At 41.7% G+C, this 125,100-nt stretch overlaps 1 protein-coding gene and 2 long non-coding RNA genes across 3 annotated transcripts; all 3 read left to right on the forward strand.

Moving 5' to 3' along the window:
- The first annotated feature begins 30,454 nt into the window (after positions 1–30,454).
- On the forward strand, positions 30,455–36,109 carry LOC131403914 (uncharacterized). The gene is made up of 5 exons (XR_009219639.1): positions 30,455–30,508; positions 31,064–31,274; positions 32,466–32,605; positions 33,871–33,974; positions 36,030–36,109. It is a non-coding gene; the product is annotated as an uncharacterized LOC131403914 (long non-coding RNA).
- Positions 36,110–36,870: 761 nt separating this feature from the next.
- LOC131403902 (uncharacterized) lies at positions 36,871–41,257 on the forward strand. Its single transcript, XR_009219632.1, has 4 exons — positions 36,871–37,066; positions 39,549–39,584; positions 39,955–40,175; positions 41,102–41,257. It is a non-coding gene; the product is annotated as an uncharacterized LOC131403902 (long non-coding RNA).
- Positions 41,258–53,649: 12,392 nt separating this feature from the next.
- On the forward strand, positions 53,650–121,448 carry LOC131403897 (centrosomal protein kizuna-like). The gene is given in 10 exon segments (XM_058538128.1): positions 53,650–54,247; positions 54,692–55,007; positions 85,599–85,712; positions 93,415–93,530; positions 93,533–93,561; positions 102,139–102,195; positions 102,822–102,987; positions 104,109–104,174; positions 118,811–118,915; positions 121,326–121,448. Coding segments are annotated over 10 exon segments (1,659 nt in total). The 3' UTR covers positions 121,418–121,448.
- The last annotated feature ends 3,652 nt before the right edge of the window (positions 121,449–125,100 follow it).

Consider the following 125,100-nt stretch of genomic DNA (forward strand, 5'->3'; position numbering starts at 1 on the left):
GTGAACAGACACTGCTCAGAGCTCATGCCGAGAACCCACTGATGACCTGGAGCTAGAGGCTTAGCACCCGGCATTTTGAACATCATGCCCTGGAAACACCCTGTAAGACAAGAGCCATTGTCTTGAATTCCTTGGTACTTCTTCCTCCTCCTTTCTGAAGGCTGCAAGTGTCACCCAGGGAGGCCTTTTCAGTTCAGCCAGAAGCAGAGTAGAAATCCTGGTTCCCACAGCCCAGGTCCTTCCTTTCAGGGCACTCCCATCCAGGAAAGAAAGAATTCACACATCGGTGTAGACACACAAACACACACACTCATATTCCACCCAAATCCCAAGGTGCATGAACCAACAACAGATTAAAAGTGACTTCAGAAACAGATCAACCAATTGCAAAAGAAGAGTTTCATTAAGATCCTGACTCAAATAAAATGTAAAACCAGGAAATAACCTTGACAAAACTGGGAGACTTGGGATACTGACTAGATAGTTGATTATCCGAATGACATTTTTATTTTTGTGTGTGATAATGTTATTTTGTTTGTGTTCCAAAATTCCCTCATCTGTACCAGAAACGGAAATATTTACAGCTGAAATGATGCGCTCTCAGCCATCTCAGCTGGTTAATTCTTGGGGTCTTGGTGTGAGGATAAACAAAGCCAGATGGTATACGAGTTGACAATCTTTGAAGCAAGTAACAGAGTCACAGAGATTGATTTTTCTCTACTCTGAGATTTAGAGATTTTTGAAAACCTTCAGAACACAGTTTTGATAAAAATAGTACACTTGCTGTTCACATTACAATGTTACAAATTAAAACCTCACAAATATAAAGGAATGCTTCTCCTTCCTGACCTAAGGAAGCTCTCTCTCAGTCTGGCTTCTGTGAATGACCTGATGATGCCACCAATTATTCACTTATCACATGTTTGTGGAGTAATTCCTTTGTGCTCTGTGCTGTGTGCAAGGCGAACCCATTTCCACGACTCTGGATCTAGTGTGGGAAGGAAGGCAAGGAGCCTGCTGCAAGCTTCTCTACGGGGAAAATAATGCCCCCAGGGGGTATGCTCATTCTGGAGATTCCAAAATCAAAGCTACACAAGTTTGCCAGGTAACAGATAAGAGATACTTAATACATGATATAGAAATCACCTATGTCTGAATTACCATGTGACAGTGAAGAGAAAGATTGATGCATTTTATGTTATAATTAGATGCAAATTCATAGTGATGGCCCCTGGCCGAGTGGTTAGTTTGGCATGTTCTGCTTTGGTGGCCCAGGTTCAGTTACCTGGCACGGACCTACAGTACTCATTAGCAGCCATGCCGTGACGGTGACCCACACACAAAGTAGAGGAAGATTGGCAACAGATGTTAGCTCACGGTGAATCTTTCTCAGCAAAAAAACAAAACAAAAAAAAACCAAATTAGATGCAAAATCATAATAAACATTTATGGCATCGGGTTTAATATACATTAAAAGACAAATCTCATTCAAGTAGGTATCATCTCTTCATTGAGTGTCAGTTCTAGAAAAAACAAATCTAAGTTCAAAACACTAATTCCTCAGCTACAATTATGCTATCAATTTTAATATAAAAAGGAGAAAACTCATAGTAAATAAAATTTGAGGTTTAACATGAAACGTCAAGATCACGATGGATGTTACAAAGAGATGCTGTGAGAGTCAAGCCTGTCTCATGGGGAATTTCTCAACGGCACCACTCTCCTTTTCTTCAGCACCGATGTTGCCTTCCTCACTGTGTTTTCAGGATGCCTTTCTTGGCTCCTTGCTCTCTCTGGCTCCCCGGCAATCTCGTCTGTCCTCGAGGCCACAGTCAGTCTCTCCCATGCTTTTCTTCACTTTCTGTGTCTGTCTCCTGATATCTCTAGAAGATGCCCGTTGCCTGCAGAGGGGCTGTGAGTGGCCCAGACCCATTCCTGGACTCATCTCTGCCCAATATGGACAGTGACCCAGGTGGGCTCAGGGCTGGTGTGCAGATCCCTCGGCCCCGGCACGGTCCAGAGATTCACATGGACCAGCCTGTGCGACTGTTTCAAAGGTATTTGCGACTCCAAAGAACTTAAGAGTTCTCCTTCACTGCTGCAGGCCTGGAGTCCCTGCAGTCTACTGTATCCACAGACTTGCTGGGGCTTCTCCAAGGTCTCCTCCCACTGACTGCATCTGACCTCACCGCCAGGATGGAAAGTTAGTCCAGTAACTGGCCTCTGGAATATGCAGCTACTTAGGATTCAGGGTATGTAGAACTTCAGTTTTCTGATTGGGTTTAGTTTCATGGTCTTACTGTTTCCACTATGAAGCCTGGGCATATTTTTTGAGCTTTCAATTTCAGAACAAAATAAAATGTGAAATTTGAACAAAATGGATGATGAAGACTACCATCCACGGAAAACATTCTCAGCTCACGTGGATATTCCACCCTCCTTCTCTCCCTGGACACAAGTGTCTCAAATCGCACTGTGCATCACAATCATTGGAGGGTTTTTAAAACTCAGAGTGCTGGACCTCAACCCAAGTAGGTCTGGGGAAGAAATGGAGAATTTTCATTTCTAAGAGGTGATGTTGATGTTGCTGGTACAGGGACCACACGTGGAGAACAGGCTTCAGTGACACCATCAACTGATGTGAGACAAGGACAGAAGGCTCAAGGTCATTATCCAGTGTCAAATCCAGACCAACTTCCCTCCGCCATCTTGCTTCAGGACGTTCCTCTCCTCCTCTCTCTGTCATGGTCAAATACACACATGCTGGTGCCCCACAGCCCACTGTTATTGGGACACAGAGTTCCAAGGACTCCACAGCTCCTTTACGGCCTCATCTCTAATGAAATTATTCACTATTCCATCCTTAGTCATTCACTTCCACACCCTGATCCTATCTTCACCCAAAATTCTCCTGCTCCCAAATCAGTAACTCAGAAACACCATATTCCCACCACAAATTTCCACATTTCCACTTTTGGCACAAAGAACTCCCCTGTAAGTAACCATTCTTCGAGAAAGTATATTACTCCAGTAAGCAGATCTTCACAACCCTCTTGCTTCTCTTCTCCTACTCCTCTCTATTAATCCTGCATTCCACAGTCCATCATTTCAATCACCCACTGACCATACTCGCAGATTCCTTATTGCCATTATATCTGCCTTGCAAGCCTCCCACTTCAGATGATTTCAAATACCTGCCATGCCATGTTGACACTTGCACTGAAGAGAGAATGCACCAGGAGCCTGTGGATCCCAACAGAGAATCACAGCAACCAATGGACCTATATGCATTTCTCTAATGCTCCCTAACGCTCTGCTCATTTCTTTCCATTTCTTGAGTTCCATAAATCTCTATTCCGACCTCCTCCATTTTTCACAGATAAATTGTTAACCATCAAACAAGAACTATTTGACTCTCTAGTCATCAGATCTACAAATATTCCTCATAAGGAATTGATTTATCACACCTTTTCTGTTGCTATATCCAAAGAAATTTCTTTCTTGCGGAAACCACTCTGATTTTTATCTCATTCTTCAATTTCAATGACATTATGCCCTCCACATTTGTTGCACTTTCCATCACTTCCCTACTGCAATCATCCCTCACATTTCAAATATGCACAAATCTCTACCATCTACAAACCAATCCCTCATCCAGCATTCCTAACAGTCCTCACCCCCCATGCCCCTCCTCTTGTCCTCCTGCCAGGGATCCGCTGTGAAAAGTTCACATATATCCAAATGCCTCTGTTTGCACAGTGCACACTCAAGCCCATCCCCATTCTGTGGATTTTTCTCTCGCTAACCTCACAAGCCATGTCTCTTACCAATCCACTGGGGACTTTTCATGATTTGTCTGACATGCTCTGCAGTAGCATGTGACCTTGTGGACTTCAACGTCATTTTAAAAGCCTATTTGTCCTTGGGATCCACCACCTTACACTGTCCTGCTCTTGCCTGTCTGAACTTCCTGAGCCACTTTCTGGCTTCTCTTTATGACCACCCCACAATGACTGATCCTTCCCGGAAGTCAGCCCTGCTCAGACACCTGTTGCCCATCTGCACCCTCCTGGGGCAACACCATACATTTCCCTTGCTTCAAATACCACTAATGAGCCAAATATGTCCCAAGAATCAGCAGAGACCTAACTCTGACCCCCAGACCCATTTATCTACCTGCACACTCATGGCATCAGTGATGACTCAACTCACAATGACCAGGTCCCAAGTTGAGCAAACCACTTCCCCAAAATAATTTGCTTCTCTCTCAGGGTTCCCAAACTCACTTGTTTGTGCTAATAATGCGTCTAGCCCTGGGTGTCACTCTGGACACCCTGGCACCCCACACTCAGATATCAATAAACCACCCATCCACCCTCCTGAATCTACCTACAGGTTTTCCACTTTTGAATTATTTCTAATCACCTTTCAGATCTCATACAAAATATCATTTCCACACAGTGAACTCTCCTACTCTAGTAAGCCAATTTATAAAACTCCATTTTTCCTCTTTGTTGATTTTTTTTTCTATTTTAGTTATATGTGCATTATTATCTATTTCTTTCAAGATTTAGTTCTTTCTCACTAAACTGGATACTCCATGAAGACAAGACCAATATGGATTTTCCAAATTTTCCCGCAACAGTGTTCACATATGGCTTTGCACACATAAAGGGCTCACATATATTATGTGTACAATATATATTTTATATTTATATACATATAAAATTGAAACATTAAAAATTCACTTCCTGAAATATTTTAAATCCATCCACTTAACTACTCTTATGCAAAGACACCACCTTTAGAGTGGTACACTGCAGTAAATTAGCAAGAATAGTTTAAGATTCCAAATCCTTTCTCCTCGTAATAAAATCATGAGATTCTAGTCACAGTGATCTGTTTAAAATGCAAAAGTGATCAGTTCATCTTAACTTTTAAATCCCCCATTTCTGTCTTCAGCACATATTTCTCCTGTTGTCTTATCATAATTATTAATACTACCCTTTTCATTCCCTGATATGTTTCAGTTTGGAGGGAAAACTATTTGGTCATTCTATTTTTAGAGCACTTACTACATGCAAAGCTCTGGTATAAAACCTGTGATCTACAAAATAACTAAACAGACAGACTGCCCCTGTTTGATTTAGTCTTAGTGGGAGGAAAGAGATAATAAATGGCAAAGGATGTATAACATGCCATGTAGAAATCACTGCTGTGATGAACAATAAGGCAGAGAGTGAAAGTTTGAGCTTGAGCACATTTTCAAATTACTTGTGTTTGTGTGTGTGTGTGTGAGCGCTCATGTGTGTTGCCTGGATGGGAAGAGTTGCTTCCTCCTGCGGGGTTGGAGGAGCCTCCTATGCCTTGGGAAATGTCCTCCATGTGCACTTAATATGCACTTTGTTATCCATGTGTATTAGTCAGGATTCTCTAGAGAAATAGAACCATAGAATATATATAAATATATAGAAGTGGAGATTTATTGTAGTAATTGGCTCACAAGGTTATGGAGTTGAGAAGTCCCACAATCTGCCATCTGCAAGCTGGAGAACAGGAAAAACCAGTGATATAATTCAGTCAAAGTCTGAAGGCCTGACAGCGAAGACCTTTGATGTCCAAGTACAGGAAAAAATGGATATCCCAGGTCAGGAAGAGACAGTGGACTCAGCCTTTCTTTGCTTTTTGTTCTATTGAGCCCTCAACAGATTAGATGATGCCCACCCACACTAGTGAGGGTGGGTTTGTTTATGTAGACCATGGAATCAAATGCTAATCTCTTCCAGAAACATCCTCACAGACACACCCAGAAATAATGTTTCACAGTCCAGCTGGGCACCCCTGCAGCCAGTCAAGCTGACACCTAAAATTAACCATCACATCATGGCTTTATCCAACCAAGACCAACAGAGATATCACAATGTGACCTATGTCATTTCAATTTTCCAGAACACATGTTAAAGAAAGTAAATACAAACAGATGAAACTGGATTTTATAAAATTTTTATTTAACCCAAGAAATCTAAATATTATCATTTCAAAAGGTAGTCCACATCAGTACAAAGAACAAGATACTCAGGTTTTATGCTCCCTCTGTCTTACTGTTGAATTTCAATGAATACTGGCTCCTCATATAACTTAATATGATCCAATTTATAATTTTCTCCTACCTATTTTAGCTTTATTGTATCAAAAGGAAATCATTTTCTCCTTATTGTCAAACTGCTCCGCTATCTCTTTTTTAAAAAATTAAAGCTGTATATTGTGTTTATGTTAGAAATGAAATTAAAAAATTAAGTAATTAAGAAGGATTTGATTCCAGCAAAAGGCTGGTTTATTAAAACAGCAGACTGTTCAAGAGCAAATCTTCCAAGAAAACCACAGGGTCAATGACATTGGAAAATTCAGGGTAGAATTAGAATACACATGGGATGTGATTAAAAGGGGAGTAGTGAGAATGTGGAGAGGAATTGATATCAGAAGTGAAAATACACAAGCATGTTCCAAGTTGATGAAAGACATCAATCTACAGATTCAATTAATTCAACATTCCCTAAGCAGAGTGACTACACAGGAAATATTAATGAACTGAACTATGGTCTAAAAACCAAAGTTAACGTAAAGGATTTTAGGGACTATAGATGCCAAATAAGCAAGAAAAAGGCCAACTGGTGATTTCTAACCATAAATAAAATAAGATAGACATCAACAGAGCAGTATTTTTTAAATGCTAAACGAAATCTCATGTCAAACCAAAATTCTACACCCAGCAGCAACAGTGCCCCAAATAAAGATGTCCTAGAAAAACTTAAAGTGAAACTTTTGATTGTCAGCAGCCTTGAATTAGACAAAATACTGGAGTGAGTTATCACACCCAAAGGAATATAATCTCAGGTAGAAAACCAGGAACGGAGGAAGGACTGAAGAGGAAAGGAAAGGATAATTTATAGATAAATATAAATGAATTTTATTTTGTGAAGTAATTCTAGAAATCTCTCGTGGAGATTAAAATATATGTAGAATAAAATGCATGAGAACAGTAATACAAATGTCAGGAAGGTTAAAAATAGAATTGAAAGTGTTTAAGTTAGTAGCATTTGAGGGAGGTGGTAAAAGTAATTATTCTCATTAGACTGTATTAAGGATTCAGGATTTAGCCATTAGTGCAATTAAACAAAGATTTCTATATGATTTCAACTAATAAGTTTATAGACAAAATAACGGAATAATAAAAGAGTTAAGTCAACATCAGTGAAGTAAAGAGAGTAAAGGAACGTTAATTATTCAGGTCAAAGGGAAGGGAAAGAGTAAGATGGTTGAAATAATTACAAGTTTACTGGTAATTACCTGAGATGTAAATGCACAAAGTACTAATTTATTTTTAATGGCTGTGTGATCTATTCTAGAGACTTATTAATAAATATTTTGGACATTCTTTTATTGATAAATGTTTACACATTCTCTATTTTTTCCTATTAAAACATATGTTGTATGGACATTTTTGTACATATAAACTTTCATTCCTATTTTTACAGAAAATATCAATAGTGGAAGACAAAGGAAATATTAAAATGTTGATAGAAACTGCAAATACCACCTCCCCACACAACTGTATTAAATTTTTTCATCTACCAACAGTATCTGACAGTGTCAATAACCCCACATTTCTCTGTTTATGTATAAAGCTTTAGGAATCGCTCAAATCCCATTGATAAGAGACAGGAAGTCTCCTCTGGATTATCCACTGATTGGATTATCCACTCCCTCCCTCCATAAAAGGGGAATCAGAGGCAGAAGTCACTCATTTTCCAGCAATCCACGGGCTGTCTGCACATCAGGAGTGGGGTCAGCAGGACAACTCTGCAGCCATGGAGGAACCTGCATCGGCCTATTTTCCAAGCCAGCCTGTTCTGGTGAGTGTGGAATCCATACGGACAGCAAGAGTGTCCATTTGTACACTTGGTCCTTCTGTGAAACCTCTTTAAGTGAGCAGGCAGTAGCTGTTAAAACAAGAAGATACCTTATTGAAAGTTGTTTCCCAGGTGTCAATGTTTGTTAAGTAATGTTCAAGGTATTGCACTTATTTGTATAGAGAGCTTTCTTGGGATAATAGGCCAGACCTTTGTTTTGTTTTGTTTTTACCCAACAACATCACTGGGAAGTGGAAGTAGTATTCGGCTCTGCACTGTTTACATTGTTCCCTTCTCTGGAAAAATTTTTACCCACAATGTGATTGGTCTTTTTTAAAAAATATTCAGTTCTGTGCTCAAATATCACCTCATCAGTTAGTCCTTCCCTAAACTCTTCATCATCAATAATTGTAGGTGGGCCGGGCCCGTGGTGTAGGGGTTAAGTTCGAGCACTCTGCTGCTGGTGGTCTGGGTTTGGATCCCGGGCGCGCACCAAGGCCCCACTTGCCAGGCCATGCTGTGGCGGCGTCCCATATAAAGTTGAGGAAGATGGGCACAGATGATGGCACAGGGCTAGTCCTCCTCAGCAAAAAAAAAAAAAAAGAGAGAGAGAGAGAAGGATTGGCATAGATCTTAGCTCAGGGCTGATCTTCCTCACAAAAAAATAAATAAAATAATTGTAGATAATTTCCTTCCCCTTTATCCCTCCTTACCGTTCTTCCTCCATCTCTCCCTGTCTCTCTATCTCTGCGTAGCCCTTCCTGTTTATCACAGGATCTAATTATACCTAACACTGTATTAGACATTCATTAGTCTCTTTATTAACTCATTCCTCTCACCAAGATTAAAATAAACAGAGGCAGTCATGTTTTTAAGTTAAATTCTGGATCATGGGTTTTAGTACATAACTTGGCTTATAATAGGTGCTCTATAAATGGGAGGATCAAATAATTTTTCCTCCAAACTGGGACATGTTGGATAGTGAAAGGGATGGTATTAATAATTATGGCAGGACAATAGGAATGAAGTGAGATTTATGACTTCACTTTTAAAAAGTATCTGAAGACAGAAATGAGTGATTGTAAAGGAAAGGTGTACTGATTAGGTTTACATTTCAAATAGATTATTGTGACTAGAGTTTTATAATGGATTACAGAGAGAAAGGATTTGCAATCGTAGTGATAATTTATTGCAGTATATCACAAAAGAGATTATATGCTTGTATAATTGTAGTTGAGGGAATTTATTTGAAAACTTTAGAAAGTATCTTTTGGAGTTTGAATAATTTCTTTCGATAAATATATTGAGCACCTTTCAAGGGCAAAGCAATGAGTGAATACGGCAGTGTAACACATTACAGTCCACATTAGTCTTCAGTTCATGGAGTATCCAATTTAGTGAGAAAAACACTATGAGAGAAATAGATGATAATACACATACAATTAAAAATTTTAAAAATTAACACAGAGAAAATGTGACATTAATTTTGATGGCTGGATCAGGAAAGGTCACTCTGTGGAAATGTATTTTGTAGGAATCTGAAAGGTGCTCAGGAATTATTCAAAAGCGGAGAATATTTAGCTGGATTTAGGAGGGTGGATGGATGGTTCATTGATGTACGAGTGTTGGGTGGCAGGGTGTCCAGAATGACACTCAGGTGTAGACAGGATATTAACACCAACAAGTGAGATTAGGGGACCCTGAGATATGGGTGATTATTTGGAGAACTGGTTGGATCAACTTGGTACCTGCTCATTGCAAGCTGGTCATCGAGTTATCACTGATGTGGTGAGTGGGCAGATGGGTATTTGGGTCTCAGGGTTCAAGCCAGATCTGTCTGATTCTATGGGCATTTCGAGTTCATTAATGGTATGTGAAGCCAGGGAAATTGATGGGCTGGCCTAGAAGAGGGTGTGGATGTGTAACAAATGTGAGAGCAGGATTGACTTCTAAGAAGCATCAATTGTGTTAAGTCCGATGGTGGAGACCAGATTAACAGGGAGGAGTAGGAGGAGAGAGGAAGAGTCAGGGGAGGAAAAATGGTTATTTACAGTGGATAGAACTATGTGATGGGAATATGGGGTGTGTGAGTTATTTACGTATGTACAGGAGAATATTTGAGTGAAGATGGGACATGGGTGTGCAAGTGAAGTGAGCATGAAATTGTTGAGAGAAACACGATTTCATTAGAGATGAGGAACTAAATTACTATGCTCTGGGCACACAATCATCTAAAAATAGTCCTTTCTGTCCGTGACTCATCAGTTTGGCGTCCCAGAATCTACATCTCAGTGTGTGGTGCCTGTGCCGGCAGCATCAGCATCATGCGGGAACACTTAGAAGTGCAAATTCTTGGCCCTCCGCAGGCCTACTTGGGTTGAGGTCCAGCAATCTGTGTTTTAACAACCCTCCAGATGATTGTGATGCACAGGGCAGTTTGAGAGATATTTCTCCAGGATACAGGAGGGTGGAAGACCCAAATGAGGTGAGAAAATTCATGACTGGCAGTCTGCATCCCACATTTTATTCAAATTTCACATTTCATTTTGTTTTCAAAGGGAAAGCTCAAAAGAAATATGATTCCCCAGACAGCAGAGAAGAAAAGACAGGTTCATTTAGCCAAGACCAAGCGGAGACATCGGGAAAGGTCTGCACTTCCTATAAGACTCACCAGCTGCATTTTCAAGAGGCCAGTTACAAGGATGACTTCCCACCCTGGCAATGAGGTCAGGTACAGTCAACGGGAGCAGACCTTGCAGAAGCCCCAGCAAATCTGTGCATACAGGAGACTGCAGGGACTCCAGGCCTGCAGCAGTGAAGGAGAACTTTTAAGTACTTTTGATATCACAAATACCTTAAATATAATTGCACCAGGTGGTCCAGGTGAATCCCTGGGCTGTGTTGGTGCTGGGTCTCTAGACCCCAGCCTCAAGCCAACGGCCACACAGTCTTCAGACTGGGCAGAGACGATACCAGGAGTGGGTCTCGGTCTCTCCCACCCACTCTACAGACAGCCCGTAACTTATGGAGACATCCGCAGACAGAGTCAGAAAGTGAAAAAAGCAAGGGAGAGACTGGCTGAGGCCCTGAGGGCAGACAGGTTTGCCAGGGAGGCAGAGAGAGCAAGGAGCCAAGAATGATGTTCTGAGACCTGATGGAAAATAGGAGAAGGTCATGTGGAAGAAGCCAAGAAGTGTGGCCCTGGGGAAGTGGTTCCCCATGAACAGCCCCCAGTTTCACTCGCCTCATTTAATGTCAACCCCACTTCTTGCTCTGGACTGTGATGCTTTGTCATTTTATAATTGTACTTCATTAAACTCTTTTGAGAGACATAAATGTGAAGAGTAGACTGTTGTGTGGGTGAGAGATCGTGTTTCATGTGACAGGAAAGAAGATCTTTACTTGTCCTGGTTTACTGCAATTTCTGCTTACCATGATTTTTATTCACTTCTATATTAAAGGTAATTTGGCCTAAGGGATCATTTAGTGTTTTTAGTTATATTTGTTTAGAATACTTGTACTCAGGAAAAGAGGATACCTACTGTAAAGAGCTTATTTTTTAACATTAAATTAATTTGATTCCATAAAAGTCTTACATTACTAAGCTTGATTTTATATCTCATTCTAACATAAGTTCTATCCTTTTATTTCCAAATACTAACTCAAATATAAGACATTTTTATATAATTTAAGTAGTCCTTAGACTACCTGTTACAGCCTTATCTGTTACCTAAAATTACCTCGGTGATTTTTTAAAATAGAGTTCACCTTAGATTCCTAACAAGGACAATGCTGTGTGGGAGCATTCAGCGCTGAGAGAATCTTGGCAGCAGGCTTGCTGCCTTCGCCTTGACACTAGGTCCTGAGTCAACGAAGCTTGTCCATCTGCCCACAGAGTCGGGCACATCGTAATTATTCAACAAATATGTGATGAACAATATTTGGTGGAAAAAAGGGTCAAGTTACAGTAGTCAGATGGTAGGACTCTTACTGGGTCAGGAGGGGAAAGGACTGATGTGGTTTTGGAAGGATCTGGAATTTTCTGGACTTTCTTGAAGACCTTTGATAGAGCAGTCTTAGCAGTCATGGGGAAGGAAGCCTATTTCAGAGGGTCAAAGAGTGACTGAGAAACAGAAGGGCAGAGAGGGAGTGGAGGTGGACAGCTGTGCCTTGTGCCTCCTGACAATGGCCTCTGGATTTAACACAGTGATGTCTCCCTCCCAGAGCCCACAGCTTGGTGTGGGGCTGACTCCTCTCTAGGACTAGGGTGTTCTAATTCCTCAGTGTGAGCTACTCTGCATATTCAAAACCCCCGATGTCCTAGGACAGGGAGTGTCAAATGGCCCTCTCTGACCCTACAGGATCCAGGCACAGGACCCTTTATGGAACAGGAAGAGGATCCGGGTATACACGGGGTTCTTACTTGCCAGACCTGGAGTTATGGGGAGTGGAGCTGAGTGAGGTCACAGCGTAGGAGTCGCTGACAGGGTCTGAGTCCACCTGGGAGGAGAACAGAGTAAGAGTGGGTGAGGGGGATGGTCAGGACAAGACCTGCCCCCTCATTTGTATGCTGCATCTCTGTGCTTGGTCACAATCTACTCCTCAAGTCTCATTAACATGAGCTGATTTCTTCCCTCATTGCATCTTTTCTTCCCTCGTACATCCTGTTAAATTGTTTTAGGTTAACGTCAGTTGGGTTTTTGCTCCAATATCTTTAAATTATTCCTGACGAATTCGTAGATGTAGACCATGATTTCAGTGAGTTACATTGAAAAATGAAGGTGTTCACATGTGATAATTGCAGACCTGAGAAATTTAAATGATGGCATCGGGCGTGGTCCATGATCTTCAGGACAGCCATATGAGCCATGTGACAATCAGAATTTTTAAGACAAGGGACCATTAGGTTTTGATGGTTTGAGTGAGAACAAAGGGGAGCCCTACAATTGCTTCACAGTTTATCAGCAGCAGAGAACCCTCCCTCACCTCTTCCAGCTCCTGGGGGTTCCTGCTTCCCTGTCTGGTGGCAGCAGATCTCCAATCTCTGCCTACGTTTTTCACGTAATCTTCTTCCCTCCATGTCTCTGTGTCCTCTCTTCTTATTATTAAAGACACCAGTCGTTGAATTGAGGGCCCCCCCTAAATCCAGGATGAGTTCATCTGCGGATATTTAATCACATCTGCAAAGACCCTGTTTCCAAATAAGGTCACATTCTAAGGTTCTGGGTGAACTTGAATCTTTGGGAGACGTTATTCAACCGACTACATCACCTACCCTCAAGTTGAGGTTGGGAGCTGGCTCAGGCAGATCTGAACATTAACAATATTAAAGGAGTTGTTTTCACCAACAATATTGGAGTTGTTTTCCTCAAAAGTACTTGATTCAATGTAATAAACTTAAAAATCATAATTATTTGAAATCGTGATGGTGATTCTTAAATCATATGCAAGAGAAAGTTTACAAAATGAAAGAAGAATTTTTGAGAACCAACCACCAAACAAAATAAACAAGATTGAGAAAAAGGACAAAGTGACATATCAAAACATTTCCCTAGTTCCGTTAAGAAAATCAGCAAATTAACGTACTCACAGAACCAGTCTCTCCACTGAAGCAACCATTCAGTTGAACAAAACTTGACAGAATCAAGTGTTTCAGAAATCGGAAATATAATAAAAAACTTACAGCATCCAGAGGAGTGATTAATGAAGGAAAATGGGGCTGAATTTGGGTAAGAAAGCACTGTGGTGTTTTTGGTTAATGCCTACCCGCTGACATTCTCTGGTACCGCGGAGGATGTGAAGATGGGAGCCAGAATCCTTGCACGGCTCCCTCATGCCAGGAGACAAATACTAACCTGCTTCTTCAAATAGGGTGATTCTGTGACTGGGTGGTAGTGATCTGTCTTTTGGGTCCCTGAGGGACCAGCACAGAAGTTGACAGGTATTTCTCCCCCTCAGGGTGGAGGGACTTTCCAAGTGTTGTCATTGTCTGATGAAAGACTTAAAGATCTATGCTACTGGTAGATGCCTGGGCCAATGGCTGGGGGAGGAGACAGACATAAAAATCTGGAAAGGAGGCATCTGAGGAGGAAGTTTTTTGGGGAATGAAAGGTTAGAAGGGCCACTGCATCTACCAGGGAAGCTGGAGTGCAATGTGCACGCCCAGGATTGGATGGGTGCTCAGACAAGACCTGAGAAGACCTGGGGTTGCACCTCTGGCAGATTTGTGGGCTCCATGCAGGTAGGGGGTGAAGTCTAAGGTAGAGCTACAGGGGACCAGCTGCAAACACTGGAGAAATTTTAATTTTTTCTTTTTTTAAAATGTGTTCTTTTGGATACTTGCATTTAAAGACATCTCTGTCAGTTCACTTGCTGATTGTTAAGATAACTGAAAAGAGATTTCAGTGACCACACACATCAAAAAACATAGTCTTTGTAAAAATAGTTTGAAGAGTCACTAAACAAAAGGATGACTGCAGCTCATAAAAAGCCACAACAGCAAAACCTGGAGAGCGAGGAGAATCTGATTCTCACAACAACAACATTGTAATACAGAAAAAGCCCAGTTACCACTACAAAATTACAAATTATATGAAGCTACAGGAAAGTATAGCTGGTTCATATGGAATAGAAGGAAACTGACAGAAGTTTTTCCTGAGGAAGCCCAGGCATCAGACTCATGAGACAAGGACTTTAAAACAACTCTCTTATATATGCTCAAAGGGCTAATGGAAAGTAGGGATAAAGGACCAAGGAAAATAAAGAGAATGATGTCTCAATTCAGACAGAATATCAATAAAGAGATAGAAATAGTAAAAAGAACCAAATAGAAATAATTGAGTATTACCTCTGCACTTCTCCCACCTCCAACCTTAAACAACCACGAATTTACTTGCCTGTATTTGACATTCCATGTAAATCGAATCACATAATAAGTGGTCTTCTTTGACTAGATGCTTTCACTTCGCAGGTCTTCAAGGTGCATCCATGGTCTAGCACGTGTCCTTCATATCTTTATGGCTGAAGAACATACAATGTACAGAAACACGGATCACATTGTGTTTATACATTCATCAGATGATGGATATTTGGGTTGCTCTGGTCCAGCTTTTGCTGGTCCCACTCTCACCTTCAGTGGCCCAACATCAATGTCTCCCATCACCCTTCGTATTCACTGCCATCCAGTCAGCTCAGCTCTGCTTAGGCACCAGGTCTTGTCAATGTAAACACTGGTGGAGCCCATAACAAGGGCCCTAAAAGGCAGAGGTTGGGACAGGTAGTGGCCACCTCGCTGAAGACCGCCAAGTCCAACACATGCTTTTTGGCTGCTGCAACTTTAACATAAATAATTAGAGCGGAAATTCCCCAGGTTGCTGACATAAGTGGTCTCCAGTGGTTCCTCTTAAAAAACTTAAAGTAGGGCCTCCTAGTAGAATTTGTCATCCTTCTTGGTTTCTCAGCCACTGAACCCCTATCCTATGTTTGAGGGCTTCCCTCACTTTATGATCCTGGAGGGAGATAACACCAGCTTCCAGATTTAACAGCAGAAAATGCCAGACACGTCCATTTCCCGCCTCCCCACTGTAGCCAGGGCACAGTTCTGTGGATCAGACGCACCCACGCAGACTCTGACCCAGGAGAGGGACCTACGCTCTGATGACGATGGATTTGGACAGCAGCTAATAGAAGCGGCCTCAGCGGGGCTCCAGCCGGTTCCGTCCTCCCAGAGGCTCCGTGAGCGATCCCTCTAACAATCCTGTTTCACACAATCAAGAGCCCTGAATGAGAGCCTGGCGCTGGTGTTGGAAGTGGGGAGACGGTCAGGAGGGGCCCACAGTTCGCATTCCAGCCTCCGTCTAGGATGGGGGCCTCTTCCCAGACCCCCGGTCAGCCGGCGTGGTCACTGCCCCCCAGCGGCTTCCCCACGGGCTGGGTCCGCGGGCTCAGCGCGGGTCAGAGGCTGCACCCCCGGGGTCAGTCCCCGCGCGGACACCGGCGCCAGACTCCACGCGGCCATCACGTCCGGCGGATGCAGCCGCGGGGACACGCGCGTCCTCGTCGTGGGCGGAGGACACGCCGCTGTCCGGCCAGAGCGCCCCGCGCCGTGGGCAGCGGCGGGGCCGGAGGAGCCGGGAGGAGGGCAGCGGGGACCGCGTCCACGACCCTCCGTGGGGGCGCTCGGGGCGGCTCGTGCGCGTGGAAGGCTCCGGACTTTACATCCAGGTCCCCATGCAGCGCGGTCCCCTTCATCGTCGCCGGCCTCGCCTCCGCTTCCTTCTGAGGCGCCAACCGCCTGTTCTCTCTTCACCGCCCACGACCTGTCAGCCCTTCCCCGCGGCCCCGGGGCTCGGCTCTCTCCGCTGCCTCTCGCCGCTTTTCGGCTGGGCTCGGCTCCTCTAACCAGGCGTCGGGCCCTTCCGCCTGGCCTCCGCTGTGTCTTCACATCTTCGGCTCTTTCCGTTTATCTTCGTCTCTCTCCGCCTGGTTTCGGCTCCCTCCGCCTGTCCCCGCCGCTCCTCGGCTCAGTGGTTCGGGTTCGTCTCTCTCCGTCTGGTTTCGGCTTTCTCCGATTCCACTGCCACAGTTCGGCTCTTTCCGTCTCTCCCCGCCAAGTCCCGGGCTTCGCTGGTTGTTCAAGTTCACCCCCTCTTCACTGTGCTGTCGGAGTGTCACTTTCTCTACATCCTAATAGATCAACATATTAAACAAACAGTAAGTGTTCCTAATCTGATAAATAAAAACAAGAATCTTGGTGTTTTACTTATTTTTCCTTTGGTGGGCGAAGTTGAGAATCATCTCTTATACTGAGAGCATTCTGTATTTTCTGTGAACTGTTCTTCGCCATTTGTCCATTTCTCCAACGGATTCTTGGTCTTTTTTGGTTGGTAGGAGTTCCTTAATGTTAAAAAATTAGCTTTTTGTGATGAGTTGCCAACATCCTCCTCTTTTCCTTTTTTTGTCTTTGCCTCTAGTTGTTGCTGCCATGCAGATTTTTTGAAAGGAAATCAAATGTGTTAATTTCGGTTCTTGTTTTGTTATAGTTTTAAAAGACCATCTCTTCTCTGAGATTATATATAAAATACTTATCCTTTGGTTTTTTATAGGACTTTCACAGCTTTAATCTGTACCTTTAAATCTATGATAATCCCTATTCCACAGAACAACTGGGGGTTCCAACATGATTTTTTTGTTAACAATTCGTTTTTCTTTCCTGCCTTAGCACACCACCTGCACCCACTTTATTAGGAAAAATGTTCAGGCAGGGAGATAATTTGAAAGAGTTTTGCAGTGAACAGTCACGTTATGGACAGAATTCTGTCCCCTCAACTGTCATGTGTTGAAGCCCAAATCCCTAGTACCTCTTATTGTAACTTTATTTGGAGTTTGTGACTTAAAAGAAAGTAACTGAGATAAAATAGGGCCATTAGGGTGGACCCTAATCCAATTTGACCAGTGTCCTTATAAGATGAGATTAGGACACACAGACCAAGAGACGCCAGGGGCACGCATGCACAGAGGGATGACAATGTGAAGAGGCAGCTAGACGATGGTCATCTGGAAGCCAAGGAGAAAGGACTCAGGGGGAACCAATCCTGCAGGCACCTTGATCTTGGACTTCCAGCCTCCAGAATTATGAGAAAGCAAATTTCTGCTGTTTAAGCCACCCTGTCTGTGGTACTTTACTACGGCAGCCCTAATGAAGACAGTCCACCACCTAGATTCCATCAGTTACAATTTACTATGTTTACTTTGCCACCTCCATCCATTTATCACCCAAGAATCCATCTCTGTTTAATGCATTTAGAAGTACGTTGCAAACAACAGTAGACTTCACTCCTAAACTTGTTAGCATACATAGTCATTAAAGTTCAAAATTTGGCTGAGGCTGGAAGATCTTCCCAGGTGGCTCACTGAATGGTGAGCACTTGGTGCTGGCAAGTTGGTTCCTCTCCACGTGGACCTCTCCACAGGGCTACTGGAGCATCCTCATGGCATGGTGGATGGCTTCCCCTAGAGAGGGAGCAATCTAAGAGACCAAGGAGGCAGCTTCAGTGTGGTTTATGATGTAGCCTCAGGTGTCAGACACTGTCATTTCTGCAGCACTGTATTGACCACTTGGGTTCATGACAATTCACAGCTAATCGAATGTAGGAGGGGGCTGCACAGGGCATAAACACAGGTGGAAGATACCATTGGTGGCTATCTTGGCTGCTAGCCTACACACCCCCCTTTCCTCCAGGCCGCCTCTCCTCATAAGCCCAGAATTCCTTTTCTTCTGCTCCTGCTCACCCCTGAGAACCTGGTTTGATTGGAGCTGTTTGGGGCCTCTGGAATTCATGGCTGTGTTTGGGACAACATGGAAGGTCTCATCTTTCCCTTTACTCTTACTCCTCTCCCCTCTCTATCCTTCTCAGCCTCTCCCCCAGCTCCAGCCTTTCTTGGCTCCTAGTGACTCTTTTAGCAGTAGAGGTTATTCTGAAGGTCAGCAGGATGTGCAACAGATAAGAGGGGTTTGGTGGAGCAGGAAATGTTGAGGGGAAGTTTGCGTCCTGGGCTCCTGTCACCTTCTGTAGAAGGGGAGCTTGGGGGTGTTTGATGGCTTGTCAGGACAACTGCTGTGTTCCTTATTCTGAGACTGGGTCCTCAACATTCCCCAGGGCAGGGGATTTTAGGTTGAACGGGGCTCTATCTATCCACTACAGTTGGGGACAGAGACATCTACACAGCAAGAGGAAGCTGACGAGTTGCCAGCTGGGGCTCAGAATGTTCCTTGTGTTTGGGATTAGGGAGGATTCCCCACAGGGGCAGTCGTCTCCTGTTGGGAGGGACTTGAGGGACTTGCATTGTGGTCTCCTCTCATTTGTGTTGAGTACTGCTTGCTGATGCTTCTATAGACTCTTATCTTTTGATAATGGGAAGAGAGGGAGTTTTCTGAGGATCTGTTTGACACTTACACTGGAGAACCTGGCGTGTTGCCTAGTGAGACTCTGGTCATTGCTTTTCTGGGGGGGAGACTGGGTTACTCATTGCTGGGTATACTCATATCTAGTCCAAGTAGTCAAGAGGCGAGCTGGGCTTTGTGTTGGGTGAAAATGGTGTGCTATTGGTTGGGGCTCCTTTCTTCTTGATGTATAGGGGGTTGTAAGTTGGTTTTTGGGGTTTCCAACATCTCTAATCTTGCAGGAATATGGGGGAGCACTTGCTGAAGCTTCCGTCATTTGATGGAGCCCTCATTATTTTGGGGATAACTAGGAGGCATGAGACTGAGTTTCCTGTTGTATCTGGTGCTTGGAGACTGGAGGACCACTGCTTGTACGGGGATCCCACCTTTCAAGTGTTGGGGTGACAGGAAGGGGTCACTTCATGGAGGGCCATTGTCTCTAATTCAGGGAGAGGATTGGGTTAATTGCGTGAGATTCCATGTGTCTTTAGTCAGGGGGCTCTGGAGGGGTCTTTATAGAGCTCCTTTTTTCTAGTGTTGGGGGAGATCGGAAGTCTACTTTCCGGGTCTGCCCTTGTCTGTACTGTTGGCATAGACTGGGTGGGTCACTGGGCTGGGCCTTCCCATTGTCTAGTGTTGAGGAGCAGCTAAGGGTGTTACTTATGGGACTGCTGTCATTTCTAGAATTGGAAGTGACTAGGGGGTGCTTGCTGGAGTCCCATAATTTCTAGTTCTGGGGGAATGGAGGTCTTGATGCTCAGACCCCAGCATTTGTGTTTGTGGATGACAGTTGTTATCTGAGGTCTGGTTGCCTCTAGTTTTGGAAGGAACTGGTGATGTCTCTCTAGGGCTTCTGTCACATCTGCTGTTGGAGGCAGATTGTGAGCACCATTTGCTGGGGCTCCATAATCTCTAGTCTTGCGGGGTGGAGTGAAGATTTTCTTGGAGGTGCTTCCATCATCGCTATTTTTCGGGTATCAGTTCAACATGTTTTTAAAAGCATTATATTTTGAAAATGTTTAAACTTACATAAAAGTTGTAAAAGTATACAGGGTTATTTTATTCAGTCAATATTCATTATATTTACATACATTTTCTTTCCTGCTGATGATCATTCCTAACATTATGTGTCTTTGTGTGGAATTCTTTTCCTTCACCCTGAAAATTCTCTTTATAGAGTTTCTTGAATTTCAGTTCTGCTGCTGTTTAATTGTTCTAGCTTGTTTTTTTAAACCCCATTTGAAAAATATCTTTAATTTGTCTGCATTTTTGAAGAATATTTTTCTTAAGTCAGAGAAATTTAAATTGGCAGCTTTTTCTCCCCTCCCATTCAACCCTTATCTGTCAGATGTCATTCATGTCTTCTGCTTCCAAAGTTTCTTTTGAAAAGTTTCCAGAATTACTATTGCTCTTTTGAAAGAAACGTGTCCTTTTTCTTTGGTTGCTCTAAAGATTTCTAGTTTGTCTTTCATTTTCTACAATTGTCCAGGTTTCTTTCCTTTTATTCATAGTTATTTTGAAGTCCTTGTCTGCTAATTCCGGTATCTGGATTGTCTCTGGGTCTGCTTCTACTGATTTATATATTCATAATTGAGAGCATTTTCCTGCTGCTCTGCATGTCTATTAATCTTTTATTGTGTGCTGGATCTTGTGAACAATACCTCGTAAGGTCTTAATCATGTTGCCTTCCTCTAAAGATTAGGTTTGTAGTACGAATGGATCACCCTGAGCCTCTGAAGGCTAGGTTTTAGACCCTAAAAGGACATATATATTTCAGTTTTACACTGACTCCCAAGATGTAATCCTTACTCTTAATGTGTGGCACTGACTCTCAGGCTGTGACATTTCTAGGGTCATAATTGAAAGCTAGGACTTGTTTTTCTTTTATCAAGGTCGTTCCACTCCAGATGAATCCAAAAGCCAACCTCCCACTCCTGGCATGTGTGATCTCCGAAATTTCTGCACAATATTCAGTTTTCAGTGGCTTTTCTCTTCTAAGTCTCCTAGATTCGTTCCCTGCACGTGCACAAGTTAGGTGTTATTCAAGGACCTGAAGGGGGATTTTTAGTCAGATTTTGGGGGTTTCCTTTTGTGAATCTTTATTTTACACTAGAATATCCTTCAGAGATATTTCATGGTCAGGTTGTATTTCCTCTACCATAGCCCTGGAATCCAGTATTCCTCAAGAGAGCCCTGGTTCCTTCCTTTTTCTTTAGAATAGTATCTTAGTAACCAATTTCTGGGTGGTTGATAGGTATTCTCATTATTACTGGTGTGTCGTTCTTCTAGGCCTTCTGAGCAGTCAGGCCTTGAAAAGATATGAATCTATACTGTCCTCTACATACACACATTAACTATCTATCTCTCTATCTATCTATGTATCTATCTATCTATCTACTATCTATCTATGTATCTATCTATCTATCTACCCATCCATCCGTGAAAAGCATGAATTGATAATGGTAGCTCTTATTCCAATCCAACGCCTCAGTTGGATTGGAATAAGAGCCAGCCTTCTCTCTTTCCCTGTTTATAACATTTTTCTTTGACTGTGATACACTGGCTCTCATCATCTACAATATATTTACTTAGTTGTTCATGTCTAGTGTATGCATAAATTAGTTTCAGAATTGCTAACCGATACCCTTCTGAGAAACATTTTTTATGAACTAGACTACAGGATTTCTGATCAGTTCTTTTGATCCAGGCTTACAGGATCTGGTAAAACATAGGTTTCCAAAATAATTTTGGTTTCCTTTTCATAGCCTTCATTGTGGCTATGTTATTCATTTGCAATACATTTAGATTCATTTGTTATAGCTTGTTTTCCATTTTATGTTCCCTTCACTACCTGGTGGATTAATTTTTTTAACCTACAGTAATATCCACTCTGGGATGTACTGTTCTGTGGGTCTTGGCAAATGCATAGAGTTGTGTATCCATCAACACAGTCATGATCTAACATGATACACACATGAACAGTCTTGATAGGACAATTCCATCACTCCCAAATTCCTTTGTGCTGTCCCTTTGTAGTCATCCCCCTCTCTTACTCTTTGCCCCAGAAACCATTGATTTCTTGTCCTTCCTGACAGTTTTGCTTTTCCCCAAATGGAGTACAATGGAATCTACAATAAATGGCTTTTCATCTCTGGCTTCTTTCACTTAGGAAAATGAATCTGATTTTAATGGAGGCATATGTTACACATAGCACAATGCATAGATCTTAGGTGTAGAACTGAATGCATTTTGACAAATGCATACACCTATGTAACCTATACTCCTTTCAAGATATAGAACGTTCTCCTCATCCCATAAAGTTCCTCCATGTCCCTTCTCAGTCAATCCTTGCTCCTGCCTCACCCCTTCTCCACAATCTGAGGTTAGATGCAACCACTGTTCTGATTATTTTTCCTACCACAGACTATTTTTTGACTGTTCTTGGAATTCATACAAATAGAATCATACAATATTTACTCTTTTTTGTGTGTGGCTCATTTTGCTCAGTATAATCCTGTAATGGATTTTAATTAATTCACAATAAAAGATGAAACATATAATGTTTCCTATATACTGGGAGTCTCATAAATGTTTTACATATATTAGCTGATTGAATCCTTAATACAAGTCTGTGAAGTAGTCAATCTCATTGTTCTCATTATACAGATGAAGAAACTTTGGCATAAAAAGTTTGTTACTTGCTTGAGGTAACCATCTCTAAAGAAGAGAACTGAGATTAGGCAGAAGACATTGAACTGTGATAAGTTAGAAACGGAGACCACAGTTGATCCCAATGGGAGCACTGGAGCTGAGGTGGCCCTTCTGGGGTCTCTCAAATTGAGGCAAAGGAATTGGGCCTTTGTATCCGCCTCCCTCCCCCCATGAACTGGTGATTGGAAGTGGGCCGCTATTGGGAGTGGTCACAATCTTAGGTGTGGCACTTTCCTTTGGCCCAAGGAAATTCCCAGAGAGGTTGGCAGTATGAGCCCTTAGAAGAATTTCTGCAGCTACAAGAGCGAGTGACTTAGTCCTGAAATAAGAACCTAGAAAATATACCACTGTCTCCATTATGGTCCACCACTTATGCCACTCAGATGCACTTGCTTCTTACAGTCAGTGCACTAGGATTCTGGTTGGTCTTCTTGACTGGGGAAACTTAGAACAGGAAGATCAGTGGGACAAATTACAGACAGCTCTTGACTGCACCTTTTATTCATGCTACAATTGATACTTACAATCCCACTTCTCCTACTGTCCCATTTAGATTCCCCTCACCCTTGACAAGCACTTCTGGTGGTCTGGGTGGCTTACCTGGAGAGAGGATCCAGTTCCTCATCCCTGAGTCATCTGAACACCTGATCACCACACCCTTCACAGGATACAGCTGCTACACTTAATTATTGGGGAAAGAATATCAAAAGACAGCCCAATGGATGACTTGAAGGCCAAATGTCTTCTTTGCCCTCACTGTATAACAGAAGCCCCTTGTCCTCTGGATGAGTTACTTGTGCCAGAGGCCATAGTGACTTCTTTCATTCTGTTTGCCTCATAAGCAGTAGTAAAGTTCAATGGGACTCTGACTTTGTCTCCTGGTAGAAGTGTCCACCTCTGGGAACCAGGATCTGTTGGTTAATTATTGTTTGCAATTCTTCCCAAGAACCTCATAACCCATCTTACATGAAGAACACCTGCAATGGCAACTATTTTTGACTACACATGGGAGTATCAATGCTTGGATTGCATCTAGGACAGGACAGTAGCTGATGGGATTCCTGGGCAGGGATATGAACTTTCCACCCAGGTGATTGACAAGAGTACATTCTCAGGCAAAAAAGGGCTGCACAGTTCAGAACATCTTCCATTTGCCCCAGTAGATCCACCTTCTCTATCTTGCTTCACCCAGGAAGATTAGTGAAGATGAACTACGTCAGCGGGCTTTCTTGCCTTATGGCTTTTGGCTGGGTTTGGTCAATGGGGAGCCTAGACATGAAATCAGAAGGATGAAAGAGAGTGACATCTAGTCACTCTGGCAATTTCTAGTCAGTCCTGGCAATTTCTTGCAGGAGAACCTGGGGCTGGATGCTACCCCTGACCTCCTTTCAGCTCCTGGAATGCATTTCCCTCATCTCTTGTTTCTAGAATTCGATAATTTTTCACTATCCTTACTCCTTCAGACTTAGGGATGTTAGTAGAGCCCTGCACTTACCATCTCACTGGGTACCAACCACCTTTTGTGGTGTTCTTACATGCTGTCCACAACTCCGAGAAGCCCCTTTATGAAAACTCTACTTGAATCATCCTAGTCTCAGTGTGTCCTCTGTTTGCTGCTGAGACTCCAACTGATATTGATAGCCAACTCATTGATAGCATAAGGAAAAGACCTAATAGTGAACCATAACACCCAACAACATCAGGACCGACCAAGTCTCTGACCACATCACCTTCTACCACTCCCTCAGTGTCCCCAACTTGATCTACTCCAGTCACACTAGCCTCTGTCTTCCAGACCTTTGCATGAGTATATTGCTTTAGTCACACAAATTCGTATGACTCACTGTCCCAACTTGTTATGCTATCTGTTCAAGTGCTCCTTAACTAAGAGTTTATCCCTTTCTATTCTATGTAAATTAGCAAGATCTCAATCCCTCTCAACTGTCTTAAAATGCTTTCTACATTTTCTACATGACACTTATAATAACATGTTTTCTTGATTTTTCTATAGTCTGTCCTTCCCCTATTAGAACCTAAGTGCTTCAATAGCAAAAGTGGAGTTTCATTCATTGCTACAGACACCAGTGTCTCCAAAAGTGCTTGGCATATAGAATGTACTCAAGGAATATGCTGGTGGTTAAGAGTGTCTACTGTCTGAGCTCAAATTCAGGCTCTACCATTTTCTAGCCAAAGAGCTCAGGCAAGTAACATGCCAGTTTTCTCACATCTGAAGTGGGAATGATACTACTGCACACTTCTTATGTTTATATTTAGTACTCTGTAAGTTAATATTCATAAGGCGTTTAGAAAAGTGCCTGGTCTATCAGAAGAAATGTTTGATCATTTATTAATGTAGTGAAATACTTCGCTATGAAAAAATAAGACCCCTTCATGAAAAGGAACAATTCACAAGAAAAGACCTAATCCTGTATGTACTTATTTACGTTACACCCAAATATATAACGAAAAAATGACAGAATAACAAATAAGAATCTGTTTCTCTATAACCGTAGTAGAAGACTTCAGTACACCTCTATCACAAGATAAGTTCGAGAAAATAATCTGAATGTAATACTATATTCAAAAACAAAATTAGCTTGAGTTCATGAGAAAGTAGTGTCCTAAGGATAGAGCAGTCAGCCGGGTCAAATGATGCTGCGTGCTGAAGTAAAAAAAGAGTAAAGAATGACCACTGGATTGGGCCTCGTAGAAGCTGCCGATGTTCTTGACGAGAACAGATTGAGTGACGTACTTGGACAGACCTGATTGAAGTGGGTTGAAAAGAATGGGAATTGAGGAAGAGGAATATTTGAATACTAACAACCCTTGCAAATGTTTGCCTTGAAGATTAGCAGAGAAATGGCAAAAGAGTTGTTGAGAGAGACTTTGGGTTTAGGAGAGACAGACTTTAAATGGAATGTACTGGAATATGTAGTAACTAAGTGCTGGAGTCCTAGCACAGGACATAGGTCTAAGGAAGAGGTTAGGTGTAAATATATGTGAATTTAGACTTCATTTCATGGGAAACTGATATGAACTGGATAATGGATATCCATTTCCTGAACTGTGCATGAGACCAGTTCTTCAGACATTGGTCAAATAGACCTAAGGGTGAGGTTGGCGATATAGGCTGTAAAGTACCATTGAGGCTTACCCAAGGCATGGTCAATGACCTCATCCTTGGGTATCACAGGAATCATGCTGGGCTGTTTTTGCCGATTGCAATACCAGCCCTTTCTGATGTTGTGTTTTGATGGATGCAACACCACTCAGTCAATTGCAAGAAACAGAATGTTTGCCTAGAAAAGAAAAAATCCAATCTCAGGATGGGGTAGTTCCCAGAGCCTTGCTGACCCCCATCCCTGATGAAATCTCTGGCACCTTCAGTGGAAGATGTTGCCCAAACGTATTTTTCACCTTTGTCTTTACCAGGGCACAGCATGCCCAGGTGCAGAGCCCCAGGGCAGGGAGGACCCCAGAGCTCCTTACTGAGAGCAGTGAGCAGTTAGGCCTGGACTGGGGGAGTGACAGAAAGAGGGTACCGGAAGCAACTCTGAACCACAGTGACATTGAGGGAAAATCTGAGCCAGTATATATTGCTCTTGAAAATGCCCTAGTTCTGATTAATAACAAATCTTCTTTCCATGGTGTTGAATGGCAGAGCACTTTTAGACACGTGTACCATGCACAGGAGTAAAATTTCCCTGCAGAAGGCTACACTGCAGGTCTCTTTCCATCTCTGCTCCCTCAATCACCACTGACTAGAGGCCTTGCCTCAAACTGTTGAGTCAGCTGAGATGTTCTTTCTGCTTCTTCTGCCCCTCCTTGGGAAATTTCCACATTCCATGTGCCTGATGAGTTATTCGAGCGGCTTTGATTACATAAGGCCCAGTGTCTACAAGGAAGGGAACTTAGTGGTCAGTGGGTTTTCCCCCTTCTATACGTTGACCCAGGATTCAGAAATGCAATGGAAATTTCTTTGTGACTTGTCCAAGCAAAGATGTCACATTTTGCGTGTAAGTTCCTGTGTGTGTGTGAATCCCTCTGACAGTTATGAAAGTTGAATATAAAAACTGTGTTGAGATTCTCCCGTAAACTATGAATCATCGGCTCCTTTCTTTTCCTTCAATAATTATTTGTGGCTTCCTTTCTTTTTCCCTTCTGGAATATTTTCCTTCCAAACAGAAGACAGAAATAAGCATCTTTTATTTTCCCCTGCCTTGGAATAATCTCCATTAGTGATTATTTTCTGAAAGCCTAAAGGATGCAAATTGTAGGGAAAAAACACCAAGATCCTACTGCAGTGATCCACAAGCCACCCTGCTCCTGACCCATATTGTGGGAGGGGAGGGAATCTTTGGGCAAACCATACCTTGGCTAGAAGTTAGTACTAAGAGAAAGTCTCATCACAATGTATAGATTATTCAAAAATGAACTACTTATTGAGATGATATTTATTTTTCTTCAAAATGCATTTACTCAGTATCCTTTATGGTCTAAAATAATTTGGTGTATTCTCTGAAAAAGATGTGTTTTTTTTCCAGTTTTATTGAGATATTATTGATGCTCATCACTGTATAAATTTAAGGTGTACTGCATAATGGTTTGACTTATATATTTGGTAAAATGATTACCACAATAAATTTAGTTAGCATCTATCATCTCATATAAATATAATAAAACAGAAAAAGCGAAAAAAGAAAAGAATATTTTTTTCCTCTTGATGAGAACTCAGGATTTAGTATCTTAACATTCATATGTATCATACAGCGGTGTTAACTATAGTCGTGTTGTACATTTGATCCCTAGTACTGGATCAAAGATCAAGTGTTTAACATATATATACATATATATATAAAATGGAATTTTCTAGATCTTTTTATTAATTGCTAGCCTAATGATACTGTGGTCAGAGAATGCATTGTGTATAATTTCAATGTTCAAAGGCTTACTTGATGGCCCAGTGTATGATCAAATGTATGTATATTCTTTGGGGTTCATAATATACCAGCCTTATTTACATTTATATGTAAATATCTGTTAAGCTTAAGTCTTCCATAACTTTGCATATTTTTTTTGTCTTTAATTTGACCATTTCTAAGAGGATATGTTAAATCTCCAAATCTGGTTGTTCATATATGTACTTATGCACATGGGTCTATAAATAATAGCTTTTTTTCAGTTTGGGGGATAGATATAATGACTGTTAGTACTCAATCTTCTCTTCCTTTCACCACATATGGTCACCACATATGTCACATATGACATATGTTCAGCTCCTTTGATATTTCACATGCTTTTTGCTTTGAACTCGGATTTTATCAGATATTAACAAGGATACCCATGCTTTCTTTTGGTTCATATTTAAATGGAATATCATTTCTACCTATTTTAACCTCTTCTGTGTTTTGCTTCAAGTATTGGAAAGCATGTAGTTGGGTCCTGTGGTAGGTGGAACGTGCCCCCAAAGGTGACCAATTCCTAATCCTTCGAATCTGTGAATATGTTACCTCACACAGAAAGGAGACTTTGCAAGTGTGAAGAAGTCAAGGATCTTGAGATGAGGAGATAATCCTGAATTATCTGGATGTGTCCAATATAATCACAAGGGTCCTTACAAGTGAAAGAATAAGTCAAGAGTCAGAGTCAGAGAAGGAGTTATGACAATGGAAACAGAGATTGAAGTGATATGAGGCTGTTACCTAGGAATGTGAGCAGCCTCTAGAAGCTAGAAAATGCAAGGAAATGGACTCTTCTCTAGAGCCTCCAGAAGGAATGCATTCCTGCTGACACCTTTATTTGAGCCAGTGAGACTCATTTTAGATTTCTCTCCTCCCAAAGTATAAGATAATAAATTTTGTGTTATTTTAGGCCTCTAAATCTGTGGTAGTTTCTCAGAGTAGCAATAGGAAATGAATACAAGTCTTATTTGTAATCCAATCTGAGTGTTTCTGTGTGACTCAGAATTACAGCATCCCAACATTTTGGTTTTTAAAGCTGTATTCACCAATGAAAATAATATTTTAATGTTAGAGCACCAAAAGCCTATGTTCTGCTGTGCAATCTTCTGGAATTGCATGTTGTACCTTGTCAATTAAATTGTTTGAAAATTAACATTGGACTGAAGTTAGATGTGTAAGAGAGGAATCAACCCAAAGATAAGCTGTAAAGCTCACTGCTTATGATGGTTTTCTAATCTGTAAAGAAATAGATGAAAAGCTGCAAGTTTACACTGCTCCTCGGACTCTGAATTGTTTTTACTCTTTTAGAAAAACATAGAGTCATAAATTGCTTCTTCCTCTTTATTTTCTCCCTAAGACTATCTCCTTATTTATTATGGTGCAATTTCCCTGCTTCTGGTAGTATGTGTTTCCTAAGTCTGTGAGGCAGGCAGTTTTAGAAAGGTATATTGCAGAAGTTTTGATGATACCATTCTGTCCTCGACTTGCCCTTCCTTCAAGTTTTTCTTATGCACTTCCCTGTCCTACCTAGTTTCTTTAATGGATTATAAACTTTTGCTTCATCTCACTATACCTGCACATGCCCATGAGCAACCTCATGTTGGTGCCACTGTGTGAAATAGTGTTTGACTTGTAAACAAACATGCAAATGGATTCTTTCCCCTTAAGCATCCTTTGTGCCTCTTCTTTCCACTAATTCATTTTAGGATATTGATCTATCTCTTTTGAGTCCAGAGTTGTAGGGCTTGATCTTCCAAGGCTTTGGGAACATCTTGTGCGTGTGCTCCAGATTCCAAAGTCATGAAGAGACAGCCATTGCTCTGGAATGAACAAGTTGCTTAAGTCAAAATGCCACCCTTTACTCTTTTTTTTTCCCACATGAGTTATGCCTGAAGTGCATGACTTGATCTTTATTTTTAATACTATGGCCTTGGTACAGGTTGAACTTCAAAAACTATCGTTATGTCCTGGTCTTTGTTTTTGCCATCGAGGAGATCAACAGGAGCCCCCAGCTGCTCCCCACCCTGTCTCTGGGTTTCCATGTCTACAATTCCTTCCACAGTGATGTCAGCACCTTGGTGAGCACCCTGAGGTGGTTATCGGGATGGGGTCAGATGATCCCTAATTACACCTGCCAGGCACAGAACAAGAATGTGGCTGTCACTGCAGGAACCACACCAGCATTCTCTGCCCATATTGGGACACTGTTGGAGCTCTACAAAATACCACAGGTATGAGCGTGGTGGAGGGATGGATCTGGAGGGACTGAAGTTTTCCTCCTTGGTGGAATTCTGTGGCCACTCATGTGGAAAAGAAGAAAGTGGTTTTGCATGTCTCCCTAATAGGAAAAAACCTACCACAGATAGTTCTTGAAATGGTGGATTCATTATTTTGGTATGTGAATCTGAGAGAGGGATGAAGTAGCCAGAGGCTAGCGTCACTGTCTAAAGCAGACCACAGGAGCTTCTGGAAGAGTGGTTGCCCAAATTCTCTCAAAGGAGTGGAAGCTAGATATTCTGAAATAATCATACCCTAGTTACTTATCAAATAGTTAATAAAATTTTATATGTAAACATGTACTTAAAACCACTTTACACTCTTCAAATGCTTTACAAATAGTCACAAACTTAATCCTAATATAAGACAATGAATAGGTAACGTTATTATAGGACTTTTTAGAGATATAGAAACTAAGATGGATAGAGGTTATTTAACCTTCTCAAGTGCGTTAAGCTAGTCACAGTAGAGTCAGGATTTGAACCCAGGCAGTCTGGCTTCAAAGCCAAGCTTCCCCTCAATCACTTCTACCATCAGATAATATTGCTTCATACTCACAGTGTTAGCACCAAGAATGTAAGTTTAGCTAGCTGATCATATGAATTTTGTTGAAATTCTGTTTATTTTTCTTCCAGAGAACTCAACATGGAACGCTTTTTCTCTTTTGATTCAGACAACCTATGGAGATTTTGATCCTGTACTGAAAGGTAAGGACTAGTTTTCCTCTCTCTATCAGATAGCTCACAAGGACACATCTCTAGTCTTCAGAATGGTCTCATTGTTGACACATTTTGGCTGGACCTAGGTAGGAATCTTAGTATCAGTTGATACAAAAGGTGAGCAATTCCTCTGGGAACTTAGAAGAGAGATGACTAGGAACGGTGCCTGCCTGTGACTAAGATACCTGTGAGCAAGAGGACGTACACTTCAAAAGATTGGACATGCATAGCCAGAAGCACAGACTCATCAGCCAACGTGTTTATCATTTATGGTGACACAAGTAGATTAATAAATGTGAGCATTGCAGGAAACCATTATTTAACCACTCAGAAGGTGTGGATCACTACACCACAGTGGGATGCTTCTTTTATTCCACGTCACCACTTTTTCCATACCTACCATGGGAGTCTTTCCTTTGCACACCAGAACTTTGAGATATCTGGATTTTAAACACTCTCTATGGACAGTTAGCCCCTCTAAATACCAAGAAGACTTTTTCTTTACCAAATGATGGCTTGAACTTTTCAACTGCTCATTTGCAGGAACTGAATGTGGAAATTTTTGGAGTGTCCATTCAATGCCTCCCTGGAGTCTCTGCCAAAGGAAAAATTAGACACGACTATGTCTGGATCCGGCTACTACATCTATGATGCTGTGGATGTGGTGGCCTGAGCCCTCCATGAAATACTTCTTATAAAAGCAGAACAGGGGTCCATAATGGATGCAGGCCAGCTCATGTTTCTCCCTTAGCAGGTAAAATTCTCCCTTAAATAGGATTCTCATTATTGTTGTTTTAGGATCTGAGAGTTATTTTATTTGGGTATCGAATTGTGATTGTCACATTGTCACAGATCAGCAGTGACTTGTGCATAATGAATTACTGTTCTTTCTTACAGGTTGCAAGTAAACCTCTAGTGATTGTAGGGTCTAATTAGCAACAGTGTCAACTCTTTTAACTGGAAATAATTGATTAAAAACTTTCACTGTGAGAGGTAAGTGCTCAAGAGAAAACAATGACAATTCATCCCAGGGAATTAAAAAATTCAGGGATTTCCAAAATCTAGTTCTGGCCCTATCCCTTGATATCTTAAATGCTTCTGGGGAAAGGACAATTTATTTAAACTTCCTGCATTTTTCTAGAAAGGCTACTGATAGCTAAATAAATATTTCCCCATTGAAATTTAAAATGACTTTTGGAAGCAAGGAGTTTGATCCCCTTTTTACAGATCAGAACCCCAATACTATGAAATATATTTTAATTCCCCAAGTCCTTATCAATTCTACTTAGATGAATTTGTACATGAACCTAGACTTTTATAAATCCAAAACCTATGAATAATGTGTCATGAAACTCTTGCTTTCAGGTACGAGGAAGTGAATGTCATGTCAGATCTAAATACACACATTTGTTGTGAATATATATTTGTTTGTGTATATATACAACCATATATATAGTTATGTATTATACAAATATCAGTTGTACATTTATATAGAAATTATATCAATTAATGCGTGAAGATTCTGTACTAGGAGCTTTCATCTCTTCTCTCTCATTTAATAAAATATTTTGTTCAAAGGTAGGAAGAAGCAGGCTGTCTTTCTTTGTCTCTTCTTGAGCTCGAGGAAACTCCCTAGCACCCTTAAAGCAAACCTCCTTGTTCAAGGTACAGCTCAGGTTTAGCCCCACAGCACTCCCTGGACGTGGAATCTTCAGGAATGGTTTAAACATCACCATGTGCTCTCTGAGGGCCGACAAGAATGCCTGCTTCCTTAAGCGTGCAGAATAGTAAACACTCCCCAAATTGAACTTATTCAGAGGATGAATAATATAGAGGGGAAAAAATCTAATTGCTGGGCAACTCAGTATCCCCACCAGTTCGAATCTGGGTTTTCTGCCTTCAATTTCCATGCTCATTTCATTTCCCAATTATGTCTCCCTTTTAGCTCCACCCATTCCTAAGAAACACCCAATTTAAAAAAAGCACTGGAGCTCACGTGTCACTGGATGAGAAAAGAAACTCTGTGTCACAGCATGTAATTCTGAACTATATGATTTTCCTAAAGGTCTTGGACTTCAGGTGAAAGTAAGGGAGTTTGTTCCCCAGGAACCATGTGGTCAAGGTTTCATCATACATGAGGAGCTGATAGACTGGGCCATGGGATTCAAAAAGGTTGCAGACAAGTCGATCTTGGATTAATCATCTACATCACAAGATAGAGAGCATATATGAAAATAATGGTGAAATCATTTAACTCATAACAAAATCCTCATTTGTTGATATAACTTTTCTTACTGTCCAAGAGATATTGAAAGGACACTTGCAATTAAGGAGATATTCCTGAATTTTGAAATGCTTTATGCATTACAGCAGGACAGTGAGGCTACCAATTTAATAGGATGAGCTGATAAAAAATTGATTGAATTCCCATTTAAGCTGAAAAAGTGTCAATCTCATGTGCTTGCAAATTTATTGCTCTGCATGCATTGTGCCCTGAAGATATAACAGATGCTGATGACCTAGACTTTTGATGATTTAAAGATACAATTCAAATTGTCTTTGGCCATATGCTTTTCTTCCAGAAAACAAATTTTATTCTCTTTAACGAGAATCAAAAGAATTGACATTGAGGGTTTTTTTAAATATTTTAATATTTTATTAATTTTCCTTATATTTCCATCTCTTCATCCCAACTTTATACATTCTTGTAGAAAAATTCACCATCAGAAAAAAAGATTCTTTTGGCTCCCCAGGAACTGCATTCTTCCTCTTCTTCAGATTTCCCTTTAGAACTCAGTCTTGTAAGCCATCCCTCAAGATGCTATATTATATCATTCAAGCCTGTCCCTGTGTCTTTGGTGTATAATCTACCTGACATTAAATACATTACTAAATAAATTCAATAATTACAATTTGTACTAATCAAACAATTCTCATATAAATGCATTGTATGAATTAAAATATTATTTTATATTAAGGTAAAATCTGCTTATAGTTCAAAAAAGTAATCCTGGAATACCATATTCAGAGTCACAATTGTTATTGCCAGATGCCCCATTCCATAAAACAAACAAGTGTCCTAGTCATTGAGATGGAAAATTTTTTAAATCAGTACGTATTTTCGTGTTGGGAACTCTTTTCTGCAGATTGACCTTGATTTTATTTTGCTTTCCCTGGGTGCATCAATCATGTCAAATCTTATAGGTGATCTCTAAGATAAGTTTTGAGATAATTTAAACAATATTATCAATTATTCAATATTATTAAATAAAAAAATATTATCCAATTATATAGTATTGTTCAGTATCATCAATAATTCTCTTCTTTCAAACTCCCCACTCTGAGTGTAGGACGTTCTGTCAGCCAGGATTCAGGAACATCCCTCAGGAAGAGAGAGCTACCTGCTGCTTTGTCTGTGTATTGTGCCCCGAGAGAGAAATATGTAATCAGACAGGTATGAACTGACAAAATTACACAATCACTTTCTCTTACCTCTTCTTTGTCTCCAAATAAAATGTAAAGTATCTGAGAGTAACCAATAGCATCACATTTCTTCATTATTTTCTATTATTTCATTCACTCATTCAATACATTCATTTAGGAAATCAATACATTGTTTCCATGTTAGGAGTTAACTTGATCTGGCTTCCTTATACTCACATTGTTAGGTTCTGCTGAAGCAGCTCTTCTCAAGGGAATACAACCCTTAAACCACATGTTGTGTTAGGCAAACACTTAGAGATTCCATAGCACCATATACTCATCTTGATCACAGAATAACACACATGGAATTACAATGGAAGTAAGTGTGGGTGTCTTTAGCACATGCCTCCTATTCATATCTTTACACCCAAGGTGACGAGCACTATGCCTTACACATAGTAGGTGTGCAAAAACCGGAACTAAAGATTCAATAAATGAATGGATATATTATATTATTATTACTCTAGTAGAAGACATAAACAATGAACTGAGCATGCAAACTTGATAAGATAAAGGCCCTGCTTTCCAAGAAATCATAGTGAGGTACATGTGAAAAAAGAATAGCAGGGCAATTTGAAAAGTGCCAAAATAAAGGTAGTTAGAGGTTAGCAGAGTCAACAAGAGTAGATAGTGTTACTTGGATAAATCAGATAATTCTTCATGGAAAGCTTATGTTTGAGTTGAGCTTTTAAAAATATGGGGGGATTTTTCAGTTAAAGATGAAGAGGGCCTCTTGGCAATAGATGTTTGAGCAACAAAAGTTATGTAAGATTAATAAGTTCTGGAGACCTACCATCCAACATGGGCCGATAGTTCACAATACTGTATTGTAGACTTAAAAATTTACTAGGAGGGTAGATTTATGTTAAGTATTCCTACCTCAAAAGAAAAAAAGTATTTTAAAAAAGGAAGTTAAATAAAAAAAATAAAGAGGACAGGAGGAAACATTTGGGGGTGATGAATATGTTAAGGACTTGAGTAGTGATAGTTTCACGGGTGTATATTATCTCCAAACACATTAAGTTGTATACATTAAATATGTACAGCTTTTTGTATGTCAGTCATACCTCAATAAAGTGTTTTTAAAATGTTTTCATGTGGCATATTCAGACATTCAGAATATGACTAATATGACTGGAATGAGATGATAAAAGACTGATCATGGATGATGATGGAATAGGTAAATAATGAAAAAAAATCCTATCATATTTAAAGTACAATATTCCAGTCTTACCAAACAAAACAGCAAACAATTCATATATATTTATTACCAAAGTTATCTCTACATTGCTAAATGTTCTGTCCAGTAAGATAATTCATGAAATAACATATTACAGAAATAATAATGGGCTGGAGGAGAGAGCATGTTTACAAATTATGTTTGTTGGTAGAATGCATCTGGCTATAAATTAAAAAGAAAAAAATCTAAAAGTGTCTTTTAAAAAATATTTATTATATCCCATAAAAAAGACCAGAGTAATTTACTACGATGATTCTTTGCGCCAGAAAAAATAAAAGCACAATTGTTGGCATTATAAAGATGGAGAAGGAAATAGGTTTCATTCCATTTGTTATTTACTTGATGAATGTTGTCATAAATATCACTATTTATAAAAAGGCCAGAGATAGAATGACTCCAGGTTTAGGGAAAGGAATGAAGAAAAGCTATTCAACATCCAGCTACCTGTACAGTCTAGGGGTGCACGGAAAGCATCGCCTCCAGCCCCGCCCCTGGAGCTGATTTCCTCCCACTGTGAAGTCGGCCAGACTTATTCCAGCCCCACCCCCGCCTCTTCCCGCCCCTGGAACTGGTCTCCGCGGACAACCTCCTGGCCTGGTTCCGCCCGCAGCCTGGTCCCGGCTCATTGCCCCGCCCGCACCCTTGTCCCCCCGACCCCCGGGCCTGGTGTCAATCACACCCTTGTCCCCGCCCACAGCCCGCCCCTAGAACTGGTTCGCGCCCCTAGATTTCGTCCCTGTCCCTGGTGCTGACCCAGCCCGCGGCCCAGCTTCGCACTCACTCTAGACACTGGAGACCTCCCCCGAGGCTGGGGTGCGCGGCCCCGCCCCGCCCGCCGCCTCAACCCGGAGCCCCCAAACGTCCGTCCTCCCAGAACGCCCGCCCGAGACCGGAAGCGGAAGCGCGGGCGGCGCCGTGGATGGAGCGGGAGGTCTGCGCGGTGTGTCCAGTCTTCTCGGCGCGGACCGCATTCCCGTGGACCTTCGGCCTCAGGGGCGGAGCTCGGTGAGCAGCGGGCGGTCCCGGCTCCGGTCTTGGTCCAGGGAGGGGCCTGGGCGGCGGGCAGCCCCGTCACGGCCCGGCGTCCCTCCGTCCCCCCGGAGCCCCGGTTCCCCCGGGCTGTTCGTTCAGGGCGCCCGAGGCTGCTGTTCCTCCCGGCTCCGGGCGCCGCCGGCCCCTCCTCAGAGTCCCCGTCACCGTCCTCCGTGTGATTTTGTCCCCAGGGGGCTTATCCGCGTCTGGAGGCCGTGTTTGGGTTGTTACTAATGGGGGCGTTCCTGGCATCTAGAGGGGGAGGCAGGGATGCTGCTCAGCGTCCTCCAGGGCCCAGGACGGCCCGACAGAGAATCATCCGGCCCCAGATGTCAGTGGTGCCGAGGTTGGGAAACCTGCTCCAGGGCCTGAAAATCTCCCGAGCCCTGAATGAAGTGTGGGAATTGTTTACCAGTCAGCAAGCCACTTACAGGGGTCATAAATGACAAGCTTGTTTAAAGGGTCCGGAGTCACCAAAGTGAGTTGAGCGACTCAAGTGCACACAGCACGGAGCTGCTTCTCTCATCTTGGGGAGCAGGTGGCTGGACAGGAATCGGGAAAATCCAGTCTCAGCCAACAGTTACAGTTAAATCAGTAAATACGAAAAAGAAAAGTAAGTGGGGTGGGCTTTCCTTCCATCACCTGTATTACTCCCTGTAAAAGGCCTCAAAAGCAATCTTTGCTTTTTTTTTCCGTTAGAAAAGAAAAGTGTCTGTGGGGCTCAAGTTTGAGTTGGAACCAGGCTCAGGGTCCACCTGTCCTCGCTGATCCGTGGATTTCTGTGTGACCAGGTGAGTACCCTGTGGACCTGGTACCAACAGGTGCCAGCAGCCTCCGCTGTGCAGAAGACCTGCCAGTGGGCTTTCCTGGGCTCAGGTTGTCAGCACAAGGACTCACTGAGAGTGAGGGTATCATGAGAAAAATTATTTATGTTTGATGGATTATATTCAAGGGAAAGATGGTAAGGTGTGTGAGGCTCTGTGTGTAAATAATTCAGAAAATACAGTTATTTGCAAAGAAAAACACATTAAACAAATATATGTAAATAAGTGTAAATATGTGTAACAGTAAAGAAATATAGACTTACCTGCATTCCGAGTTCTCAAAAGTCAGGATTTCATCTATAAATATAAATATATAAATGTTTTACGTGTATATGTAGTATTACAAGACATCTCATTAAATATTAGCAGGGATGCTCAGCAACATTCCTCAGGCCTATTCAATTTGACTTCTAAAGACCTATAAATGCTCCACAAAGATTCAAAATCTTACAGACACCTGGAGAAAAATATGATTTGAACTTCTTTATGTTAGTAACAGAAATGTAAAGTTAAATTGACCAGCAGCCGGATTTATTTTCAGCATATTGTTGTTGTTTATGAGATTTCAAATCATTTGGAGGAATATTAAGCAACACCTTTTAGATAGAAGGGTAGGGCACTAGTCTCCAAAAAGATTGTCCTCTCCACCTCACATTCTAAAGGGAATTAACTTTGCTTCTTGAATCCTTTCTGAAATAACAGTCTGGTGATTCACGTTGAAGACAATCTTGTTAAGTAATTTTATATATAATTGTTGGCCTCTCCTAATTGTGTGTGTATGTCTGTGTGCCTTTTTCATTCTAGCATTCCTGGGACGTTCTTGAGGGAATGTGTGCTTGTCATGCAGTAGATATTCTTTGAGTGCACAATTTATGGTGACCCACCATCCTCATTTATTCAGAACAGAGGGGTTTTCCAGGACACAGGACATTTAGCGTTCAAACCAGGATGGTTCCTCATCTGATGAGCCAGGCCCTGGGCCAGATGCGTGGGGACCTGGAGAACCAAACAGACCTTGTCCCACTTCCATGGGATTTATATTCTGTTAGGGAATTTGGATTTTAGACAGTTAATGATGAGAGTGATGTGGGAGTTTGGCACAAGGGGACTAAACCGGAGGGGGCAGGGAAGCGCTCTTGAGAAGGACTGATATTTAGCTTGAGAGCTGGAGTTGGGACTGGATTTAGGTGGTTGGAGGGTTAGACTGGAGTGAGGGTGTGGGAGTGTGTTCAAGAGAGCGTTTCAGGCAGAGGGACCCGCATGAGGACACACCTGAAGCAGAGAGCCTGGTGTGTCCATGACCTGAAAGAGGGATGGCTGAGCCGAGTCAACACAGGGGGAGGGGTGTGAGCCAGACCAGCGAGGGGAACAGGCTGGACCAGGTCAGGCGTGACTTTGGACTCTGTTCTAAGACCAGTGGGAAGACACTGGAGAGGTGCGAGCAGATGGGTGATGTGATTGGCGTTTGGTCTAAGCACGTGGGTTAAAATGGACTTCATGGTTAAGAATGTAGACTTAAGAGGCAGATAGGAGGTGTTGGGAAGAAGGTTACGAATAAGGTGATTGTTCCCTAGGCCTGGATGATGGCTGTGGAGTAGGAAAGAAGTAGAAAGAGAAGACCTTGGAGTGTAGAACCGCGAGAAGGTAACGGTACTTTCTTGCCTGGATGTGTCAGATGGCACAGGGCACTGACTGTGCTCCTCGCTGCTGTCCGTGCAGACCTGCAGGCGCCCCCTCACCCAGGTCTGTGTGTTCACCCCACTTAGCCACTCACAGGCCTCCCTCCACATCTTAAAGGAAGTCAGGCCTTACTTGTGAGGGGGTTGTCTCAGACGGGAGACACCGAGGAGAGCCCCTCCAGGCATCAGGGCAGCCCCTTCAGCCTCTCCCTCAGCCTCCTCCCCCTCCACTCTCTCGCTTTCCACCCTCAGAAGGACCCCTGCTCAATATTCCACGTCCCCATGTTCTTCCTCCCTCAGGCTTGAGAAGGGTGGGCAGCCAGTGGGGTGGACATCATCTGTACCTTCCACTCTGACCCCCGCACGTCCTTGGCTGGACAGAGAGCAACTCTACTGGGAGCTGAGCCATGAGAGCCAGGGCGTCACCCACCTGGGCTCCTTCACCCTGGATGGGGACAGCCTCTACGTCAGTGTTGAGGGGCTGGGCTACAGCCGTGCTCTCTGTCCCTATCATAGTTCTGTGTTGCCTCCATTGCTCTAAAGTGAGCTGTGATCCATCTCTGTCTCCTTGTGGTCGGGGTGCAGTCTTCTGGGGTGATGACTGGGGCCAGCCACCTTCCATCTCGTTTCATCCCCCCTGAACACCCCTCCCCTCTTCCCCTCTGCTTTCCCCCCTGCTTTCCCCACAAAGCTCCCTACATCCTCCCTCTCCCTTAATCCTTTATGTTCACCCCAACTCTTGCTCAGCTCCTCTCACCTTCTCTCCACAGCTGACACCTATGGAGCTGTGGCCCTGACTACTACCAGTGAGTATTCCTGGCCCTCATCTCCTGGGTTCCATCCCCATTTGGGGTTGGGGAGCAGTGGTTCTCCTGCACCCGCTGTCCTTGGTGAGAGAAGGACCTGGAAGGGCCCTAACTCATCCCTTCTCTCTCTCCCGTGTTCTGGTGGAGAGTTCCAGCCCAGGGTGAGAAAGCCTTAGTGACAGACATATTCTCCACCACATTCTGACCCCATGTGGTTTTCACTTTAATTCTCCTAAAGCCTTGCCCTTGGTCCTCCTTTTCCAGGTGTCCCATCCATCTGTCCAGTGTTCTGCCCGTCCATCTGTCTCTCCTCCGAGTTCAGTCTCTCTTGTTCACCTATCTCACTCTCTTGGGCTCCTCTCATCCACAGGCTTGCTCATCCCTCTACTCACACAGTCACCCCTCCCCTCACTCTCATTTATGCTTCACCTGTGAATGGTGGTCCTGGGAAAGCCACTGCTGGAGCCCGGGTGAGCCTGGGGGCTCCTCCCACTCTGTCCCTCCCTGAGACAGCCCTCGCCACAGCTCCCGAGCCGGCCACCACGTCCCTGCATACTTGATCATCAACTGTGCCACCAGAAGCCACCACAGGTGTCTGGGGGCCCCTTTTCCTTCCCAAGAGAAGCTCTCCGGCCCCACACCTCCACCAGCCAGTTGTGATCCAGGAGCTGGGCAGCCACAGTGTGAGATTCTGGTTTTGAGGAAATGGTGCTGATCACAAAGATTATACCAATGATTCAGTCTGAGGCCAACCCTCAGAGAGCCCCTAGCCTTGTGAAATTAACACACCAATATAACACTGTGTGGGAGGTTTCGGGAAGAGGCACCTGGCATAGTTTGCAGAGGAAGAGCTTGCTAGAGAAAGTTTCACCTGAATAGAGTCTTCAAGAATGAGCAGGAGAGACCCAGGCAGGTAGAGGATGAAGAGTTTTCCTGGCAGAGGGGATTCCGTGAGCAAAGGCTCCAGCCAGAAACAATATGCCATATGGGGAGAATTGAAACGAATTTGGGTTGCGTGAAGCATAAAGTTTAACCCGCAGTACGTGGATAAAATGAGACTGAAAGGTCAGCAGGAGCCAGATTGAGTAGAGCCTTGAGTGCCAGGTCAAGAAGGTTGAACTAAACACTGAAGGCCATAGGGAGCCATGGGTGGTACTAGAGCAGTGGTGGCCCTAGTGAGGTATTCATTTCGGAAAGATTCTTCTAGTGGTCCATGTAGAACATCCTTTAGACAGAGCATCCAGTGAGCCTGCTGGGGTGTTGGTCCGGGTGAAGGAAGTTAAGACCTGAGCTGGGACAGGGATGGAGTGTATGTGAGGACCAGTGTTCAAGGTGAATGGGTGTTACTGGGAGGGAGGAGGAGCTGAGCAGATATGCTGGTTCTGACTTGGGTGACCACACGGGTGGGTGGTGGTGCCCCTGGGAGAGAAGACGACAGATGATAATGAGTGCAGGACTCTGGTCTGGTCTCAGGCCAGCTCTCAGTGATGGCCATCGCTCTCCCTCTCGTCTTGCAGCTTTGGGGCACAACCTGAAGACCCTCACAGTCACCTTCCCCATCTCCACCCTCCAGTATTCATCAGACAGGAGCAATGGCTCAGCCACGTTCAACTCCACTGAGAGGGTCCTGCAGAGCCTGGGGAGACCCTGGTCCCAGCAGCTCCTGTTGGGTTAAATCCCACCCAGCCCCTCCCCCAACCCCTGTCCCTCCTGCTCCTCCTCCTCCTCCTTCCTCCCCAGCTGGATCCTTGTTCAAGGAGAGCAGCCGGGGCCCCTTCTACACGTTTCAGACCGGTCTCCCTCAGGTAAGACCCTCCCCTGAGCATTTGCCCCTAATGACCACTTTTGTGACCACCCCTCTCTCAGTCTCCCCACTGTCCTCCCATTTCCTCCTTCCTGTTCTGGCCCCCACTCCAGAGGTTTCAGGACCTCTCTCTAGATTCCCCACGTACCTCTCTCCCCAGGCCTGAGAAGGATGGGGGAGCCACCTGAGTGGACGCTGTCTGCACCCACCGCCGTGACCCCATGGGCCACCATGCCTCTCTGCTGGGAGCTGACAGTCTCCACGTGTCTGCTCTTCCTCTCGGTGGCTCCAGGCTCTGCACCCTGGAGTTTATGCATGCAGAGAGAACACCAGCTGCATTTCCCCAGCATCAGCTGGAACCTCAGCAACCCGGAGCCCACATCCTCGGAGTACACCGCCCTGCTGAGGGACACCCAGGACCAGGTGGGTTCTCCCCTGTCCCATCTCTCCTTGCCCTGAAGGCACCCTCATTCCTCCGTCTGACTTACATCTGTTACATGGTTGTTTCAGTCCTTCACTTTCCCTGCGTGTCTGGGTTCTCTCAGTTTCCAGAGGTGATGTCCTAGCTGCCTTCCCCATTTCTCACATGGGTAAACTGAAACTCAGAAAAGGGAGTATTGTGCCTAAGGTCACACAATGAGTTAGGGGCAGAGCCAGGATTTGAAGTCAGGTCTCCCTTGCCCCAAGGTCTGTGATCTTTCACCGGCTCCAGTGGCCCCCTGCGTCTCCAGGAGACCTCCATCTCTCCCATTCTCCCTCGCGTTTGTTCTAGGTCACCAAGCTCTACAGAGGCAGCCAGCTGTGAGACATATTCCACTCCTGCCTGGTCACCGACTTGATGTAGGTTGAGGATATTGGAAGCATTGGCTGAGCTGGTGGCTGATGGCTCTGAGCTCCCGTGACACATCCTTGATCTGGAAGTCACTGACATGGTGCCCATTCTCCCCCACATCCCTGTCAGCTAATCCTACCATCTCCTTCCATAGGTTTTCGGGGGTTGAGAAAAGCATTAACATTTGGGGCCACCAACCTCCAGCATCCTCCTCCTCCTCCTCTTTTGGAGACTTTCAACAAATATCATCAGTCTAACTGTGCTCTCCAATAGTGGAGCCACTAACCACATGGGGCAATTTAAATTTTTTATACACCTCTTGGGATACGATTCACATATTGTGTGTGTGTGTGGGGGGGGGCTGTATTTTTTAGGTTTTTCTATATACAATATTTTCACCTCTGCAAAACAAATAGTTTTACCATTTCCCTTCCAATCTGGGTTTCTTTTATTCCTTTTTCTTGCCTAATTGCCCTCATTAGAAACTCTAGTACCTGTGATTAACATATCAGATGAGGGAAGACATCATGGTCTTGTCCCTGGTCTTAGGGGGAAATTTTCAGTCTTTCCGCATTGCATATGGTGTTAGCTGTGGGTTTTTCATTGACGCTATTTATAGGTTGAGAAAGTTTTTTTCTATTCCTAATTTGTTGAGTGTTTTCTTTTTTAGACATGAAGGGTGTTGTATTTTGTGAAATTCTTTTCTATGTATATGGTCGAGATTACGTGGTATTGGCCGTTATTCTATTAATATGGTGTATTACATAATCAAGTTTTCAGATATTAAGCCACCGCTCCAACTAGAGGTGAGAGATTCAGACGTTCTCAAGTCTGTCCTGGGCATGCCACATCCCTGAGCCCTTGTGGCCTTCTAGATGCCCGCAAATACCCTGGAGATTTTCAAAGCCCCCTGTGGACATCTCATTCCCCCAATTTTTCTTCTAAGTTTTTGGCTCACCTCTTGCCTGCCTCTCCTGGTGTCACTCCCTCAGGCAACTACAATAGAAAACAATTAGCCCTGATTGTTTTTAGCAAGTGCCCTGGGGACAGACTTTCCTCCCTGGGCAAGCTCTGAGTCTAGTAACAACAAGCCCTGAACATGGGGCGTTTTCGGGGAGCTGCCAGGCAGGTCAGCTAGTTGCAGTTGGGTGGGGAGAGGTCTTTTCAGAGCTCCACACCCATTATGGCTGCTGTGCTGCGGGTTGTCTCAGCCACCATGGTTCTGAGACTGACGGTTTTCAAAGTTATGGAGGATATTGTGAGAGCAGGATGGGAATAGTGCAAGTTATAGTGCCACGAAGTTTGCTCCCTTTATCAAGATTCCACCATGTGTCTTCACTAAACCCTCCTCAGAGTCTTACAAGCCTTTGATTAATTTCTAGACTTCTGAAAAGTTGATTTCGACCATTTTTACCAGTGTTCTCATTGTTTTTATGCATTTGCAGAAGTCCTTACTCCAAAGTTTCAAAAATGTTCTCCCTGTGGTTATTTATTTATAAATTAATTACTTGAAATGAAATTACATGGGAAATTCAGTTCCTCACTCACACACACTAGCCACATTTTAAGTGCTCAATAACAACATGGGGCTAATAATGAGTGTATTTGGTAGTGCAGGCAAATGTTTACATTATTGCAGAAAGTTCTCTTGAACAGGACCCAGAAGCAGGGAATCTAGATTCAGGGTAGAATTCCAGACACCCTTGTTCATCCCTTGTGTCCTTCCAGGTCTGTCCCCCACAGTAACCACACTGGAGTGGACTCCCTGTGTACCTTGTCGCCTTGGCACAGAGACTGGACAGAGTTGCCATCTATGAGGAATTCCTGCAGCTGAGCCAGAATGGTACCCAGCTGCAGAACTTGACCCTGGACAGGAAGAGTGTCCTTGGGGATGGTAAGGCTCCCTGGTCATTGGGAAAGGAAGTGAGGCCTTTCTGGGGACTCTGGATGCCTGGGGCTGAGAGAGCATTGAACCTTCTCAGGCTGGCAGGAGGTGGCATAGTCCCCCAGTCTTTACCCACCGTTGAGAGAGAGAAAAGGACACCAGTGTAATATAGGAGGCCCTCACTTTCTCCTAGACAGCTCTGTGACCTCATAGTAGTCACCTCCCTTCTCTGGACTTTTGTTTCCTCATCTCTGCACTGAAAACCACTGGGCCAGATGGTCAGTGAGGGCCTCCAGCTGTGTGTGAAACAGACTTACAGGTTTGGGGGTCATGTGGTTACTGATCCACAGGCTATAGTTTGCCAAGTCCCGCTCTAGATGAGCACCAATGTGCTAGAACTTTCTGCAGTGGTGGAATGTTCTATATCTGTGCTGTCCAGTGCATAGCCACATATTGCTGTTGAGTGCTCGAAGGACGGTATTGGGACTGGTCTTTATTGTTACTGAGTTTTAATATTACTGAGGTACCAGAATTTTTATTTTATTTAACTAAAATTAATTTTAATTCAAAAAGAGACTTGTTGCTGCTCCATATCAGACAGCACACCTCTAAGAGGTTGTCTGGCTAGAGGTACAAGAAGGGGGACATGCACCCTCCCCCCAAGCCCACTGGGTGCTGTGTGTCCTACCCTCCTGGAGTTTATGTTGTAGCTGGCAATAACAAGAATAGAGAATTGAAAATTATCAATTAATTGATGTGAAAAAACTCATACTTGCAGGCGGAAATAAGAGAAGTCTTCCCGCAGGATATTACATTGTAGGTTAATCCTAGAAAATGAATATTAAGCAAATAGATAAAGGAGAAGGGGATGAATGTGTTTCTAGGCAGGGAAGAACACTTTTGAGTGGGAATTTACAAATTTAGAGAGATCCCATAGGCTTGCCAACTGTGATGACCCATTCTCCCCCCGGCCATCATAAGAAAGTCCAGCTCAAATTCAATCCTCTGTGCCCAGAGTTATGAATTTGGTTTAATTTACTAAACTTTTGTTCTGTGATAATGGTCTTGGATTTTGTAGGAATGTGTGGTCACGTTTTAGAGATGGAAACTAAAATGGGGTGAAACATGATGATGTCTACTTGACTTTAATATTTCATTGAAAACATGGGATGCATCAAGGTTGGCAAGTGTTAATAATTTATACATTGATAAAATATTGTTTTAATTGGATGGAATATACATGGTTAAATCTAGATGATGAATGTTTATGAGACTGTTCCCTTTATTTTTCTGTGTCTAAAAAGTTCTGTTAAAAAGAGTGAACCACACTCACATGCATTCTCCATTTGATTCACTTCCAGAATATTCTCCCAACAGAGATGACACCTTGACTGAGAAGCCTGGTAAACCTGCAGGAAGCCCCAGCCCACGGTAGGGGGCAAGTATCTTGATGCTGTGCCTCATTGAAGAGAACCATGCGCACAGGGTCTTGGATGATGAGGAAAGTTGGCCAACCCTTGTCAAGGACAGTTGAGGCACAGTGGGGTCAGCAGGAGCCCTGGGGCGATGACAGGAGGTGGCTCACCCCACCATTTGTCTCCCCAGACCTCCCCTTCTGGGCCCTCATCCTCATCTGCCTCCCGGGAATCCTGGTGCTCATCACAGGCCTGATCTGCTGTCTCCTGGTGAGCCATGACGTGCTGCTTGTCTTCTTACTATTGGGTTATAAGAGCTCTTTATATATTATAAATACACGTCCTTTTCTAGGGATATGTTTTGCAGATGTTTTCTCCCAGTCTGTGCGTGGCTCGCCTTCTCCTTCACAACATGAGTCATTGGGGAAATGAAAGTGACAGTCATCATGAGATTCCACCACACTTGAGGATGGCTAAAAGTAAAAAGACTGACTATAGCAAGTGTTGTTGAAGATTTCAAGTCACTGAAACTCTCATCGAGTGCTGGTGAAAAATAGCTTGGATGCGTCTTTAATAATTACATAAGTCTACCCAGCCATTCCTGCCCTAGGAATCTATCCAAGGGAAATAAACCCGTAGGTCTATACACAGACTTGTACACACATGTAGATAACAACCTATTTATAGTATACAAAAACAGAAAACAACCCAAATGTCCATCTACTGGTGAACGGATACACAAAGTGTGGTATTTCCCCACAGTGGAATACTATATAACCATAAAAACGGATGAATTATTATTTTTTTCTTTTTTAATTATTTTATTGAAATTATAAAGGGTTTTAACATTGTGTAATTTCAGGTGTTCATTATTATTTGTGAATTTCTGTATAGACTGCATGGTGCTCACCAACAGTAGTCTAACTTTTATCCATCACCATGCATATGTGCCCCTTTAACTCTTTCACTCAACCCCCAGCCACCATCCCCTCTGGTAACCACTAATCTGTTCTCTTTATCCCTGTGTATGTTTATCTTCTACATATGAGTGAAATAATGCATATTTGTCTTTGTCTGGCTTATTTCATTTAACATCTTACCCTCCATGTCCATCCAGGTTGTTGCAAACAGGACGATCTTGTCTTTTGTTTCTGGCTGAGTTGTATTCCATTGTATATAATACATACCACATCTTCTTTATCCATTCATCTGTAGCAGGGCACTTGGGTTGCTTCCATGTCTTGGCTATTGTGAATAATGCCTCAGTGAACACAGGGGTGCATAAATCTCTTTGAATTGTTGATTTCAATTTCTTTCGGTGAATACCCAGTAGTGGGATAGCTCAAAAGTATGGTATTTCTATTTTTAATTTTTTGAGAAATCTCCATACTGTTTTCCCTGGTGGCTGCACCAGTTTGCATTCCCACCAGCAGTGTGTGAGGGTGCCCTTTTCTCCTTATCCTCTCCAACGTTTGTTATTTTTTGTCTTGGGAATTATAGCCATTCTGATAGGTGTAAGGTGATCTCTCATTATAGTTTTGATTTGAATATCCCTAATAATTAGTGATGTTATACATCTTTTCATGTGTCTGTTGGCCTTCTCTATATCTTCTTTGGAAAAATGTCTGTTCATATCCTCTGCCCATTTTTAGATTGGATTGTCTGTTTGTTTCTTGTTGGGTTGTATGAGTTGTTTATATATTTTGGAAATCAATCCCTTGTCAGATATGTGATTTGCAAATATTTTCTCCCAGTTGGTGGGTTTTCTTTTCATTTTTTTTTTTTGTGAGGAAGATCAGCCCTGTGCTAACATCCGTGCTAATCCTCCTCTTTTTTTTCTGAGGAAGACCGGCTCTGAGCTAACATCTATTGCCAATCCTCCTCCTTTTTTTTTCCCCCAAAGTCCTAGTTGATGGTTGTATGTCATAATTGCAGATCCTTCTAGTTGCTGTATGTGGGACGCAGCCTCAGCATGGCCGGACAAGGGGTGTGTCTGCGCGCGTCCAGGATCCGAACCTGGGCCGCCAGTAGCGGAGCGCACGCAATTAACCACTAAGCCATAGGGCTGGCCCTGTCTTTTCATTTTGTTCATTGTTTCTTTTGCCTTGCAGAAGCCTTTTAGTCTCATGTAGTCCCATTTGTATATTTTTTATTTTCTTTCCCTTGCCTGAGTAGACATGGTATTGGGAAGGGTGCTGCTAAGACCGATGTCAAAGACTGTACTGCGTATATTTTCTTCTAGGAGTTTTATGGTTTCAAGTGTTAGATTCAAGTCTTTTATCCATTTCGAGTTAATTTTTGTGTATGGTGGAAGATAATGATCTACTTTCATTCTTTTGCATGTGGCTGTCCAGTTTTCCCAATAGCATTTATTGAAGAGACTTTCCTTTCTCCATTGTATGATCTTGGCTCCTTTGTCAGAGATTAACTGACCACAGATGTGTGGTTTTCTTTCTGGGCTTTCAGTTCTGTTCCATTGATCTATGAGTCTGCTTTTGTGCCAGTACTATGCCATTTTGATTACTATAGCTATGTAATATATTTTCAAGTTAGGATTGTGATGCCTCCAGCTTTGTTCTTTCTTCTCAGAATTGCTTTGGTTGTTCGAGGTCTTTTGTTATTCCATGTATATTTTAGGATTCTGTGTTCCATTTCTATGAAGAAGGTCATTGAGATTCTGATTGGGATTGCATTGAATCTGTAGATTACTTTAGGTAATATGGACATTTTAACTGTGTTTATTCTTCCAATCCATGTGCATGGAATATCTTCCAATTACTTCAGGTCATCATTGATTTCTTTCAATCATGTCTTATAGTTTTCATTGTATAGGTCTTTAACCTCTTTGGTTAAATTTGGTTAAATTTATCCCTAGACACTTTTTTCTTTTTGTTGCAATTGTAAATGGGATTGTATTCTTGAGTTCTCTATCTGTTAGTTCATTATTAAAGTATAGAATTGCAACTGATTTGGTAAGTTGATTTTGTATGCTGCAACTTTGCTGTAGTTGTTGATTATTTCTAATAGTTTTCTGATGGATTCTTTAGGGTTTTCTGTAATTACAATCATGTCATCTGCAAACAGCAAGAGTTTCATTTCTTCCTTTCCAATTTGGATTCCTTTTATTTCTTTTTCCGGCCTAATTGCTCTGGCCAAAACCTCCAGTACTATGTTGAATGGGAGTGGCGATAATGGGCACCTTTGTCTTCTTCCTGTTCTCAGAGGAATGGCTTTAAGTTTTTCACCATTAAGTATGATGTTGGCTGTGGGTTTGTGATATATGGCCTTTATTGTGTTGAGGTACTTTCCTTCTATACCCATTTTATTGAGAGTTATTATCATAAATGTATGTTGGATCTTGTCAAATCCTTTCTCTGCATCTGTGGAGAGGATCGTGTGACTTTTATTGCTCATTTTGTTAATGTGGTGTATCACATTGATTGATTTGCGGATGTTGAACCATCCCTGCATCCTTGGTATAATTTCCACTTGATCATGGTATATGATCCTTTTAATACATTGCTGTGTTCGATTTGCTGATATTTAGTTGAGTATTTTTGCATCTGTGTTCATCAGTGATATTGGCCTGTAATATTCCTTCTTTGTGCTATCCTTATCTGCTTTTGCTGTCAGGGTGATGTTGGCCTCATAGAATGAATTAGGAAGTGTTCCATCTTCTTCAACTGTTTGGAATAGTTTGAGAAGCATGGGTATTAAATCTTGTTTGAATATTTGGTACAATTCTCCAGAGAAGCCATCTGGTCCTGGACTTTTGTTTTTTGGGAGGTTTTTGATGAGCATTTTGATCTCTTTACTTGTGATTGGTCTGTTCATTTACTCTATTTCTTCTTGATTCAGTTTTGGGAGGTTGTAGGAATCTAAGAATTTATCTATTTCTTTTAGGTTATCCTGTTTGGTGGCATGTAAGTTGTTCAGTGTATTCTCTTACTGTCTTTGGATTTCTGTGGTATCTGTTGTAATTTCTCCTCTTTCATTTCTAATTTTATGTCTTTGAGCCTTTTCTCTTTTTTTCTTCGTGAGTCTGGCTAAGGGTCTGTCAATTTTGTTTCAATCTTCTCAAAGAACCAGCTCTTTGTTTCATTGATCCTTTCTACTGTTTTTTTAGTCTTTATTTCATTTATTTCTGCTCTAATTTTTATTATTTCCCTCATTCTGCTGACTTTGGACTTCATTTGTTCTTCATTTTCTGGTTCTATTAGGTGTAGTTTAAGGTTACTTATTTGGTATTTTTCTTGTTTGTTGAGGTGCGCTTGTATTGCTATGAATTTCCTTCTTAGAACTGCTTTTGCTGCATCCTGTAAGAGTTCTTTTGTTGTCTTTTCATTTTCATTTGTCTTCAGGTATTTTTTGATTTCTCCTTTGATTTGTTCATTGATCCAATGGTTCTTCAGTCACGTGTTCTTTAGTCTCCACATATTTGTGACTTCCCCATCTTTTTTCTTGTAGTTGATTTCTAGTGTCATAGCATTGTGGTCAGAAAAGAGGCTTGATATGATTTCAATCTTAAATTTATTCAGGCTTGCCTTGTTTCACAACATATGGTCTATCTTTGAGAATGTTCCATGTGCACTTAAGAAGAACATGTATTCTGCTGTTTTAGGAGGGTATGCCCTATATATATCAATTAAGTTCATCTGATCATATGTTTCATTTAATTCCACTATTTACTTGTTGCCTTTCTCTGCATGATCTATCCATGGATGTAAGTGGGTTGTTCAGGTCCCCTGTTATTATTGTGTTGCTGTTAATTTCTCCCTTTAGGTCTATTAATAGTTGCTTTATATTCTTTTGTGCTGCTGTGTTAGGTGCATATATCTTTATAAGTGTTATGTCCTCTGGGTGGAAAGTCCCCTTTATCATTATATACTGCCCCTCTTTGTCTCTCATAGTCTTTTTTATCTTGAAGTCTGCTTTGTCTGGTATAAGTATGGCAACACCTAGTTTCTTTTATTTGCCATTTGCCTGGAGTATTGTCTCCCATCCCTTCATTCTGAGCCTGTTTGTTTTTAGAGCTGAGATGTGTTTCCTGGAGGCAGCATATTGTTGGGTCTTGTTTTCTAATCCACCCCAGCACTCTGTGTCTGTTGATTGGAGAATGCAATCAATTTACATTTAGAGTGATTATTGATACATGAGGGCTTAATCCCACCTAATCTATATTTCCATTGTTTCTCTTCCTTTGTGTTTCTGACTACCATTTCATTTTGGGGGTTTTCTGTGGAAGTTTCTCTCTCTTTTTTTTTTTTAATTGATGTTTTAATGGTTTCTAAAATTGTGAAATATTGGGTTGTACATTTTTGTTTGTCGATCACCATATATATGACTCCCTTCACCCCTTGTGCCCACCCCCCACCCCCACTGCCCCTGGTAACCACAGTCCAGTTTTCTCTGTCCATGTGTTGGTTTATATTCCACATATGAGTGAGATCATACAGTGTTTGTCTTTCTCTTTCTGGCTTATTTCACTTAACATATTACGCTCCAGGCCCATCCATGTTGTTGCAAATGGGACGATTTTGTCTTTTTTTATGGCTGAGTAGTATTCCATTGTATATATATACCACATTTTCTTAATCCAATTGTCAGTCGAGGGACACTTAGGTTGCTTCCACTTCTTGGCTATGGTGAATAATGCTGCAATGAACATAGGGGTGCATAAGCCTCTTTGGATTGTTGATTTCAGGTGCGTTGGATAGATTCCCAGTAGTGGGATGGCTGGATCATAGGGCATCTCTATTTTTAATTCTTTGAGGAATCTCCATACCGTTTTCCATAGAGGTTGCACCAATTTGCATTCCCACCAGCTGTGTATGAGGGTTCCTGTTTCTCCACATCCTCTCCAACATTTGTTGTTTTTTGTCTTGGTGATTAGACAGAGTTTTTTGAAATGCCTAAAACCAGTAAGTTTCACAGTCTTTGCCAAGGGGCTTTGAGTGTGTCTTCGGGCACACCTTCAGCCCTCATCCAGGCAGTTTACAATTCCACCTTGACCTTTACTAAGTGCTTGCACAGAGCCTCCGGGCAAGCCTGAGGTGAGAGCTTAGGCCCTTTTCAGGACTTTTCCTGAGCATGCCCAAGGCCTGAGCGTGCAGGTGGCCATCTGGATTTCCAGGAGTGTGTTGGAGCTTTTCAAAGCCCCCTGTGGACATCTTGTTAACCAGCTTTTCCTTTTAAGGTTTTTAGTTAGCCTGTTGTTTGCCCAACTGTTATCTACTGCCCAACTTTTATATACAGCCTTGATGTTAAACAATTGTCTCTGATTTTTTTTTTTTTTTTTTTTTTTTTGTGAGGGAGATCAGCCCTGAGCTAACATCTGATGCCAATCCTCCTCTTTTTTCTGAGGAAGACTGGCGCTGAGCTAACATCCGTGCTCATCTTCCTCCACTTTATATGGGACGCCGCCACAGCATGGCTCGACAAGCAGTGCGTCGGTGCATGCTGGGGATCCGAACCGGCGAACCCCGGGCTGCCGCAGCAGAGTGCGTGCACTTAACTGCCTGCGCCACTGGGCCGGCCCCTGTCTCTGATTATTTTTGACAAATACCCCCAAGGAGAAGGCTTTTTGCACTGTGTGAGCTTCAAGTCAAGTCAAAAAAAGACAGTCTTGTGAGTGTAGCCTTCCAGGAAACCACCAGATAAGTCACGTAATGACAGTTCTCTGAGAATGGGGTGTTGAAGGAATTCCATCTCTTTTCCACTCTTTCCAGTAGCTGTTAGACTGCTGGGTTACAGGCTGTGGATTTTCAAAGTTACCGCAGACCTGAAGAGTGGGAAATGAGAATAGGACAAGATAAAGCACCATAAAGTGTACTGTTCCTACCAAGATTCAGTTGTTTTTCTTGAGTAAATGCTCCCCTGATTGCTGCAAGCCTGTGGTTAATCTCCAGAATTCTAAGTTATTTTCCAGTGTCGAAGATGTTTTCCAGTGTCACTGTTTGTTTTATGAAACATAGAATTTTGAGAGGTTCTTATTCTACCATTTTCTCTGACATCTCTGTTCATTTGTTTTTAACATCAAAGTTGTTTCTTTTATTTTTTGGAATAGAAGAGATGGTATATTTGAAGAGAAGCAACACCTGATTCTGTTTCAGCTGTGTTTATGGCATTTTCTGTCTGAACATTTGGGCCTCAGTTTTTCCATATGCAGAAAAGGGGTGCAAATATGTCTCCCCATCTATTCTGTAGGGCTCTGTGAACTAAATGCTACTGTATATGTGGAGATGCTTTGGTCTCTTTGGAAGAAAAGCACTTAAATTCCTCAAGGCTTCAGGGTTGTTACTTCCAGTTCTGCTTCCCACTGTGCGTCCTTGATCAAGCCACTGAACCAATTGCTTCTGTTTCTTTTTCCACCTCTCCCCTCCCCTCTCTCTTTTCAAGGAAGAGACAATGTTCATTCTCCTGATAGACGTGCCAGTAAATTTAAATTGCTTTAAATGTATTTAAAATTATTTGAAAATGTTCAGGAAAAACTGTTGTTGTTATTTGAGGTTGACTAGAAATTATGGCTGTTTGCACATATGCAGAATATTATAATGCAATCTTGAATGTTATTATTGGAGGGTTTTTTATATTACACATATTACCAGAAATAGAGTTTTGAAACCTCTGGTAGTCCTTTGTATGCATCTCTTTCTCTCCCTCTCCCTTTTTTTTTTTTTCCATCAGGTACCTTCCTAGCTCCATCAAATCTGAGCATCTCTGAGGAAAGTGGCTAGAACTCACAGCTTTTTTTTTTTTGCTTGTGCTAAAATATACATAACATAAAATTTACCATCTTAACCACATTTAAGTGTACAATTCAGTGGCGTTAAGTACATTCACATAGTTGTGCAATGTATGCATTTCTTTTTGAAAAATATAGATTCCATAGTTCCTTGACAATATTTGCTTTGTGAACCAACACTGTTTTTAAAATTAAAGAGTATGGACTATACCAGTTTTTTGCTCATTCATTTTGTAGGAAGCCATGAGTTTTATAAACATGGTAGCTGTTGATTTCAATGGTGATGCTTCCTTTTCCTCATTTCATTTCTGAAAACAACCTAAACAACCTAATTGTTCATACACAATACATTTAACTCACGTCTCTTTTGGTGCTGCAGGTTGCAATGCAGGCAGGGATTAACTTGGGGACAGCTGTGTCAAGAGGATTGTATCAACCAGCAACAATCTTTATGGGCCGCCAAATGTCAGCCATCTCAAGCGCTGGAGATGTTAGTACAGAGCAGAAATCTCCCCAACCCACGAAGAACTTCAGAACAATTCTTGACCCACGTTCACAGCAACAGACAGCCCAGAGCAGTGATGTGACAGACAGCTATGTAGTCTGCACTAATAGTGGCACACAGTGCTTAAATAAGTCTGACAAAATAGATGGAAGGACATCTCTTCAGATTGGTGAGAAAACGCCAGTCACAGCCAGCCCATTGTCTGAGGAGGAACAGACTCATTGCTTGGAGATAGGAAGCAACTCACGTCACGGCAAGAGTAATTTATCTGAAAGCAAAAAGTCTGCTGAACTCCATTCCCTGTTACGGGGAAGATTACGTCCAGGGAGCAGAACCACTGATTTAAAGTGTGACAGTTCCAGCAGATCAGGGGCATCAGAGGGAGAAATACTGACACGGGAACATATTGAAGTCAAGGAAGACAGTGCCAGACTACCAGTCGCTCCGATATCAGTCTCAGAATACTGTGCATCTGAAAGTAAGTGTTCTCAAGAGAAGCATTCTGCTCAGGAAGGTTTCTCAGGTGGGGTGAGAGGCTGAGATTGTTTGCTGATTTTTGTTGGTATTTAGTTTTTCTGGGTGGTAGTGGTCTTATGTAAGAACAAAGTGTACTCTCTAATTTTATCTTTTGTCAAAAAACAAAGTACAGTGGTGACTTTGCCAACAAATTCCATTCTAATGAATTCTTAAATATGTATGTGGAAATATTCTTACAAGCGAATTCTCTGATTTTTAAACTCATTGTTATATTTTTAATATATTTAATAAAATATTTTTAATGAGTTTTTAAATACTGTAATTAATCATGTATTGTTTCTACATGTTTTAACTGATGAATAATCCCATTCCGTGAGGTGGAACGTCTTACCTCGCTTCTCCCTGCACTTAGTGATCAGTAGTCTCTTCATATCCCCTCTTCCAGATCATCCTCCTCACGGGGACCCCGAGGCACAGAAGCCCTTCAGGAAAATGCAGCAACAGCAGGAAGAGGAAAGTCTGAGCAGCAGCAGTGACCTCACAGTTGCCGTAAGTGAAGATGGTCTGATTTTAGAGAGTCCAGAACCACAGCCAGATCCGAGTGACAAGATGGAGGGAGAAGATGGAATAGAGGCCTTAAAATTAATCCACTCTGAGCAAGAAAGAGGTGCCCTATCCACCGAAAAACATAATTGTATTTTGCAAACTCTAAGCTCTCCTGATTCAAAAAAGGAATCCTCCACTAACTCACCAACAAGAGAGTAAGCCATTGAATTTTTTTTTACTATTCTGTTTTTAATTATAGACGTTTTTAGAGATCATTCCACTGGGAATGTATTGTCGAACACTCAGTCATGAATGTATAAGTTCCTTACTCATAAATAATCTCTTAGCAAAGGTCTAATTTGCTTTCTTTTCTTTTTTTATAAAATAGCTTTAAAAGTCTGAATATCATTGAAATCATGGTGATTTGCAGTTTATAATTATATCCAAACAATCCCTGGTTAATTCATAAGTCATTCCCCCCACCCCTACCCTCCAGCCTTTTAAGAAAACAAATCATTTTGAAGTTGTGGTAACACAGAAGGTGACAAACGGTTAAACTTACTAGGAATTCAGCTTTAGAGGCTAGGAACTTTGTATCTAATTAATTTGCTTAATCCTAATATCCCTTGCCATGGTGTCATTTTTGTCATACGATTAAATATGAGTTAATAAGTTCTTCTAAGTGTATATCTAAGCCAGCTTTCCTTTTCTGAATGTAAATATGAGGACACTGGAATCTTTAATGTTAAATAGGAACAACATCAGTGTTATACATTTTGAGCACTTATTATAATATCCAACTCATGAAAGCTCATGTATAATTTTTTATTATTGATTGGAGGTACTAGGTGGAATTGTGTAGAAAACATGGAAACTGTTGAAAACCAATTCTGCAATGAAAAATAACTCTAATAGCATCAAATCTCTTTTAGGAGTGGAAGGAACCTACGTAACAAACTAAGGTAGATCTCACCTTTTAAAAATGAGGAAATCAAGGCTAGGGGCATAGGAATGACACGGAGGCCGTTGGGGCAGACCTTCCATACAGCCTGCCTCCCCAACCCACATGCCACCACTAGAATTTTCTGTTACACTGTGATGCCATCACTCTTTCTTTCCAACAGTCCCAGCAACAGTGAAAAGCCAAGTGGGCATCCTTGTATATGAGGGGATATGTTCTCTTTTAGAGCAGCGTTGCACCTTTAATGTATTGCCTCTTACCATTCATTATCTACTTATGGTGAAAATTTTAATTTATAGTCTGATTGACTTTAAAGTGATGTTCAAGAAATATTTATTAATAGCACATCCAAGTACAAAGTACTTGTACTGTGGATGGAAGAACCAACATGGTTCCTGTCATTGGGAAATTTGATTTATTAGAGTGGCAAGCCAAATGGATTTTTTTGTGTGTGTGTGAGGAAGATCGGCCCTGAGGTAACATCTGCCAATCCTCCTCTTTTTGCTGAGGAAGACTAGCCCTGGGCTAACATCCATGGCCATCTTCCTCCACTTTATATGGGACGCCGCCACAGCATGGCTTGACAAGTGGTGCGTCAGTGCGCGCCCGGGATCCAAACCAGCGAACCCCGGGCCGCCGCAGCGGAGCGCATGCACTTAACCGCTTGTGCCCCCGGGCTGGCCCCCCATTGGATTTTTCTAGTAAGAATACTTCTCTTGTCAAAGAGGTACAGGTATTATATACTACATCATCAGAAACTTTATTACTAGAGATAGAATGTATCTGTTTTGGGTTTCGTATTTGTAGGCTTCTTTTTATAGCAATTCATTGGACAAGTAAGTAGTTTGGTGGATTAACTGGGGGACTAGCGTACTTACCCAGGACTCAGGCTTTTTCTGAGATGAAAAAAGTTGGGTATGTGTATAGAATTAAGAATGTTCTCTCTCTCCTTCTCCTATATGACTGACTTTTTCCTATGATCTTAAAGCCAAGTTCCTCAGAATTTTGGGATATAGTTTTCCAAAATTTGTTAGAAAATATGGGCATTTGGGGAATTTTTGAATAGTTTGTCCTAATGGAATGGTCCCAGGATGAAAGGTCAGTCAGCAATGGTTGTTTTCTGTCTGTTACCAAATTTGAGCCCATTGATTTTTCTGTGGTAAAAGTACTACCCAGGGGCCGGCCCTGTGGCTTAGCGGTTAAGTGCGCGCACTCCGCTGCTGGCGGCCCAGGTTCGGATCCCAGGCGCACACTGACGCACCGCTTCTCGGGCCATGCTGAGGCCGTGTCCCACATACAGCAACTAGAAGGATTTGCATCTATGACATACAGCTATCTACTGGGGCTTTGGGGGAAAAAATAAATAAATAAATAAACAAAACAAAAAAAAAAGTACTACCCAGGAATAGGTTGAAGGTGGTTTAAATGATCCTGGTTAAACTGCTGACATCCTCACCGCTTTTGAGGCGCTGCGTTCTCTTATTTCCTCTTTAGCATGAGCTCTTCTCCTTGCTCTGAGGGTTAATTATTCATCTGAGACTATAGTGTCATATTTACAGAGCTAATACTATGACCTCAAAGGTTCATTATCTCAGTTTACTTTAGGGTCTGTTGGGGGCCTGGAGAAAAGTCACTTGAATGAATTTTAGTTAACAAAGATCGAGAGATGGGACAAAGGAAGACACATAGAAGGATCTGAACAGGAAAGCGGAACCTCTGATTTGATGAGAATGATGATAGATACTATGTTTGAGCACATCTATGTGCCAGCTGAGTTGCTGACCTTGAACATAAAACTTGGTCTTAAGCTTCCTGGCAGTGAAGGGAAAATAGATGTGCAGTATGCAGCGTAGTTTCCATCTGAGGAGAAAAGTGAAATCAAGGGTGACTTTTGGTGGTGTTTTCTCTTGTTTTTTGTTTGTTTTATTTAAAAAAACTTTTTAACAGCTTTATTGAGATATAATTCACGTACCATACAATCCACCCATTTAAAGGGTATAATTCAAGAGTTTTTGGCATATTATATTATTAATATTTAAATGCTGTGTTAAAATGTATATAACATAAAATTTTCCATTTTTAAGTGTACAATTTAGTGACGTTAATTATGTTCATGATATTGTACAACCATCACCACTACCTATTTCCAAAACTTTTTTGTCCCCCTTATATATTTGTCCTTTTGGTCTATTTCAATTCACATAACATTTTCAAGATTCATCCATGTTGTAGCAGGTATCAGAACTTCATTCCTTTTTAGGCTAAATAATATTCCAGTGTATGGATATACCACATTTTGTTTATCCATTCATCTGTTGATGGACATATGGATTGCTTCTCTGTTTAAAAGCCAAGCATCTTTGAGAAGGTTCATGACCCACCCCCATGGATATTTCCAGATAATTGAAGACCAGCTTGTGCTTCCTGCACAGTTCCTTCATTGCAAGCTATAATTCACATTTCTCACAAGGAAGCATATTAGAATGAAGCTGAGTAAAAGCAATGTTGTTAAAAAGGAGGACCTTGAATCTCATTGTTAAAGAGTAGTTTGCTGCAAACATTGGTACAAAGCTTCATGACCTAAAACACCAGACATTTATTATTTTTCAGGTGCCAGGTGGTTGGCCCAGTGTCATTTGGGGCTACAAGAATTATTTGGCCAGGTGTCCCTTATCGTCCAGTAGAGTAGTCCAACCTCAGTCACCTGGTGGTGGTAGCAGGGTTCCCAGCACAGCAAGAGGGCAAGCCCCAGTGCACAAATGCTTTAAAGTGTCTGCTTGTGTCAGGTTTGCTCATGTCCCATTGGCTAAAGAAAGTCACAGGACCCAGCCTAGAGTCAAGAGGTGAAAAAATATAATCCACCTCTTGATGGGATGAGTGGCAAAGTCACATTGCAAATGATTGCACACAGGAATGGGAAGATTACGGTTGCTTTTTGCAATCCACCACAGTACTTGAGGACAAATTCAAATGAAGATAACCTCAGTGTGAGTCAAAAGGGTCAGGAAAGGTTTTATCCCGGGGTGTTGATGCAGCATCTTGAAGGCTGTAAAGGCTTGAATAAGAAGGAGGAGGGAAAGGAGTGAATGAGGTCTGGAGGAAGAGTGCAAGAAGGAATGCAGATACAGAGAACACAAAGGGCGTGGGAGGGCAGAGCAAAGCGTGTGACTAAGGGCTCATTGAGCAGGGCTTGTTGGAGTAAAGGTTTAAAATGTTGCCTGGGTCATGTTTGAGAAAGACCTTGAATATCAGGGTAAAGAATTTAAAGTTCCTTCTCTGTGTTTTCCAGAACTATTGAAGGTTATTTTAAGAGAAGAGTGGTATGGTGAGTAACTTGATTTAGGAGAATTAATCTGACATCATTAGTTTCATCAGGATTAATTGTATACACTGGTGGGCAGAATTCTGAGATGGCCCCTGAGGTTCCTGCCCCCTGATGTACACTCTGTATAATCCCCTCACTTTGCGTGTGGGCAGGACTGTGAGTTTGAAGGATTTCCTTTCTGTGATTAGGCTATGTTACGTGACAGAGGTAAAGAATTTTGCAAACATAATGAAAGTCCCCAAATCAGTTGACTTTGAGGTAATCAAAAAGGAATTGTTCGGGGTGGGCCAGACCTAAACAGATCAACCTTTAAAAGGGACTGGGCACTTACTGAAATCAGATTCAAAGCAGCTGAGATACTCTCCTGTTCACCTGAAGAAGCAAACTTGCCATCTTATGATGAAGGCCACGTGGCAGACGATGGTATGTGCCCTGTGGGAGCTGAGGGCCTCAGTCCTATAGCCACGAGGACCTGAATTCTGCCAACAACCAGTGAACTTGGAAGAGGACCCTGAGCTTTAAATGAGATTGCCTATGAGGAGATGATAAAGATTAAATGAGATCATAAGGGTGAAGCCGTTATCCAATAGGGCTGGTCTCTTAAAAGAAGAGGAAGAGACACCAGAGCTTTCTTTCTCTGCCATGTGAGGACACAGTGAGAGGTGGCCATCTGCAAGTCTCACTAGGAACCAAATCAGCTGACACCTTGATCTTGGACTTCCCTGCCTCTAGAATTGCAAAAAATAAATTTTTGTTGTCTAAATCACCCAATTTGTGATATTTTGTTATGGCAACCTGAGCAGACTAATAAACCTGGCTAGAGGTTTATCCATTTTGTTGGGTTTTTCCCCAAAGAACCAGCTTTTTGTCTTTTGATTTTCTTTATTGTTTGCCTATTTTCAATTTCATTGGTTTCTGCTCTAAATTTTATTACTTCTTTTCTTCTGCTCACTTTGAATTTAATTTGCTCTTCTCTTTTCTAGTTTCCTAAGGTGGGAGCTTTGATTATTGACTTTTAGAGCTTTCTTCTTTTCTAATGTGTGCATTCAGTGCTATAAATTTCCCTGGAAGCACTGCTTTCACTGCATCCCACAAATTTTGATAAGTTGTATTTTCATTTTCGTTCAGTTCAAAATATTTTTAAATTTCTTCTGAGACTTCCTCTTTTACCCATGTGTTTAGGAGTGTGTTGTTTAATCTCCAAATATTTTGAGATTTCCTAGCTATATTTCTGTTATTGATCTCAGTTTAATTCTGTTGTGGTCTGAGAACATACTTTCTATGACTTCTGTTCTTGTAACTTTGTTGAGGTGTGTTTTATGGCCCAGAATGTGGTTTGTCTTAGCAAACGTTCCATGTGACCATGTGTATTTTGCTGTTGTTGGATGAAGTATCTTATAAATGTCGATTAGATCCAATTTAATGGTGCTATTCAGTTTAGCTATATCCTTGCTGCTTTTTACCTGCTGGATATGTTAGTCACCGACAGAGGTGACTAAATATTCAACTATAATAGTGGCTTTATCTATTTCTCCTTGCAGTTCTATCACTTTTTGCCTGTGTATTTCAATGCTCTGTTGTTAGGTGCATACACTTTAAGGATTTTTGTGATATTCCTAGGTGTAGATTTTTTGGGTAATTATCCTACTTGGTGTTCTCTGAGCTTCCTGGATCTGTAGTTTGGTGGTATATGTTGTTAACTTCGGAAAATTCTTAGCCATTATTACTTCAAATATTCCTTCTGCTCCTTTCTCTCTTTCTCCTCCTTCTGGTATTCCCATTACTTGTATGTTACACCCTTTGTAATTATCCTACAATTCTTGGATGTTCTGTCCCATTTTTTTTTCATTCTTCCTTCTCTTCGCATTTCAGTTTGGGAAATTTGTACTGACATATCCTCAAGCTCACTGATTCTTTCCTCAGCTATGTCCAGTCTGTTGGTGAGCCCCTCATAGATGGTCTGTTTTGAGTTTGATGTTTAGTTTTTTGGTTTTGAAATTATGTAGACCATTTAAAATTAATTATTTTTTATAAACCCCTGTATTAAAGAACCAAACTGTTCTCTCTTCTAGTTATAGTACCTTAGTTGAAAATCCCATTTTGTAATTCCATTTTGAGTCAACCAAAGTTTCCTGAATACCTAGTAGGCCCAAAGCTCTGTACTGTGAGGTATGGGGTTGTAGCAATCTGAAATATGGCTGCAAATTCTTCAACACTCCTCTTATTAAAAGATGGGATCTCTCTCCCCTTCCCTTGAATATGGATGGGCTTATGACTGCTTCAACCAAATAGAGCATGGTAGAATTGATCCTCTATGACTTCCAAAGTTGAGTTATAAAAGGCCGTGCAGTTGCCACTCTTTTTGCTGGAACATGTGTTCTTGGAACCCTGAACCACCATGTAAGAAGTCTGACTATTCTGAGACTGCCGTGGTAAAGAAATTATGTGTAGGTGCTCTAGACTGTGGTCCCAGCTGTGCCCATCCTTGCAGCTATCCCCTCCAAAGTACCAGACATGTAGGCGAAGCCTTCTTGGACCCTCTACCAAGTGCATCCACCAGCTGATATCACTGAATAACCTCTCTCAATAATACCTAAAACAGAAGAATCCACTCAGCCAAGCCCTGACTGATTTTCTGATCCACAAAGTCATTAGATAGAATAAAATGGTGGTGTTTTTTTTTTTTATTATTGTTTTTTGTGTGTGTGTGTGTGTGTGTGTAAGGAAGATCAGCCCTGAGCTAACATCCATGCCAATCCTCCTCTTTTTGCTGAGGAAGACTGGCCCTGAGCTAACATGCATGCCCATCTTCCTCTACTTTATATGGGATGCCGCCACAGCATGGCCTGACAAGTGGTGCGTGGTGCCCACCCGGGATCCAAACCCAGGCTGCCAGCAGCGGAGAGCGCACACTTAACCACTACACCACGGGGCCGGCCCCAAAATGGTTGTTGTTTTAAGCTACAAAGCTTTGGGGTAGTTTGTTACGAGTCTATAGATAGCTAGTATAGGACTTTGTTCATTTAACATTAAATATTTACTGAGTGCCTACTCTGTCCCAGGCACTACTCTTGCTCTTATGGTATTTATGATCATGCGTGTGGAGGGGAGGAAGAAAACACAAACCAATAAACAATCTGTGTGAAAATATTATGACAAAGTACGAGCAGGTTAAGTGCATAGAGAATGCATAGATGCAATTTAGTGTAGGATACTCAGGGAAAGTCTCTGTGGTGATTTGACATTTGAGAGGAGATCTAAAGTGAGTGAGAGTAAGCCACATTAAATTGTACCCATGCCTTCTCTGTCTATTTAACCTGCTTTATTCTTTGTTACCTTAATTTTCACCCTGGTATATTTGTTTGTTTATCAATTTATGTTTCATTTCTCTCCTTCAGTGTCTTGGAGATGAGTGGGATATATCTTGAGGACGAGAATACCATGCAGCAGGAACAGCAAGTACACAGGCCCTCTAGTGGCAGCATACGTGGTGTTTCTAGGAACAGCAAAGAAGCCAGTGCAGCTGGACCACAACAGGTGAGTGAGGAAGGTAGGAGATGGAGTGAGAGAAATATCAGTGGGCCACATCACAAAGGGTCTTGTAGGCTGTAGGAAGAACTTTGGATTGTGCTTCAAGGGAGGTGAAGAACCACTCTGGCTGCTTAATGGAAAATGAACTGTAGGGGACAGGGTGGGAGCAAGGAGACCTGTTTAGAGAATATTACAGTAATCTAGGGAGTAGGTGGTGGTGCCTTGGGCCAGGGTGGCAGCAGTGAGAAGTGTCAAATTCTGGATATACATATATTTTTTGTGTTTAAAAAAAAACACAGGGCCGGCCCCGTGGCTTAGCGGTTAAGTGCGCGCGCTCCGCTGCTGGCGGCCCAGGTTCAGATCCCGGGCGCGCACCGACGCACCGCTTCTCCGGCCATGCTGAGGCCGCGTCCCACGTACAGCAACTAGAAGGATGTGCAACTATGACATACAACTATCTACTGGGGCTTAGGGGGGGAAAAATAAATAAATAAAATAAAATAAAATAATACATAACATGAGATCTATCCTCTTAACATTTTTTAAGACTTTATTTTTTGGAACAGTTTTAGGTTCACAATAAAATTAAGAATTAGGTACAGAGATTTCCTATATACCGCCTGCCCCTACACATACATAGCCTCCCCCATCATCAATATCCTACACCAGAGTGGTACATTTGTTACAACTGATGAACCTGCATTGACACATCATAATCACCCAAAGTCCACAATTTATATTACAATTCACCCTTGGTATTGTACATTCTATGAGTTTGAACAATGTATAATGACATGTATCCATCATTATAGTATCATAAAGAGTATTTTCACTGCCCTAAAAATCCTGTGTGCTCTACCTATTCATACCCCCACCCCCACCCCCTGCTAACTACTGATCCTTTTACAGTTTATAGTTTTGGCTTTTCCAGAATGTCATATTCTTGAAATCGTATAGTATGTAGCCTTTTCAGATTGGGTTCTTTCACTTAGTAATATGCCTTTGAGGTTCCTCCATGTCTTTTTGCGGCTTGATAGATCATTTCTTTTTAGTGCTGAATAATATTATGTTGTCTTGATGTACTGCAGTTTATCCATTCACCTACTGGAGGACATCTTTGTGACTTCCACATTGTTGGCAATTATGAATAAAGCTGCTGTAGACATCCATGTGCAGGTTTTTGTGTGGATGTAAGTTTTCAGTTCATTTGGGTAAATACCGAAGAGTGCAATTGCTGGATTGTTTGGTAAGACTATGTTTAGTTTTATAAGAGGCTCCCAAACTGTCTCCCAAAGTGGCTGTACCATTTTGCATTCCCATCAGCAATGAATGAGAGTTCTTGTTTCTATAATCCTTGTTAGCATTTGTTATTGTCAGTTTTTTTGGATTTTAGCCATTCTAATAGGTATGTAATGATATCTTCTTGTTTTAATTTGCTGTTCCCTAATGACATATGATGTTGAGTATCTTTTCATATGCTTATTTACCATCTGTATATCTTCTTTGGTGAGGTGTCTGTTCAGATCTTTTCCCGTTTTTTAATTGGGTTATTCGTTTTCTTATTGTTGAGTTTTAAAGAGCTCTTTGTATATTTTGGATATAAGTCCTTTATCAGATGTGTCTTTTGCAAATATTTTCTCCCAGTCTGTGGCTTGTCTTCTCATTCTCTTGATGTTATCTTTTGCAGAGCATAAGTTTTTTAATTTTAACGAAGTCTAGCTTATTAGTTATTTTGTTCGTGGATCATGTCTTTAGTGTTGTGTCTAAAAAGTCATCACCAGGGCCGGGCCCGTGGCTTAGCGGTTAAGTGCGCGCACTCCGCTACTGGCGGCCCGGGTTCAGATCCCGGGCGTGCACTGACGCACTGCTTCTCTGGCCATGCTGAGGCTGTGTCCCACATACAGCAACTAGAAGGATGTGCAACTATAACATACAACTATCTACTGGGGCTTTGGGGAAAAAAAAAAAAAAAGGAGGAGGATTGGCAATAGACGTTAGCGCAGAGCCGGTCGTCCTCAGCAAAAAGAGGAGGATTAGCGTGGATGTTAGCTCAGGGTTGATCTTCCTCAGAAAAAAATAAAAAATAAATAAACAAATAAAAAGTTATCACCATACCCAAAGTCATCTAGACTTTCTCCTATGTTATCTTCTAGGAGTTTTATGGTTTTATATTTTACATTTAGGTCTGTGATCCATTTTGAGTTAATTTTTGTGAAGGGTATAAGATCTGTGTCTAGATTCATTTTTGTTCATGTGGATATCCCGTTCCAGCACCATTTATTGAAAAGTTAACATTTTTACATGTACAGTACAATATTGTTAACTGTAAGCACACTGTTGTATACCATATCCCTAGAACTTTTTCATCTTGAACGACTGAAACGTCATACTCATTGAACAGTAAATCCTCATTTCCCTCTTCCCCCAGCCCCTGGCAACCGCCATTCTACTTTCTACTTCTATGAATTTGACTACTTCAGATATCTCATATAAGTGGAACCAACCAGTGTTTGTCCTTCTGTGACTGACTTATTTCGTGTAGCATGATGTCCTCAAGGTTCATCCATGTTGTAGCATCTGACAGGATTTCCTTCTTTTTATGGCTAAATAATATTCCATTGCATGTATATACTACATTTTCTTTATCCATTCATCTGTCGATGACATTTAGTTTGTTTCCCCCTCTTGGCTATAATGCTGCAGTGAATAATGCTGCAGTGAACATGGGAGTGCGGCTATGTCTCTGAGATCCTGATTTCAGTTCTTTTGGATAAATACCCAGAGTGAGATTGCTGGATCATATGGTAGTTCTATTTTTAATTTTTTGAGGAACTTCCATGCTGTTTTCCATAGCGGCTGCAACATTTTACACTCCCACTAATAGTGCACAGGGTTCCAGTTTTTCCACATCCTCAACAATACTTGTTCTTTTCTTTTCTTTCCTTTTTTTTTTAATAATGGCCATCCTAACAAGTATGAAGTGATATCTCATTGTGGTTTTGATTTGCATTTCCCCGATGATAAGTAATGTTAAGCATCTTTTCATATACCTGTTGGCCATTTATATATCGTCTTTTGAGAAATATCTATTCAAATCCTTTCTCCATTTTTTAATCAGGTTATTTGGTTTTTTGCAGTTGAGTTGTTAGAGTTCCTTTTGTATTTTGGATGTTAACCTCTTATCAGATATATGGTTTGCAGATATTTTTCCCATTCTGTAGGTTGCCTTTTCACTCTGTTGATTGTTTCCTTTGCTGTGTAGAAATTTTCTAGTTTGATGTAGGCCCACTTATCTATTTTTGCTTTTGTTGCCTGTGCTTTTGATGTCATATTTAAGAAATCATTGCTAAGACCAATGTCAGGCAGCTTTTCCCCTATGTTTTCTTCTAGGAGTTTTACAGTTTCAGGTCTTACGTTTAAGTTGATTTTTAAGTCTATTTTGAGTTGATTTTTGTGTATAGTGTAAGATAAGGGTCCAGTTTTATTCTTTTGCACGTGAATAACAGCACCATTTGTTGAAGAGACTATCTTTTCCCCATTGTGCCTCCTTGATGCCTTTGTCAAAGATCAGTTGACTATATATATGTGGATTTATTTCTGGGTTTCTATTCTGTTCCATTTGTCTGTGTGTCTGTGTTTATGCCAGTACCATACTGTTTTGATTATTGTAGCTTTGTAATATGTTTTGCAATCAGTAGATGTGACTCCTCCAGCTTTGTTCATTTTCTCCATGTTATTTTGGCTATTCAGAGTCCTTTGTGGTTCCATATGAATTTTAGGATTGGTTTTTCTATTTCTGTGAAAAATGCCATTGGGATTTTGATAGGGATTGCATTGAATGTGTAGCTCACTTTGGATAGTGTGAACATTTTAACAATATTAAATCTTCCAATCCATGAATATGAGATATCTTTCCATTTGTCTGTCTCTCCTTTAATTTCTTTCAGCTATGTTTTGTAGTTTTTAATGTACAAGTCTTTTGCCTCCTTGGTTAAATTTATTCCTAAGTATTTTATTCTTTTTGATACTATTGTAAATGGGATTGTTTTCTTTGGATTGTTATATAGAAATGCAACTGATTTTTGTATGTTGATTTTGTATCCTGCAACTTTACTGAATCATCAGAGTATAAATGCACTTTAAAGCCGTGGACCCTGAGAAGAACATTAGGCAATGAGTGTGAATAGGAAAGCAGCCCAAGGCCTGGCTCCATATTCAAGGTCAGGAAAATGAGAAGGAAACAGCAAAGGAGTTTGAGGCGAAGCTGCAGGGAAGAATCAAGAGAACCAAGAAGAAGTTGTGCTGCAGATGCCAAGTGGAGTATTTCAAGTGAGGTTTAGAAGGATTAAATAACCTTAGAGGTGCAGCTAGCGTTCGAACTGACCGCCGGATGCCAGAATTCATGCTCTTAATTTCTGTGCTCTACCATGCAAATCACAATCATAATGGTGATATACCCTTCAATAGCACCCACTCTGTGCCAGGCACTGTTCTGAAGAGCTTTGTTTATAATAATCCATTTATTCCTATCATCATTACCCTTTTACAAAGGAGAAAACTGAGACACAGAGAAGTTATGTTCAAAGTCACAAAGTGGCTCAGTGTACTTTGAGCTCGGCCGTCTGGGTCCAGAGTCTGTATTCTTAACTGATACCCTGGGCTGGTTCCCAGTAACTCTCTACTGCCTAAAAAACTGGAATATCAGAGATAATATTTCATTAGGTTGAATAAGGAAGCTCCAGAAGCAAATGAGATTATTTAATTAGGAAAAGAAAAGAAAACTAAGCGGTGGCAATTTGAGCTTTTGCTCTGTCCGTATTGATTTTTGTGCCTTCCAGCCTCAAATAAGCTGAGGAAGTGCTGTGTGCCCTTCTTCAAGCTGAGCAAAGTACTCGCAGAGTTGCTTTGTTCCTTCCCCCCTGGAGTATGGCTGACAGCAAAACGTAATGCTGCCTTTTACACTAAATAAATGAAAGCCTTGGTTTCTCAGGGTCATAAAAATGTGATCACATGAAGTGAATCTCCTCTAGTGATTTTAATTTAGCCCCTCTTCAAAGTTAAATATGGGAAGGAGGTTCTTGCATCTGAAATTCTTGCATAAAACTGTGTTTCTTGTGGCATTTACCCGCAAGTCACTCTAAGCGGAGCTGGAAGCATGTTTATCGATTCAGTGTTCCTTCAGATGTGATGATGCCTTCAGGTGTCTGCTTCACTTGCTTTTTTTCTTCACCACTGTCTCTTGTTTTTCCTGGACCTGACCTCTGCCCCTCAACAAGTGGCCCCCTGAGCTTTTTCTTGCTGCCCCACAAATGATCGCTTTTGTTCCCAAAGTAAGGTTGTGCATTACACTTTTGAAAAGATAACCTGGTGCCAGCAGGTGGGGCTGTCAGTGTATCCCCTTCCTGTTCTGCCTGGCACTTCATTCCCCAGTCTTGCCTGTGCCTCTCCTGTTAGCTCACCTACTTTGATCTGAAAAATCTAAGACTTTCCTTATCTTTATTTTGGTTTAAATTTTTACAAGTCCAGAACCAGGCTTCCAAGAGGGCAGCAGTCCTCAGACCAGATGGTCAGCGAAGTAGGCATTAACTGTCACTCAGTGTCTGTACGGGAGATGTTAAAAGAAGTCTCCATTGACCGACCTGAACCTGGTTCCCCAGCCTTTCCCACCCTTCTCGCCATAGGCTTCTGGCCTCAGTCAGAAGAGGTGGGTGCCCTAGAGCAAAGGCAGGAGTCGGGGATACCGAGAACACTCGCAGAGGTTAAAACCAGAGGAACTTGTAACATTTCTTGCAAGACAGGTGCACTGATGAAAATTCTCTCAATTTTTGTCTGCTTTTTCCATTTCTTAAATGCTTATACGTATATTGATGTTTTCATTCATCTTGAGTCAATTTTGAAAATGTAGTGTTGGGGGAAGAGGGAGAATCTCCCTCTGCCCTTTCCCTTAAGGTTCTTCTGGCTGGCCAAATAATCAACACGACAGGTTAGCAGGAGAAAATAATACCAAGTTTAATAACACGTATACATGGGAGAAAGCAGGGACACTGCGTTTATCAACACAATAGCAGAAATTCTCGTCTTAAATACCATGTTCAGCCAATGACAAAGGAGGATTTTGGGGGTGGGGGGAGTCAGTTACAGGAGATTACCACTAAAGCACAGTAAACAAGAGTAAGGTTTATTATGCAGCCCCAAGGCCTCACCTTCCACATTGATAAGTCTCTAGAAATGAGCTCATCCCCCCTCTTCCCAATACAGAGAGGGAGATACCTTTACAAATGGAGACTTTCCTTGTAAATGTAAATGATTGTCTGGCAACTCCTCGCAGGGTCATCCAGAGAATGTGGCCAGAGAGACAGAACTTCTGATAAGAGGGGCTTGTTGGTGCCTTTCCTATTGTAACATTTATCCTACATTATCTTTACAGCCATCATGATAGATCTGTTCCAGGAAGGAGTTACTATGTCACATTCTTTAGGCAGTTAGTGGGGGAGGTCAAATGTCCCTAGAGAAAACAGCCAAGGTAAAGAGATAGATTTCAGGGTGGCCAAATCTTGATCTCCCACAGTAGAGTGTACTAGAAAAATTTTCTAGTTTCTTAATACTTTTCTAAGTTTTCAAATTTGTGGGCAGCTTTTATATTTTACAATTTTTTTTCTTTTTTTTTTTCTGAGGAAGATCATCCCTGAGCTAACATCTGTTGCCAGTCTTCCTGTATCTTGGGTGTGGGTCACCACCACAGCATGGCTGCCGACAAGTGGTGTAGGTCCACGCCCGGGAACTGAACCTGGGCCGCCAAAGTAGAGCATGCCAAACTTAACCACTAGGGCACGGGGCTGGACCCTATATTTTAGAATTTTTACCGTGTCAATAATTATGTTTCTTTTTCATTCATAATTTTATGTCTGCCCAACTTTTTTCATCAATCAATCCTGCATGAGATTTGTCTATTTTATTAATTTCTCCAAATAATCAGATTTCATCCCATCTGTTGCTTTTTAAAAATCTCATTTGTTTCTGTTATTACGTTTATTATTCCCTTTTTACTTTGCTTGGTTTTACCATGTGGTTTTTTTCTAACTGAGTTGAATGCCTAATTTTCAATCTTTCCCATTTTAGAACATATACTTTTGAGGCTTTAAATTTCCATGTAAGTACTGCTTGACTTGCACCCCACTGGTTTTGACAAATAATGCTATCACTCCCATTCAGTTTTAAGTATTTTAATTTAATTATCTAAATGTTTATAATTATTATATCTTTTTCTTTGACATAGGTATTATGTAAAATGATTTTTGGTTGTTTCTAAACATATTAGGGGAAAAGAGGATTCTCTTTTCATTATAGATTTCCAATTTTATCACATTGTTGGCAGAGAATGTGTTCTGAACAACATCTGTCCTTTGGTCTTTGTTGATTGGCCATAGTAATGGCCAATTTTTATAAATGCCCATAATGCTTGAAAACATGTATATTCACTCTTCATTGGGTAGGGTTCTGTATGTTTCCATTAGCTCGAGCTTAATAATTACATGATTCTAATCACCTATATATTTACTAATTTTTGTTTCATCTATAAGTTTCTGACCTTTCAAAATCTATTGTTAATTAATATTTTTACTTTCTTTCCAGGCAGTATAAGTACCTTAGAGACTGTATCTCCATTTCTTCCCCATGGGTCTGCTTCTGTTTTCTTTTCTTTCTCTCGCTTTTTAATCGCTCTTGTCTTGTTTTTCTCAAATCTCTGGCAATTTTTGAATGGATATTGTGTAGGAGAATTCTGGGAGTGATTTGAGGACAAGGAAGTTTTCCTCCTCTAAAGAGGATTTGCATTTGCTTCTGGCAGGCACCTGGGGCAGAAGTGATCCTGGGTCCCTTTCATCCAGGTTGAAGAATTGAGACAGTGTGAAGCCAGGCCTTGGTCCCTTTGAGGGCCAGACTCCGTTTCACCGTTATCCACAGGAAGCAGCCCTTTGAAGTTCCAGTTCAAAGTGTGGGTGATTTATTAGGGTTCCCCTTCGTTGGTAGACCTGGACTTCAGTTTTTATTCTCCCACTCTGTGGGATTGCCTGAAGCTCCACTCAGCTTCTCAGACTCTCAGCTGCCTTTTCTGGAATTGGCACATGCCCTTCAAAGAAAAATTGCCCCAGATGTTAGGCTTATCTCTCTGAATTTCCTTTTTTTCTAGGTTTTGATCCTGTAATTCATCACTGCCTTATCTCTCTAAGCTATCAAAGAGATATTTTTTATACTTTTTTTTGTTCTTAGTGCAAGGATTGGCCCGCATTAGCCAGGATGCCTTTACAAGAAGCAGAAGTCCTTGTCATGTGCTCTTTTTAAAATAAATTTTATTATTGAAGTATAGCCTACATACTAGTGAACAAAGCATGAGTGTACTGTTCCATTAATTATCACAGAGTGAACACAGCTGGTAACCCCCACCCAGTCAAGAAATAGTATCAGCACCCTGAAGCCTACCTTGTGTCTCTTCCTCCCTTCTCCCTCATAGTCGCTTCCACTTGGCTGCTGCTTCCTGTCTGAAGGCCGGGGAAACCAGATATCGTTTGGCCACTTTCAGTTTTAGTTATGAAATGCATAGCTTTGACAAAGTCATTTCTAATTTAATTTGTCTTTTACCTTTTAAATCTATTGGTGGAACAGTTTTCTCCCCTTCCATTTCATCTTTCTTTCCTTGTGATGAGCCCTCCCAAGTCTTTTAACAATTTGTCCTTTTAGATTATACACAGTACTTTCTTATTTTATTATGTGTGGTTACTAGAAAGCCTTCCAAACTCATAACCGTCTGCTGACATGGAGAATATGCGATTTCAGAATATTATGTTTTGTACACATTTATGAAAAATTATCCAGAATATGAACCTGTTCCCTTTTATTTCTCCTGTCAGGCTAGCCCTGTCCCTAATTCCCTTTCTTTAACTAGAGATGATCACAAGAAACAAATCAGGAACTTAGTGATTTGTTTGGAATGTTCTCTTTCTCTTTCCCTGCTCTAGACCACAGGAAGACTGGCAGAGCCATGACCTTTTGTGATTATAGTCTTGGATCTCCTTTTGACCAGTATCATCTTTTGACTAATTAAATTTGACTTCAAAGTTCTAGTTTACTATCTTCATCAGATTGATTTTTTCAGCTAAAGCACCTGGTACAGTGGCTGGCACATGTTGGCATTTGATAGTTAATGGTAATCTGATAGTGTGGTTCTGGAAGTCAAGATGCAGGGACATACATGACATATAAAGGGAATGGCCAACCTCTTTTTTTTTTTAAGTCAGAAATGAACTTGGCTTCTGTCTCTCCTACTCTGACTCTTAGCAATTTGATAAATTTAATTTCTAGCATCAATGAATCAGAATCCTGACAAAATGGACAGTTTGTTTTATTTAGCCCTTTTCACTGAGAAGTGTTGGGTATGATGCACCGTAAGTAGAGCTTGTGCTTAGCATCAGTACATGAGGTCACCAGCGAGGCTCCAGAAGTCTGCGAGTTCAACCAGGAAATCATCATCCAATTGGGTGTGATCAGAAGTTTTCCTAAAACCTGAGATACCTTCCAAAAACAAGATAATCAGGGCGGAAAATTGATCATAAAGGAAAATCGTAGACCAGGGAGCTGTAAGAGGCTCTCTGAAGCAAGGATGTGTGAGCAGCTGGAAAAGGGTCAGCCTGCAGCTGGGGAAAGGGAAGGCGAGAGGCAGAATTGAGCAATTATGTACTGGGTAGTACTGTTCTGCGGAGGAGGGTGCTGAGTCCGGGGTGGACAACTTGGGAAATGTCCTCTGGAGTGGGACAGTGGTGTTTTACCACACTTCACTGTGGCCTGACTGAAATCTTTAATCTTTTGTTAGAGTTAGGCTTGAGGTTGTTATATAAACTTGATATGCTAATGTTTATAATAATGGTAATAATTTCGATCATCTTTGAGTGTTTACTGTGTACCCCATGCTGTGCCAGCTGCTTTACATACATTATCTCATCTGCTGCCTCAGCCCTATGCAGTGGAGGTGTCGTTACCTGCGCTTTACTGATAAAGAGACCTGGAATCTTTTCTGGGCCTATGTCTGGTGAGAGGAGTTCTCCTGCACTCAGGAGGGGCAGGTGGGCCAGGCTGGCTTTCCTAGTTTTATGGCTCCAGAGCTCCCTCTTCTGTTGTTCTCCCAGAATGTTTGTATGTGGCCTCTTACTTTCTTAGATCCCTTGGCTCTTTTCCCCTCCTCCACTTGAAATGGGAAGATTCTTCCTCTGCCGTTATTGTCCCAGTTAAGTTCAATTTAGAGTTCACTCCCAGCAGCTTCTCCTCAGTGCAGAGCTCTGCTGAAAGGGCACTTAGACTGGTAAGGTTCTGGAGTGGTAGGGCCCGGATTGCTCCTGCACCTACCGCAGTCCCTCTGTTCTAACCCTTGAAATGGACCTGCAGCCCCCTTCCAGATGGGCTGCCCTTCTCACCTCAGCCTGCCAGTGAGTACCGCTTGACGATGTGGAGGTTCTTGCATTCTCAGGAACGTCATTCATACTTTTGCTGTCCCTCCACTTCCTTCTGTACAATTGCAGATATAATGGGGGTTTAGTTGCTATCAGTAGTTTGTTCCACTCACTCATATTTTGTCACATAATTTTGTCATAGATATTATGCATGAATTTTTGGTTTGCTCTCCTAGTTGTTCTATCTTTTTTTTATATTTATATAAGGGAATTCAGGGAGATTTTTAAAAATAAAGGCTGTGCTGCCACTGTTTTCCTAGAATCCCTCTTATCATTTGATGTTTAAGTGAGTTACAACATTTTTGGGGAGATGTCTCAATGGAGTGTTAAGAGGCCCTATCCCAGCACTCCGGGAGCCAAATAAGAGATGTAGAGGGAGAGGAGGGAGGAGGCGATTGGGGAGAGGGAGAAAGGGAGGGCAGGGGGAAAGAGAGACTAGGGAGGCTGATGAGAGAATATAGCAGGCCTGCATCTCTGCTAGGGAGGGAACCAGCAGCCCAAATTCCACGAGGGCTGCAGAAAAATGAGACCTCTTTCAATACAAATTTGAGATCTAAAAGTAGTTTATTCTGAGTGGAACAAGTTTACCTATGGTTTCAAAAGTTGGAGAGGAGACTCTAGGGGTCAAGTCTTGGTTGTTTAAGATTCAAATAAGGTAGGAGAGACTGGAATATGGCCAGGTTTCCAAGAAAGTGGGGCTAACAGCAAACAAGCCTCAGGGAGAGGCCGTGTGTCAGTGTTGCAGTCAGCAGGCCCAGCTGAGCCTGAATTTAGTCCAGCCCAGGCTCCAGATGTGAGTGTAGAAGCCTCCAGATAATTCCAGTCACCTGTGTTCCACATCACCCCATGATATTCAGACTGAGGTCCCTGACATTGCAGAGCAGAGACAAGCCACCTGCCCTGTGCCCTGTCCAAATTCCTGACCCGCAGAAGCCATGAGCATAACAAAAAGTTGTCGATTGTTGTTTTACACCACTAAATTCAGGTTAGCTATTACAAGCAATAGAAAACCAGAATAGCCATGGTGATTGGTTTGGCTGATGAAAGGAGATTAGCCATTCCAGATTTTAAGAGAGGAATGGCTGGAGCACAGGCCTGAAGACAGACCAGCATGGCCCATGTCTAGGGAACTGTTGGTCACTCCAGCTGAAGGAGTGGCTCATGTGGCAGAGTATAGCGCCACTGCAGGCCAGGGGAACACATTCAGGGGCTACAGGGGTCTTTTTCTTATCCCTCCACACCCAGCACATGAACAGCCCCTCGATCCTGCTTTGTGCTGGCCCAGCCACACCAAGAGCAAAGATTCTGCTGTTACTGGTATTTATAAAAAGGAGACATGGTAGGGGAGCAGAGTGACAGGGGTAGGATCGTCATTTTAAGATACCTCCCTTAAATTCTTTTCAATGAAATGTAAATTTGAATTATGGAAAAGCCATCCATCAGAGTTCTTTTTTCAAACTTGGCTTTCTGGCCTTGTTGAACATTTACCTATTAATTATCTTGATATACCAGGCTACAAATAACGGGAACACTGTCTCGAACTGCTTTAAACAATAAACACATTTTTGTTTATTTCTGGAAGTCCGGGAGTAAAGCAGGCCCTGGGATTGGTTGATACTGCCCTTCACTTTTGTCATCAAAGACCCAGGTCCTTTCCGTTTCCCTGCTCTGTCATCCTCAGTGCTGACCTCATCCTTAGGCCAGGAACAAGATGGTGGCAGCGGTGTTCTTATGGACTGAGTTGTGTCCCTGCAGAATTCATATGTTGAAGCCTGAACCCCCAATGTGATGGTATTTGGAGATGGGCCCTTAGTGGGTAATTAAGGTTAGATGAGGTTATGAGGGTCAGGCCCCCGTGATGGGATTAGTGCCCTTATGAGAAGAGACCTGAGAGAGCTCTCCTCCTCTCTCTGCCCTGTGAGGACACAACAAGAAGGCAGCCGTCTGCAAGCTAGGAAGTGGGCCCTCACCAGGAACCAAGCCAGCCAGCGCCTTGATCTTAGACTTGATCAGTTCCTTATGGCTCATCTTCCCTTTTATTCTCTTAAACTTATATTTCTCACCTTTTGAAGAGCAGTTGTTGAGCTATTGGTGATAGGCTTCTAGAAAAACGAAACTTATTTTAAGGTGGGATTTGATAAGGAACATTTGAGCTTGATAACTGAGTGGGAAAGCTTCCATTTAGTGATGGCTTTTGTGAGGGAATCTGTGCAGATAGGCCAAGCAGATAAGAAAAACTCAAAAAGCAATAAGTGAGACCTTGATATGTTTTCTTGTGCTTTTGTACTGAATCTCACTATTTTGAGTCCCAGTTAGGAGACTTACAGTGTTACTTTAACCTACAAGAGAGATGTGAGGAGCACTTCTGAACACCTTGTGTTTAATGGCCTTCAACTAGTTGTCTAACTTTTTTCTATTTTCCTTTGTCAGTGTAAATTCATTTTAATTTTCTTGTCATTTTTGTGGACTGGAAGTGTGTTTGAATCTGCTGCTTAAAACAATGCTAGATTCGTTTTCTTTAGTGCAGTGATTCTCAGATATATTCCAGTAGAATTCTCCTGCTATTGAGTCAAGTGGTCTTTTCCAATTTTTAGGAAAATAAATCTTTGTAATTTTGAGAACTTCCTCAAAATTATTTTAATAAAACTTTGGTTACCTGCTATAGCTTGCCTACTGGAAGAGAAAATGAATGAGAGTACCAAATGAATAATAATGAAAAATGTGAAATCAGCTGATCCTGTTAGGTTTGATAGATTGGTTTTTCATCATGGGTATTTGTGTTAGTGGTTTGATTTTTATATTGTATACATATATTCATTGTCCGCTAGTAAAAATGTTCCTAATTTGTGTGATGAAATGACGTATATCAGTACTTCATGATATTTTACAGAAAGTTCTAAGAATTCCAGGTGTTCTGCCACCTTAAACATTGAAAAGCACTACTTTCTAGGATAATTGAATCCCTAAAAGAATTTCCAGTGCTGGGTCTGGGATTGATGGTGCTTGCTGATCAGATGTTATATATTACATGGATGTATGCTGGACATGGTTGTTTTGGAGCATTATTACATCTGTAATCATGGGCACAGCTGAAACTGGTTTCTGCTGTTTTGAAAGGTGTACTTACCTGGAATTGGGGATGTGCTTGTCTTACATCCCCTGAACTTCCACACTGACGAGAAGCCTTTTCACCTGGCTCCCAGGGTCTACCCAGGAGGGCATTATTTCCTAGCTTGCATCCCGCCTGCCTTTCCTCCCGGTTAACCCCCTTTATTCATTCATAATGATGGTTTGTTATCATTCACTTTCTTGTTTCTTTTGGCTTCCTTTTAGCAGCTTCTTAGGTGAATGAGCATTTGAATAATAAATTGATTCAGCTTCTTCATTTTAATACAGTATTGGCCCTCTGAAGGAGCCAGCAGAAAACCAGCACAATTTTGTCAGTAATTCTGTCTTTGATTTCTACCATACTCACATAGCAGGAGGCAATCATTAATAGCCAAGTGTTCAGTCTCCTTCCTGCTGGTGCCCTCCCAGGGTGCTGCCACTCCCATCTCATTGTCATCATGGAGGTGGGCCCCGAACACTGAGTCAGAACCCAGGGAGGGACCTGCCCTACAGGTCTGAGCTCTCCCTCAGTGGAGGGTGACTGCCCTAGACCCCATTCCCATTCATCAGAGTTAATTGGCTTCTAAGGAGACTCACTTATCCCAGAGAAGTGACATACTAACTTATTTCAGAGTCTGAACGTTGCCTGAGCCCTCAGTAAGCCCATCCACCATCCCATTATGCCTTCTGATTTGCCTTCTCCCTGGATCCCCTCACGTAGCATAATCTTTGCCAGCCCAGTCTGGTCCTCCTTGTCTCTTCTCTTACAGACGCACGTACACCCGCACCGGCACATACACACATGTGGAGACAGACGGAGAGACGTGTAACAGCAAAAGTCTGGTGTTTTGTTTTATGATCCTCTGTTAGTCCTTAAGCTCCAGCAAAGATGATTCTACCCTGAAAATATCAGATGCCCTTTTACAAAAAGCGCCCTCTAGAGTTTAATTATAGAACCAATTATAATAATGTCTAATAAAAAAATTTATTATGTTCATAGTATTCTTTAAATTTAGTCAAAATACAAGGCCTGATTGTATTACATTTCTGAAAGGTGTCGGGGGAAGAGGAGGAATCTCCCTCTGTCCTTTTCCTTAAGGTTCTTATGGCTGGCCAAATAACAAGACAGGTTAGCAGGAGAAAATAATACCAAGTTTAATAACATGTATACATGGGAGAAAGCAGGGACACTGCGTTTATCAACACAGTAGCAGAGATTCTCGTCTTAAATACCATGTCCAACCAAAGACAAGGAGGATGTTGGGGGCGGGGGTGTTAGTTACAGGAGATTATCACTAAAGCACTGTAAACAAGAGTAAGGCTTATTATGCAGTTTTAAGGCCTCACCTTCTACATTGATAAGTCTCTAGAAATGAGGTCATCCCCTCTCTTCCCAATACAGAGAGGGAGATACCTTTACAAATGGAGACTTCCCTTGTAAATGATTGTCTGGTAACTCCTCGCAGGGCCATCTAGAGCATGTGGCCAGAGAGACAGAGCTTCCGATAAGATGGGTTTGTTGGTGCCTTTTCTATTGTAACCTCTATCCTACATTATCTTTATAGCAGTCATGATAATAACTCCTTCCTGAAACAGATCTTTTGTTTTAAATTCTTTAGGCAGTTTGGGAGGGGAAACTCAAATATTCTTCCTGAGTTCTCTGAGTCCTTATTGTCTTCAGCTCGAAATAATCCGCATACCAGAGTGGTGCTTCCTGGGGTAGCTTGCCCTGAGCACCATCAAAGGCATAAAGTTGTACGATAAGACATTTACCCTCCATGTTCTTTTTTGCAGCAGATATTTAAAGCTAGGTCACTTTAGGTGACTGGCTCCATAAATCCGTTGTGTGCACCTCAGATTGGAGGGTGCAGCCAGCACCCTAATGACAACACCCCACTGGTGACACATCTGTGCTGATTTAAAGGAAATCCAGGGAGCAAGAGTAAATGTTTCCAGTGTTCACCTTCCCAGCAAAGAGGATTTTTATCAACTCAGGTGTTGTTTGGGATCCACAGACCTATCAAAGAGCAAATTAAGAACACATCCATTTCAGGGCCGGCCCCGTGGCTTGGCGGTTAAGTGCTCACACTCCGTTGCTGGTGGCCTGGGTTCGGATCCCGGTTGCGCACCGATGCACCGCTTCTCTGGCCATGCTGAGGCCGTGTCCCACGTACAGCAACTAGAGGGATGTGCATCTATGACATGCAACTATCTACTGGGGCTTTGGGGTAAAAAATAAATAATAAAAAAAAAAAGAACACATCCATTTCATAAAGGAGCCATCCTTTATGCAGCCATCGCTAATGACTCGGCTGCTAAAATCTCATTATGGGTTCAGGCTGGTTATCTCTGTTTAAGGGTAGAGGGAAACACCCTATTATAAATTCTCTCAGGCCTCCCAGCACCTCAGTAAGCAACTTAAAAAAATAAAAAAGGAAAGGTGATATGGGAGAAGGAGTAGTTCTGAAAATTAAAATGGAACAGAATGATGTTTTGAAGCCAAAGAGGGGGAAAAGGCAAGGGTTTTGCTTGTGAGGCCTCTGCTACAATAAAGAGGACCTTAACGCAGACGGACCATACCCTACAAAATGCAGCCCATAATTCAAGCTGTCAGCTTAATCACGCTGTTTCCAGGTATAGAGAAGGAGCCCTTGTTTCCAGGGCTAAACAGAGAGCCTTGTTTGCTGACCCCTAGTCTGCAGCCTGCCGCTGCAGACCGCCCCGCTCTGTTGGCCTTTGTGTTGCTGTCCCCTCCTTCCCTCATTTTTGGCATTGTGTTCCCTTCAAGTGGCCCCCTGGAAGGGACCACCCAGGGGGCTGCACAATGGGGACCAAGGGAGCCACCAAAACATAGGTTTTGTAAGACAGCCCGTTAAAAGAAAAATACTCTTTAACTATGTATGTGTTTGTCTTTTCTACAACTGTTTTGTGTGGCAAACAAAACCCCGTATACAGACTTCACTGTGGCCGCACATACAGCTGTTCCAGCCATCGGGTGTCAGGCTTGAGATAGTTCCTCCCAGTTTATTTTCCCAGGGCACTAATTCTCGATGTGGTTTATATTTACATGTTTGGATTTATGGTCAGGAAACTTGATATCAGAGTAAACAAATTGCACTGGCTTTATGAAACTATTTTATCAATAGTCTTCAGAATTGGTGGCATTGCTCTTGGGTGAAACTTGTCTGTAATGCTACTTAACAAAAGCTAGCAGCCGGAATTCAGTTCTCAATAGCCATTTACACCTCTGTAAAAGGATTAGCTCTCGCCAATTGTTACACTGTTTAAATCTTAATTTGCATCTTTATGGAGGTAGGGCTTCTACAGACCTCTCTGGTTCTCTGTTGTGTTTGTGTACCTGTGGGTGGGAGGTCACTGGAGGTTTTCTCTTATTGGTGAAGGTGCTAAATTGCTTCAGGATGACCAGTAAGCTACACAAATTGAATTAGCATATCAGGGTTTGACTGACAACAGCCCGCTTTGGCTCGTTAGTTATATTTTGTAGCAGTTGTGGTCTTTAAGTGTTGGGTGCATGAATGCATTCTGTTACTTCTGTTTAAACTTAACAATTCTCATGGGTCTTAGGAGGATTTTAAATGTTGTTGATTGTAATCAACAAATTTCCTTGGGAATTAAATGTGAAAAACAGAACCAGAACATGATCAAGTGATGGTTTTATTTATTTATTTTTTTAATAGAGATAAAATATGCAACTAAGACTTTATTTATTTATTTATTTATTTATTGGTGAGGAAGATTGTTCCTGAGCTAACATCTGTGCCAGTCTTCGTCTGTGTTGTATGTGGGATGCCACCACAGCATGGCTTGATGAGCGGTGTGTAGGTCCGTACCCGGGATCAGAACCTGAGAACCCTGGGCTGCCGAAGCAGAGCGCTCCAACTTAACTACTATGCCACTGGGCCAGCCCCAAAGTGATGGTTTTAAAAGTAATCTTTTCTATCCGGGCCATGTGTTCTTAGTTTAAAGATCAAAACCTTCTTATGTTTTGGAAGGAGTGTAGGGTCAAACCCATGAGAAGGAAGAAGTTGAGTGTGCAGGCCAGTGTTCTGCAGGCACTGGAATGGGAAGCAAAGGTCGGTCGTGTTGCCCTTTGCCCACCGTTCTGTATATGGGCTGTTCCTAAACCCCACACTCAGAACTACAGACCACCTCTGCAGATGATGCCTTTTGTCGTTGCTCATTTAGCAATACAATTTCCTTCCCCAAAACGTTGTTCTGGATGTGACCAACTATGGTGCTTTATTATTCTTCAGTCTCATTAAAAATACAGTAAATGTATTTTATAAAACTTTTTAAAAGTAACATTATATTATGTAAATTATGAAGTAAACTCATTACTAGTTATGGGCAGTGATTACCACACCATTTTGAGACTGTTGTTCCCTAGAGAAAATAAAACCTGAAAGTCATGCCTTTAGTGCCGCAACTGAAACATGTCCACTCTGATAGAACACCCACGGGAATGTGTGGAAGTTACCTGGTGGGGTTAAGGAAAAGTTTATTTTCTACAGCCCTCATACAGGGTCATTTTTGCCAAAAAGTAATTCTCAGTTTGCAGTACTGAAAGGAAAAGCATGGCACTTTTTCTCTCTTCCTTGCTTCCAAAAAAAATTGTACCTTCCTTTGAGTGTTCCCATTAGCCTGGAGTGGAGTTGTTTTCTTTTAAATTATCTCTTAAATTCTGTGTGACTGAAAGATGAAAATGAAGCTAGAAAGCAATTACTTTAAATTTGGCCAAAAAAATTTATTTATTATCTGCCTGCACTGTTGGGTAAAATAAAATATACCTCTTTAAAGTGCCTTTTGTGCTTCTAGAGATTACTTGTCATCCATCACGTTTGTCCACTTGCTGGAGGTCACAGAGACAAACTGATGGTAAGGCCCAGTGTGTTAGTGCCAGGCCCGTCTACATATTCCCCAGGAAGGACTGGGCATGGGCTGGTCAGACTGATGCCCCTCCAGCTGGAATTATTTTGATGGGAATGCAAATAGAAGACATGAAAGAAATTGAGGTCTTGAATTCTAGGATAGTGTTTTTTATAACACATAGTCTTTAATCTTTAGCTCCATAGTGTTTGAATTCTTTAATAGAGATTTTTTCAGCAAAGGACTGATGAATATTTTGTAAGCTAAAGTCAGGTATCACGTGGAGAAATAACTAGTAGAAACCCTCAGCACAGACCAACTTGTCTTTTAGCCAGAGAAGGTTCTGAGTTAATCGAGAGTAGACCATAAGCTCTGTGCAGACAGTACTTGTGGCCGTCTTATTGATCGCTCGTTGCCAAGCCATGGACGCCATGGAAGCCCTGGACTGGTCTAACAGCAACCATATAAAAACATACTGTAAAAATAGGTGTCATGGATTTCTCTAATCTAGGTTTAAATCTTGGCCTGTCATTCAACTCATGGTGTTAAGTATGTCTTCAGTATTGTGCTGAGTGCGACATGAAACTTCAAGTAAGATAAAAATTCAGAAGTCCAATTGTTGTTCTCAACAAGCTTTTGGTCTTGTTGAGAAGACTAGACAGACATGACATAACTAGAGAACAGTACAATGTAGGATGTGGTCTGTATTGTGCTAAAGGAATTCAGGGATAAGAAAGATCCCTATGAATGAGGTAGTCAGAGAAGCTCCTAGACAAGTATGAGAAGAGCTAGTCTAAGTAAGCCTGATATTTGGGTTGATCAGATTGGAAAAGAACAAAGGTTATCTGGCATCTGTCCTGACTGGAGAAGCTCCTGGACAAGTATGAGAAGAACTAGTCTAAGTAAGCCTGATATTTGGGTTGATCAGATTGGAAGAGAACAAAGGTTATCTGGCATCTGTCCTGACTGGACAATCAGGTATTATTTAGCACTGGCATACCATGGTGGGGTGGGGGGTGGGCATACAGGCAACAAAGGGTGCATTGTCTGTAGAGCATTTATAAACAGTAATAAAACCACTAAAACTGTTTTCTCTTATCACCATTCCTAAGAATGGTGGAGATAAAATACTCCTCCCTGGAGGGAGGCTGCTCCCACCGGAACACCCTGCCTATACCCCACTGTGGTACCCCAGCATTGGTGAGCGTCTGCTAACTTCCGCCATTGTACCAGCATTTCAGAGGAGGTGCAGAAACATCAAGCCCTGGTCCTTGCTCAGGGTCTACCACCTGGGGCGGGAGGTGAGACTAGAGGCAGTCTAAGCTGGAGACCCCAAGCCTGCAGACCAGCTCTGTTTGTCCAGCATAGTATTTAACCTCCTTTTGAATTAGCTGCCAGATTTTTAAATTTGGGAGATGTCACATAAAAATAAAACTAGCAATTGTGAATTTCCAGCTTCTCTTGAAAACTAGGAAGATCGACGTCACTGAGACACATTCCACTGCGGGAGCTGAGAGTGACTGGCCCTTTGAGTGAGGCACACACCCCAGTTTTTCGAGAGCCCACCCCACCAGCTGTAGGCGCTTGACTTCCCCCCAGCTGAGCCGTGAATGACTGTTCTCCCTCTCTGCCACCCCCACCACTGCTCTCACACTTACACACTCTTCCCCTGCTATCTAGAGCACAAGTTCAGTCTCCTGGCTGTGGTCTGGGTCTCGTGTCTGTCCCCTCACCAACTGCATCTGTGCACGGCTGCCAGGCTAACCCTCTCAAAAACACTGCTTTCAAGAAACCAGCCATAGCTCAGAAATCCGCCAGATTTATTACTATTTTCTCAGCCGAGTTTCATATTGAATTTTATTTCCCATTACTATCTTATCACCACAAACAGCAACCCCCACCTGGCCAGACTTGTGTCCTTGCTGGTCCCGACACCCCTCCTACCATGGCATTTCCTCACACCTTTGCCTGTGCCACCCCTTAGCTTAAAGGGTCATCTCCCCTTCTGTCTAAATCTTGCCCAGCTGAAGTTCCTCCTCCATAGTCAAGCCCTTGTGATGCCAAGGAGCTCTCTGTCTCTCTATTGCCTCACAACTCCTGATTGCCTTCCCAGTGATTATGTGCTCTCCTTTGCTGCTCTGAAATTGGCTTACCTCCGATGGGCCTGTCTTCCTTTTCTTAAGGGCAGGTGTTATTTTGTGAATTGAGTGGTGACGAGATAAAGCCTTCCAGGAAGAATTAGGAACCAGATTTTGCCAAAGGAAAAAGAAGTATTATAGGTACTATAAGTCATATAGGCCAGGAGTCTGGAAGGTTTTTTGTTTGTTTGTTTTTTAATTTATTTTTTAAATTATTTTATTGAGGTCACATTGGCATATAACATTGTATAAATTTCAGGTATACAATATCATATATCAGTTTCTGTATAGATTGCTTTGTGTTCACCACCAATAGTCTAGTTTTTATCTGTGACCATACATATGTGCCCCTTTACTCCTTTCACTCTCCGCCTACTCCCTTCCCCTCTGGTAACCAGTAATCTGTTCTCCGTATCCACGTGTTTATCTTCCACATATGAGTGAAATCATACGGTGTTTATCTTTCTCTGTCTGGCTTATTTTGCCTGGTATAATACCCTCAAGGTCCATCTATTTTGTCACAAATGGCATGATTTTGTCTTTTTTATGGCTGAGTAGTATTCCACTGTATCTATATACTATGTCTTCTTTATCCATTCATCCGTTGATGGGCACTTGGGTTGCTTCCATGTCCTGGCTGTTGTGAATATTGCTGTGATGAACATAGGGATGCATAAATCTCTTTGAATTGTTGCTTTCATGTTTTTGGATGAACACTCAGTAGTGGGATATATGGATCATATGGTATTTCTATTTTTAATTTTATAAGAAATCTCCATACTGTTTTCCATAGTGGCTGCACCAGTTTGCATTTGCACCAGTTATGTATGAGGGTTCCCTTTTCTCCACATCCTCTCCAATATTTGTTATTTCTTGTCTTGTTAATTATAGCCATTCTGATGGATGTAAGGTGAAATCGCATTGTAGTTTTGATTTGCATTTCCCTGATAATTAGTGATGTTGAACATCTTGTCATATGCCTGTTGGCCATTCATGAACAAAATGAAAAAACAACCCACCAACTAGGAGAAAATATTTGCAAATCATATATCCAACAGGGGGTTAATTTCCAAAATATATAAAGAACTCATACAACTCAACAACAAAAAACAAAACAACCCGATCAAAAAATGGGAGGTTTTTGGCAGCAGAGCTCAGAGGTGAAGGATCCAACACAGGATGTGGCCCAGAAGGACTAAGAATCTTAGGCTTAGAGTTTAGACAAGAGCTTGAGACACGGCAAGGAACTGGAGCGCCCATAGGGTGGCCTAGGGTCCAGAATAGGGCTTGAATGGGGGGTGGGGGGGTGGGGGTGGGGGACGGACATGACACGACATTTATATTTCCTTCCCAGGATAAAAGCCTGCTTCAGAGTCAGGGTGCCTGAGCCTACACTTGTCACTCACCCTCTAATAGACAAACAGAGCACATCTCTTTCATCCTTTTGATATGGATCCAGTAACTTAACCCACTGTTGTACTAACTACAAGTTAGTAAGATGTTGCTAATTAACACATTGCTTTACAAGTTGCTTCATTTTCTTTTTGGAGTACATGTTGAATATTCCCAACTACGTATGTCATCAGCTTCTTTAAAGTAGAAATACTGTTTTGTCTTTGATATCTTCTCCTATAGCTTTTTAGAATCATGCTTTCCCCCAAATGGACATGTTTTTAAAGGAAGTTTCTAACCAGTCTCTTTGGAAGCTACTATGATACCGTGACAGACCTAACCTAAAACAGTGGCCAAATTGTTAGACTAGACCAGTCCCCCAGTAGACTGGAAATAGATAATGAAGGCTAAATCCCTCTTTCCCTCCCTTCCTCTTCTTACTAAAAATAAAGAAAATTGTATTGCAGTGGGATCTGAATGGAGAAATAATAGTCATTTTTCTGCGTTCAGAAATAGAGGACGTAACCAATATCCAGCCAGCAGTTTTCGATTTCTTAGCAGTGACGATTTAAGTAAATTTCACATGAGTTGTGGAGATCTAACTTTGTTATGATTGACAATAGAAAATTAGCCTTTTCTGCCGTTAAGATTATCTAGCATTCCTATCAGTCAGGTGGAATGTGGAATGAGATGGCACAGCTGTCGATTTGAAGGTCATTAAAGTCTTCAAAGGGTTAAAAGTTACTTCCACTGATGGATTTAAAACTGCCACATACACAAAAACAAGGTTTTCAAAATGCCCCATTTTACATCTTTGTCGAGAGATAGTCTAGTTGCTGCATTTTTGTGTCTAGATTATATTACAGATATATTTCAATAAACCACGAAGAACCTCCGTAGATTCTAGAAGCTGGGCCATCTGTGCTTAAATAAACATCTCATGCAGCACCTGTTTTATTTTATAGGCTCTATAATCACAGTGACATTCTGAAAGAAGACCTTGAAGCCTGTGGAACAGCTGTCCTTCACCAGCCTCCGAGACTCTTACCTGGAGGTGGCAGCCATGAAAAGCAAGTCAGGTATTATTGGGATGAAATTGCTGCTGTGGAAGGATGGCCATTCTTGTTCCCAGATGCTTCCAAATGAAAACAAAACACTAGTCCACACGGTCACCACTGGGATAGACACTTGTAGTTGTCAGTTTAACTGTTTTATGGACTTGACCATTTACTTCTTTGTAAATGTATTTGTTTCTAATTGTTAATTGGATATATCCACTCAATCCCTACTCATAACAATGTTTTAAGGGCTTACTTGGGGGGAGGGAGCACAGGTAGCCTTCATCTGGTATATTAGCATACCTTCGTGAACAACCCAGGATATAATCTAGTCTAGCCACCACCCTAGAGGGATGTCATTGGCAAGTCCAAACCCCAGATGGATTCCTCAATTTCCAAGGTCATGCTGGTGATACAGGCCCCCAATCTAGAAGATACAGGCCCCCAATCTGCAAGTATGGTCTCTGGACCAGCAGCATCAACAAGACCTGGGAACACGTTTTCCCCTCCCAGGCCTCACTGAATCAGGAATCTGGGGGTAAGACCCAGCCACCTGGGTTTTAATGAGCCCTTAAGGGAACTACCCTCCCTCAGGTTTGAGAGCCACCACTTCAAGGATATCCCTTAAAGGCCATAAAGCTAGGATGAGAGAGAGAGGGGGTTAATTATTTGCAGGGTAGTTGGCCATGTGAACCATGATTCTTGTACATCCTTCCTGAGTCAATCAGAAATCTGTTCTCTACCCTCTACCCACCTTTTAGGTAGTGTGGGTTTCTTTTCATGGCCCCAGAAGCTTTGTGGCATCTGAGCGACTTATTGAGGTCATAGAATTACATATGTGTAATTTGTGTAATGGTTTGTCCAGTGTTGGCACCTGGTCGGTGCCTAATTCATGTTGCATAATTGTTGCCAGTGACCTAACTCTGATTTTTATTTTGGGGACTGACTATATTTCCTTTTATTAAAATATATCCCCACTATTTACTAGCAGAGAACAAATTATTTCTCGAGCATGGTCAGCAGATGAGTGTCTGTGAAAGCCCACCTGAAAGGACCTTGTTTCGCTGAGAGTGAGAGGGGCTTTGGGTCTGGTTATCTTATATCTAACATCATTTTCTCTACCTTCAGTGTGCCACATAGGCTGTTTTATGTTAATGATTTTCTTCAGAGTAGAATTCAGCATAAATCCCACGAAAGCGTGAGAAGTCAAGATGATGGTTTCTAAAAGGACCTTGGCACAAGAAGACTTGGCCAATCATATGTTCCATTTAACAGAGCACAAGATGAGGTTCACAAGTCCTGAAAGTGTGTACATTACCTTCTGCATCTGTACTAGTGATCTCCAAACTGTGGAAAATGCTGGAAATGACCTTCCTGGTCAGTAACTTTTCAACCTGAAGCAGTAAAGGGCAATGCAAGAAAATCCTTTTTCCTGTTTTTTGTTCTTTGTTTTTTTTGTGAGGAAGATCAGCCCTGAGCTAACATTCATGCCAATCCTCCTCTTTTTGCTGAGGAAGACCAGCTCTGAGCTAACATCTATTGCCAATCCTCCTCCGTTTTTTCCCCAAAGCCCCAGTAGATAGTTGTATTTCATAGTTGCACATCCTTCTAGTTGCTGTATGTGGTACGCAGCCTCAGCATGGCCGTTCAAGCGGTACGTCAGTGGGCGCCGGGATCCGAACCTGGGCCGCCAGTAGCGGAGCGCGCGCACTTAACTGCTAACCCACGGGGCCGGCTCCCCCTCTTTCCTGTTGTTTTATCATGCAAGATAAAAAACAGCAGTCTTAAATACTCCTTTACAAGGCGGTGGAAGAAGCTGTCTGGGGCGGAGTCTTTCTGCACTCTGTAGGTCATTTGGTGATTATGTGTTGTGAGGCTCTGTAACCAGGCCCCTGTTTCGTTCTCACTGCTTTTTGTATCTGTTGATATACTATTTTGCATAAACCACAGTTGTGGTATGTGGCATAGAAAGCATATATGCATTTATAATTCTCTGTGCAAACTGACTTGTTAGACTAAATGATTCATTGTGTGACTCTCTCAGCCTACGCTGCCAAACTGTGATTGTGGGTGATGAGATAAAATATCTACATCTACTAGACTAGAGATTTGTATAGTTTCTCAACATGCATAATAGAGCATTGATTTCCATTATGAAAGGTTGCATTTTGCATGACTGTTGGTCTACAGTTATGTATAAATCAGCTTTCCCTAAGAAATGATCCTTCTTTATGACCAACACAAATTTTAAAATTAATATCTGGAGGCTGCAAGACTGCTTCTTTACCACAATCATTTTTTTAAGCCAGATAAAGAAGTCAGGAATGATTACTAATGTCAGTGTTATGTTCTGTTACGATTAGGATTGCCCTTTTATGCCCCATTGTGTGTTGTGACTGGGGGTGCTGTTTAATGCACACTGATTGTCACTGGTTCACTGTCTAGCCTTGGAAAAAGTGCCAAGTGTTTATATGACCTTTGAGAGATAAGCAGTCAGGTCTTTAAATACAGATTCTTTTTAAAGAGTTTTATTTATTTATTTATTTTTGCTGAAGAAGATTAGCCCTGAGCTAACATCTGTTGCCAGTCTTCCTCTTTTTTTGCTTGAGGAAGTTTAGCCCTGAGCTAACATCTGTGCTAATCCTCCTCTATCTTGTATGTGGGTCACTGCCACAGCATGGCTGATGAGTGAGTGGTGTGGATTCACACCTGGGATCCGAACCCGTGAAGCAGGGCTGCCAAAGTGGAGCACGCCAAACTCAACCACTAGGTCACCAGGCCAGCCCCTCTAACAAGTTTTAATCATGGCATCGGGCTCCTTGCTGCTCTTCTTGCTCTAGCCACCCTCTGTGCCCCTCAGCGCCCAGGAATTATTGTTGGACACTCCCCTAAGTGATATATTCCCATCTGCTTTGAGATCTCCCCTGGACCAAAGCAGTCAACTGGTCAACTTGATAAACTATTTCAGAAACACAGATTTGGAGAGAATGATCTACTTTTGTTCCTTAATTGTTAATGACACTGATGTCATTAGAATTCTAAGCCAGGCAGAGTAGGAAGGCTCTAATGGGTTATGAACTCCTTAAAGCCTGTTGAAGAGAACTGTGTTTGGTGTGGCGGCAGCCCTGCTTGTGCCCCTGACCCAACCATGGCTGTCGAGGTCTATCTCTTTACTATAATCTCATCTGCAAAATGGGGTACCTGCCCCACAGCGTACTCTAAAAGATAGTGAGAAGACTTCTGAATTCCTGCTCACAAAGTGAAGCATCTTAAAAGGAAAAAGAACAAAACCGTTCCTATCATCATTATTGATTTTTGTTATATCAGGGATTAAGTGTTCAAAGACCTTCATATGAAAGGTTTACGTTATTAGGTGGAAGACCAAGTTGTTATTTTAGACAATCGTGAATTATTAAAATATAATTCATGTCATTTGGGGTAATTGATAAAAAATTTGTTCATTATTGCCTTCTGGAAAACATATTTTAACATAAAAATGATTACTTAAGTAATTTTATCTTATATGAAATCCATATTGAGAGTACTCATTATTTTATTTTTTTTCCAGGTGCAACTAATTAATTGTCTCTTGTTAGTGGCTACTTTCAGATACAGTTGCCCAATTGTGCTCTCAAACTCATGCTGAAAAATTGAGTCAGCTTTATATTATTTGGATTATAGTATGTAAAAACCTCTTTATTTTATTCTGCCTATTATGTTCAGAATAAAATTCAGGGTACTTACTATTTTGTCTGCATTTAAAACTTTGGTCAAGTTACCAATCTGTTGTAAATCAGTTGTAATTAGGAAATGTTGGTACATTTACTTAAATTGCAGTTTTCTGATTGGAAGCCATTCCAAGTGTATGAAGTTAATTATAGACTGTTTAAAGTCTATTCTTTTATTATCTTTTTAATTAAAGGAGTATATAATTTAGCTGACATTGAACTTTGTTTTTTCTCTGTGGCATTGATGTTATAAATTTTCCAATGTAAAGTAGACGAAAGAGAAAAAAAAAACTCCTTTAAATCCTTTGTACCTTGGGCCGGCCCAGTGGCACAAGCGGTTAAGTGCTCGCGCTCCTCTGTGGCAGCCCGGGGTTCGCTGGCCCGGATCCCAGGTGCACACCAGCGCACCGCTTGTCAGGCCATGCTGTGGCGGTGTCCCATATAAAGTAGAGGAAGATGGGCACAGATGTTAGCTGAGGGCCAGTCTTCCTCAGCAAAAAAGAGGAGGATTGGCATTGGATGTTAGCTCAGGGCTGGTCTTCCTCACACACACACACAAAATCCTTTGTACCACTTTGCAAATTTTCTGATTTGGTGTGTTTATGTAGAAACATGGGCAAGACTCCATGCAAGGAGAGCCATGGCTGTTGTACTCCTCACCCAATTTGTCCTGAAATCAATCTGCATGAAAGCCTGGTTTTGTGCTGTAAGTGTTGGCTTAACTGTTCAGAAGTCACAGAGTCTAGATGCTGTACCTCCTTCCATAGCTCATTTGCTATTTGACCCCATGCAAGTCAATTAATGGGTTTTGTCCTTTTGTGAGGTATGTATAATAATTATAGGAAACCTTAGCTAGTTCTTTCATACCAGAGCCCAAAGGATGGTTACAATTGGTGGGGACATTAGTAGCCTCTTGCCTTGGCTTTGCCTCTGCAGAAGTCACGTGTATCAGTCACCAGCGAGACGGTCTCTGATAATTCAGTCCATCCCAACTACTTGAACTAACTTAATTCACCCTACTTCAACTTGTTTCCAGGTTTAACTCAACCTAAGTAAACATCTTTTCAGACCAGAAGCACAATTGATTTACTCATTATGAGAAATGAAACGGCTGAATGGACTAGAATTTGCTGGTAGCCTGTGATTGCATTTTCCCGGTAGGGAAATCTCTTGTGAAACCAAATGTAGAAAAAGGTTGCTTCATTTACATAGAAACAGAACAAAGGAATTGGGTGCATTATGACATTGGTGAGGTCTAGACAGAACCAAGAAAGGCAAGTTGCTGAAGGGGCTTTCTACCAAACCAGCCAGAAACCTTAGAATCATTCTGGGAAGTTTTTAAATAAGTTCAAGGATTCCGATGACCCATCCCACTTTATTCAACTCTTGGGAAAAACTAGAGTTAGGTCAGGCAAAGATTATAACAATTAAGATTTATTAAAGAAGGTTCTGAATTGTACCTAGACTTATTTTTTTTCCAAATATTTTCTTATGAAAATTTCCAAACATACAGAAAAGTAAAAGGAACTGTGTAATGAGCATCCATATACCCACCACCCAGATTCTACCATTGACATTTGATTGCACTCCCATATGTGTGTCTCTTCATATTTCCATCCATCCATCAGTCACAATCTCTTATTTTTATGCATTTCCAAGTAAGTTGCAGACATTAGTATACTGTTTTTTAACTTTTTACTTTGAAATTTTTAAAACATTCACAAAAGCCGCTATAATAACATAATGAAGTCCCATGTACCCCTCACCCAGATCCACCAGTTGTCAACATTTTGCTAGTCTTGTTTTATCTTTCCCTCATCCACACTTTTTTCTTTGAGTAGTTTAAAAGAGACAACATATTTTACTTATAAATACTCACAAATACTTATATCTCTAACATATAAGGATGTAATACATTACCATTTACCAAGATTCTTTACTTTATCTGATACCTATTTCTTGTGAGTTTGTCTTGATTATCTCAAAAAAGTCATTTTACATTTGCTTTGTTTGTATCAGGATCGAAATGCTATCACCTGTAAACTGCTGGTTCAATCCAGATACATGATGATACTCCAGCCCAGTTATTTTGGCAAGACAATGTCATAGGTGGTGCTTGTACTTCGTTTTTTTTTTGTGTGTGTGTGAGGAAGATCAGCGCTGAGCTAACATCCGATGCCAGTCCTCCTCTTTTTTTTTTCTTTGCTGAGGAAGATTGGCCTTGAGCTAACATCCATGCCCATCTTCCTCTACTTTATACGGGATGCCGCCACAGCATGGCTTGACAAGCGGTGCGTTGGTGCACGCCCGGGATCCGAACCTGCGAACCCCAGGCCACCAAAGCGGAGTGCGTGCACTTAACTACTGCGCCACCAGGCTGCCCCAGTGCTTGTACTTCTTATTACACCCCCCTCAGGCCGCATGTGATGTCTGGTTGTCATGTTGTTAGGAAGACTGGTCTGTGGGTTTGAACATTGATAGACTGATGCTTCAGTATAAAATTTACTGTTATGCATTTTCCACAAAATTATGATCATTTCCTAGATGCATTCATTAATTTGGACTTACAAAATGGTGACTTTTCTAATTTGTTAATTTCTTCTGCATTTATTAGTTGGAAGAACTTTTCCCATCAACTACTTGTTAATTGTGAAATGCATTTTTTGACCACAAAGGCAGGATAAATGCTTGATTCTCTCCCTTTACTTACCAATTTTCAGAATATCAAGTTGTTTCCCTAGCAGCCTCCAAAGGTTTGTTTATTTGTTTATATTTTTAATTTTGGTGAAACACACATGACATAAAATTTACCATCTTAACCATTTTTGAGTGTACAGCTCAGTAGTGTTAAGTACATTCACATTGTTCTGCAACAGATCTCTAGAACTTTTTCGTCTTACAAAACTGAAACTCATATCCATTAAATAGCTCTCCATTTCTCCCTCTCCCAGCACCTAGCATCACCATTCTGCTTTCTGTTTCTGTGAATGTGACTGCTCTAGGTGTCTTATGTAAGTGGAATCATGCAGTCTTTGTCTTTTTGTGACTGGCTTATTGTACTTAGCATAGTGTCCTTAAGATTCATCCATGTTGTAGAATGTGACAGGATTTCCTTCCTTTTTGAGGCTGAATCCAAAGATTTTTTATTATTTTTAAAACTTTTTATTATTTATTTTTTAAATGAACTTGTAGATTTTTATATATTTGCTGTGTTTAAGTCCATTGCACTCATTGTTCTTTTTGGTGCTCAAATTGTCCCGTCCTTGGCCAGCAGGAACCCTTTCAAGATGGCCTCTGAGGCCTTTTGACATGACTCAGTGGTCTTTGATAGCTTCCGTACTTTCTGGTATGACAAGGTTTTCCAGGCTCGTCTTGTACATTTCCTGCCCCAGAACTAGAACAGGGCATTTCCCTAAGGGAACCTGGTTCCTTTTAGTATCTAAATACCGTAGTCTAGGCAGCAATATAGGCTTCCCTTTAACTCTTTCCTAATAATACCTTAATTTTTAAAAAATTTCATAGTAAGTATATAACAGGAATCAACTGTTGTTGAGATGGAAATGTGATCTGTTTCTCTTAACTACACTTAAGAGGAGGGTGACTATCTGTGCAGTGATTTGAAACCATGGCTGCGCATTAGAATCGCTCTGTGAGCCTTAAAAAATCCCAATGGCTGGACCACACCTCAGGCCAATTTTACTAGACTCTGTAGGGGTGGCATTAGGCACCTGGATTTTGCAAACCTCCCCAGGTAGTTCCAGTATGCAGCCAAAGTTGAGAATGCTCATCTAGCAATGAAATCATAACCAAAATAAAATTAAAAAAGAAATACCAAGACTCTGGAAATTCCCTTAGTCCAGAATATATTAGGTTCTAGACTTTTCTGGATGAACTATCTTCTACCAACTTGATTAAGGGGCCTTTGAAAATATGGGAATCTCATAAGTAACCCAATACTACAAATTTCTAATGTGTCTCCTATTTCTGTGTTATAGATCTGAACAAGCGTCAGCCTCAGGCTTGTTGAGGGCACAGTTGGGTCAGCACATGGCCACCTTGAAAGAACGTGATAATTCTATCACAGAAGAGGTAGCTAGGAAGTCTGAAGTTTTCCAGTCAAAAACGTGGACCAGAGGACAGGGGTTAGTAATTTTTATTTTTTTTAATAAGTTTCAAGATGTACAAATTATTCATTTAAGGAAATAGTCATGTTCTTAACAATGGTTAACATAGTTGAAAAAAGATTAAATAATAGTGAGGTTTTATGGTTGGTTTTAACTTTCTGCTCTCAGGCCTTTTGCATAGTGTTTTATGTAGGAATCTCAACTCCTTACATAACGTTGATTCAGGTTTTGGAGCTAACCTAATTAAGCATATCTACCCCAACATTTTCCAAGGAACTTAGAAGCCTCTTGTGGCGTCCTGGTTTTCTTTCTCCACTCCATCCAGACCCGGGAAACAGAGCCGTCTTCCGTGGCTGACGTGTGGGCTGGGGGCGAGAAGGTCCGAGGGAGTGGAGCCTTGCTGTGCCGGGTCCAGCCTAGGCCAAGGAGTTTGTGTTTAGTTGAGTAGATTCTGAAAAGCCGGTAGAGCTTTGCGAGCGGGGCTGTCATGAGGTCTCTGCTGCGCCTTGGGGAGTTCTGTCTGCTTGGAGTGGGACTGAGGCGGGGAGGAGCGGGCCCTGCTGTGGGCCAGACAAGACAGCGAGGGGCCTGACTCAGGAGCTGGCGCAGAGGGGAGCGTGAGCTGCTGAAGAGACCAGGGAACCCATGGAGCAGACTCCCAAGGAAGGCAGGAGGGGCCTGACTCAGGAGCTGGCGCAGAGGGGAGCGTGAGCTGCTGAAGAGACCAGGGAACCCATGGAGCAGACTCCCAAGGAAGGCAGGAGGGGCCTGACTCAGGAGCTGGGGCAGAGGGGAGCGTGAGCTGCTGAAGAGACCAGGGAACCCATGGAGCAGACTCCCAAGGAAGGCAGGAGGGGCCTGACTCAGGAGCTGGGGCAGAGGGGAGCGTGAGCTGCTGAAGAGACCAGGGAACCCATGGAGCAGACTCCCAAGGAAGGCAGGAGGGGCCTGACTCAGGAGCTGGCGCAGAGGGGAGCGTGAGCTGCTGAAGAGACCAGGGAACCCATGGAGCAGACTCCCAAGGAAGGCAGGAGGGGCCTGACTCAGGAGCTGGCGCAGAGGGGAGCGTGAGCTGCTGAAGAGACCAGGGAACCCATGGAGCAGACTCCCAAGGAAGGCAGGAGGGGCCTGACTCAGGAGCTGGGGCAGAGGGGAGCGTGAGCTGCTGAAGAGACCAGGGAACCCATGGAGCAGACTCCCAAGGAAGGCAGGAGGGGCCTGACTCAGGAGCTGGCGCAGAGGGGAGCGTGAGCTGCTGAAGAGACCAGGGAACCCATGGAGCAGACTCCCAAGGAAGGCAGGAGGGGCCTGACTCAGGAGCTGGCGCAGAGGGGAGCGTGAGCTGCTGAAGAGACCGGGGAACCCATGGAGCAGACTCCCAAGGAAGGCAGGAGGGGCCTGACTCAGGAGCTGGCGCAGAGGGGAGCGTGAGCTGCTGAAGAGACCGGGGAACCCATGGAGCAGACTCCCAAGGAAGGCAGGAGGGGCCTGACTCAGGAGCTGGCGCAGAGGGGAGCGTGAGCTGCTGAAGAGACCAGGGAACCCATGGAGCAGACTCCCAAGGAAGGCAGGAGGGGCCTGACTCAGGAGCTGGCGCAGAGGGGAGCGTGAGCTGCTGAAGAGACCAGGGAACCCATGGAGCAGACTCCCAAGGAAGGCAGGAGGGGCCTGACTCAGGAGCTGGCGCAGAGGGGAGCGTGAGCTGCTGAAGAGACCAGGGAACCCATGGAGCAGACTCCCAAGGAAGGCAGGAGGGGCCTGACTCAGGAGCTGGCGCAGAGGGGAGTGTGAGCTGCTGAAGAGACCAGGGAACCCATGGAGCAGACTCCCAAGGAAGGCAGGAGGGGCTCCCGCCCAGGAGCCAGATTTAGAGCGTTCCCGTCGTGGTCCTCGTCATTCCCTGGAGAAGCCATATACTCAGAGAGATGGCCTTTCCTTTCCTAAATTTAATGTCTTGTGAACGTGTCTAGTTTCATGTATGTTTTCTCATCCTTATATGTAATATAGGGTTTTCTGGCTTTGATGCTTTTTATTTTTATCGTGCACAAAGTTCGAGGATTCTGCATGTGCCCCTCCCGGAGGCGCGGCTTGCCATCTCTGCACTGAAGTCACACACCTGTGTCGTTGTGCGGTCCAGAGCCTCGGCCATCACCCCTCAAGCCTCTCAGAGCACCTTCAGTCCTTCTCAAGCCCCCCTTTCTTTGCCCCTTTGATTAAAAGAGAGAAGTACTTTTTTTAAGCATTTCAAACATACAAACATAGAGTGATAAAATGAACCCAGGAATCCCATGCCTACCAGCCCAGACTCACATGTGTTGTTACCATTGCACCCTATTTATTTCAGACCTGCTCCTCCTCTTCCTTCTCCTCATCTTCCTACCCGTCCTCCTTTTCCCCCTCCCTCTTGGCTTTTCTCTCTCCCCCTTTCACGCACCTTCCCTCCCTTCTTCTGCTCTTTCTCTCCTCTTCTTCTCCCCTCCTTTTCTCCTTCTCCTCCTCTCCCTCCTCTAACCTCCTTCCTCCCCAATTTCTTTCTCCTGAAATAAATTATTACGGAGATACAGCCCCTGTGCGCTTCTCCTCAAGCCCATGCCCCTTTTCAGAGGTAATCTTGTGCTATCCTTCCCACACATATTTTCATTTCACTGCACTTCCTGTGACTCAATAAATAACCTATAGTTTTGTTTTGTTTGAGGTATGATACCACTTGTGTGAATGTTCTTTGAGAAAGAACCATGTTCTTGAGGAAAAACAGAACCTGTGTTTTTTAGATCCGTTCCACACCTATGGATAAATGTAGATCTTTTTTTTTTTTTTAGGTCAGGAAGATTATCCCTGAGCTAACATCTGTTGCCAATCCTCCTCTGTTTACTGAGGAAGATTGGCCCTGGGCTAACATCCGTGCCCATCTTCCTCTACTTTATATGTAGGATGCCTGCCACAGGATGGCTTGATGCACCTGCCATGCGTATGTCCACGCCTGGGATCCCAACTTGTGAACCCTGGGCCGCTGAAGCGGAGCAGGGGAACTTAACCACTCTGCCACTGGGCTGGCCCAATAAATGTAGATCCTAAGAAGGATTTGTTTTCCGGTTTTGTTGTCCATTTTCTCTAGTACCATTTTGTAACAACATTGTATTCCATTCTTGTTCACTCGAGTAGGTCACATCTCAGCCGTGTCGAGGCTGAAATAAGCAGTGGTCCACTGCCCTTTCCTATCTAGTCATCTTCTTTTAAAAAGGTGTTGTTTATATTAGAAAACATATTCCCAGTTCCAGACAACCAATCCACTCATAATTTTTCAAATAATAACTCCATTATTTTTTTTTTAAAGGATCTCTCAGTGTTGCTTGGTTTTTTGTTTTTTTTTTTTAATTTTATTTATTTATTTTTTCCCCCAAAGCCCCAGTAGATAGTTGTGTCATAGTTGCACATCCTTCTAGTTGCTGTATGTGGGACGCGGCCTCAGCATGGCCGGAGAAGCCGTGCGTCGGTGCGCGCCCGGGATCTGAACCCGGGCCGCCAGCAGCGGAGCGCGCGCACCCAACCGCCAAGCCACGGGGCCGGCCCAATAACTCCATTATTAATGAGAAGGGGCTGCCCAATTAATAACTTATGAATCAAGTGCTATTCTGCCTCCCCTCGTAGGTTTTTTGTTCCCTTTTAAATCATCCTGATCTCATCTTAGTGACAATCATAAAAATTACCAATAAATTAATCACAAAATCTGTCCTTAAAAATCGAAGTAAGCAGGCAGTTTCTGAAACGGTTAGGTTGTGACTGAAGAAATGCACAGCCGTAAAGAACAATGTTACCAAAATGACGTGGGCAGGGCAAGCCTTGCGAACTTTAGAACAAAATGCTTTTGTGAGTTCTAGGACTGCTTTGATTTACATGTCATGCTTTTACTATTAGCAAAATCAAGTATCTTTGGTTGTTTCCCTGTATTGAAACAATATACACCTTTAGTAAATAGCATGAGTTACATATTTCTCTGTAGATAAAAATCTTAAAAATAAGAGATTTTCAAAATTTAAGAAAGTTCTACTAAAAATTACTTGGCTAAGAGTCTAATGCAGCTCAGAAATATTTACTTTGATCTCTTGGGTAAATGGCTAATTAAACAGTCACGTGTAAATGATGTTTACCTGTGGGTCCCCTTGCTGTCAGCTAGAGTCAGTCCTGTCTCTTGAGTAAATACATCATTAAAGCCGCTGAAACTCAGATTATGTCCCCTTGAGACCAGATAAGATCCACAGCATCCGCATACCCTATTAGGCAATTACATAATTGAGCTGCAGGCTTTTAAATCAGAAAAATTTATAATTACTTTATGTGGAAAAAAAAATGAGTTGGGTGCTTCATTAAAACACAAAGTGCCTTAATACTCCTTCTCTCCTAAGTAATGTCTGTTTCCACCGAGGAGAACTTCTCCAGGGAAAGCAGAGTGGCTTACTGGTGGCACTCATAGAGTGCCCCCACCACACATACCAGAAAGACACATGACTAGTCACAGAAATACCTTCATCTCTCCCTAAGGATCGACTGTTCTCTTGGTCTTCTCTCTTGAATACTCATTTGCTGGCTCATATGAATACTTTCCCCTTTCTTTTAATTGCTGCACAGATAAAATCCCCTTCCTATAACTTAGACATACCTTAGGTGATGATGCTTGCATTTCTCTTTAAACATTGAAAAATTACTTCTGGTGTGCAAGAGGAAGGTTCTTGAGGAAAAAGTCAGTTAAATCTGTGTATTAGGGGAAATTGTCATCTGCTGTCTACATCCGTGGTTTTTAATTCTCCTGCTTTTCTGTCTCTGCATTAACAGCACTGATTTACATACAGAAGGAAATGTAATTTTATTAAATGCTTTCACATTCGCTTTCTGTTTGTATTTGTACCATCCATCGCAGAAATCAGATTCCTTTGGAGCTAGCATGTGTTTTTCTTAAAAAACTAGCAGGAAAAAAAGAAAACCAAACTTGGAATATTAAGGTAAACAAAAAGGAGAAAATAAAATTGCCCGTTGACGTTGTGGTGCATGGTTTTTAATATTTAATATATTGGCAAACATGGGTTGTACTGTTTGTGTCCATAGCTTCTTTTTTTCCCACTTGTCACAAGTGAACTTCCTTTCATACCATCACATGTTCTTCTACATCATTTCCAACAGCTGTGCAGAGACCCCTGTGTGGCTATTCCACTGTCCCTTTAACCAGCCTCTTGTTCAACATTTAAGTTGTTTTTAATTTTTCCTGTAGTAAAAAAATTTCAAAGAACATCTGAGCAATTCAGTTTGTACAAATATCCATGCTATTTCCTTAGAATGAATTCCTAGATGTAGAGTTGTTAGGTCGAAGGGAATGCGTGTCTTTCAGCCTTTTGCTCTGCACTGCCAGATCTCACTCTGGAGGGGTCATCAAAGTCACAAGGAATGGAGGAAAATATATATATATATAATCTGAGCTCTTTATGAAACTGGGTGCTATCAACCTTTTTTTTTTTGAGCACCAAATTGAGAAGTGCAAATGACATCCAATTTTTTTGTTCATTTGACCTTTATATTTACCATTGAGGTCAAACTTTTCCCCTACCTATTTGTGAGCCCTTTGTGGTTCTTCTTTTATAATTTGCCAGTTCGTGTCCTTTGCTCATTTTTCTATTAGGTTAGTAATGTTTTTCTTGTTGACTTGTAAGAATTGTTTTTATATAAATTCGTACAATTTGTTGCAATATTTTGAGCAGTTTGATTTTTGCCTTTCATTTTTCTTAATGATATTTTGGACACAAAGTCTTTTCCGTTATTATCTTCATCTGTCTATTTATGCATTTGAATATCACAGTTAAGTTTCTGGATATAAATTAAGAGGCAGCCTAGATGACTCTTGGGGTTCTAGACCTAGCAGGAACCGTAACTGACCTTTGAGAAAAATTCTGGTAGAATTGAGCCAGTAATTCTAAGTGTCCTGCTAAGTGTAAATCATAGGACGATTTGCCTTTCTAAGATGTCAAATATGACCATCAGTCATTCTACAAATAGTGTGTGCCTTGGCATTGAATTTCTAAGCCTTTTCTCCTGGCTCCTGGGAAGGCAGAAAAGTGAGGAACTAGTTTGTTCTATTGACTTAGGCTCCAGACTGCTGAGAACAGTGAGACAGTCCCCAGTCTCCCTCCTGGGCTCCAAATGTATGAAATCAAAGAGAGCCTTTATTAGCTAACAGATAAGTTGAGACCCAAGCATAGTCTATTCATAAGCACCATCAGGAGGCCCATGGTAAAAGTGTTGTCTGGTGGCATTTTTCAGATAGAGAGCTCCAATTTGCAGAGCCCATTCAGTCCCAGCATGAGCTGTGTAAAGCAGCTTGTTCCCTCTTCTCTGGGCTTTTGTTTCTTTGTAGGTATGGGTTAGTGTTGTCAGTTTCAGACTGCAAGCTCCTTCAAATTGGGGGCTTCCTTAGAAATATGCCTGGCTAAAGCATCTGCAAACAGTACATCCTGAGAATGTATTACAGATGTTTTTCCTGACTCTGCAGAAGTTGTTTTTGACTAGAAACCTCTAACCATTCCTTGTCTGAGATTGACTTTTGTTTCTGTCCCTGCTTATCATTATTACCTGCTTATTAGGGATTTATATTGTGGGTTCCCTTATGAATGACCCATTGGGCAGATCTGCTGCTCTCTTTCTTGGCTCTGTGGTCCAGTAAAGTGAAGCCAACCATTCTCATGTAATTTGACCATCCATCAAAATCCTTATAAAATAAAAGACTCATCTTTGAGAAATTATCTCTAGGATTATCTTAAAAGATGAGTCCTTTTATAAACATCTCTATCAAAAAAGTAAGAGAAATCCTAGAGATAAGAGTATTGAGTAGTGAAGATAAATGGGATAAAATATATGAAATAAGTGAAAACCTGCAGTATGCCCACTACTTTATTTACCTCACCATGGTAAAAAAAAAAAAAAGAGGGCAGAGTGTAGAACTAGTAGCAGTGGTGGTATTCTTATCAAGTATACAAGGACTTATTAGAAAGACATTTGCAGGATTATTATAGCATTTTATTGTGTTCTTTTGAAACCCAGTTGGAACCCAGCTAAAGCAAAAGAGGGTCTTAATATGAAAGAGGTGCACAAAACAGTGAGATAAATTGTGTGTCATCATTGAGGGCCCAGTTACAAGTAATCTGAGTCATTGACAATCCAAAACAGTTTCCATTATCTGCAAATTCTACAGTAAAAAGTGTAGAAAGTCCTTTAACAATTTTATTCTTAAAATATGTGTTAAAACAGTGGCTCTTACGAAGTCATGCCAAGAAATTATTAGTTACAGCTATTGCATAAGGTAATACGACGAAGAAATACATATTTGAGGCTCTCTCAGAATGTTTGAATTATTTTAGGAAAAGAAAATTATAACTTTCACTTCAGAATTTGGGTCAGTTCTTTTTGTTCATATTCTAAAATGCTTTTCATAGATCCAGGATGATTGGGCACACAGAATAGGAGCTTATCTCTCTGTGGAAGCAGACAGACTAGAGCAGGAGAGGTGGAGGTCTGGAAATGAGACAGGCCACAGTGGTCCAGCTTGCGCACTGACAGTTGAGAGATGGCAGGTCAAGGAGGTGACACTATTCTTCACACCTGTCTTCCTGGACAGATTCTGGAAGCAGGTGCAGTACAGTGGTCCATGTAGGCAGCTGGGATTGAGGCATTATGGCAGCCAGTGATGGGAACCAGCCCTGGCCTGAGCTTCGAGGGCAGGACTCTACACCTGAACCCCAGTATGCAGAAACAGGGATACAGTGCAGGTCATCCCAACAGAGAATTGTCACAACTCGAGTAAAATTCAGGGACTACTTTATGTAAATAGAGGAAGAGCTCCTGGTTACTAGAACTGGACCACAGACAGGTGCTGGCTACAAGGCTAACTTGACACCAAGTCCTTCGGCCGAGGAGACTAGAATTCCTTAAATCCCCTAAAATCAGCTGCTGCAGCCCCTAGGATAGGCCGTGGATCCAGGTGGCCAGCTGGTCCAGGGGAGGGCAGAGGGCAGGAGCCTTGCAGGGATATCAAGGCCGATGGCAGTGGCCTTGTATGTTCAAAGCCAAACTTACAAGGCAAGATCTTCCATATTCTGCCTCTGTGATTCTTCCTGTCAGGGCATCTTCATGAGAAGAGATGATTATCTTCCCCCTTGTTCACTAGAGAATTCTGTTGTTACCCCTTCGCTCTCAAACTAAAGATGACCTATGAGGCTTTGTCCAGTTTTGCTCTTCATATTAACTTGTAGAGTCTCGTGTCCATTCTACAGGTTGAGTTGGACATTTCCTTGTATTTACTACTGTTGCCAGAGACCAGGGAAAGGTCAGCACCACCACCGAGATTTCCTCTCCCAGCAGCCTGGGCAAATCACCACTTCCAAGTAGGAAATGAGAGAGAAACACACTCTGGCAGCGGGACAATGTCATCATTGGTTGTTTAACTCTTGTTACCAGTATAGTTTTATTTCTTGGGGGAAGAGTGTTGACCTAGAAATTAAGAGACATGGGTATTTACCTGTCCTGTTAATTTTTACTTTTTCTCTGCCTCTCAAGTTGGCTGTGATAAAATCTGTGCCCACCTCCCTGCCCAGGACACATGAGGCGATATGGGTAAGACAATTTGGTGCCCTTTGAAAACAGATAGGCAGTGTGGCTAGTAAGTTTCCTGAGCTCCCCAGCAGACTTAGCAGCAAAGTGCAGAGTGTGTTTATCCTTGATTGACAATTATGCTTTAAAATAAGGGCAATTCTCTTTTTGCTTAGTGTCTCCTTCTCAGCCACCAAGTTTTTCTACAGTCTTCTCATTTGAGGGAAGTTCAGGGGTCATTTCTGGAAGGATGGGGATACTGCAAGGTCACATTTTTCCACATCTCTTTCTCAATCCAAACCAACAGCATTCATGCAATGAGAGAGTCGATCTTGGATAAACCAGCCCAGGTTCACAAGAGTGGTCACATTTCACATACGTACTTCACAAGCAGAACACTTCAGCATGACATAAGATTCAGGCCACAAAAAAATGTATTATTACAAGTGTAAGTTGTTGTAAAGAATTAAATTATGCTGCAAAATAATCAGATGTTATTTTATCTTGAAGACATTTTAATTTCAATTAAATGTCAGGAAGCAAATTAAATCCAAAGTAAAGCTTAACCTAAAATTATGTCTGAAGGCTGGGTCTTTGAGACCAACGGGAATGTGGCTAGAGTTTATTTTTATTTCTTTTAAACACTGTAGGCAGCAGCGTTATTGAAAAAAGCCCCTACAGAAGAGTGTGACGATAGTTCGGCCGTTCACAGTAATGAATCATCTTGCAGCTTGCCATCTATTCTGAATGACAGTAGTGGAATAAAGGAAGCGAAACCCACTCTATGGCTCAACAGTGTTCTTACAAGGGAACAAGGTAACTGTTGTTAAAGGGTCTGTCCACAGCAAAAACGCATTCAGAGTCAACGCAAACACCCTTTCTCAAGGTGTACCTATAAAAAAGCAGACTCAAGAACACTTCTAATTTTAATATGTATAATATGTTATTTGTTTTATACCACCTTCCAATAAATATATGTTTTCATTCAGTCTAACAGGAATAGGAAACCTAATTGTAGATCTGCTGTCCTGCTGAATTTCCAATAAAATAAGTTTTTATAAATTGAAATCTTAACAGGACTAAGCACTTGGCAGTAGATAATTATTATCATCCCACAAAGATGAAGATGATTCTATGAAAATGAGTCCATCAAGTACTTCACATAGAGTACTGTGAAGTTTTTGATATCACTTAATAGAATTTACTCATAATTGGTAAACATTCTTTTTAATTATAATAGAACCTTTTATAAGTTTAAACAGATGATTAAGAATCAGAGTTTATGCCCCCCAAAACTTAATAACCAATTTTTAGTATCCAGAAATTGTGATTATTATTTTTTTTTAAAGATTTTATTTATTTATTTTTCCCCCCAAAGCCCCAGTAGATAGTTGTCTGTCATAGCTGCACATCCTTCTAGTTGCTGTATGTGGGACGCGGCCTCAGCATGGCCGGAGAAGCGGTACGTCGGTGCGCGCCCAGAATCCGAACCCGGGCCGCCAGCAGCGGAGCGCGCGCACTTAACCGCTAAGCCACGGGGCCGGCCCGAAAATTGTGATTATTTTAACGTTATTGTTAAGACATGCCAATAAACCGCTATAATGTATTCCCAAGAGAGCTATGAGTTGCTCAGGATATATTCAGAAGCTGATACACATGCACAGGATTTGAGGCTCGCTTGTTTTAAGCCCCAGTCAAATTTGATAGATGTCAGGCTAAATCATTTTGCATGAAAGCAACATAGAGATACCTTAGTTTTAGAATAGGTTTCTTTTTAGGAACAGTACTATTTCAGACAAGAAATAAACTAAGCAAAGAAAGGAGGTGGGGAAGCAGTGAAAATAAAAGGAATGGCAGTTAAGAAAAAAAAAAAAGCAAAGGCCTATTCCGTAAATAAAACCTTGAAATACACTTTTATTATCGTGTTTGATTTTTAGACGTTTCAAGTGGCTGCGGAGACGAGAGCAAGGAAGAGAGCATGGCAGCAAAGATTCCAATCACAGGTAAAGTTATGGTTGCCTAAGAGTTTCAAACACAGGATTCAACCTTGTTTTATAATCAGAACATTCTAGGTTAGTGGTGTGTGGACTCTGCTAAGAGCAAGTATATTCAACTACTACGTGCTGGAGGGGACGATTAATTGTAAGAGCATGATGTGTGCGCTTACATTAGCAGAAACTGAGGTGGAAAATAAGCATGCCTATTGAATTCTTCATGATCATGTTACACAGTTACACGTGTGAGCACCCCATCACATAGCCTTTCAGCACCTGCGTCTGTGTGACAACGTCAGTCTCCGTGGGGAACACCAGTCAGTGTGTGGCCAACTACAGCTGTTTCTGATTTTACTCTTTTCTTTCCTGTGATAATTGAATGTGTCTCATTAAAATAAGAGCAGGAAAAAAAAAAATGCCAGACAAGAAGCTTGCTTGTGCCTCAGTTACAAAGCCCATGTGATAATTTAAAAATTTTAGCAGTAACGTTTCATCAAGACCTATTAAGATTTCTGCACATGTATTACGCTTGTTTAGCTGGAATCTGAATATCATTACATTTTTAGTTTTAGAATATCAACAGCAGCAATGAGTATTCTGAACAGAGTTCTATTTGTCATACGTCTAAATTTACTAGGATCTTATTTTGTAAAGTGGTACACTACTTCATTATAAATTCAAAGGTCTGACTTTAAATATTTATACAAGTAACCACACCACTGCACTGCGGTACTGAGGCATGCATCTGCATATGTGGTCGTTTTGTTGTTTATAAGCGGAAAAGAATAGCTTTCTTTTATGACAATACAATTCATAGCCTGATGATTAATTTTTTAAACTCATGTTTCTGTGATGAACTCTGGTTTTGAAAAAAGAGTTTATAATAGAGCAATTATTGTATATATTCTGCATCAGATAATATTTCATTCCGAAATACAGAGGTTTTCTTTTCTTTTAAACATTTTCCCAGTGATATGTTTATTGCATTTTTATTCTTCATTTTGAGAAAACTCTGGTAGCGTTCCCTCTTTATTTTTTTGTTAGTAGAAGTGTAGATGATCCCAAATTGCAGATAATCAAGAAGTCATTTGGAGACTTTTCTCTTGCATTTATCTTTGAATGCAGAAGTATCTAATGACCTCTGAATTTATTTCAGTTAAAATTATAAAGACTTATTGGAGAGAAACCAGGAAGTGATCTCGTTGCCCATTCTTGCTTCTCTTTTCAGTATTCTTTCCAGTCATTCCCTGCTGTGAGCAGATGACTGTCCTCAAAATTAGTGCAAACGTTATTTTCTCATAGACTTTCTTTATAAGAGAAGAGATAGTTAAGTACTGGAGTTTCAAATCTTTCTTTTTTTCTTGTAGAAAGAGGTGTGATGTGCCTAGAAATAATAAGGGCTATTTACCATTAAGATTTTTAAAGAAATTTTAATTCCAACAACCTACCATCAGTCAATTAATAGTTGGCAGTTTTAAAAAAATGCTTTGTGGGGCCAGCCCGGTGGCGTAGTGGTTAAGTTTGCACGCTCTGCTTTGGCGGCCCGGGGTTCATGGGTTCAGATCCTGGGCGCGGACCTACACCCTGCTCATCAAGCCATGCTATGGAGGCATCCTACATACAAAATAGAGGAAGATTGAGAAAGATGTTAGCTCAGAGACAATCTTCCTCAAACAAAAAGAGGAAGATTGGCAACAGATGTTAGCTCAGGGCCAATCTTCCTCACCAAAAAAAAAAAAAAAAAGAAATAAAGAAAAAAATCCTTTGTGCCTGTTGCATGCCAAAGTTTTAGACATATAAAATAACTTGGGAGATATAAAAATAAACTTTCAAAGCCATTTACTTTGAGCATTTCCATTCTGTCCTCGCCACCATACTCTCTTTCTTCTTTGCTCCCCACCCGCTGGACTTCCCATGAAATTAATGTTTGAGGGCCTCATGTGCCTTGACTCTTTAATGCTGTTGTCATGTCTGTGATTGAAACTACTTTGCTCTCTAAGTTCTTTTTTCCCCAGTTTTTTAAATTGAGATATAATTGACATATAACATTGTAATAGTTTAATCTCTAAGTTCTTGACCATTATCTCTTTATTAAATCTTTGTGTCTTTGGCATAATTATTGGAGATTTGGCCTTGGTAGAGTAAAGCAGGTATATAGTTTGATTTAAGATAGAGTCTGGGGCCAGCCCAGTGGCGCAAGTGGTTAAGTACGCGCGCTCCACTGTGGCAGCCCAGGGTTCTCAGGCTCAGATACCGGGAGTGTACCGACGCACTGCTTGTCAAGCCATGCTGTGGCAGCATCCCATATAAAGTAGAGGAAGATGGGCATGGATGTTAGCTCAGGGCCAATCTTCCTCAGCAAAAAAAAGAGGAGGATTGGCATGGGATGTTAGCTCAGGGCTGAGCTTCCTCACAAAGAAAAAAAAAAAAGATAGACTCTGCCTCCCCCTTTATAATAGTTTTATTGAGACTTTCCTGTTTTATGGGCTGCATTCCTTCTAGAATATTCCAAAGAAAAGGAATATTCCAGAGGCTGTTCTCAGGGTTGAGGGGATGTTGCAATTGAGCCTGGGCTTTGGCATCAGCCGTCAGTGTCAGCATTTTACTCCCTGCTCTATTTCTCCACCTCCCTGAGCCTCTGTACTGGGAAAGCAGACATACCACCTGGCAAGATGGTCTTAAAGTTTACATGAGATCGTGTGTGTGCAAGTGCCAGGCGTGTACTACACACTCAATACATGTAAGCTGCGATTTATAATAATAATATTCATGTGAATGTTAGTAGTAGTATTGATCTTCTGCACTGGCCCCACAGTCCCCAGTTTTTCAAACCAATGCCATCTAGTTAAAAGGAATCTCACAAAGCAAACTCAAAGAGGAAAAGAAGCAGGGGGCTGGGGGTACAGTGCCACAGAAAGCATAATCCTGAGACGAGTCTTGGAAAGGCATCTGAACACCATCTCCTGAATTGCGGTAGCCACTTGGGACCAAGACTCGCCCAAGCCCTGTGCTGCCATAATTCCTCCTAGACAGTGCTTCCCAGTGGTACCGCTAAATTAGTTTCTGCAAGAAATTTCCACTTAAGAACTCAATTGATGATTTGAATCCAGAAGGATATTTACCCCATCAAAAAGGAATCTTGAGGAGAGTTGCATGATATTTTTGGAACTTCTAATTAGTCCCGTGGAGAAACCCTTAGAGAAGAATCACAACAACGTGGTGCAGTGGCTCCTGGGGCTCTCACTGGTCAAGGCCCAGCATCTCTGCCTGTGAGTGCCTGTGTGCCATAACTCTTACAGGCTCACAGGTGAGGGCGTTGCAGGGCACACGGTTCCCAGGCGACAGTCCTCCCCTGCTGTGCCGCCTCACCGTGTGGATGGGCGGATGCAGCATTTCCCCAAGCGTGTTCTGTGCAGGCTCCACCCCGAAAATGCTTCAGGGAATACACATTCTCTGACCAAATCCCGCATAATCGCGCTCTCCCTCTGCAACATGCACAGTGCAGGGAGCACGTTGAAAACTTTTAGACTTTCAGTAAATGACCCATTTAAAGGTGTGAACTTAAAGTTTCAAATAATTATCTTCTATTTGAAAATGGAATCCTTCCTATGAACAGCCAACAGAATTAATATTCTGTGGAACATGTTTTGGGAAATATACACAGATATACACAGAATGTTTTTTAAAACCTTGAGTCTAATGAGGGCACCAGTATTCTTAATACCCTAAAATTATCGTCAACGTTTTCCCATGAGTCCTTTTTGTGGGAATCTCCCTTGTGGATGAGATTGCTTTATAATGAAGCTTTGGCTACTTTAGTGTAACTAAACCCAGTTGATGTTATGATTGAAAGTTACTTGTTAAAGCTGCTTCCTGAATTGACGAATTGACGACCAGCATGTTCCAGTAGTGAGTTTGGACAGTCCAGAAGTGCTCTTCTTTAGTGTGGGTCCTTCTGCGTGACTATTTGCTTTACAGCCGTCTCAGAGGAGATGTAGTAGAGAAAGACACCGAAGTGAACCCAGGCAGGCACCAGGAGTTTGGGCAGAATGGAGGGGAAGCTCTGAATGATGAGGGCCCTGGGGAAGTTTAACCTGAGAAGGGTACAAAAGCTATCTTTAAATATTTGCGAGGCCTCCACGTACAAGACAGAACGTTGATCAAGCGTAATTTTAGAGTCTCTCAGGGGGCTCTGTGTGTGAGTGGTGCAGGGAAGGAATTCACAGCTCAGTAATGGAAGAACTTTCTAGCTCTTCTTTGAGGCAAAACCAAGCTGAGTGTCTTCCAGGTATAAGATTCTGTGCTGGGTGCTTGAACCATGGCAGGAACCTACTCTCTAGAGGGACACTGTGGAAGGAATTCTTGTTTCTGGAACTGACGTTCCTTCTAATGCTAAGAGACTGTGATTCTCATTCCATATGAAAGAAGTCAAATGTGCCAATATTCTCATTTCTTTATTTCCCTTTCTTATTTGCTTATCACTTCCAAACATAGGTCTCCTTGGCAGAGGGGCTCATCCTTAAAGAGTTTGCTGTCACTCTGAAGGCATCTGCTTTGTTAATCATTTGCAGAGTGTTGGTTTCATAAGTTGAGCTCCTGCAATCTGTGCTAAGATTTACATAGAAACCCTCCCGTACACAGACCCACACACACAACCAGAATAAATATTCCCACAGCCTGTATGATCTGTTGTTGTTAACACAATCTACCCCTTTCATTAGTCTGGTTGTTCACAGTGAAGAATTAAGGTAGAAATCAAAGAATAATTTTGATATCTATGAATGTGTGGTTTTCTCCCTATAATAGATAGTATATCATTTGCATGTATATTACACCTTTACTTTGGCTAAGTCCTGGGAATAAGACTGGGTCCTTGCCCCTCCTAAGTCTTCATCATCTCTGATCCTCACAACAGTCCTGTGGGGTAAACATTAGGGACCCATTCTACAGTCAGTCCAACAGAAACTTAGGAAGGTTGAGTCCTGCTCAAGGCCATATAGCTAGTGTGTTGGATCTTGAATCGAACTCAAACTTCAAGATTTAATCCCTGAACTCCTTCTGTTCCACCAGCCTGCTGCTTTCGTTTTACAAGAGAGGCGACTGCATCAAGGTGTCTGGATTAATTAAACATCAGTGTATATCATCACAAAAGATGAGCTCCACAAGGATGCTTTGCGAGTGATGATGAGCGAAGCTATACCTTTCCTTTCTCTCGTGTTAGGCCTAGAGAGGTGGGCACTTGCAAGGATTTCCGAGTATGGATTTTGCCAGGAGGTGTGTGTGCCCTTTATACAGCGGGGCGAGCCTGAGTACACGTGCAGGACTAGAATACTCAGGTCAGTGCTTCCCTGGAACACTTAGACCAGGATTAAAGCCATGCTTATCTAGATTATGAGGGAAAATCTCATCTGAACTACTTATACCCCCAAGTGAAATTTCCCACGTTGGCAATTTTATTTGTATTCATACTGAATTTACCTCTGAGAGTGAAGTGAGTTTTAGTTTTAGCAAGTGACACAGGTTATGCTAAATGTCATAGAAACCCGTCACCTGACACGGTATCTGGCACACAACACAGTGGGCACTCAGTTTGTCAAACGAATGAATAAAAACGAGTTGGAATCCAAAGATTAAGGAGTTTCCTTAAATGCTTGTTGATTCAGGCCAGAACGCTGTCTCTTTCACTCAGTCACTCTACCAATACTTTCCCCACCCCACGTGCCCATCCTGGCAAAACTCATCTCCTTAAGCTCCGTGTGAAAAGGGCTCTCAGCTTTTATCTGAAGAGGATTAAGCCTCTAAGAATGTCCATTCAGCCTCTCATTCTTTTGACTCCTATTCTCTCGGTCAAGCTGTGTTGAAAGTGGTTGCCTGACAGTGCCGTTTCTCACTGATATTCTTTGGCAAGCTGAAATATTCAATGTCATACTAAGGTATGTCCATTTAGAAGCTGTGAGGGAGGTCAGCCACTTGGGGTTCTGGGCAGTGCTTCTCAAAACGTTATTGCTTGAGTTTTACATCAAATTGGAAAAGGCTGGGAACATACAATAGCCAGGTTGTCATTGGTGACTGGATTTACCCTGGGAGAGAAGACTGTGGTGACAACGTTGGACGCCAGAGTACAGTGGCGTAACACTCCACTAAGGAGACTTTACTAAGAATGTGTCTCACCTGTCCTGTCCCAGAAATGCACGAGGATCAGGAAAGACGTGTTACCTGCCAAGCCTGGGAGCCCCAACTCGTGCAAAACCAGGGGAACCATCTCATGCTGCTGGATTGTCCATTGCAGTCCCTGTGGCCCTGTCTCTGTGGTAGATGTCAGGCTGCTGGGGCTTCCCCTTTGCTGCTACAGCAAAGCGTCTTCACTCATGACATTACAGGGCGGTGGTGTTTGTTTAACATGGTCAGTAAAGAATGAAAGGCACCTTTCTGAAGAGTGTTTTCGATTGGTTGCTCCTGCATTCAAGGAAATTAATTCATAAATGCCTAGAGAAATTCTCCTTGGTCGTTGACAGTAGAATCCTGGGTGGATACCTATGCCCCAGCCACACCCTTGACCAGTTACATCAGAACCTCTAGGGGTGGGGCTCAGGCATCAGTCTTTTATAACACCCCCAGGTGACTCCCCAGGTTTGAGAACCATGGAGCAGGGGGTCTCAAAGCTGAAAGAGCCTTTGTAGGTCATGTTGTGAAACACCTTCATTTTATGCAAGAGACTCAAGTGGGGAGAGAAGAGGTTGGGCTTCAGATACTTTAATAAAATCGAGGATCACGAAGTGTATTATTTTCCTAGGGCTGTTGTAACAAAGTACCACAAACTTAAAACAACAGAAATGTATTCTCTCCCAGTTCTGGATGCCAGAAGTCTAAACCAAAGGCCAGCAGTGCCGTGCTCCTGAAGGCTCTAGGGGAGAAGGCTTCCTTGCCTGTTGCAGCTTCTGGTGGCTCTCAGTTTGTGACAGCTTGACTTCAGTCTCTGCCTCCATCAGCACATCACCTTCTTTTCTGTCTCTGTGTCCACTCTTCCTGTCAGGATGCCTGTCATTGGATTTAGGGCCCACCACAAATCTAGGATGATTTCATCTTGAGATCCTTAACTAATTACATCTGCAAAGAACCTATTTCCAAATAAGGTCACATTCTGAGGTTCTGGGTGGACATGAATTTTAGGGGAGACATCATTCAACCCACTGTAGGGGGTGAAGAGAGATTTCTTCATATTTTACATTTCTAACATCTAGTTCATCTTATACATTGATTATTCCTGACCCTACTATAATGCTAATGATAATATTATTGTCTTTATTTCTGATTCTTCTCATTATATAAATCATTGAATGCAAATTGCTAAAAATATTGTTTTTAAAAATATTTAATTATGCCAATAAAATATAGCTTCCTGATCAAGATTACTCAATCTTTGAAAAGTTCAAGATTGCATGACTTGGAGAGTTAAAAATTCCCCTCCCATGGCTGAACAATGTTAAGTGGCAGGCACTATGGTTATAAATTTACATATGAAGTAATACCAGCGGAACTGTTCAGTTCAGTTTTGGAACATTCGTTAAAGTTCAGTTACAAGCCTGACATTTATTTTCAAGTGTAATTGTTGAATTACTCCGTAGAAATTAAGAATGTGATGTAAATTTTTTTTTTTAACTGAGGAAGATTCACCCTGAGCTAACATCTGTTGCCAATCTTCCTCTTGTTTTTGCTTGAGGAAGGCTAGCCCTAGGCTAACATCTGTGCCAGTCTTCCTCTATTTTGTATGTGGGTCGCCGCCACAGCATGGCTGACAAGTTGTATAGGTTGGTACCCAGGATCCGAGCCTGCGAACCCAGGCTGCCGAAGCGGAGCATGCCGAACTTAACCACTATGCCATAGGGCTGGCCCCTAAATATTTATTTTCTGAAGCAGCTTCAGGCAACTCATGTGAAGTAGGAGTTTCTCTTCTCTGTACATCAGCAGTCTCTGAGAGCACAGAGAAACCTTGGCAATAGATTTACAGGCCCACAACACTGGGGGAGTGGAGTTTATTGCAGAAAGTCTGGACATGAAAAGTGATTCTCGTCATGGATCCAACCTATGTATTTCAGGTTCACGTTGACTTATGGCCTTTGAAAAAAATCCTAAATATAGATGAGTTTTCTGTATTTTCAGAATTGTGAAGGCACCCATATCCTAATATTTTCTTGTTTTCATTTGAGCAGATTACTAGACAAATGACTTCTGGATTTTCAGTGATAATATTTATCTTTAGAATTAATTTTAGAAATATATGTCACAATTTTTATTTTATTTTACAAAAATGACTGTTTGCTGCATCAGCAACACATCTAGTAACAGTGTGGAAAAAAATTTGCATGGGTGTAGAAATATGTGAAAAGTAACAGCACTGGGAAACTCAGTGGACAGAAAATACTTTTCAAATTTAATTTTTAAATTTCTACATACTTCCTATAGGAATAGTAATTCCCCTTCCTTACTCAAAGATGCCCAGTTCTTTGTTGGTTCAAGGTTGTTTTTCTATTTGTAGTGATGGTATTGTTTGCATCTCCCTTTGTTACTCCTTTTCCGGGCCCAACTTTTCTTTCTTTCATTAGGGATTTCTGCGCAAGCCAGAGGCAGATTCTCTGCCTGGAGACACCCCTAGAGGCTGGTGAACCCTGCCTCTCTCTGGTTCTTGTAATGAGTTGTTAAAAGCACTTTTTCATCAAATATTTTCTTTTTCTTTTTCTTTCTAGATTTAGAAATATTTTAGCAGGTGTACATTTGCATATAAAAGAGAATAAAAGATAAGAAGTTGAGGCTTTTTCTTTCTTCCCTCCTCAACATCATCTCTCTCCTATCTCCCTTTATTCAGCATGTTTTCGCTTTCCTTCTCTGGCTGTTTCCATTTTCTAGACACGAAATGCATATCCAAAAAAAAAAAAAAAACAATCTCAGTGATTCTTCACCACTTTGTAGGAAGATAGATGATTGGGTTTGGCTGGCTTATGTAACAAAGTAGGGAAAAACATATTTATCTCTTTGTGTCATCAGTCTGGAATTAATAGCCAAGGATGGATTTTAACCCCCGGACTCCTTTATTTTATGTTTTAAATTGCAATATTTTCTACTTTTTAAATTAAATCTTGACACAGATTTGAGTGTATAATAGATGCTTGACTGAGAGATCCAGAACTGAAAGCTTGAGCATGCAGATATATTTGTTTCTGTGTGTACCAGAACATTCTAATTGACAATAATTGTATTCTTTAGAAATATTTGTTTTATCTAATTATACGCACTTCTCAATAATTTTCTGAGAGTTTGACATGACTAATGAGCGGAAACGTTTCTCTGGAGTTCTCAGTCACAGGCTGGAAAGTAAAGCCTTAAGGGGCTACCTAGTCCTCGAATTTGCAGACTTAGGGTTTACTTGCAGTTGAGAAGACTCAAGTCTTTTCTCCTTGGAACTGGAGGAACTCGGCCCCCACTTGTCTATAGCAGGCTGATTTGAACTCTAGACTTGTTACTTTTGCTCTTTTGTTCGTTCATTCATTTCGTAACTATAAATCTGCAGGGCAATACAGTGCAGCTTTGAACTGCTTGATTCTTCACTATCCTTCTTCCTTCTAGGAGAGCCTGGGCCTGAGTTACCAGAAACTTCATGCCCGTAGCTTTGCCTACTTGACTTATGAAGTTGGCGTCCTGGCCAAGACCTCTAGGCTTTTCCAGGAGGAGGTCTGAATTGTTCGAGTGCCCCTAGCAAGACGTAGACTCTTGCCTCCAAAGAGTCTGAAGCCTGGTCTATTTGATACAAGCAGCTACTTAAAAACCTCCACACAGCTCTTGCAGCCTGCCTTGATAGTGTGTTCCCGGGTCTCTCAGCTCTGTCAACTACGGAAGCTTTTGCTAACATCTAGCTTATATCCCTTGGCTGAAGTTTTTCTCCGAGTGTTCTTGTGCCACTTTTAGGGAACACAGAAAAAATTGCTCACCACCATCTAGTTTCGAGGTTTCCAATGTGTTCTGTTTGGCCTGTGCAGTGTTGCATTTTTTTTTTTTAAGAAAGGCAGGAGTCTGGCAAGACTAGGCCCACTTTCCCACCTGGCAGCAGTTGGCTGTAGCCGGAGAACAGCTGTCCCCCCTGGCCAGGCATGTGCTCTCCAGCTGGCCAGACTCACTTCTCTGTGCTACCTGCTTGGCCCCAGAGCATCTGCATTTATAATCCTGCCCTGTCCAATCTATGCAATTTCTGTTCTTAAACCCTCTTCCCTTGTTTCTACGCAGGCTATGTAGCCTTTATCCTCTCATTGTTATTTTTTAACCAAACCTTAATTTTGTTTTTCCTTTTTGGGTTGTTTCCCAGTCCTTCAAATGTTTTGTGCAGCTCTTCTGACTAAAACAGGGGTGACTGAGGGTGTGATACATGCCATGGGAGAATGACCACAGCTCTGAGCATCTGCTGCCCGACACAGACCTCCTGTTAGACAGCAGCACCTGCCGCCTGCTCCAACCCCTCTGGCTGGTTTGGTGTCTTGGTCCTGCCTCAGTTAGTGTTTCTTCCTCCAAGTGAATACACTTAATCCTTTCACCTTTTAAACTTCACTTTGCCCTTAAACCACACGAGGAAGCATGCATCGGGGATGGGAGCAGGCCATGTGCCCAGCAGTCCTCAGCTTGATTTTGCCAACCCTCTATTACTTAGGTCAGGGCGGCTATGTCCCAGATAAAAATTGTCCGGGTGAGCTTCACTGACTTTCCGCTTAGAGAAGGGCTACAGAAGGTTTAAAGATCAAATACCAGTAAGGAGCTATGGCTGGGAAGCGGGGTGGGCTCTGGGAGAACGAGACTGGAGAGACAAGCTACATCCCTCCAAAACTGTGTACGGTTGAAAGCAGACTCAGGGCAGCCTTGAAGGGAAAGGCCAGTTACAGAGTCCAAGTCCTTCAAGAAGCAAGGGAAGGGTAGATCCTACAATTCCTCACCCACAAGAAAAGAAACTTTGTAACTATGTATGGTGACTGATGTTAACTAACTGTGGTGATCATTTCACAATATGTACAAATATTGGATCATTATGTTGCATACCTGAAACTAATATAATGCTGTATGTTGATTATACTTCAATTAAAAAAAAAGAATAAGAGGAAGGAAGAGAAGGAAACCAGAATGGAAAGTGTGTGGAACATGGAAATGGCCTTTCTTTTCCAGAGTGGTAAAATAAAATGGTCCCTTGCTGCTAATGTGAATTCACTTCACATTCCTCCTTTGCTAGACTCAGACCAGTGATAATATCCGTACTGTCCTATATTTGGACAGAATACTTAATCCTCCCAAATGTGAAATTAACTCACAACTACTAGCTTTATATTTTTCACGAAAATCTTCTCCTAAAAATAAAAGGCACGTGTTTTCTGAGGAGCAGGAGAGCCAGCTCACTGGAGTCAGATGATTTACCTCACAACAATAGATGAGAGGAAAGCCTAACTCCAGCTTCCAGCTGCCAGGAGCCTTTGTTTACCAAGAAGCTACTCTTTTTTTCTTTTCCTATTCTTTTTTTTTTTTAACTTTTATCTTTGCTCTCTTTTCCTTGACCAAGTCAGTATAATTGAGTGCAGAAATAGCATATGGTCATTATGATCTGGACTTGTATCCTAAAAGCTGAAAAACTTTTTGGTTGATCTTTATAGAATAAAAACAAAACAGAACATTTTTACCTCTTTTACAGTGATTCCTTACCTTTTTAGAATTCTTTGATTTTATTGATACTTCTCCTCTCCCAAAAGTACCTTACCACAAATCTGAAGTAATATAGGTAGTAGGACTGACAGGAGAGTGTTATGATGCTGTCCTAGGACAGTGGGACTAATCTACAGCAAGAAACACTTTCTGTCCTAGGCCAGTACCCAACACATATACACAAGTTATGCAAAACAGTACTTTCCCCTTCTGCATGCATGACATCTGGTGTTTTCTTTATTAAATTTGTCAAAATACTAGTTCAGGTTTGCCCAACTAATATCACAATCCAGCAATGTTAAAAAGTGTTGCCTTAGGATTTATTATTTTCAGAGTTGAGTCCCTGATCTGTACATATTTTAACTATATAGCATTTAATATTTCAAAATATGATGCTCATTTTAAGTACTTATTTTTATCTTGATTGATTCTCAGTAGGGCAAGATAAGTTACATTTGTATTCGTCAGTGTGACGGTAGTTTTAATCCAGTAATAAGGGGCTCATGGTTAAGTTCTTAAATTGAACCAGCAAAAGCAGGAAAGCAGTGATTGCCAGCCTCCGGTGCTGACAGCAGGAGTCCTTTTGTTTGTGGCCATGTTGGAGATGTGGACGTGGATGCTGTTTTGTTATGTCTGTGCTAAAACTCTATTTCTCCAGCCTCTCTTTCATCCAGGCATCCTTGAGCCTTGAGGTAATGGGAAAGTTGTGTCTCTCAGGTTCTTTACGTGATCATTATTTATTGTTTTTCCCAACAGTCTTCCCCACTTTAACTTACAGCAGACACTGTTAACAGTCCTGCAGGGTAAGGGTGTCCTGTGGGTGCCCAGGCTGCTGCTGACCCCTCTGGGGCACCTGGCTTTGCTCCCTGCAGATGCTCTTCTCTGTCCCTACGATGAGCCTGGTTAGATTTTCTCAGCGGTGGGTCCCCCAGCTCATCCTGCTGCCGCCTCCCCTTCCTGACCTTCCCGCCCCTCACTCAGCCCAGAGACCCCACACTCGAATGTGCAAGCCTGAGGGCCAGGGCAGCGCGTGCTGCAGAGGACCAGCTGCCCAACCAAGGCAGTCAGTTATGTGTCTTCTGATTCATTCCTGTAGCCGCTTCTGCAAGGCCTGGACTGGAGAGAAACCATTTTACTGTGAGTTGAACCTATCCACAGACCCACTCAAAATAATGACTAGAATTTGGCCACCTCAAATACATTCATACAACTTGACTTCGAGTCTTGAAACCTGGGTTCAACTAAATTGTTTTTCGTTTGTTTGTTTTCAGAGTTTCTAAAAAGGGACAGTTCAAAAAACTAATTTGCATGCATTTGAAAAGTGTTAACATCGTAGGAGGAATTCAAGAAACTTGTTTCTAGGTAGTAGAAAATTCAGTATTTCTGTGTATTTTTTTCACACCTAAAGCAGTTAATAACAATTTAGCAATATCATATATCCAATCAGTGTTCAGTCAGGAGCCAAGCAGATATCTTTTCAGTTGATGTTTTTTGATGAGTAGCCAAACTGTGCCATTGCACTGCATTTGGCTCATATGTCTCTTAAGTAGCGTCACCATATAATTTATTGTCTAAATTAGGAAACTTTTGATTAACAAAAGACAACTCTATTAATTATTATGCTGGGACAACAGGCAGAAACCTGAATTGTCATGGACAAATTCTACTTTTTATTTTAATTGTGGTAAAAAATACATAACTTTAAATTTACCATCTTAACTGTTCTTAAGTGTGCAGCTCAGTAGTGTTAAGTATATTCACATTGTTGTGCAACAGATCTCTAGAACTTTTTCATCTTGCAATACTGAAACACTATACCCACTAAACACTAATACTCCCTCCCCCTTCTTCCCAGCCCTTAATAACCACCTTTCCACTTTCTGTTTCTATGATTTTGACCACTTTTGTTACTTCATATGAGTGGAATCATACAGTACTTGGCCTCTTGTGACTGGCTTATTTCGCTTAGTATAAGGTCCTCAGGGTTCATCTACACTGTAGTATGTGACAGGATTTCCTTCTTTTTAAAGGCTGCATAATATTCCATTGTATGTACATGCCACATTTTCTTTATCCATTCAACTACTGATGGACATTTGGGTTGCTTCCACCTCTTGGCCATTGTGGAAAATGCTGTGATGAACAAGGGTGTGCCAATAACTCTTTGAGATCCTGTTTTTAGTTCTTTTGGATATATACCCAGAGTGGATTGCTGGATCATATAGTAATTCTATTTTTAATTTGTTGAGGAAGCTCCATACTGTTTTCCCTAATAGCTACACCCACCAGCAGTGCACAAGAGTTCCGATTTGTCCACATCCTCCACAACGCTGATTTTCTGTTCTTTTGATAGTGGCCATCCTGATGGGTGTGAGGTGATATCTCATTGTGGTTTTGATTTACGTTTCCCTGGTGATTAGTGATTTTGAGCATCTTTTCATGTGCTTATTGACCATTTGTATATGGAGAAATGTCTATTCAAGCACTTTGCCCATTTTTAATCGGGTTATTTGATTTTTGTTATTGTTGTCGAGTGGTAGAAGTTCCTTATATATTCTGGATATTAACCCGTTTTCAAATATATGATTTCAGTTATTTTCTCCCATTGTGTAGGTTGCCTTTTCACTCTGTTGATTGTTTCCTTTGACATGCAAAAGTTAAGTTTGAGATAGTCCTGTGTGTCTATTTTTAATTTTGTTGACTGTGCTTTTGGTGTCATATCCAAGAAATCGTTGCCAAAACCAATGTCCTGAAGCTTTTCTCCTATGTTTTCTTCTGGGAATTTAATAGTTTTCAGTCTTATGTTTAAGTCTTTAACCCTTTTTGAGTTGATTTTGTGTATGGTATAAGGTAAGGGTCCAACTTCATTCTTTTGCATGTGGATATCCAGTTATCTGTGCCTTTTTTTAAATCTGTAGAAACAAAAGCCTACCAGTTGCTGAAGTGGTCTACCCTTCAGGATAATACAAATCAAACTGAAGACAGGTTCCAAAAGGCAGATGCTTCTGCATCACAACTGTCAGGTAAGTGAGCAGATTCAGCACTCACAGCCAGTGTCTAGGTGACCCAAGGCAGCAGCTAGTGCTGTGCTCAGGGAAGGGTGGTCATTCTTTGAAAGTTTCTGGAGTTTGCTTTGTAATAAGCTATCACTGGATCAGAATCAGCCAGTACTTTTTCAGTCCTTAACAAACAAGAATTTGGAAGAGTCTTCTCTCCTGGATATGTGCCAGCCCTGGCATGGCGATGGTCCTTACAGGCCCTTGGATTATACCTGGCATGTCATGATAGTAACTTGTCACTAAGTACCACAGGAGACACCCCAAATTCTTTCTTTTCCCACATCTTCCAGTTTCTTAATCATCAATGGGGAACATCATCCTGGGCTATTTTCCCTCACCAGAATGTTGGAAAACTTTGGGCTTTTTAAATGAAAAGACTGTAAATCCCAGTAAAGCTAAATTTTAAGCTTAAGTGTAGTTCCTTCAATCTAGGATTTTTGTTTTAATTGTAATTTTCTTTGTTTTCCTATACTTTATTGCATTTTTATTATTTTCATTGGTTTTTATTTTATTACACCTTTTTTTAGTATGTCACTTCAGCTCCCTTTGTGAAAATAAATGGATTCATACAGAAGGAAGTACACCTTAGTCACTTCCTTATCCTTACATAAACCACCATTCCATAATTTCACCCATCAGAATGAACAGTGATCTCTTAACATCACATAATTCCCAGGCCATATCCAGATTTCCCAATTGTCTCAAAGATGTCTATATCAGACAGGCATTTTTTCGAGGGACATATGGTGCATTAGACTTAGCTGTCTGTCTTCAGAGAGCTATTTCCTAGATAATATTAGTGTTAGAATTGGTTGCTGCAAAATTCTGTTATTTTGGTTGTTTTGAGGATTCAGTGAGCCACTGCAGGCGAAATGCCCAGCACAGGGCCTGTTAGAGAGCAGCCCTCAGCGACTGCTGGCCGCGGTGGTGCTGGGTGTTATGTGAACTCCGCGAATGTGAGACATTGTAGTTGGCTGAGGTATGAAGCAGGGCCTCTGCCCCGATGGAGGGCTTCATCACTTTGGAAAGATGTAGCACTCGTGAGCCCTTAACCGTTTGCTTTTCACCACTTTCTTCACATTTGAGTCACAGAATTAGAATCCAGAGAGATTTAGAAAGTATTTATCCAACCCCCTCATTTCACAAAAGGAGGCGACAAGAGAGTAGCACCTCCCTCAGAGCCTTACAGCCAGTTAGCAGACACACGTGGTTGGAAGGTGACTCCACACATCTATGTTTGGTAAGTTTATTTTATATGGATAGTTAATTGGACAAGTTCAAAGGATGAGTAAATTTGACATAAGTTGTAGTCCCTTGGATGTATATCAAAAATGTTGGGGGCCGGCCTCATGGCTTAGTGGTTAAGTGCGTGTGCTCCGCTACTGGCGGCCCGGTTCGCATCCCGGGCACACACCGACGCACCGCTTCTGCAGCCATGCTGAGGCCGCATCCCACATACAGTAACTAGAAGGATGCGCAACTATGACATACAACTATCTACTGGGGCTTTGGGGGAAAAAAAGAAGGAGGATTGGCAATAGATGTTAGCTCAGAGCCGGTTTTCCTCAGCAAAAAGAGGAGGATTAGCATGGATGTTAGCTCAGGGCTCATCTTCCTCACACACACAAAAAAATGTTGGTACTATTAATATACTAATGATTAATGTATTTGTTTATTAATTTATTCATAAGTGATACTTTATAGGTTGTATAATCAAGCACCCCTAGATTCAGTTCCCTCACTCCACACTCAAATTTACACTATGTGCTTTGCAAGATTCCACATTTTCCTGCGTTGGGATCATAGAAGTCCTTCTGGTGGTGTCAGCCATCTCTGAGGTCAGATACGGCCTCTGGCGTTTAGTTTACGTGTGGTCACACAATACTTTTCACTCTCACTCTCACTCTCTCGCTCTCACTCTGATCCTGGGGACTTCTCTGAGCTCCAAAGAGAAGCAGGAGGCAGGCTGGCAGGGTGGAGGGAAACGGAAGCCATGTACCCCGTGGTTAGCGTACCCCGCTACTGCTGTTACAGGTAGTGGTGAGGATGGGCACCCTGAACTCAGGAGCCACCCCAAATCTGACTATTGAAGAAGCAGTGCATGTTTCAGTTACTTTCTGCATCAGATGTGTTAGGTCTCTGCCTCTGGACCTGTCACTAAGGAAAGCCACTGCCACCTTGCGCCTTCCTTTCCATGTCTGAAAAGGCCTTATGCTGGTAAGCACATGGAAACCCTCTTCAGGCTGAGCACGGACACATTCTTAAGAGAATGGCTTGGCTGCAGAGGTTACATGCAGGCAAGCAGGTTACAGGATAGAAACTCAGCAAATGCCTTTTGCAGAGACACCCATGCACTCTCTATCCGTGATCTCAGGTGACTGCCAGTTAAGAATCAGACTTGAAGCAGAAACATCCAAGGCTGAAGTCACCCAGGGGGCAGAGGTCAAGGATTGCCCTGCACGCTGATAGCATCATGGGAACAGTCTGGTTCCCCTGGCTCCAGGAAAGAGGTGGATTGTGCATCTTCCCCATCAACTTTTTCAGGCTGGTTAAAGAGTGGCCTTGATGGTTTTCAATGGAGATTCAGTCTCTCCTGGGAGATGGAAAAACAGAGGATTTGGCAGAGGGCTTAAGGGTGGGTGGGGTGGGTAACTGTCATCCAGCGGTGTCAGTTATTTCTGAGACCTGGTTCCCACCACCCATTATTTTGATGATCCCTTGCTGCCCATGTGTTATAACAAGGTGAATTATCCAGTGCATGGTGCTGTAGTAGAGACCCATGTGCTCACATGTGCATCGTGGTCATTTGGAATAGAGCTCTTCGAATGATTTTATTTTTTATTTTTTGTGGCTTCTAAGTATCACCGGAAAACGCTCCACTTCCTTTCAGAGTTCTATCAACATGTTCCTTGCCTCAGAAGCTCCCTGCCTTCTGTGGCTTGAGCAGCATCTTCTCCTGTTGACATTTGTTTCACCAAAGTTATTGTGAGCCCTCTTCTTCACTCGTTGCTGCGTGGTGGCTGACACTCCCTCTCCATGTTTGTGCTTCTCACAGGTTTGAATATTGGCAGCGGTACATTCAGGACAAAGACAACTAACAAAATCGCTTCGGAAGCTAGTTTTTCATTTAGTGAAGGAAGTCGTTTGTCAAGGTAAAGTCGTGAAAGCCTGTCTAAATAGCGGCAACACGATAAGAAATGTCGCTACGCAATGAATTAAACTCCGGCCGCGTGTTCTTTTGTTTTGTGACTTGATGGAAGGTTATGGTTTGGGGTTTTGTTTATCTAAAATAACAGTTGAAACTTTAGTCTACCTTTGAAAATATTTGCACCAGAGTCAAGTATTGTTTTGCAGCTGTTGTTTCCTTGGTTTAAGACTCAATTGACACCTCAGTGAACCACGAATTAGCGTCTACAGCTGCTCACAGTAGGGCTGCTTAGAGACCACACAATGGAGGGTGTCGGAAAAGGGCAGAGAGAAAAATGTCAGGCCTTAAAGGAAATAAAGTGGCCTGTTTCTTCTTTCTGAGATGGCTGATACATATACTAGCAATTTCTGGTTATTTGTTTTTGTATTCCTATTTCTTACCAAGTACTTGAGCTAAATTATTCTTTCCTTTCCTGATACTTTCTTCCTTATTTTCCATAAAGGACAAAATATATTTTTTCAGTTTTGTTAAACAGTAGCACTTCTTGTAAGTTTTTCAAGCAATGATAAGTGAGTTGTGTGCGAGATTTGTCATCAACATAAAATACTGATCAGGCAAGGGCACTGAGTCACTGGGGAAGAATTTATAGATGGGAATGGAAGCAGTCACCTGCTGAAATACCTCCCTTGTTGCTTTGGGCTAAATATCATTTAAAACAGCCCAAGTCTCCTTTAGTAATAGCATTTCTCATTAAAAAGATGTCCTTTAGATGACTGCATTCCATTTGAATTAGTTGCTTGCCCCTGATGAAATTTTAAAGCAGGAACTTTACATTTCTCATGTTCCTTAATTTTGATGATGAAGTTTAACTTATTTATTCATTTATTTAGGTGCTTCTGCTTTTGGTGTCAGATCTAAGAGTCCATTGCCAAATACAAGGTCATGAAGATTTATGCCTGTGTGTTCTTCTAAGTGTTTTATAGTTTTAGCTCTTCAATTTAAGTGTATGATCCATTTTGAGTAAACTTTTGCTTATGGGATAAGGTTAGGGTCTAACTTCATTCTTTTGCATATAGCTATTCAATTGTCACAGCACCATGGGCACTCTTGTGAAAAATCAGTTGACCATAGGTGTATAGGTTTATTTCTGGTCTTTCAGTTCTGTTCCATTGATCTGTATGTTTGTCCTTGTACCAGTACCACACTGTCTTGACAACTGTTGCTTTGTAGTAACTTTTGCAATTGGGAAGTATGAGTCTTACACTATTTATTCTTCTTTTTCAGAATTGTTTTGTTAGCTGTAGCTTGTTGCCTTAGAATTCCGTATGAATTTAGAATGAACTTCAGAGTATAAGTTTTGCATTTCTTTGGTTAATTTATTCCTGGTTTTGGATACTATTGTGAATGGAATTGTTTTCTTAATTTTACTTTTGGGTTTTTCAATGCAAATGTATAGAAATTCAATTGGGTTTTGTATATTGATCTTGTATCCTGCAACCTTGCTGAACTCATTTATTACTTCTAATAGTTTTTTGGTAGACTCCTTAGGATTTTCTATATACAGGATCACTTCATGCAAATAGAGATAGTTTTACCTCCTCCTTTCCGATATAGATGCCTTTTATTTCTTTTTCTTGCCTAAATGCCCTGGTTAGAACCTCGGCTACAATTTAGAATAGAAATGGCAAGAGTGGAAATCTTTGTCTTGTTCCTAATCTTAAAGGGAAACCATCCAGTATGTCACCATTAAGTATGATGTTAACTGGAGATTTTTTGTAGATGCCCTTTATATTGAGGAACTTCCCTTCTGTTCCTAGTTTATTGAGTTTTTTTTAAATCATGAAAGCGTGTTGGATTTTGTCAAATGCTTTTTCCTACATCTGCTGAGTTGGTCTTGTGATTTTTTGTTTTTCATTCTATTTGTATGATGTATTACATTAATTGTTTTTGGACGTTAAACCAACTTTGCATCCCTAGGATAAATCCCACTTGGTCATGGTGTATAATTCTCTTTATATATTGCTAGATTCAGTTAGCTAGTATTTTGTTGAGGACTTTTACATCCATGTTGGTAAGAGATATTAGTCTGTAGTTTTGTTTTCTTTTTTTTTTTGGTGAGGAAGATTAGCCCTGAGCTAACATCCATTGCCAATCTTCCTCTTCTTGCAGAGGACGATTGGCCCTGGGGTAACATCCGTGCCCATCTTCCTCTATTTATTTTTTTTTAATATGGGACACCGCCATAGCATGGCTTGACAAGCGGTCCATCAGTCCATACCCGGGATCCAAACCTGTGAACCCTGGGCCGCCACAGTGGAGCGTGCAAACTTAATCTCTACGCCACCAGGCTGGCCCCTGTAGTTTTGCTTTCTTGTGACATCTTTGTCTGACTTTGGTATCGGGGTAATATTAGCCCCATAAAATGTAGTGGAAAGTGTTTCTTCCTCTTCTTTTTTTTTTTTTTTTGTAAGAATTGGTGTTAATTCTTCCTTGAGTGTTTGGTAGATTTCAGCGGTGAAACCATTTATGCCTGGGCTTTTCTTTGTGCATAGTTTGTGGATTACTGATTCAATCTCTTCACTTATTATAGGTTTATTCAGATTATCTTGAGTCATTTTTGTAGTTTGTGTTTTTCTAGTAATTTGTGTATTTCATCTAAGTTATCTAATTTGTGTACTATTATTCATAGTATTTGTTTATAATCCTTTTTGTTTCTGTAAGGTTGGTAATCTTGTCCTGTCTTTTTTTTTTTTTCCTTCAGTTTTGTCTTTTTTTTAATTGATGTTTTAATAGTTTTTAACATTGTGAAATTTTGGGTTGTACATGTTTGTTTGTCCATCACCATATATATGTCTCCCTTCAACCCTTGTGCCCACCCCCCACCCCCATTGCCCCTGGTAACCACAATACAGTTTTCTCTGTCCATGTGTTGGTTTATATTCCACATATGAATGAGATCATACAGTGTTTGTCTTTCTCTTTCTGGCTTCCTTCATTTAAC

The sequence above is a fragment of the Diceros bicornis genome, unplaced genomic scaffold (genome assembly GCF_020826845.1).
Source record: "Diceros bicornis minor isolate mBicDic1 unplaced genomic scaffold, mDicBic1.mat.cur scaffold_95_ctg1, whole genome shotgun sequence".
NCBI classification, from domain to species: Eukaryota; Metazoa; Chordata; class Mammalia; order Perissodactyla; family Rhinocerotidae; genus Diceros; species Diceros bicornis.